The sequence below is a fragment of the Nuphar pumila genome, chromosome 8 (genome assembly GCF_984573655.1).
Source record: "Nuphar pumila chromosome 8, dmNupPumi1.hap1.1, whole genome shotgun sequence".
In the NCBI taxonomy this organism is placed as follows: Eukaryota; Viridiplantae; Streptophyta; class Magnoliopsida; order Nymphaeales; family Nymphaeaceae; genus Nuphar; species Nuphar pumila.
The window spans coordinates 115,473,092-115,610,367 of NC_143256.1; the positions used below are offsets into that span (position 1 = coordinate 115,473,092).

At 36.8% G+C, this 137,276-nt stretch overlaps 2 protein-coding genes across 2 annotated transcripts; both read right to left on the bottom strand.

Moving 5' to 3' along the window:
- Positions 1–18,310: 18,310 nt before the first annotated feature.
- LOC149830322 (adenylosuccinate synthetase, chloroplastic-like) lies at positions 18,311–25,744 on the bottom strand. The gene is made up of 5 exons (XM_090015424.1): positions 25,493–25,744; positions 22,255–22,713; positions 19,677–20,369; positions 19,270–19,581; positions 18,311–18,749 (listed from the first exon to the last, which is right to left on the bottom strand). The coding sequence occupies exons 1-5, from the start codon at positions 25,616–25,618 to the stop codon at positions 18,579–18,581; spliced, it is 1,761 nt and encodes a 586-aa protein (XP_089871550.1). The 5' UTR covers positions 25,619–25,744; the 3' UTR covers positions 18,311–18,578.
- Positions 25,745–27,126: 1,382 nt separating this feature from the next.
- On the bottom strand, positions 27,127–96,268 carry LOC149830323 (uncharacterized). The gene is made up of 11 exons (XM_090016440.1): positions 96,076–96,268; positions 87,819–87,880; positions 86,675–86,811; positions 84,630–84,688; positions 68,570–68,593; positions 67,281–67,363; positions 67,095–67,159; positions 66,584–66,633; positions 65,807–65,908; positions 29,202–29,261; positions 27,127–27,504 (listed from the first exon to the last, which is right to left on the bottom strand). The coding sequence occupies exons 1-11, from the start codon at positions 96,076–96,078 to the stop codon at positions 27,397–27,399; spliced, it is 753 nt and encodes a 250-aa protein (XP_089872566.1). The 5' UTR covers positions 96,079–96,268; the 3' UTR covers positions 27,127–27,396.
- Between the last annotated feature and the right edge of the window lie 41,008 nt (positions 96,269–137,276).

Consider the following 137,276-nt stretch of genomic DNA (forward strand, 5'->3'; position numbering starts at 1 on the left):
CAGGGCGAGGCGGGGGAAAGCGTAACTTTATCCCTGCCTCCATCCCCGCACAGGTTTTGATTTTAACCTCCATCCTCGCCTCCATCCCTGTTTCATGTCCTTCATCCCCTGTCCAAAAGGGGCGAGGTGGGGGTGGGGCCCGTTTTCGCCCCGTCCACTGCCATCCCTAGTTATAATTGTTAGAGATGCTCACTCCAGACTTGTCTATATGCTCAACCCACCCAAATCCAAACAAATTGAGAGAGGTTGAGGAGATAAGCCAACACAGCTGCTCATCACCCTCAAAGAAGGAAACACGAAGTATTGAGAGGATAAACCAAGCCAGAGCAACCAAAGAATAAACCAAGACGGCTGCTCATCTTTCCCACTTAAGGAAACACGAAATTGTTGAGAGACTAAACCAAACCTGTAACAAGGAAAGAATATAAAATCAATTTCAAAAGGAAAGCCAACCGGATGCTGTGAATAGGAATTCCCTAAATTCAAAAGGATCCTTAGGAAAGTTGAACAGGAAGGATCCCACAAACCGTTGTAATGATTCTCTATAAATATCTTGGTAGAAACTCTCTCTATATGTGAGAGAGAATGTATCTCGTGGATGTAGGAGCATTTTCCGAACCATAAAAGTGATTGAATTGGCATATCGTGATAGAATGGATATATTTTCCTTTAGCTTTGGATTCTTTTGAAGCACAAGGAATCCTTCTGTTTTTGTGTGCCTCTATGCATTTGTACTTTAATTTTATTGGTGTATGTTGATGACATGGTCTAAAAAATTTATAAAATGAGTTCTTTTACTCGTGAGGAATTTTCAAAAGGATTTGGATACACCATACTATTGTTTGGAACAAAAGTAAGCTTTTCGCATGGAGGATCTATTGTGCCAATCAAAATATACATATCTAGTTGAAAGAGATTAAATGCAAGACTACAACGTATTTCTTATCCAGTGGCAATTAACCCTTATAAATGTGTCAAGATGAATTTATCTTCCCTTATCAAACACTACATATCTGTACTTGGTGTCCTTCAATACCTGACCAACACTCATGCAAGCTATCTTTTAGTGTTAAGTATGTGAGCCAATTAAAGAATGAACCAGGTATAATACAGATATATACTTCAGAGCATGATAGACTATGTAAGAGCAACCAAGCCGACCAATAACAACATGGGCATCTTCAAAGAGCTCTTCTCAGACCACACCCACCGTTGAAGAGGAGGTCTTAGCTTGTGAACCGAAGGAAAACTGGTTTCCCATAAAGGCCATAGAGTAAGGACCATCTGCACAGTGGTTTGCATTTTTCAAGCCCTCATCTACAATACATGTTCCTCACCACTACTTGTGGTTCCCCAAATCTATACAAATGAGTGAGAAGGGTGCAAGGAAGACGGATTCTTTGGAAGAGCTAAGAAACTTCATGTTATGACCCTCAGATAGTGTAATTCATTTAGATCCACTAGATAATAATTGCACAAAGGTTCTTCTCCCAGCGTCCTATAAAAAAGATATCATGAAAAAGGATGACTTCCTTATACAACCTATGTTGGTCATACTAAAGGGGGGCAAACTGACAAGTCAATTATTTGGACAAAAGAATAGATGATCCCACAATCCAGTTCAGTCATGAATGTAGCATCATCCCGTTCATGCCAAGTGTCAGTGATAGATCTATTCAAATGGATGTTTCATCTGCTATATGCAACCCCATAATCTATGATGTGGTACATCTCAGAAGTTTGGGCGGAATAAAACAAAAAAAGGGTTAAACGACTAAATCGGGTAAGAGTGGTTTGGACTCGGTATGCGTTTTGGGTAGAGTTTCGGTCTAGAACTGAAAGGATATGGTCCAAGGATTCTAAGGATGTCTATGAATATGTGTAAGGGTCGAGGATATGATCTAAATATAGAGAAAGGCTTCTAACAGAGAGGGGTTATTGGTTTAAGAAATTCGGGCATTTTAGGACATCCGACAGGATGCAATTTTTAGTTTCGGGTTGTAGGAAGCCAACAAAAACTAATCTAAGGTCAAGGAATGGTTGTAGAGGTACCTGAGAGCCCTATAGCAGGCAAAGATGGAGTTTTCTATGTTCTAAAATATGAATGCATGATCTGCAATGCAGAGAGGCCACTCAACTCGTTAGGAAGGCAAAATGCACAGCCCGGGCATTGGGAGAGCTCGAGCTCTAGTAAAGGAGGATGTCTGTTAAGACTCTTTTGTATTCATGCCCCCGCTCATGTGCGGCTCCTCTACTAATTGGCTTTCCTCCTGGTGATGCCATGTGTCAAACTCCTCTTCTTTCTTATTGAAACTTTGATTAATTGGTCTTTCCTTAATTAGAGAAGTTACATCACCTGTCATATCACCAACCTGAGACCCAAACTGTGTTGGTCGACTCTCATGGGGCTTTGAAGGAGGCACCTGGATCCTAGGCACTAGATCCAGAGCATCTTCTAAATTTCGCAATGTAACAGATCACTACGCTCTGCACCACTTTGCCCCCAAATTGGAGACCGCGGCCCTCTGAATTGCCATACCTTTGAGATCAAACACAATGTTTTGATCATCCTCATGTATTGGGACGATTTTGTGGTTGCTCTATTATGGGTTTCTACTTGTTGTCGAACTCTCAATCTGAACCGAGTCTTGGTAAAGGAGTTGGGGACATGTCCTCTGAGCAGGGGTGGGGGGGGGGGGGGGGGGCAAACAAGGGTGTAGCAAAAAAAAAATTATTTGTGCGATAGTCGGGGGTTCGGGGGCAACGCCCCCAAAAAAAATTTGAGATAAAATAAAAAATGGCTATAATTATTAATAAACATCTATTTCATATGGACAAATCAAACTATTTGCTGCAGTCAGGGCTGGGCTGGGCTACAAAAATGGATAAAAATCTATTTCATATGGAATCAGGGTTGGGCTAGGACTGGGCTTTTAAAAAAAAAAAAATTAACTGTTTCGGGAGGCAGGACTGCCCCCCCCCCCCTAGCTACGCCTTTGCATCTGAGTGCATGCATTGGTAAAGAGCATGTAACTAAGCTCATAACTATGACAAGATTGTACTTTTGGGGGATTGTTGGGATGTTGCAACTGCATGAGAATGACTACAACCAATTGGTAACAATCGCATCCTTCATGGTGACCATGTTGATCTGTCGTCTTAGGTGAGAACTCTTTCACCTATTCGGTTGTATTGTTCACCAACTACATTACATTATCGATTGCAAGTGTGAGTTGTATCTTGTACTTGTTTGTCTCATCGGGTTGTTGATGAGCACAGATAAGGAGAGGCTCGATCTATGCCTCACGATCTATATGGCCCTCTGTGGGGCTCCTGTGGTTCTTTGTTTTGCATAGGGTCGTATCCTTTTTGCATTCAAGGATGCACTCGATCGGTAGAGAACTCAATTCCTTGTGTGATTGAGATGATGCAGGATCAAGGGAGGACCAGAGGTCACCAAAGAGAAGGGAGAATACATAGAGAAACGAGAAAGAGAGGAGAAAATGAGACGTTAGAGAAATATAGAGGGAGAGATTAGAAAACTTCAATCTTATTCAATAATAAAATAGGCTCCCCTATATATAGAGAGAGTTGAGGTTAAGTCATAATTATCCAGTACTACCTCTAATTAAAAAAATCAATAACTCATCTAAGCAAGGACTTCTATCTATCTAAGAACTTCTCACTAATTAATCAAATTAATTAAGAACTCTTAATTAAAAATCAATTAAGAAAATTCTAAAAGGAGGGATGTCCCCTAATACTCTTTTGGATTCACGCCCCCTCATGTGGGGCCTCTGCTAATTGGCCTTCCTACTAGTGATGCCATGTGTGCAGCTCCTCTTTTTTCTGACTGGAACTCTGATTAATTAGTCTTTCCTTAATTAGAGATACCACATCACTAACCTGGGACCCACATTGTATTAGTTGATCCTCATGGAGCTTTGGAGGGGACGTCTGGATCCTGGGTATTAGATCTAGATCTAGATCATCTTTTAAATTTTGAGTCGTAACAACGACCCAAGGTATTCAGGCTTCAAGGATGGATAAATGATTTATATCTCAAGAACCACTAGCAATATCAACAAGTGCTAAAGTATAATAAGGGGTGGAGAATCACCTTGTACATAGGGTACCAACCTTTTAAGAGGTTGAAAAACAGCCAACAGGGTATCAGGATACCTCTCATAGTGGCGCCCAAAGTGGGAACCCAGAGACTTGGCTATCAGGGGCCTAAGAGAAAGAAAGAGCTAACATGGATCCTGAAAAAGAAAGCCACCACCATAAGCTGAGTGGATGGTCTGATTATATCAAATAACACTAGATTGACACTTCCTTTGCGTGAGTTAAATCTTCAGCCTAAAAAATTGAGTTACAATTTGAACTATGTTATCTCTCTTGTAGAGAATCATCATGCCCAAAGCAAAACTTTGACAAGTCAGAACTGAGTGGCAATAGCATGGGTTATCATCGCACGGCCCCAGGTAAGCCTTAAAAACCTAGTTTTTGTAAATAGCTTTTTGAAAAACCAAAAAACTCAAAAAAGTAAAATTTCAAAAAAACAAAAAAGTATTAAAAACCCAAAAAATCAAAACATTTGAAAAATCTAAAAAAAATGAAAAAACACAAAAAACTCCAAAAAAAAACTTTTCTAGGGTCCAAGCTATCCCCTTCATTACAGGAGCATATTATTCATGTTGACAATACTAAGAAAAGTTCAAACCTTTTGTATTTTGTCTTCTCCAACCTATCCAATGATGGCTTTTCGTCAAAATTATGTAGGGACAAGTCAAACAAGTTTGAACCTAAGCATGAAACCAAGGGAGAGGATATCTCAAAGTTACTTGAGTTCAAGTCTCTCTTTGAAAAGCAAAAAAAAACTTTACCTATTAGATGATAGAGGACCTCTAACAGTCGAGCATACAAATAATTGCTCTCAAACTGGTTTGACCTCGTTTGGCAAGACCTAAATATTCTTGACAACCCAGTTGTCCCCTGCACTGGATCAACCTCATTCAGCAGGACCCAAACAGTCTCGGCAACCTAGTTTACCTAGTCTCAAACAATTATGAGAGAGAGAGAGATAAAGCATTACTATGCAAATCATGTGACTGAAAGATCATTTAAGGTCAAAGATCTTGTCTTCAAATGAATTTAATTCTTTTCCTCAAGTTCGTACCTACATACGAGAACATACCACACAAGACATTCAAGACTTAGGAAAAGATAAGGTAGTGCTTCAGTGATGCCAAAGTACTTTAATTCAATAGTTTTAAAGTATGAATTTATAAGGATGAATTCTAGGTGAATGAAATTATCATCAATGCATAGTGTAGATCTATTGAAAAGCCACCTAGGCAACCAACTCTCTAAGAAAGAAGTTAGATATTAAATATTTTTTATGCTAATTTGCTTCATAGGTTGATTCTCTGAGAGTCATTTCCTTTTATCTTGATAGGGAAAACATCAAAAAAGTATTTGAAAAAGAGCATAAAAAGAAAAAATACAAAAATGGCTAACACCTACTTCGAGTCTATGGCATGGTGGCAGGCTTCGGTCATAAGACTATCATAAAGGTAGAGGTTAAACAATAAAAATAGTTAAGAGAAAAAACAATACTCGTCTCTAAATCTATGACATGGTGGCAGGCCTCTGTCATACGACTATCTTAGGGGTGTTGAAAAAAATGTGTTAGGAGAAAGTCAATACTTACCTATTGACCTATAACGAGGTGACAAGTTTCAATCATATGGCTTTTGGAGGTAAAGATTAGATAGATAGGGATATCCTCCTTAGATTAGGTAGGCATGAAACCCATGATTGTCACATCTCAAGTCAAATGATGGCAAATGTGAAGAATAAACTCATTTTGAACTAAAAACAAAGACTTTAAGAAACTTATTTAAAAGCAAAAAATGCATTTGAAGACACTCTCATCGAGCTCTAGTCTCACTTTACCTTTTCTTGAGAAAATAATGGTGAAGGCTTGAAACGAGCATCCCCATCTTGAAAGGATTTTAATAAAATTCAGGTAAGTCAAATATTTTTTCCTACGAAGGTTTTTTATCAACAAAGATTTTCTATTAAAAATTCTTTTTTATTAGAACAACCGCTGAATACACCTCATCCCAGGGCTGCTATAAGAACTTCCTCTATCTACATCTTCCTCCCACCCACCACCATTTGCAGGTCTCTCTCTCTCTTTGGTTCGGTCGACCGCCTCCCTCTCTCTAAAAGGGTTGATCGACCATCTTCTCTCTCATCTTTCTCACATTTTTCATTCGGTTTTTCTCATGCAACACAAAAAGTGAAAATTTTTCATTTAAAAAAGTAATCATATCAAAGCTTCTTATAGGCAAAAAAAAAATTACTATGGTTTTTTTAACAGAGAAAGTTGGGGTTAAGCAGACCCCTACCTATTTATTAACTGAAACTCAAAAAACTACAATTTTATAATAGGGGAGTCCCATCCGGACTCGTGTCTTGCGACTGGTGATCGATACCCTCCTTCAACATTGCAGGGGCCCGAGCATAATATGTCTTGGTGGAATGGGCACCACCCTTTCTGGTGGACCTCTCGACAATCTGGCTCACAGAACCTAGCAGAGCCCCTGCAACTGATGTGCATCGTTTGTGGAGATTATCTAAACGACCTATTGTCCCAGCCTTGAGGGAGTCACGACTTGGAGGTTTTGCCGCATCAAACACTCTTGTTTTGTATCGGCGACGATTCCGAGATTGAACTATGGCAGCGGATTTGAGCGCAGCATCGTCAGCTATCGGAGGCATGTTTTCTCTGGCAACATGCAGACCTGCAGAAAACAAGAAACCCGAAGGGGACTCGGAGGGATGAGGGACCGAGATCTCTCTTGTTGATGACTTCACGACTTGCTTCGTTGAAGTGAAAGACATCGTGGCAGTCTGTCCATATGGGCCCTTTGGCCCATGTTCTGACGGTTATCTGAACGTGGGGGGTTACCTACCTCCGTCGAAAACTGGAAAGTCTGGCGAGGCTGCCAGAAGATCTGTCAGAATTTGCTGCCCTTCACCGACCGCAGAGATGGAATCCAGATCGTCTGTCAGGCTGGAATCTGATGTTGTAGAGTCAATTTCCATACCCAAGTCAGAATGCGCAGTAGGCGTAGGATTCGTCTATAATGGTTGTGCCCCCCACTGCCTGTCGACAGATTTGGGGTCGTTTTGGTAAGCCTTCAGGAGTGGCCTCAAGCACCATGTCCTCATCCTGGGGATGCCTTTGATCATCGCGAGGCTTTGCTAGGCTGCATCGCAAAATCCACTTAAACCCGTCAAAACAAAAAATCTGTTAATTTGGAATCCTTCGTCCACCTCGATTTAGATTGGGTTTGGGCTGCCAGTCGTCCTTTAGAGGAGGGGACGACTTCTTCGCCGGACAAGTCACCGCATAGTGATTTATCGAACCGGTACTATGAACAATAGTGTCTGTTCATAAACGATTTCTCGCTGGAAGGTTCATGCATTTATAATGGTGATTTCAATATGCGGCGGCTTTGGCACAACATGACAGCCACACATTCTTTTGAAAGCGCAATGGTCCAATATACCCATCCATATCATGGAGGTGTCCCCGAAGGTACGAGGTTATTGTTGGGATAAGCCACCTTAAGTGGTAGTTACCCAGCATAAAGTGTTCCTTTCGATTTATGCACAAATCAGGGGGAACGGTTAGTTTTTTGTGCTTACAGAAGGGCTATCATGGGCAACCCCAATATAGAGAGAAACACAGTAAAAATACAGAGAAAAATAAAAAGGAAAAACAGGTCGAAAGTCTTACCTTTCATCTGGTGTTTTTCATCCGGTGAAGAAACTGTGACTCACCGACTGCATCCAGAAGCCTGCGCTCATGGAGGGCAGCAGTCCGGCTGAAGAGTGAAGCCCCCCCTCCCCCCTTTAGCCACCGCCAGCCACCATCCGACACTTCTAATGGCAGCTTCAGGTATGCTCTACCCATGCTGTTTTGCTTTTTCTGTCTTTGTGCGCAGGCTGAACCCAACAATAGGTAATGGGCCCATGCATGCCGTTGCGCATATGCCCGTTAGATCGGGAGATCGCCGCCTATAGGTTTCCCCTTTCTTACCCTTTTCTCGACCTTGACAGGGTCAACTTTTAAGGGCAGAAAGGGGCAAATGCCTCCATTGGGTCCAGACGGACGATCTGTCATCATTTTTCTGCTGGTTGTTTCCTTCTTTCTTTTCTTCTTGCAGGGCGTTGCAGAGATGTCAGAACTATCATCGACGACTGTCGAGTCATCGAACCTCTGCAGCATGTCGGGCTGCAAGAGATATCACCACCCCACCATCGTCGGCTATAGCCGTCAGGCTATTGGCAAGATGGTGGAGGGTGCCACATCTTTTGCCGACGAAGGTGTTGGCGACTATCCAGTTGCCGGATCGTCAGAGACGGCGACGACGCTCTCTGAGGAAGGGAGAGAGAAAGTCCAAAATATCAGGGTTAAGGGTTTTTTGAAACCCTATTTCGTAAAACAGGGTTTTATTGTTTCGGGTTGGGTCCAATTTTGGATTTAAACACGCCCCACCCGAACCGATCCATAAAGCTAACTAGATTGGATCCGAGATTCGTGTGAGGGACCCAATTTTGTAAGAAACCCTGACCCGCTATGTTTTGGATCCAGGTCGGGTCCATAACTAGATCTGATCCAAATTATCCGTACTGATCCATAAAAGACACTTGGATCGGATCTGGTTCTTGGGTAAAGGATCCAAAATTCATATGACCCTGACCCGTTATGTTTTTGCATTCGAGTCGGGTCTGTGAAATCCGTTTTGGATTTTTGGAACCATACCCGATCCACTAAGTTCTTTTGGATCGGTTTTGTTGACCCATACTGACCCATGATATCAATCCGGGTTGGATCCAGATACAAATCTTTGGGTCTCATATTCCAAATCCAAAAATCAATCTCTGGATCAGATCTGGGTAAGCCAAACCTGGTTCTTTCAATGGCAGATCCAAAATCTTGTTAAAACCATACTATACGGTTATAGATCTGTCAGCCTGACAGAACCGGTCTGAATGGTCTATAACATAGCTCGAACTAGCTCAATCGGTTCAGCCTGTTTTTGAACCGATATGGATCTCTCTGGAACCGATTCTCACACAACTGAGATTGGTTCACTGTAGCAGAGACCGGTTCAAAGTGTTACAGACTCGGTTTAGTGTATTCTGAACCGATTCAGAGCTTGTTTTGACTGGTTCATCCAATTTTGGAACCGGTTTGAGGGTCATTTGATTGGTTCATCCAGTTTTGAAATAGGTTTGGGGGTCATTTGACCGGTTCGGGGGTCCTTTTGATCGGTTCTTTGTGTTTTGAGACCGGTTCAAGGGATTATGTCACTGATTCAGAGGTTTTATAGTCGGTTCATAAGGATTGAGAACCGATTCAATAAATTGGTGACTGGTTCAAGCTTTCATTTCATCGGTTTATCAATTTTTTGATATGGATATTGATTTTTTTCTTCAGTCTATGGGCATAAGCATTAAGTAACATGTTTAAAGTGTTATTTCATTATTTTATGAATATTCAATATTGGCATTAAGGATAGTTAGATGATTTAGTGTATTCATGTTACCAAAGTAACTGAATATGCATATGTTGTCGAAAAATTTCTAGTACTATCATACAGTTTTAGCCAATATAAACATTGTACTTAGATTCGTGAAAAGAATAAATGACCCAAAGAAAGTTTTATCGTATTTGAAATTTAAGTAGAGTAAAATAAGGTAAATGTGTCGAGATACATCACACATGTGTATCCAAAGGTACCTTGTGTTGATAGTCTAACTTCACAAGAACTTTAGTTTTATCAAATATGGTCGGTAGGCGAAGTGGTTTCGCGTGTTGAAGCTCTTACCAAAATAAGGCTTCAATGACCCCTACACTCGCTTAAAAATAAGCATATTAAGAGCCTTTATTCATTTGCTTTTTCCATTAAGTTGTCTCGTATGAATGCTCTTTGATACATGTCTTTTGTCATGCAGTTTCTAGTCCTGTGATTTTAGATGGCTCTAGCTGTATTCTCTTTCTAGATTGATCAACTTTAGTGATTGGAAAGAAAATGTTCTCTTTACATTAGGGTATATGAATTTAGATCTGACTCTAAGGATAGATGAACCCGCTGCCCTGACTGATCAAAGCACTGTTGAACAAAAGAATGCTTTTGAGAAGTGGAGCATTCAAATAGGCTTAGCTTGTTGTCTCTGCAATCTAAGGTGACTAAGAATATTTGAAGTGTTATCCCGCAATGCAGGACAGTGAGAGAATTCTTGAGTGTTATGATAGCACAATTTGTGAGTTTAAACAAAACCAGAGCCATTACCCTGATGTCAAAGCTCATATCTATTAAATATACTAAAGGGAAAAACATTCGCCAACACATTTTAGAGATAAAAAACATAGTATCTCAGCTGAATGACATGAAGCTGATCATTTCTTATTCTTTCCTAGTGCATTTAGTTCTAGCATCTTTACACTTGGAGTACAGACCTTTCAAAATCTCTTACAACACACATAATGATGAATGGACGTTTAATGAACTTATATTCAAGTGTGTTGAAGAAGAAGAGAGATTGAAAGGAGGGAATGTGCAGAGTCCACATATGGCTTCTCATGCACTCAAGATAGGACCGAAGAAGAATGCATTCAAGAGAAATACTAGAAAGAAGCCAATAGGGGATAAGATATCCCAAGGCAAGCAATCCGACTCTGCTCCCATAAAGTGTTTCTTTTGCAAGAAAAATAGACACAGAAAGGCAGATTGCATAAAGTACAAGAAGTGTTTGGAAAAGAAAGGTAATTTGTCATTTGTTTCTTATGAATGTAATTTATTACAAATTCTTGAAAATAGCTGGTAGATTGATTCTGGTACTACTGTTCATATTTTCAACTATCTATAATTGTTCCTGAGTAGAAGAGAACCAACAATGTATAAGAACATATATTCGAAAAACAAGATGTGTTCGCATGTAAGGGTGTTGGGACCTACAAGATTACTTTAGATACAGGCGTAGATTTGAATCTTCATGATATCTTTTTATATTTCATCATATAGTAGAAACTTAATTTCAATTTCAAAATTAGATAAATTTGGATATTGTTTTAAGTTTGAAAATTCTAAATTATTCATTTATAGAAATTCAATTGAAATTGGTTTTGTATCAATTTATGATGGTTTGTATAAATTGAACGTGAAGATCCAAACTCAGATGTCTTTGACTTCTGAATACGCATTGGTTGAAAATAAGCGTAGCATGATTAATGATAAATCTTATATGCTTTGGCATCGAAGGTTGAGTCATATATCTGAAAAGAAAAAAAGAAACTTGTAAATGAAGAGATCTTGAAATCTCTAGATTTTACTGATAATGACTTGTGTGTTGATTGCATAAAGGCTAAGCATACAAACACATATAAAGAGTGTGTCAAACGCAGTAGTGAGATATTAGAGATAGTCCACACAGATGTATGTGGACCCTTTTCTCCCCGTTATACAGGCAAAAAATATTTTGTCACCTTTATTGATGACTATTCCCGGTATATGTATCTCTACTTAATCTTTGAAAAAATCTGACATTTTTTAGGTGTTTAAGAAATTTAAGAAATAAGTAGAAAAACAAACTGATAAAGTTATTAAAATAGCCAGGTCTGATAGAGGTGGCGAATATTATGGTAGGTTTATTGAGATTGGGCAAAATGAAGGATCATTAGCGCAATTTTTAAAAGAGGAAGGCATTGTACCTCAGTATACCATATCTAGTAGTGCCTATCAGAATGGTGTAGCTGAAAGGAGAAATCGAACACTTAAAAAATGGTTAGAGCCATGTTGAATTATTTAACACATCCCATGAAGTTATGGGGTGAAGCCTTAAGGACAACTATGCATATTTTAAATAAGGTACCTACAAAATCTGTGTCTAAAACTCCTTACGAGTTGTGGACAGGTAGGAAATCATCTTTGCCTTATATACACATATGAGGATGTCCTGCAAAGGCTAAGTTATATGGCCCCCACATTAAAGTCATTGATCAAGAACAACTAGTGGATATTTTATTGGTTATCCAGAAAGATAAAAAAGATACAGGTTTTATTGCCCATCTCACTCACCACAGATTATTGAAATGGATAAGACAAAATTCTTAAAAGACAGTTCGGTAGGATTAATTGCACTTCAAAACCTTAGTTTTGAGGAAATACATGATCCAGTTTCATTACCTGTTAAGGAAAATATCGAAAGATACCATATTGTTATTCCTAATAATGATGTGGTTGATCACCCAGTTGTTAATGCACAAATCCAAAGTGAGCCTATTGTGGAAAATGAAGAAGAACACAAACAAGATGATCAGGTTCAATCTGAGCCTGAAGAATGATCTGTTTGGAGATCCACACGAATTAGAAAATTTGTCATACATCCTGATTATGTGGTGTACCTTCAGGAGCATGGTGATTTTATAGATATAGTTGATGACCCGTTGACCTTTATGAAAGATGTGGAAAGCAAACAACCTACACGTTGGATAGAAGTCATGAAAGAAAAGTTAGACTCTATAGCTATGAATCAAGTGTGAAATCTTGTCGAGTTACTTAAGAGAGTAAAATCCGTAGGGTGTAAATGGGTTTTTAAGATCAAGGACTCCAAAGGTAATATAGAGAGACATAAGGCAAGATTGGTTGGTAAAGGATTCACCCAGATGAAGGACATTGACTATAATGAGATATTTTCTCATGTCTCAACTAAACAATCAATGGGAATAATTTTGGCCCCCGTAGCTCTTTATGACTTGGAGCTACATAAGATAGATGTGAAAACAGTGTTCCTCAACAGGGATCTGAATGAAGAGGTATATATGGATCAACCTCTTGGTTTCTCTAAAAATGATCGTCTGGTTTGCAAGCTCAACAAATCTATATATAAACTTAAACAGGTCTCCCGACAGTGGTATATTAAATTTTTTCAAGTCATTGTGACTTTCGGGTTTACAGAAAATATTATTGATCAATGTATATACCTTAAGGAAAGTGGGAGTAAGTTCATTATATTGATGTTGTATGTGGATGACATTTTGCTTGCAACCAATAATATAAAGTTGCTTTCAGAGACAAAACAGTTTCTTACATCACATTTTGATATGAAAGATATGAGTGAGGTTGCTTATGTACTTGACATTAAGATCCGTCGATACAGAGCAAAAGGTTTTTTAGGCCTCTCCCAAAGATCTTATATAAATAAGGTGTTAAAGCGATATGGGATGAAAAATTATTCTCCTAGTTTAACACCCATATCAAAATGTGACAAGTTGAGCCTAAAGAATTGTCCATAGAACGATGTTGACAAAGCACAGATGAGTGTTTATCCATATGTATCAATTGTTGGCAGCTTGCAATACGCACAGACTTGTTCTCATCCAGATATCTCTTTCGCAGTAGGGTTGCGTGGTAGATTTCAGTCTAACTCAGGCATACCCCATTGGAAGGTTGCCAAGAAAGTCTTGCGGTATTTGCAAGAGATAAAAGAATATATGTTGACGTATCATAAAGTTGATCATCTCAAAATCATTAGCTACTCAGATGCTGACTTAGGAGGATGCCTTGATAGTAGAAAGTCTACTTCTGGGTACGTATTCTTACTTGTTGTAGGTGTGATCTCTTAGAGGAGTGGGAAGCAGATGACCATTGTTGCTCACACCATGAAAGCAGAATTCATAGCATTGTACAAGACTACCTCGCAGGCTATATGGTTGAAGAATTTCATATCACAGTTAAAGGTGGTCGATTTCATTGAGAAGTCACTGAAGGTCTACTGCGATAATAAAATTGCAGTGTCATTTTTGAACAACAACAAAAGTATCTACGTCATGCAAGCATATGGAGCTAAAGTATTTTGTTGTTAAAGAAAGGACAGAGAATCATCTAGTGTATATTATTAATATTGGTACCAAAAAGATGATTGTTGATCCTCTTACTAAAGGGCTAGCACCGAAATTATATTTCGAACATGTATTGAGGATGAGTTTGTTAAACTCTTTTTAACATATGCATATGAATAAAGTAATCACATTATGTTCATTGATTCTCGTTATTACTTGTTTGTTGTTAATCTCATAAGGATTAGAGATTCAACTAAGGATCTATAGAATAGATTATAAAGGACAATCTATTAATCAAGTCATTCTCATAAAGTTTTCTGGTTAAGGATTTATCGTCGGAATAAGTGGAAGAATGTTGGGATAAGCCACCGTAAGTAGCAGTTACCCACATTGCGGATAACCTCCCGCATAAAGTGTTTTGTCTGATTTACATACGCAGAATCAGGGGGAATTGTTACGCAAACCGTTCTTTTATGTTCCTATAAAAGGGGTATCATGGGCGACCCCGATATAGAGAGAAACACAGTAAAAATACAAAGGAAAAACAGGTCGAAAGCCTTACCTTTCATCCGGTGTTTTTCCATCCGGTGAGGAAACGATGATCATGCTCATCGACTGCATCCAGAAGCCTGTGCTCGTGGAGGAAAAGTAATTCGGCTGAGGAGTGAAGTCCCCCCTGCTCCAGCCACCATCTGGCGCTTCCAATGGCAGCTTCAGGTATGCTTTGCCCATGCTGTTTTGCTTTTTCTGTCTTAGTGCGCAGGCTGAACCCAACAGTTATACCTTTGAACACATCCTTCGTCCAACATTCAGCTGATAAGCCTAGGAGTCGGATCCATAACGGGACTAGATTAGACGCTTGCTGTTTCAACCCCATTTTCAGCCTTCATTGATGAGCAACCAAGGTTTTACCCGCTACTTTCCATAGTCCTCCATGCAATAAACGGGTCATATCCTCCGAATTACTTAGCCTGATCATGAATTGAATTGATGAGAAATTAACCGGCATTGAAAACTTTCACAGAGCACGTGACTCTTTAAAGGAAAATTGGTATTTCAAATGCTTTCTGGGGTTGCCTCCCAAAGATCCTGATAACACACTGTCCATTGGAAAGGCTGTAGCATCTCATCATGACGGGCCAATGTAATCTCCAACCTCGATTTGTTACCGTTGTTGTCTTGGGGGAGACCCCGGAAGACATAGAACCTTCCACTACGTTCACCCATGATCGTTGGGCCGGTGGTGGAGGGTGCAGTCCTGAACTGTGGGAGGGGTCATGTTTTTCTGCTCCCACAGGCAGGACGAGTCCACCCTCCCATGAAAATTTTTCTTGCTTCCAAACTTACCCAAAAAGAAACTGTAAGGCTAACTCAACCGAAGGTAATCCCAAAGAGGCAAGACCTACAATCATACTGTTTCTGGTGGGGTGATGCCAATGCCTATGTTTTGCACTTTGATGCTGGCACTAATGGGTTTTGGTCTTCATCAGCCGCCATGACGATGGTATGCCAGCATCAACCTTTATGACCACATGATGTTCATATTGAATTGACCTTCAAGTAGGGATGGCAGTAGATTGGAGAAAAACAGCCCCCCACCTCGCTCTGTTTGGACAGGGGATGGAAGACATGAAACTGAGATGAAGGCGAGGATGGAGGTTAAAATCAAAACCTGTGTGGGGATGGACTTACGCTTTCTCCCACCCTGCCATGCCCCACCTCGTCCCCAATCCCCATTAGAAAAATAACTAGTGGATCGGGGAGAAATGGGGTCCCGCCTCGCTCCGTTTGGATCGAGGATGGAGGCAAGATGGAGGTTAAAATCAAAATCAGTGCAGAGATGAAGGCGGGGATGGAGGGCACAAGACGGAGGTGGAGACCATGTCCCCGACCTCTGCCCCGGTCCACGGACATCCCTACCTTCAAGGAAAGGAAATTTCAAGACGTGCATATTAACCATTACATGGCTTCTTCTCTAGATCTTAGAGAATCAGACAGGTTACAATCAGATGCTTGGTCATCAATATACCATGCATGCTCCCTCCTTGCACGTAGCATGTGCTTAAGTCACGCATGGGAGGAAAAAGGCATCCAGCAACATGGCTTCTCAAGCTGTTGTGAGCATCCAAATGAGCTTTTTGCATAGGCCGTTAAGACTTAAAAGAGTGCTTGAAAGATCAAGTGGAACCCAATTCCATGAACCAAAGAATGTAACTGACCGATTTTCGTTTGCAAATCGAGAGCCCCAGCTCTCAATCTTGACTTGATAACACTAAGGCTCCGTTTGGGAACCGGTACCTACTGGGGTGGTAGTTATTAATTACCACCGTATTCTCATGGCAGTCAAAATGTGGAAAGGGTTCGGCATTTGCACTCTGAAATGCCTGTTTCCTATTTTTCCACTCTTCTGTTTTTTGAAGGAACTAATATATTAATCATACTATTATAAAAAGGATGCAAGCGGTGATGAGATATCACCAGCTACAAGCATAGAGCCAGGAAGAAAGGGAGTTGTTGTAGATAGAAGACAGCGTCAAGCGTCACCAAGAATGCTAGGTTCATATGTAGAACATGATTCTTCTGTCATCCTGACAAGCAGCAGGAACCACAAAAGGCAATGACAAAAGAACAAACTGAAGAGAGGCTGAACCCATAGCTGACAAGAAGAAATTTGCGCTACTTCCAAACTGATATGAAGGCAAAGACAATGTCTTGGAAGATCAGACAGCAGACAACTAGCCGTGTCAGTGTAAAACTCTGAAGGCTTACCTCTCAACCCCAGGGAGTCGCCAAGCTTTGGCTAACGCAGGGAGTGATGCCCATGAGATTGGAACCTAGACTACCCATCAAATGATCTAGGCCCCATCCCACTACACCAAACCTCTTGGGTCTCTTCCAAACAATACTTGATGCTGGGAATTCCTCAGCTTCTCTCCGATGGTGCTCTGACAATGGGCACCCAAACAGAGCATGAGTCACTTTATTCCTAGAACCAAATTCAAACTATTGGGGTTTAGTTTTTAGCTTCAAACACTATGGTGCTGTCCTTGATCATCCATCAACCTTTCCTGATGTAAAAGGAAAATAGAATATATATATATATATATATATATATATATATATATATATATATATATATATATATATATATATATATATATATATATATATATTGCAGCAATGAAACAATTAAGATGATTTTGTTTTTGGGGACGAAGTAAAATCTTATTTTTTCAGTAAGCACTAAGCAAAATCATCTACCACTAACACCATTGCCTGTCATTTCTAGCAGTAACATACCAGCTCCATATACAACACTGACAATGTTGGTCATAATCATTCTCCACCACAGGTCCACTCACACGGTTTGGGTAATTTGTGATGGTCTCTCGTCTCCCCAACATCTCACAATGTATTTCCCGTGGGTAACACCTATGCAATAATGCCAAAATGAGCAGCTAGTGGCATTTGCACATACCCACTTATGAATCAAAGGAGATTCTTTTGGTCGCTACTTGGATTCAAAAGCTAATCTTTAAAAAAAGTGACGGTTTGGTTGACTTTTGACTCTTTTTATAGATGGGGAGGGGGCTTGTTGACCTTTGGAAACTCCTTTATAATTGACAAAGTAAAAAAAAAACTAAATTCTTAGTGTCAAGGATCATTACAACTAAAAGGAAAGAATAAGGCTAACTTCATCAAGTCAGCAAAACTTGAAATGAGGTTGACTTCCATCCATATTACTCAATACACAAGGTATTCTTTATGGAGTGTGGGGCTTGCGGTTCATAAGACCAATGTTCAACGACACCAAAAGCCCAAAGGACCTCTATAGAAGAGAAGCTAGAAGTGGGCAGTGAAGGATCAAGAGTAGGCAACTAGCGTTGAGTGATCCTCTACACTCAGCTACAAGAGCTTGACAAAACAAGCGAGTTGGTAAACTCTGAGTTGACCTTCCAAACAACATAGTAAAAGAGTGACAACGAGACTTCAAAGTGCAGAACAAGACTGTCCATATCACCATCTAATGAGTAGAAAGAAAGCGCGAGACGGAATCCAATGAAGAACAAGCTGGGGGATTCCGCAATCCAGATTAACAAGAAAAAGTTGGATATTCTATTATTGAGAAAGATGGAGCTTCCTCAATTATCCTGTTTATCAGGATATATTACCTGGGTTTTGCTGACGAACAAGGGGCAAGTCCATAATGGGTACAATTTCATTTCAGGCTGTCTTACACCCTAGCAGGTTTCCCCATCATATTAAAAAGGGACAAAACAAACAAAAGAATGGCAACAATCATTAACTACCACATCCAATTCCTTCTAACCTCTACACAGCAAAGCAACTTCACTATCCTGTATAAAACTGTGAGAAAAATTTAACTTCAATAGAATCGAAAGGAAACTTGTGAACAAATAAACACTACAGAGTAATAAGATTCAAGTGATCATCAGATCGCCCACGAGTTGCTCTTCAAAACTTTGTTAAAGTTTACACGGCTACAAAAAACTATATCAGCTTATCAACTGCTGTTGTGCATAAAGCAATTCCAGCTATTAACACTTGAACAGTTACAGAACCATGATAGCACAATCACTTGATAAATATTTATCAGCCTCAAGAAATACAATGTTTCAGCTCACCAAATAACTTATTTGAATATTAGAGCATCGCGACCTGGTCCTACACCAATGTAATGAATTGGTACCCCAACAAGCTCCTCTATCCTTCTTACATACTGCTTAGCAGCAGGAGGAAGTTCCTCAAAACTTCTTGCAGAAGATATATCGTTCTGCCATCCAGGTAAAGTTTCATACTCAACCTGAGCAAGATGACATTTGAAGCAATGAGAAATTAGAATCTTGGAAACTATTCATCATTTTTTTCCAAGAAAACAAGACAAGGAACATGGAACAGCATAGGAACTATCAGCTGATAGATAGATGACAGTCGGATATCTCTATAAGCCAACACTAATCTACCAAGATGAAATAGGTGAAGAAGTTCTAGTCATCAGATTCAGGAACTCTGACAAGTGAAGGGCCATAAAAATCTACGGATTTTGCTTAATGGCCAAAAGGATGTGAATGGGAAAGTAAAAAACTCAAGTTACGTAGGATGAGTTAAGAATCACTGAATCAATGAGATTGACTACTACCAACTAAAGATAAAGAAAAGCTCCTACACTGTAAGTAGCTGGAAAGTATCATTACTTTTAGAAGAAAAAAAGACAAAAAATAATCAACACAGAAAGTACAAAAAGTACACAATCTCATGTAAGATTAAGACCATGGGAGCTAGTTACAGTCATAGGCAAATTTTAATGACGACCAATGGCATACCTGTAATTGCTCAAGCGTTCTTAGGTCTGTAGGAAATGAATCAAGCACTTTGCCACTAATTTCCCTATAAGAGACTCCCATTTTAATCTCCGGAAGACCAGACAAGATATCTAGCTTAGTGAGGTTCAAAGATGAGAATCCATTAATCTGGCAACAATATTTTAAAGCAACGATATCAAGCCAGCCACAACGCCGGGGGCGACCAGTAGTCGTGCCATATTCCATCCCTGCTTCTCTAAGAGCATCACCAGTTTTGCCTAAAAGCTCAGTTGGGAAAGGACCTGAACCAACTCTTGTAGTGTATGCCTTTACCTGAACGAAAAAGACCAGGTGATAAGACAAAATTATTATGTGGATAATAAAGTCAAGAAAAGAAAATACAGATAGACAGTGAATGGGACACTCACTACTCCAATAAGATCACCCAAACGTCTCGGGGCAATCCCCAGTCCCGTGCAAATTCCACCAGCTGATGGGCTGGAAGAAGTCACGAACGGATAAGTTCCAAAATCGATATCCAACATGGTAGCCTGGCCACCTTCAACTAATATCTTCTTGTTCTGTGCTATAGATTCATTCATTACGTACACAGTATCAGCGATGAAAGGTTTTAACCGCTCAGCAAATTTCTTATATTGCTCAACCTCATCTTGGAGCATATCAGGATTATATGTGAATCCTTTGAATCGTGATGCAGCATCAGACAGAAGAATATCAAGCTTCTCAGCAAAAAGATCCATATGCCTCAAGTCACACACTCTTATGCCATTGCGAATAGCCTTGCTTGAATAACAGGGCCCAATCCCCTTCTTTGTTGTCCCAATGAAGGACTTGGCAAGTTCCTCTTCTCTAAGGCCATCAACAACTTGATGAAAGTCAAATAATAAATGTGCCCTATCAGAGACCAGTATTCTTCCCTCACAAGAAACTCCATTCGACTCTAGCCCATCAATTTCCTTAAAAAGTCCAGGTAGATGCACAACAACTCCATTTCCAATTACACAGAGTGTGTCCTTATTCAGGATTCCTGAAGGAACGAGATGAAGGGCAAACTTTTTCCCCTCATCACTGTAGATGGTATGGCCTGCATTTGCTCCTCCCTGACATCAAGAGACAGGAAAATTCTTACCCAGGCATCACTAGCTATGAGAAAAAAGAAAAGATACCACAAATCTATCAACCTAAATTACATTATCCTTGCAGAAAAATAAAGGAGTGCCTAGTATATAAAAATGCAAGAACATTTGGCACAAACAAGACATGTATCAGCATGTGAAAGACCATTAATGATCAATCCATTAAGTAAAAACAGCATCACTTGCAGTTTAATCATGACGGGTAGAAATATCTCGAAACATCATTTTGTTTTCTTTTTTCTTCCTGAAGGAAAAACAAAAGTGTATTAATCAAGAAAACCCAGCCACGAGCAGTCACCAGGCAGAGCAAGGTACAATGCTAATTTCTAAGAACTACAAGCACCATTTGTAATGTATGATTAAAGATAGCATTTAATTTATTAAGAAAACGTTATGTTGACAGGTTCATTGAAAGCCAAAGGCTAAATAATGAAATGCTCATCTGAAATGCTATGCATTTGTTTATATGGTAAAGGACCGAACACAAATAGGGATTGTAACAACAAATGTTTCTCCTTTTGAACTTATTGCCTAAACTTAACAGCCTAAAGTAGGCATCAACGATTGTACACTGATCCATACAGCAGAATTTCTCTGATTTTGACATTGTAGGTCATGGAACCTTTGCAAGGTGAAGGCTGACAAAGTTCCAGCAGCTAACTTGGTTCAAATACTCCACCTCTCATGCATTTTAAGTATCAGACAATGTTCAAAAAATGTCACGGGAAAGTGATTCAAAGCAGAACAAGAAATTCTTTTGATAACAGCTCATCATCAAACCAATCTCATTGTGACCATTAGAAAGCCCAATATGGACATGAGACTGGAACCGATCAACCAAACTTGCTCCAGAGGAAATATAGTAACCCTTTTCAAATGGATAAAGCATCTTATGCACTTCCATGGTTCAAAGGATTTGTAGTTCTATCTATTACTTAGTCATTTGTAGTTGGAAATTCACCCTTGAATCTAACCAAAACAAGAGATTTCAGACAGCTCAAGTAGCAGGCTCTGCCGAACAATTTTTTTGCAAACTTCAAGCAGTCTTGATATTTGCCCCCAATTACCCGAGCTATCGATCTATATCTCACAGATACTGTTCGCTTTTGTCAAGAAGATAATACACTTTGTAGCAACCACTATCGAAAACCACCACCTAATCACAATTGCACTTCTCCAGCTACAGCCTGATGAATTGACAATAAAATTTCAATCTTGATACTGCTCATCTACTCAGTTGCGAGCATGCATTCGGCCTCAACAACACCGCATCTTTTCAGAATCCCATTCTCCATGATTCCACGTGGGGCTGCAATCATATAAATGATCGTTGTTTTGCCCAGCACAACACTGTGGGAGGTCCACATATCAAGGAAAGGTATTGAGCAGTCCTGTTTTATTTGGATCAACATCACAGGGATGAACTGCATAAGCTCGCAATCTAAAGCACGATTGCTTTGACACCCAATCATAAGATAAAAGCATACAACAGTTTCCTACTTACCAAATCATCAATACCACTCCAAAGTCCAAACCACATTAACAAGGGGAAAACCAAAAATTTCAAACATCACGAAAAATCATTAACACCATGCATTTTAACAATCAAACGATTCAATCGTAATAAATAGCATGCAACGGATTCCTACTTACCAAACCACCAATTCCACTAAAAACTCACAAACCCAAAACTTAAAACCCCATCAATGATCATCGCCACCATTCGTTTTATCAATCAGAGGGAATCACAATCCAATAATCACGAATTTCATGAGAAATACCCAACAAAGCTAATTTCATACAAACGCACATACAGAGTCAGACAGAGAGAGAGGCTCAAGAGTTGTACTTGGCAACGAGCGACGATATCGAATCGGCCGGCGAGGACGTCGACGAGCTTTCCCTTGCCCTCATCGCCCCACTGGCAACCGAGGACGGCCGAAACCTGGCTCAGCGACCCCAAGCGGTCGACCCCCGGCACGGCCCGCTCGGTCAGCCCCGCCGGCGAGGAGGACGACGGAACCACAGCGCTCGCAGAGCATTCCAGAGGCTTCCAGAAGCTTCTGGAACGAGGGTTCCCCCCGAGGGTCACTCTGGTGGCGAAGCCTCTGCTGCTGAGCGAGGGGAGGAACGAGGAAGAGAAGGGACGATTAGGGTTAGGATTATATTTCAGAGAGTAGGAGGAAGGAGATGAAGCAAACGCCATGGTGATGGTGACTACCGAGAGAGAGAGAGAGAGAATAAGTAGCAGCAGGAGCAGGTCAGTTCCGGAAATTATCGAGAAGATGAAGAGTGATTTTGGAAAATACTATAGTCCCTTCGAATATGGGCAGCAAGAAGATTCCTGGGATACGGAGCACAACCATTTTTCAGTCTGGAAAAAAATTCATTTAAGGGCCAACCGTTCATCATAATTTCAAAAAATAAAATTTATTTTTTGAAAATTTATATATATGAGTTACAATTTTGGTTTGAAAACTGGCAAATAGTGACCTAAATAGTGAGCTCAGGATAACCTTTTAGGGCCCGTTTGCATGTCACGGAAAATGGGTCATTTCCGCAAAAACGTGCATTTCCACGGGGCCTACAGTGACAAAACAAACTGAGGCTCCTCTTTCCGCGGCCCCAGATTCAACGCTGGTCCCCCCTTTCCGCAGAAAACGTTTCCATGTGAGGGTCCGATTCTCTTTCCACGGACGAGGAAACCTGTGTCATGCAAACGCACCCTTAACATCATGGGATAATGACCTAACGTTAACCTTTAACATCATGGGCAACGAGATTCTTTTCATTTTCTATACTGATAAGACTAGCGGCACTATTGTGTTTGGTTGCGATTGGAAAAAATATGACAAACATGAATAATTTACTTTTGATTGGAAATCTCAAGCACCATGTAAGTTGTTGCTTGAGAAAATCAAACATCATGTAAATTATCACCTGAAAAAATTCAAGCGCTTTGATGAAAAAAATCAAGTGTCATGATTTAGTCTAAAGTGCTTAATTTTTTAGACAACAAAAAAAGCAAAACTATTAAAAAAACTAAATTAGTCGTGTTTGTTATATTTTATAGTTTGCAATCAGCTATAGTGTTGGGGTTAATGTTTACTACCTTAGTGGGTAAGAAACCCTTTAGTGAAAAAATATAATATTTTCATATTTTCAATTGTTTTGCACATCTGACCTTCCAAATGTGATCTGCGTATCAAGTTTTGTAGAAAATGATATTTAAATTATGTTTTTCTAAAGTGTATGTCAAATTTTACAGGGGTTGAAAAATCATCAACCTACAATATACTAAATTTAAAAAAAAAAACAGAAGTTAATTTCTACTATTTTGACTATGTTGAACTCATGTATGAGGCCAGATTTTGTTAAAACAACCTCCCTTATGGGTTCTAATTAAGGGTTCCTTACCAACCAACTGAGGCTCTGCTCATATGGTAGGAGCAGCTAGTGCGCGTCACTTTGTGTTGAGACATTGCAAGTTGAAATACCAAAGGTATCGTTGTATAACTATACAACTGGTAGGGGTCTGATGTTTAGGTGACCAAATGCCAAAGTTAATGGTCAGCATCAAGAGTAGGCCTCTGTTGGGTAGTTTTAAAAAAGAATAGAGAGATACTGCAATTTTTGAAATATTAAGAAATATCAGCTTTTGAGATTAGAGATAAAAGTTTGGTCTCAAATGAAATTTTCTTTTTTAGCTTTTTTCTAAAGCATTAATAACAGGGAGAAAGCCACCTAAACATCAAACCGTTCATCATTTTATAATTAGGTAAGAATATCATGCTCCAGGAAAGACAAAAAGTTCTCATAATTGATAATTGCGTTGCCATTCATGCGGTTGCAGTAGCACTTTTTCCAAAGTTGCTACCGTTTCTTCCTCCCAATTCACTGACCATTTCTTTAAAGAACAGCTCAGGTCAGGGCTACCCAATGGAAAGTCCATAGGGACGGCAGTAGACCTGGAAAAAATGGGGCTCCTCCCCGCCTAACTTTGTTTGGACCCGGGATAGAGGTGAGGATGAAGGTTAAAATTAAAAACCGTGTGAAATGAAGATAAGGACAGAGTGCCTCCCGAAACAGTTAAATTTTTTTTTGTAAAGCCCAGTCCTAGCCCAGCCCTGATTCCATATGAAATTGATTTTTATCCATTTTTTTAGCCCAGTCCTAGCCCAGCCCTGACTTGACTGCAGCAAATAGTTTGATTTGTCCATATGAAATAGATTTTTATTAATAATTGTAGCCATTTTTTATTTTATCTCAAAAAAAAAAAATCAGGGGCGCTGCCCCCGAACCCCCGACTATCCCACCAAATTTTTTTTTTTGCTACATCCCTGTTTGCCCCCCCCCCCCTCCCTCACATGAATCCTAGCTACGCCACTGGGTAAGGATAGACATACTCTTTCCCCTGCCCCCACCTTATTTGAACCGGAGACGGAGGACATGAAGCGGGGATGGAGGTTAAAATCAAAACACGTGCAGAAATAAAAGCGGGGACAGAGGGCACAATTTTGAGATGGGGCGGGGGTGAAGACCTTGTCCCCCGCCCCGGTCCACTGACATCCCTAGAAGTCCCTCAATGCCATTCATCGGATTAGATGAATGGCCTAAACACCACCCTTTGAATACTTACCATTTAGATGGGTCCCACAAATTTGAATGTAGGGCGTGTAAATTGGACAGTTGAAACCAAAAAAAAAGGGTCTCAAAATTAAGGCTCCATGAGAACTTGTTGGGTGGTTTTCTTTTTCTTTTCTTTTTATTTTTCTCATGATCGTCCCTTATCTTTTGTATATTTCAAAAAACACATGATTTTGTGCAAGTTGCAACAAGATAATGGCCACCTTGAGTTTTGAAGTATGCATAAAAAATAGTTTCATTTATATACAATTCATCAATAAAATTACTGTGCAATCTATTTAGGGCTGTCAGTATGTCGGCCATCTGACCTATCAGGGTACACCTGAATCTGCCCAAATAACTTTCACTAAGTTTGAGTTTGGTTTATGTTGTCTCGAGAAAATGAAATCCCAAACCCAACCTACATAATTTAAAAAGTATTTTAATTTGCTTCAAAATGCATATAAAATACTTGAGCTAAACGAGTCCGGCAGGCCAGTTATCCGGCAAAAATCAAATCTCAAACCTGGCCCACATATTGCCCAGTTTGGGTTAGGATTGATGAGGGTCAGTATTTTTATACTCATATCCGGTTGATCAGGTTTGGGTCAGGTCAAATACCTGACCCAACCCCGAATCATTGACAGCCCTAGTTCAATTATTTCCCCTTGTAAAATGGAAATCAGCCTTTTATTGGACTTCTAATGTTTATATCTAAAGATGAAGCGACAAAATACCACTCTGCCCGGGGATGTCATACGAATTGGATTTGCATTACACCAAACCCGACTCCAATTAGTTGGAATTGGTAAAACAAGTCCATTCCGATATCCTCTAAAAAATAGTCCAATCCGATATTAGTATTCAAATTTGGACGTGATTTGAGTTTTTAAGGCTGAATGTGATGGATATCCAAATCCAAATCTACATAAAAAAATTCAGAATGCAACTCCAAATCTGATTAGCCAATATCCAATTTGGTCGAATCCACTAAAGACTGAATCTGAACCAAATCTGAACTGTTTACATCTCGAAGCGCTGCCTTTAACTGGTGAGCTCAGTAAGGGCTTGGGTGTGGGTGATTCGAGTTGAGACCTCAGAGGGGGTTGGGCCCATTAAATGACCAGCTTCTAGGCTAGGGATCCTTCATTAAAAAAAAACACAGAAATCAATCGTTTATATTTAGTTTTTACAATTCTTTCAATAGAAACGAGACCATGATTGTGGAGATATTGAAAAAAATGTGGGGGCAATTGACTGTTGATTTCATTAAGACAACATTTCCCTTATAGAATAAGTAATCAAAGCTTGAATAATGTTCCTGTATTGCCATTATACAGCATTGCTAAGTTCATGCATGATCTACAACAGCATTTTTTTCCTTTTTCTGCATAATGAGAAACTACCGTTATTGTTAAAAAAAACACTACGGGTTGAAAGACGATTCCCATTAGTTGAAGTAGCAAGGTAGTTTGACCCAACAATCCAGCCAATTGTCTTCAACATGCTTGAGCAGATCATGCTTATTACCAAGTTGGCTCTCTGGTTCATCTCAATGGGAATTACCTTAAAATTAGTCCTAATTTATCAGCACATGCAATATCATTGACAACCAAAACCACATGATGAAGCTGCCTTCATGAATCTTGAGCATCTCTTACAGCTTTAATTGCAATCAAACAAGACAAATCATGAATTAGCAGAGGGCAAGATACCTTAGCGGTGATGGTAGAGCATGCCAAACACTGTTGATCTTATAACGCCTAGCTGGGTCAGGGAATAGTCCAGCGGGGTCGAATTCGGGCACTTACCGTTAAAGATGGTGCAACTCTACCAGTCTAGCTATCAAATTTGGCCTGTCTTACAATTCAAACCGGTGATGTGCTGTTATGGTCTATTCAGAACCAGAAGCTATGGGGTATTAGAAGTGCTTGTGTCACGAATTTTATAACCCAACAAGAACAAGGGCTTAGAGACCAAGGTGGAGCACCATCTCAACTGACTGTACCCAGTCACTCTAAGCCCTCAGAACCTGCAACTTACGAGTGTACTGATAGAAGAAAAAAGTGAAAAATAGAACCAAAACACACAAGCATTGCATGTAACGAGTTCTACTTGCAGATGAATTAGATCCATGTGTTCTCATTGAAACCAAGTACAACTCACTAAATTCCAACATGAGCACAAACAGAATGAATACGTGCAAGAATGGGAGACTCACTGTTCAGTCATTTTTGAAGATGCCCATTTCTTCAACAAAGAAATATATAGGAGGTTCACGTGGAACGGGATGGCTTGCAGGCAACCCATACTGAAACACGTTATCATAATACATTACCTCCCATAATCTCTAGAACAATATATCTTAGCCACTCTGGATGATTCTGTTCTCTGTTAAGTACTCAACAAACTCATCGATCAGATACGGCCAGGCGCCCTCAGCATCATAATTGGATAGCATGGGGTCAACCATCTGCATGTTTGATGAGCATATGTTAACCAAGGAAGTTCTAATGCATCTGGCCCAAGGTCAAATCTAAATTATTACCATTAAATTTGCCAACAGGAAGTTGGTCTTGATTATCAAAAGGCAAAAAATGCAATATCTTAACCAACAAGGGGCCCTTGGGTTCAATTCCTCTGATTGTGGATTACAAACAAAAAGAGAAAGGAGAGGACAACAGAAACTCTTGCAGTGGTTATTAGGAATCCAACTTGAAACATGTATATGGAATCGTGGATTCAAGTATTATCTTTGCTGGAAGAGAAAAGAAGCAAAATGTGTGTTACATAAAATATCGCTTCTTGCATTTTCCTGAGCACCACATCCAATTGGATGGTCTTGAAGAACTCAGACCAAATGAAGTCAAGTTACCAGAATCCCAAGAAGTTTCATCAAGTCTTTACATTTTTTAGGTACCCGAGAAAAGAAAGCAGAAAAAAGAAGCATACCTAGTATCTCATAGCAGACTGAACTGCCAAAGAATTCAGAAACTTGTTGACATATTGAATGGAAATGATAGCAATGAGTAATCACGTGCATTGATTAATTGTTCAAAATAGAAAAAGTTCAAGTGGTTTCGCAAGATGTTAATGTCAGTGATACGTCAGAACTGACATGAGCCATCTGTTCACTGATGCAATTGTAAAAAGTGCATAGCAGGTGGTTCACATGCATGCACACATGCAAGTGCATCCATATTAGGAAGAATGCATGCCGATACATTTTCAGTACGTGTAGTACACCATCAACATACATGAAAAAGCTAGAATTATGGGAACATGCACATATATGTGCAGATGAGCATGTCTTCCCATCTTTAAGTGCAATCTGTGATGCCAATTGACAAAGTTTATGTGATCCCAGCAGAAATGATCAATCTGTAAAATCTGTTACATAAAGATCAGAACAGAGACTCGGCTCTACATCAGCACTTGGTCACTTAGCAAGACTTGGAATTTGGTTGGATCCAAGACAACTTTGTTAACGGTTCAACCAAATCACAAGTAGAACTAAGCCAATCAGGAATAGTCTAAGTCAACTTAGTCTTAACAATCAACTTTCCAGTAAAACACCATGCAAGAATACTGGACTTGGAACTGATCCCACTAACAAGCTGAACCTCGACTTCCTATACTGTGAGAACTTAAACAATGTTGGACAAAAACCCCAGGTTCTAGGTTTATCATTGTCAGTGAGTAATTATAAGTTCAACAATCTGGTTGAGTTTAAAGTCTTGGTAACATGTCAACACAAAGGACTGAACTCATATTAATAAAAATAGTAAAAAAACGTGCTGAACTGAAGGAATGGCAAAGTATAAAAACACAAAGAAATAGGCAATGGAATCACCAATTCAAGCAGACTTGGTCAAATAACTTTGGACTTCTCAGGCTCAACAAGGCTTGGCCAAATAGAACCAAGAGTTGGCATGAGCTTAAGAGTCATCTTATCAGTGAGGATTAATTTATTTTATTACAAATTCCAGCATTCAAGAGTGAGTCCATTAGCAACTCAACAAAAAGTTTTGTTGGTTAAAAATTGCAACTGTAGAAGTTGCCAAACTACATTTGCTACTCAACAAGCCAGCACTAAAGTCAAAACCAGCACCCAAGTTTTAAATTAAAAAAAAAATAGTTACAAAGTTAAGCAACTTGGTTAAATTTTACCTTCGCAAACTCCAAAAGCTGAGACCAGGTGTCCCTTGAGATAGCTTTATTGTGCTTTGCCTAAGATGAACACAAATCAATCAAAATAAGTCTCACTATTCCAATGGTTAGAATGTGAAATAATCCAAAAGTTTACTGCTATTAAAAATGCACGTCCTGACCAAAGAAAAACAAAAGCTGAGGCTCTTTTATGATAGTTATACTTTACAGCAAATAAAAAATTTCTCCCCAATATGTTGCACTGAACCACCACTGACACAATTTGACTTTTCTGTGGTTATGGATCCTTGGCTTGAATACAAGACTAAAAGAAAATACAGCCAACAGCTGGAGGAAGCTAATTCAAAGCACAACCATGCTGTCAAGCATTGTAACATATGCATGAACGAAGTGATAGACAGCATGCAGGTCTAATTCAATTCAGATTAATATGGTCCGGATCTAGGGCTGTCCCACAGGAATCCACAGGCAGACCTGGATGGGGTCAGGATCTCTAATAAGGTAAGTCCTTTTCATTTTTATGAAAATATGCACATAAAACAGACTCCATTGGTTCCTTTCCAGGTAAAGTTAGAAAGTACAGACCCAAGCCCAGAGCTGTGCGGCTATAATCCCCCTATGGTTGGAAATCTTGGTGAGCTGACTAATGACATAAGCGAGTTTTCTTGGGTTGGAGCCTTACCAAGTCAAATTTTCAGTACCACTCAGCTTTATGCTAAATGTGTCCAAGTTTCATTGTTGACTTGATTCACTCATCCAAGTCACTAGTCATTCATGTCTTGTTGGATTTTATAACGTTTTTCTTTTTTTACTTGCATATCTAGGTTAAAAAATGTCAGTCGTGAGAGGAGACACTAACACATGCTTGAATTTGTGAGAGGAGGCACTAAGGAAATGGTTGGAGTTCAGGGTAGCACCAAATGCTGAGGTCATGCATGGTTAATCAGGGATTGAGGGACGGTCAAACATTGAACATGTGAGGCCAAACAGGTAGAGCCTCAGATATGTGATGATGCCAAAGTGGAGATGATGACCGGAAAAAGTCTCTCTCTCTCTCTCTCTCTCTCTCTCTCTCTCTCTCTCTCTCTCTCTCTCTCTCTCTCTCTCTCTCTATATATATATATATATATATATATATATATATATATATATATATATATATATATATATATATATATATATATATAGGGAAACTGGAATATGTTTACCAACAAAATATGTTTGATGGTATGAATCAATCATATGTTTTTTTGCAAATCTAACCCTGCAGATGCATTCGGCGTAGTCCATTTGCTAGGAATGACTATTGGATCATCGTAATAGGATCAAGAAATGTGATTTTTTATGCTTGAATATTTATGAAAATTCTAAGTTGTTGATTTTCAACCCTTAAAAGATCCTTATTATACACCATAATTGGATGATCTAAGAGTCTTTCTGTAAAACCAAGTGTCTAGATCACATCCGTACAGTGAAATTTTCGAAAAAAAGTTAAAAAAAAAACTATGAAAACCTTAGTTCATACCAGTAAACATATTTGGTTGGTAAACATATTTCAGTTACCTTATATATAGAGAGCCCTTGTCCCTCTTTTCTTTTTGTTTCCCTTTTCCTCACCAGCAACTCAATCCGTCCCCTTTTAGTTTTTTCTTTTTCTTTCACCCCTTCTCTTCAATCATTAGGCCTCTTTTCTGGAAATTTTACAATCGGTTTAAGATCTTATTAGTGCATGATGCATTTTATGATCTTACTAATTTATATCTTGACATAGTTATAGTGTCGACAAGTAAATTACAATGTATTATTCTTTTAAAAATGAAGTTTAAATTTCGAACATGATATTTAACAACTTTTCATTCTTTTATTATGTATAACAATTAACCTATTTATTTTTAATATTGTAAATTATTTAACCACCTTTTATAAATAAAATAGAAAATTGCGATTCACCCGAGTCACCAAGCTAAACCCCACCATAGTCACTGAGTCGAATTTAACCGATCTGAAACCGAGGTCCAAGATCGCCACCCATGGACCCAATCATCAGATCAGATTCCAGAGTCCAGACAAAAGTTAATCCGAGTTGGATCTGGGGTCAGGAATGATCAAAGCAAGTATGGATCCACAAGGGTGGAACCCAACCTGTCTCCATCCAGTAATCAGACCCAATATAGTCCCGGTCTAAATTTGTCAAGTCAGACTTCTCTCCAGATCCAACGTACTTCAATGATATCAAGAAGAGACGGAAAAAATTATGTAAACAGGAATCAAAAGATTAAAATATTACAACTGAAAGACAGATTGCAGCTGAAGAAACACATAAAAGTATCTAATTCTACAAGATGAGCTGCTTTCTCATCATAAATTATTATTTCAAAACATCACTAAATAGAAGCTAAATATGAATCCAATTCTTGATTCTGAAACATAAATTCATTATTAAGATGCACCTTGAATGTTACCTTGATTATTAATTAGTATTAGATAATCGTTGTACCATCAATCATGATACGTTTGTATGGTGCTGGTGCAAGGCTTTGGGATCTACTTCATATGTTGTTTAGCTTAGTTTGTCCCATCTTTTCTACAACTAATTCAACAACTTTCTGTTAAAATGTATATGTTATATATATACTGTTACATATATATACATATTAGTTAGAAATAAAAAACAGAAAAATAATATATACAATATATATATACTAGTTAAATAGTATGATACATACTAACTAGTATATATATATATATACATTTTTACACTCTCCCTCAAACTTACGGTGAGATCACCAAAAGTTTGCTAAGAAGGAAAAGAAATTGCGGTAAAGAAAGAGCTTTGGAGAAGAAATTTGTGATTTGATATCAAATGATACATATGGCAAATCAATAGTCTCCTTCAAGTGCTTTTTCTGAACATAACAGCAGTCCATCTCGATATGCTTGGTTCGTTCGTGGATTATATGATTATTACGCTCTTGTTGTCACAACACAACTTTAAAAGTTCTGAAACAACAAATCATATCTTTAAACAAGGACCGCAACCACCCGACCTCAGTTGTGGTCTTAGTCATTGCTCTATATTCAACTTTCGTGGAGAATAACGATACCTTCTGTTGCTTTTTAAACATCCAGGATACAGGAGAATCACCTAAGAACACACAAAAACCAATAGTTGAGTGTAGGTTATTGGGATTTTCTCCCCAATCGAAATCAGTATAAGCAATAAGATTTAAAGACAAGGAAGAATGGAAAAGCCCTTTTAATATAGTAATTTTATGTATCGAACTATCCGCAATAAGGTACTCATGTGAACAGAAGTTTGTGCATACTGAAATTGACTTGCAATATGTACGGCATGCGCAATATCTAGTCGAGTGATGAACAAGTTAATGATCCAATAAATTGTTTGTATGGTGGTGGATCATGTACTAGAATCCCATCTTCAACTCTCATATTGGCATTAACAACTTCTGGTGTGCCAGCATGCTTGTCATCTGTGATTCCCAAGCGTGCAACAATATCAGCTGCAAATTTCATCTGAGACCAAATGTATCCTCTTGACGAATAGGCTACTTCAATACTTAAGAAATATCAAAAAACCAAGTTCGGTCAATTATCAAAAGTTTCTTTAAGCATAAACTTGGTTTCTTCAACCCCTTTTTTATCACTCCCAGATTATATCAACATATAGGAGTATTATCTGGAAGAAAATGAGTTCCTCCAAAGATGTTCACCGAATCACCAAAGTGAATACTCAAAAGAGTTCCACCAAAATACCAAAAATGAACATACAAAACCACAAATAGGCTCACACACAAAACCCACCAAAGGTGGCCAACACAAGAATAACAAATAATATTTTATTGAAGTTAAACCATGCAAAAAGCATTAAATTTGGGAGGGGGTTTTATCCCTTTATATACACAAGCAATGGGGTCTCCAAATAGACATTGGGAGAGGCGACCTTCCCAACGTCTCTTAGGTTTGACCAGTCAACATTTGTTGACTACTTTAATTCTAACCAAAAAGTAAAAATCAAACTAACCTAGTTACTAATCCTAGTTATATATATATATATATAACATTCTCCCTTAAACTTACGGTTGGATAACCGAAAGTTTGTTTAAGAGAAAGTGAAATCTAAGAGCAGTGAGAGGTTTGGTGAAGAAATCCGCCAACTGATATTCGTAAGCAACATATGAAAGATCAATAGTGCCTTGTACATAGTCCTTTCGTACATAGTGACAGTCCATCTCAATATGCTTGGTACGCTCATGAAAGGTCCGGTTGCTAGCGATGTAGATAGAACTTTTGTTGTCGCAGCACATTCATGATGATCCTTTAATTTGAACGCCCATATCTGCCAACAATCTTCTTAGCCAAATCACCTCCACAATGGTTGTAGTTATGGCTCGGTATTCGGTTTCAGTCGATGAGAGAGAGACCTTCTACTGCTTCTTGAAAGAACTCCTAAAAGAATCAAGGAGTCGGTGTGAGAGAGAGAGAGAGGGGAGAGAGAGAGAAGAGAGAACTCGATATTTGGGAATCGGCTACCACTTTTTCTTAGCAGCTGCAGTAATGCTACATTACTCTTAATAGGGTTATAATAACCTTACAAGGACAAAAATACCCCTCATTAGTAACACATGTTACATTAGAATACAAATGAAACAAAACACGTGATTGGATATGGATCATTTATCGGATCCATATGCAATCCATACTCCATATTCTAATACCCTCCCTCAACTTGTGCATGGGGTTGAACCATGTGCAACTTGTTCTTCAGATACCAGAAGCGGTGACTTGTGAGACCTTTTGTAAATATATCGGCAACTTGGTCTTCTGAAGGCACATAAACTGGTTCAATCTCTTTGTCGGCTATCTTTTGTCTGATGAAGTGTTGATCAATCTCAATATGCTTAGTCCAACTGTGATGAATAGGATTGAATGCAATTTGTATAGCACTTCTATTATCACACATAAGTGTTGAGTTTGAAATATCCTCTCCCATCTCTGTAAGTAGATGCCTAATCCAAGTCACTTCTGCTGTGGCAGCTGCCATAGATCTATACTCTGCCTCTGTGCTAGATCCTGCCACAGCCTTATGTTTTCTGTTACTCCATGAGACAAGATTTCTCCCAATGAAAACACAGTATCCTGAAACAGACCTCCGCTCATCTGGATCCCCTGCCCAGTCTGCATCTGTATAGGCCAGTATGTCATGTTTTGGTGTCTTCCATGAAGATTGGATATATGTGAGTCCATCACCCACCGTTCCTTTTAGGTAGCGAAGGATGCGTTTGACAGCATCCATGTGACCAGTCTTTGGTTCATGCATAAATTGAGATACTTGATTAACAGAATATACAATGTCTGGTCTAGTAAAGGTAAGGTATTGTAGCATACCCACTAAACTGCGATACTTTACTGCATCAGGATATAACTCACCATCACAAATATTGAGCCGCTGGTTGACAACACTGGGTGTGAGTAGAGGTTTACAATCTGTCATTCCTGCTTTAGCCAGAAGATCAAGAGTATATTTATGTTGAGTTAATGACATTTTTTCATCTTGTCTGTCTACCTCTACACCAAGAAAATATCTCAACTCCCCAAGGTCTTTCATTTTGAATCACATACTCAGCAAAACTTTAATTCGCTGAATGTGGTCTGGAGCATTACCAGTGATAACAATATCATCAACATATATGAGTAAGAAAACCATAGTGGTACCGTCCCTATATATAAACAGAGAATGGTCAAGTTGGGAACGAAAGAAACCATGTTTCTAGATTTCTAAGGAAAAGCTTTCAAACCATGACCTAGTAGCTTGCTTCAATCCATACAAAGCTCTGGTTAATTTGCACACATATTCTTTTGGGTCTCACTCTGCATAACCTTGAGGCTGCTTCATGTAGACTTCTTCCTTTAAGTCCCCTGAAGGAATGCATTCTTAACATCAAGCTGACTAAGGATCCAGCCATGTTCAATCGCCAAGCCAAGTATAATGCGAATAGTTCTCATTTTTACCATTGGGCTGAATGTCTCATCATAATCCTGACCATACTCTTGAGTGAAACCCTTGACTACAAGACGCGCCTTGTACCGTTTAATGCTACCATCCGGTTTATATTTAATTTTATAAACCCATTTGGAACCAACAACATTTTTATCTGGAGGGCTGTCAACTATCTCCCATGTTTGACACTCATGAAGTGTCTCGATCTCCTCATTCATCGCTTCAATCCATTTGTTGGATTGGATAGCTTGATGAAAACCAAGAGGTTCATCATGTTTTTCAATCTGGGATAGAAAAATCTGAAAATCCATAGAAAAGTTGTCATAACTAACCCATTTTTCAATAGGATGCCTTATCCTGCCTGATCTTCTTGGTGCTTCTCTGTTATTAGATAATGCAATGTGTTCTTCAGCAGGTACATTCGTTTGCTCTCTAGGTCTCCTGGTATACACATTACCTTTGTATCTCAGACACTCTGCTTGTGATGTATCATCTGAAACTGTCTCACCATGTATGTTTTCAGGAGTCAAAATAGTATGCTCAGCAGCATGTGAAATAAGTTCAGCACTAAGCCATGGGTCATACCAATTAGCAACTGCACCAATATGTTCACGATTGACGTCTGCTTCTTTTCCCAGAAAACTATTTTCATCAAAAACATTTCTGGAAATTATAATCTTCTTATTGGCAGGATCATAACATTTGTAACCCTTGTGTTCATCTGCATAACCTACAAATTGGCATATAGAGGCTTTGTCCTGAAATTTAGTCCTCATGAATTTGTCAATATGTACATAACATGTGCATCCAAAAACTCGTAACTCATTATAATCAGGATGTGCATCAAAGAGAACATAATAGGGAGATTGATTTTCAAGAATAGGCATAGGAAGACGGTTTATCACATAAGTGGCAGTGTGAAAAGCTTCAGTCCAAAGTGCAATGGGTAAATTACTCCCATGCATCATACTCATTGCACTTTCCACAATATGTCTGTGTTTACGTTCAGCAATTCCATTTTGTTGTGGAGTGTACGGGCAAGAAACTCTACGATGCATCCCATTATCTTGGAGAAAATCTAAAAATTCTTTGGAGGAATACTCACCACCTCCATCACATTGGAGAATTTGGATATTTTGAGAATTGATTTTTAACATAGGCATGAAAATGACGGAAAATGGAAAAAACTTCTGATTTATGTTTCATAAAGAATATCTAGGTAAAACGAGAGAAACTGTCAATAAAAGATACATAATATTTACTTCCAGAAGAGGAGGGATTAGGGGTTGGGCCCCAAACATCTGAACATATTATCTCAAAAGGCATGGAAGCTCTTTTATTTATTTGATGAAAAGGGAGTACATGACTTTTGCAGACTTGACAACTGGGACATATTTTATCCTTCAATGAGGGTGAAACAGACTCTGAAAGAAAACCATTGGACACTAACTTTTCAATAAAGACTTGACTACAATGACCAAGACGAGAATGCCAGAGATCTGACTTATTACATTTGGATGTACTTAGGACGCTTTTAGAGATGAGATCGGACTTGGGCTTAAGGACACTGGAGGCTGGATCTTCATTAAAGACATACATGTCTCAACGTCGCTCTCCTTTAGCGAACATCTCCTTCGTTTGAAGATCCTTGACAAAGACAGAAATAGAAGTAAATTCCACAGAAGAATTGGTAGAATCAACAAGTTTAGAAACATATATAATATTTTTCTTTATGTTTGGTGCATGAACAACATCAGATAAAGGGATAGATTACTCAGACAAAGGAATGAGGACATTGCCTATGTTTGAAATAGGGTGGTGAGTCCCATCTCCAGTTACAATATTAGATTTACCAAAATAGGGAGTCAAAGTAGAGAACTTACCTGCATTGCCAGTGACATGGGTTGCTGCTCCAGAGTCAACATACCATATTCCATCATCATGCTGCTTCAGATTCAAGTTGGCCATAGCAGATAGTAAAAGATCCTTAGCATCATCACTGACCCGAAATGTACCTGCAGTTCCTGATATACCAACATTTCTATTGTTTTGCATTCTATTCCGATTTTGTGGGTTGAACCAGCAGTTGGCCTTGATATGACCTTGTTTGTTACACTGATAGCATGTGGGAATATTCTTTGAAAAACTGACATTGGAAGTTGGTGTAGGTAGTAACCCGCGTCCACCCTGGATTGGATTTCTCTTGCCTCTGCCACGTCCTCCTCGTGCACGATCAGCTATCACCCCTGTGGCAAGGACCTCATGCGTAGATGATTGTCCTGTTGAAGCTTCAGACATGCTTTTCAGTGTCATCTCATACTGAAAAAGTTTGGCGCGTAATTCCTCAAAAGAAAGCAACGTAGGCAAGCATAATAAGGATGTAACAAGAACATGATATTCTGATCCCAGGGCATTCAGTGTTTGTTGCACCTTTTCTTTATCTGAGACTGGACATCCAACCATGGCTAATTGATCTGTGATGCTTTTGACTTGATTTAAGAATTCAACAATGCTCATTCCACCCTTTCTTAACATCTGAAATTCGCGTTTAAGAAACAACACTTTAGCCTCTGATATTTGAGAATAGGTCTGAGCTAAAGACCCCCACAAAACTTTAGATGTGCAATCATCAGGAATGGAAATCAAGACTTCTTGTGACAACGTGGAAGTAATGTATGCGACGAGTGCCTGATCACGCTTCATCCAGATAACAAATGCAGGGTCGCGAATGGTATTCGGCAATCCTCCATCCTCTTTGGCTTCGGTGATGATAAATTCTGGAGGCATTGGAGTCTACCCATCTAAGTGGCCTGAAAGATCTTGACTCCGAATAAAAGGGGCAATTTGCCTTTTCCAAGTCAAGTAGTTGTTGGTAGTTAACTTTTCTGAAACTAACTGCCCCAGGAAACTGGAAGAGAGACCTGAATTACCCGAAGAATCTATTGATAGACTGTTTGACAGCGGAAAGAAACTGGTGGCTGGGACAGAAAATAAAGGACTGACAAAGAATTAAAACAAAGACAAAATAAGTAGGTGTGTCAGACAAATTTGAGGGCTGAAAAGAACTGATAGTAGATCTGAAAATATTTTCAGATCTGCGACAGACAGATTTGAGGGCTGAAAAGAATTGATAGTAGATCTGAAAATAAGTAGGTAGACAAATTGATTACTAAAGGTTGTGACAAAAACAGAATAGCAGATCTGAAGGGATTTCAGATCTGTGAGGAATAGAAGAAAGACAGAATAATAAATCTGAATTTATTTCAGATTTATTTCAGCAGAAACACGATAATAATTTCAGCTCTGTCACAACTTTCAGATTTGCGACAGAGAGAGAAAGACACGATAACAAATCTGTAGCTATTTCAGCAGGGAAATAGGGCACCTTTTACAGCAGAAAAGGAGATCTGTTGTTCACGTAGATCAGGCACGTGACGCAGAGGAGGTGGGGCAGCTTCAGCTATTTCAGCAGGAAAATGGGGCACCTTTTACAGCAGAAAAAGAGTTATGCTGTACCTTTTTGCATATGGGGCACCTTTTACCAGGGGTAGCTTTTTCAGCAGGAAACTAGTACCTTTTTGTAGTAGGACCAGATGAAGTACTTGGGCAACCTTTTTCAGCAGGAAACTGCAGATCGGGCACGTGATCTGCTGTTCACGCAGAGGAGACTGGGATACCTTTTGCAGTAGGACCAAATGAAGTGCTTTTGCAGTAGCTGTTGCTGTTCACGTAACCTGGGACCTGTTGCTCTGATACCATGAAAGAACTCCTAAAAGAATCAAGGAGTCGGTGTGAGAGAGAGAGAGAGGGGAGAGAGAGAGAAGAGAGAACTCGATATTTGGGAATCGGCTACCACTTTTTCTTAGCAACTGCAGTAATGCTACATTACTCTTAATAGGGTTACAATAACCTTACAAGGACAAAAATGCCCCTCATTAGTAACACATGTTACATTAGAATACAAATGAAACAAAACACGTGATTGGATATGGATCATTTATCGGATCCATATCCAATCCATACTCCATATTCTAATACTTCTTACATCGCCACGAGATCAACGAGTCACCTAAGAAAATACAAAAACCCGTGGTTGAGTATCGGTTATTGGGATCACCTCCCCAGTCAGCATCAGTATAAGCAGCTAAATCTAAAGATGAAGAAGCAGATAAAAAAAGGTCTCGATAAATGGAAGACTTAATATATCTAATAATGCGTAAACCCACTCTCATATGAACAAAGGTCGGAGCATGATGAAACTGGTTGGCTATGTGAACTGCATGCGCTATGTCAAGTCTCGTAATTGAAAGATAAGACAGTGCCTCGATAAGTTGTCTGTATGGTGTCGAATTTTCAACCATCATCAATTCTCATTTTGATATACACCCATCAACAACCTATATGTTTCTTTCTTGAGGGAATATCTTAGATATTCCAAGTATTTGCTTTTTCTAAGGCATCTAACCCTACATTCATGGCTTCTACCTATTCAGAATGTTCTTTTGCTTGAGCATAGGTTGAGGGTTCTATGTATGAATGTATTAATGCAATCTATGTTTGGTACTTGGGTAAAAATGACTTGTAAGATACAAATTTCCCACGAGATTTTGATACTCTAGATGACCTTCTAGTTTGTATTTCTATAGGGTTTTCATTATCAATATATTTTCAAGGGCACATGGATATTCAGAATCACTACGCTCGAAATATTGGATACAACTTTGATTCTTGTGAAGTTTTTCTTCTCTATTCTAATTATCACAAGATTGTTCTATACTTACTATATCATTTCTAACTTTTGGATCTTCATCAAGATCAACATCACAATTGTCATACTTTGGAATTAGATCCAATAAGAAAGAATACTTTGTTATTTCCTTAGATTTTTCAACTTCAATCAACCTTTTTTTCTGAAGAAAGACACATTTCTTGAAACATATAAATTTTTATTTTTGAAATCAAAGCATCTATAGCCTTTTGATTATTCGCATAACCCAAAAGAACATAGGGAATAGCACGGGGAGAAAGCTTATCATTCTGATCAGTAAAAACAAAAGTCAACTACACGACCTAACATGGCCTTTCCCGTAGGAACATCCACAATAGAGCCAGTGTGCTTGACAAGATCTCCTTTAATAGCGATATCACTACCAAAGACAACAATACCTACAATCTCATTCTTGAGATTCAACGCTATTCTTTTCACACCATCAGAGGGAAGACGCCTCTTGCGTGCGCTCTAATCGCATTGGTGCTAGGAGGTCTGTCAAGCAAGTGACGCCTGCTCCACGATGACTTGAGAGCCTTCGAAACTTTGACTTAACTTAACAAGGACTTTGGAACTGGACTCCACAGCTCCGCCTTGATGGATTCATTTACCCCCAAAGACTCTTAATCTAGCATAATCAGGAATTAGTTTGAAAAGTTTTTCAATTGGTGATAGATTTTTTAAAGAAGCAGATGACATTCTGTTAATGAGATAAATTGCAGTTAATGTGGCCTAAGCCCAAAAATCTTTAGGTACTTGGTTTGCAATAAGTAAAGTTTTTGTGGTTTCTATGATATGCCTATGTTTTCTTTTAACTAAATCATTCTATTATAGAGTGTAAGGACAAGATTTTTGATGTATGATATCGTTTAAATCTAGGTAATCATTAAATTCCTTTGATAAAAATTCTCCCCTTGAATCAGTGCATAAGATAGAGACATTATTTTTAAATTTATTTTTTATTAAATTGTAAAATATTTGAAAATATGAAAATACTTCATATTTGTGTTTAAGGAAATAAATTCAAGTATGTCTAGTAAAGTCATCAACAAAGATTACATAGTATGCAAACGCGCGCTTAGATACAACAGGTATTGGGCCTCAAACATCCGAATGTATTAACTCAATTGATCGTGTAGAAATAAATGTTCTTTCTCGAAATGGCAATCTCTTCATTTTGCCAAGAATACAATCTTTACATGTAAAATTTTCATAATTACAAAAGTTTTTCATCTTTGGAAAATATTGAATTTTGGATACATTAAGATGGCTAAGTTTGCCACAAATCCAAATCCACTTTCTGAACATTATAACAAAAGGTATTCTTGGGTATTTCTAAAAAATCCCTGTATTATAAACTTTCTTCTCTATGGCCTTCTCCAATAAGCTTCCTTGACTAGCGATCCTACACTCGACAACCAATAGAGGAGAAGGAAACATTACACCCATGGTCAGATAATTAAGAAACAGATAAAATATTTAAATTTAATTTAGCAATATATCTAATTTTTTGAATAGAAAACCTTTTTGAATTTTGAAAAATATTTTCGAAATTCCCTATTCTTTTTATCTCAAGAGATGTGAGATGTTTCATCAGCAGTTAACACATTTGACCCACTTGAGTTATGACATTCGGATAAGATATCACAATTTGGTGTCATGTGAAATGAGGCACATGAGTCAAGAAGCCAAAGACTTTTATCGGGATTAGTGATGCCAAAAGGAAGAGACTGCAGCTCCAGTTAATGAAGCTCCTTTGAGTAAAGGTTGAAGGGCCTCTACTAGTTGAGTCAAAGACATGTTCTAGTAATGAAACAACAAGTGCACAAATACAATGCCACAAAGTGGCAACAAAGGTCACATACACACGAGAACACAAGCCTTTAATAGGCCAAATACAAAGAGACACCAAGGGCCAACACAAACTCTCAAAAGAGAGCAAAAGCACAAGTAAAATAATAAAAGATTTATTGCAATATTCTTTACAAGCATTAATAATACAAGAGAGGGAGTGACCATGCATAAAGGCTTGGACCATCCCCCAAGCTGCAACAGTCAGTTGTCAGCTGTCAGAATCAAAGGAAAAATAAAAAACAAAAAAACTGAAAATAGAAATTGGACGGACTCCTATTACAATATGAAATGACTGAAATACCTTTAATTGGTATTTTAGTTTACATACATAGTGAACTATATATATATATATATATACAAATGAATACAAATGGCATATACACAATACATTTTAACACCCCCCTCAAACTTACAGTGTGATCACTGAAAGTTTGTCAAGAAGAAAATAAAATCGCAGTGACAAAAGCGCCTTGGTAAAGAAGTCTGCTAGTTGATACTCGAAAATAACATAAGGTAGGGTGATAATCTGCCTCAGAAATTCTTCACGAACATAATGACAATTTATTTCTATATGTTTGGTTCTTTCATGAAATGTATAGTTGCCATCTATGTATATTGCACTCTTGTTATCACAACACAGTCTGGAGAGTTTTTGAAGATGAACGCTCATGTCTTCAAGTAATCTTCGCAACCAAACAATCTTTGATGTTATAGTAGTCATTACAAAGTACTAAGCCTCAATGGATGATAATGATACTTTTTGTTGTTTTTTGCACTTCTACGACACCAGAGAATCACCTACAAAAACACGAAAACCACTAGTTAAGTGTCGATCATTTGAATCACCTCCTCAATCTGAGTCAGAATAAGCAATCAACTCAAGAGAGGAAGACTTAAAATCAAGCTTTAGCACAATGTTGTGAAAAGCGTTGAGGCGTAGCAAGGCGCTCCACCAAAAACCGAGGCGAGGCGTAAAGCATAAGCCTCAAATATTTTTTTTGAAAACTTTAAAAAATTATAAAAAATATCTAAAAATATAAATAAAGAAAGAAATGCTTTATTGATGAAATAACAACCAATAAGAAATAGAAAATCTCAAATAAGTACTAAAAAATATGAGATTAACATATAAAAGTAACTGCAAACTGATTACATAACCGGAAAATATATGAGATTAACCAAAAAAAGTTAAAATATACTAAGAAATTGATTACATAACTGAAATAACTGAAAAATATATGAGATTAACCTACAAAAGTTAAAATATATGAGATTTTTCTAAAAAATACGAGATAACATATAAAAGTAACTAAAAAATGATTACATAACTGGAAAATATATGAGATTAACTAACAAAAGATAAAATATACTAAGAAACTGGAAAATATATGAGATTAACCAACAAAAGTTAAAATATATGAGATTATTCTAAAAAATATGAGATTAACATATAAAAGTAACTAAAAAACTGATTACATAGCTGGAAAATATATGAGATTAACCAACAAAAGTTAAAATATACTAAGAAACTGATTACATAACTGAAATAACTGGAAAATACATGAGATTAACCTACAAAAGTTAAAATATATGAGATTATTCTAAAAATTACGAGATTAACATATAAAAGTAACTAAAAAATGATAAAATGACTGAAAAATATATAAGATTAACCAACAAAAGATAAAATATACTAAGAAACTGATTACATAACTGGAAAATATATGAGATTAATCAACAAAAGTTAAAATATATGAGATTATTCTAAAAAATATGAGATTAACATATAAAAGTAACTAAAAAACTGATTACATAACTGGAAAATATATGAGATTAACCAACAAAAGTTAAAATATACTAAGAAACTGATTACATAACTGAAATAACTGGAAAATATATGAGATTAACCTACAAAAGTTAAAATATATGAGATTTTTCTAAAAAATATGAGATTAACATATAAAAGTAACTAAAAAACTGATTACATAACTGGAAAATATATGAGATTAACCAACAAAAGTTAAAATATACTAAGAAACTGATTACATAACTGAAATAACTGGAAAATATATGAGATTAACCTACAAAAGTTAAAATATATGAGATTATTCTAAAAAATATGAGATTAACATATAAAAGTAACTAAAAAAATGATTACATAACTGAAAAATATATAAGATTGACCAACAAAAGATAAAATATACTAAGAAACTGATTACATAACTGGAAAATATATGAGATTAACCAACAAAAGTTAAAATATATGAGATTATTCTAAAAAATATGAGATTAACATATAAAAGTAACTAAAAAACTGATTACATAACTAGAAAATATATGAGATTAACCAACAAAAGTTAAAATATATTAAGAAACTAATTACATAACTGAAATAACTGAAAAATATACGAGATTAACCAACAAAAGTTAAAATATAGTAATATACTAAGAAACTGATTACATAACTGAAATAACTGGAAAATATATGAGATTAACCTACAAAAATCTTGTTGATCATGTCTTAGAAATCTTGTTGTAAAAAAAAATGTGCCTCAGGTTTACGCCTTGAGGCATAGAGGTTCGCACCTCAAGGCAAGGCGCGCCTTTTGCGCCTCAAGGCGCATTTTTGATAACACTGCTTTAGCATAACAGAACTAAAGCGATCATACCAGGCATTAGGTGCTTATTTCAAATCATAAAGAGTTTTTCTCAATCGAAGTACTTTACCAAAGGGGACTTCAAATCCGGGAGGTAAATCCATTTAAACCTCTTCTTTTAAATCTTTATTTAAAAATGCATTTTTAACATCTATTTGGTATATAGGCCAACCTTTAATAGCAACAATAATAAGGATCCTAACTGAAGTCATCCTAGCTACTGGTGTAAAGGTCTCATCATAGTCTATTTTGCATTCTTGTGCATACCCTTTAGCAACTAACCGGTCATTGTTTCTTTCTTGGGTGCCATCACTGTCATGGATTTTTCGAGTGCTCCTAATTCTTCGTTCATAGCTTTTACCCATTCGGAATATTCTTTTGCTTGTTTGTATGTGGAAGGTTCAAAATAAGTCAAAATCCTAACTATACAAGCCATATATTGAGGTGAGAAAGATTCATATGAAACAAATCTATCAGGGGGTCTAGAAGTCCTATTTGATCTCCTGACGACTTTAGTTTGTTGGTTTTCTAAGGTAGAGTATCTTTCTAAGGCATTTGGTTGACTATCATTCTCATGTCTTCTATATTGAATTATACTAGGTCCTTCAATTTCAATGTTTTCACCATCCAAATTTAATTGAGGCTCTTTTTCTATCATTCTCATACGAAGAATCACCCTTACATTTAAGGCAATAATTCAAGCAAAAAAAATACTTAGTCTTTCTCGGGCACACTTTGAAAAAAACTTTCATTTTCTAGAAAGAGAACATTCCTGGATATATATAGTTTGTTATTTTTTAAATCAAAACATCTAAATTCTTTCTGAGTTTCTCCATATCCAAAGAAAGCACACAGTATGGATTTGGGAGAGAATTTATCATTTTTGTCAGTGAGAACAAAACACTTACATCTGAAAGGTCTTTAATCTAAGATAATCGAAAGAAACTTTGAAAACTTTTTCATAAGGAGAGATGTTTTGAGGCTTAGATTACGGGAGTCAGTTGATAAGATATAAATGTTAAAATATATGTAATACCTATATTTATATATATATATATAAATATAGTTCTCATTCACTACCCGATAAGGGGTAGTTTTGTAATCTCGCCCAATAGGGGCATTTTAGACTTTTTCCTTTTCTTCTTTTTTCCTTTTTCTTTTTCTATTTTTTCCTTTTTCTTTTTTGTCTTTTTTTTTTCTTTTTGTGCATTTATTGCACAGCCATTGGGGGCCCCAACAAAGAGTCGTTGGGAGCCCAACGACTCCTTGTTGGGACTCCCAATGGTCCCTCTCTCTTGCTTTTCTCTAACTCTCCCTCACTCCTCTCTTGCCTATAAATAAGTGGGGTCTCCCCCTTTGTAATGTGTGGCTTCTTCAAGCCCTTTTGTGCATTTATAAGATTTTATGCTTTCTAGCCATTATTGGCTTTTGTGTATGTCCTCTTTTGGACTTGTTCTTTGATTTCTATGTGTGAATGTCCATTGTAGGACATACATTTCTTTTCCGCATATTTCATTACATGGTATCAAAGCCTTGGTTGTGCTCTTGATTCATATTGCTAGTTGTCTTGTTTTATCTCTCTTTGTTTGTCCTCCATTCTTGATTATATAATGGAAGGAGAACAAAAGATTGATCTCTCCTTCAAGCTCAATGGTACTAACTACATGATGTGGGCCGCCGCCATGGAGAACAACCTCAAAGGTAAAAAGCTTTGGGGATACGTTATGGGCACCATTAGGGAACCTCAACTTCAACTTACGAAAATTGATGGTGATCAAGAAAAAGCTCTAGAAGGAAATGCTCGCATGAAAGCTATTGAAGATCACCAATCCAAGGTAGAAGATTGGGAAAGTAAGCATGCAAAAATTCTTGCATGGTTCATGAACAACGTGGAGTTAAAGATTTGCGCCAACATTGCTAAATTCCGCCTAGCAAATGAAGCATGGTTCTTTATGAAAGGTATGTATACCCAAAAAGACCTTGCTCGTCAATTCTTCAGCCAAGAAAAAATTCGTACCATTAAGCAAGGTGAAATGAGTGTAAGAGATTACTATAGCACTCTTGGCCCTTTGTGGGATGAGTTATCCCTTCTTGAACCCAAATGGGTATCAAGTGAAGATGTTGAAATGAGGAGAGAACAAATGGAGAAAGAACACTTTTTCCAATTTTTACATGGGCTTAGGCCCGAATATGAACAAGTTAGGTCCTCCCTCCTTAATAGATCCAAACCACTTCCATTGGAAGATGCCATAGCCGAAATATGCCAAGAAGAAACACGTCTTGGCATGATTAAAGGAGGAGATGAAGTTCTTGCCGTGTCTAAACCCGGCAATCATATGAAAGCATATAAGCCTCCACACTTTGGGAGGCAAAATAACTATAATGGCAATTATAGGAAAGCCATTTGCCATCATTGTCAAGAACCGGGTCATATAAGACCTAATTGTCCAAAGATAAATGAACCTCCAAAAGGTAAAGTTGCTATTATTGAAGAAATCCCACAAAAGAAGGAGGAGACAATGAAAGGAAAAGAGTCCTCCCTTGCTCAACTATCCGAAGCACTACAAATTCTACTCAAGTCGCCATCAACTTCGGGAGCCGCAATTGCCTCTTCTTCTCCTCCAGGTACGCCTTCTTGGATCCTTGACTCTGGAGCATCTTTTCATATGACCCCTATTGAAAATGGACTATCCAATGTATGTAGAAACTCCAAAAATTCCTTTGTTTCCACCGCCGATGGTACCTCTTTACAAGTTAAAAGTTTTGGAACCTTAGATTTTTCAAAAGATTTTTTTGTGCCAAATGTAACAGTAGTACCTCAACTTAATTTAAATCTTTTATCGGTCTCCCAAATATGTGATCATGGATGTGAAATCTCCTTCTCAACCAAGGATTGTTCTATACAGGATCTCCAGTCCGGGAAGCGGATTGGGCAAGGCCATAGGAGGGGAGATCTCTACTACATGACCCACTTGAAACTTCCTACTAACTCATTTTGTAATCATGTCCAAGATAAAAATATAGAAACTTGGCATCAAAGACTTGGACATCCAAGCTTCTCAAAAATGTACTCCTTTCCCTTTGGAAAGAAATTTTGTAATGAGAAACATTTTGTTTGCAAGAGTTGTATTTTTGGAAAAATGAAATCTACCCCATTTCCAAAAAGAACATTTGTGTCAAAAAGACCCTTTGAATTAGTTCATTCGGATGTTTGGGGTCCTTCTCCGGTCATATCAAAAGGAGGATACTCATATTATGTTACTTTCATTGATGATTTCACTCGATATGTGTGGATCTATTTTCTCAATTTAAAATCCGAAGTTTTTAACTTCTTTAAAAAATTTCATATGATTGTCAAAAATCAATTTTCAACTAATATCTCCATTCTTCGATCCGACTCCGGTGGAGAATATCTATCAAATGAATTTCAAGAATATTTGGAAACCAATGGAATTTGTCATCAAAGGTCATGTCCTAGGACTCCCCAACAAAACGGTCTAGCCGAAAGAAAGCATAGACACATCTTGGAAACCACTAGGACTCTTCTTATTTCCAAAGAAATTCCAAAATGCTATTGGGCCGAAGCCGCCTTAACCTCCACTTATTTGATAAATAGAATGATATCCTCATCCCTACAAAATATATCTCCATATGAAAAACTTTTTGAAAGAACACCCGATTTTAATAGATTAAGAATTTTTGGGTGTAAGTGCTTTGTCCTTACACATAAAAGAGATAAGTTATCTCCCAAGGCTATCGAATGTGTGTTCTTAGGATACGGAGAAAATCAAAAGGGTTTTAGGTGCTTCGATCCCAAAAGCAACAAACTATATGTATCAAAAGATGTTACATTTTTAGAAAATGAGAACGGTTTTGAGAAACATAAAGATATTGATGAAAGCGAATATGCTTTCTTATTTGATCTTCTCCCTCAAGAAGATGTGATTCCTCACGAAGAGGATGTTCCTAATGATTTAGAGGATACTCCTCTTAGTAATGTTGAAAATGCAAGTAATGATGTTGAAAATAGGTCCATTCAAACCTATGCTAGGCGTGGTCAAGAAACTCCTATTAGCGCTTTAGAAAAATATTCTCAAAATTCCAACATAGAAGAAACCTCTTTAAGGAGATCTAGTCGGATCTCCAATCCTCCTAATAGGTTTATTTCCTATGAGTCCCTAACACCTAAATATAGGGCATGCCTAATTGCATTACACTCTTATCATGAACCGTCACACTATAATGAAGCCAAAAACATTCCTCAATGGGTTGAAGCCATGAAACTTGAACTTAGTGCCCTTGAAAAGGCTAAAACTTGGGAAATAACCTCATTACCCACTGGAAAGAAGTCTATTGGATGTAGATGGGTCTTCAAAATTAAAACTAAAAGTGATGGGTCATTAGAACGTTATAAAGCTAGGTTGGTAGCCAAAGGATATGCTCAAGAGTACGGAATAGACTATGAAGAAACCTTTGCTCCCGTAGCTAGAATGACTAGTGTTAGGACTCTTATTGCGGTTGCATCCGTTAAAAAATGGCCTATCTATCAATTGGATGTCAAGAACGCATTTCTTAATGGCGAACTAAGTGAAGAGGTCTATATGGATCCTCCACCAGGAGTATCCATTGGTGAAAACAAAATTCTTAAACTAAAAAAGGCACTATATGGGTTAAAACAAGCTCCGAAAGCTTGGCATGACAGATTTAGTACTGTAATGACTAGCTTAAATTTTCGTTCATGTTATACTGACACTGCGTTATTTGTGAAAAGTGCAGGGTCCTCTGTAGTTATTCTACTACTATATGTTGATGATATGATCATCACTGGAAGTGATGAGCAAGGAATCCATGATATTAAGAAAATTTTAAAAGAAAATTTTGACATGTCTGACCTTGGTTTCTTAAGATATTTTCTAGGTATTGAAGTTGCATATTCACCTCGAGGGTACATCCTCTCTCAGATGAAACTTGCTGCTGACATCTGTGCCAAGTCTGGAATTTCGGATGATAAGACAGAGACCCCTGAGGTTATCAATGCAAAGCTGAGACTGGAAGATGGGACACTTCTTGAGAATCCTACTCCCTACCGTCAACTCGTTGGGTCTCTGACATACTTATCCATCACTCGGCCAGACATAGCTCATGCAGTTCACTCCGTCAGTCAGTTTCAACATGCACCTACAACTGTGCACATGAGTGCAGTCTTAAGAATTGTCAGATATATTAAAAACACCATAACTAAGGGAGTTTCTCTTTCCTCTTCATCATCCCTTGATTTAATTGCTTATACAGATGCTGATTGAGGAGGAAATCCCAATGATAGAGTCTCAACCACTGGTTTTTGTGTCTTCCTAGGTGACTCTATGATTTCTTGGAGATGCAAGAAGCAGCATAAAGTATCATTGTCCTCAACTGAAGCGGAATATCGTGCAATGGCCACTACAACCATGGAGCTTGTGTGGCTTAGAAGTCTCCTCTGTGATATGGGCATCGTCATCTCAATTCCTTCGAAGATGTGTTGCGATAACAAGAGTGCTATCTATATTGCCAGCAACCACACCTTCCATGAGCGTACTAAACACATTGAGATGGATGGCCACTATGTTCGAGATGAATACCTAAAAGGAACCATAGCATTGCCCTATGTCACATCCGAGTACCAGTTGGCGGACTTTTTCACCAAAGCTCTTGCTGCTCCTCGTTTCATGTTTCTTCTCAACAAGCTTTCCGTTGTATCCCCGTAAAGCTTGAGGGAGGGTGTTAAAATATATGTAATACCTATATTTATATATATATATATATAAATATAGTTCTCATTCACTACCCGATAAGGGGTAGTTTTGTAATCTCGCCCAATAGGGGCATTTTAGACTTTTTCCTTTTCTTCTTTTTTCCTTTTTCTTTTTCTATTTTTTCCTTTTTCTTTTTTGTCTTTTTTCTTTTCTTTTTGTGCATTTAATGCACAGCCATTGGGGGCCCCAACAAAGAGTCGTTGGGCCCCCAACGGTCACAATTGTGACCGTTGGGAGCCCAACGACTCCTTGTTGGGACTCCCAATGGTCCCTCTCTCTTGCTTTTCTCTAACTCTCCCTCACTCCTCTCTTGCCTATAAATAAGTGGGGTCTCCCCCTTTGTAATGTGTGGCTTCTTCAAGCCCTTTTGTGCATTTATAAGATTTTATGCTTTCTAGCCATTATTGGCTTTTGTGTATGTCCTCTTTTGGACTTGTTCTTTGATTTCTATGTGTGAATGTCCATTGTAGGACATACATTTCTTTTCCGCATATTTCATTACAATAAAGTCGTTAAACACGCTTCAGCCCAAAAAAATTTGGAACATCTTTTGCAATTAAAAGAGTTCTAATAGTTTCAATTATGTGCCTATGTTTTTTCTCAGCTAATTCATTTTATTGAGTATAGGCACATGATCTTTGATGAATAATTTCATTATTTTTCAAAATAAGTTTTGAAATCATTTGACATAAAATTTTCCCCCGGAGTCGGAACGGAAGATAGAAATTTTGGTCTGAAATTGGTTTTCGATAAAGTTATGGTATTTTTTGAAGTCCTCAAAAACCTCATTTTTGTGCCTAAGAAAGTATATCCATGAGTATCTTATATAGTTGTCAACAAATACAACATAATAAGAAAAACCACCCTTAGATAAAATGGGCGGTCCCCATACATCTAAGTACACTAATTCAAATGGTTTAGAAGAAAAGAAGGTTCTTTTTGGAAATGAGAGACCCTTCATTTTGCCAACAATACAATCCTCACAATAAAATTTTTCATTACAAAATTTGCTTATATGAGGTACATGAGATAATTTTGACAAACTAGGATGTCCCAATCTTTGATGTCATAAAGCTAAATTTAAATTTTGAACATTATAACAAAAAATTCTTTTTAGAAGAAGACGATTGTCTCCTTCTCTATAGCCTTCCCTAGTCTACTTCCCAAACTGGAGGTACTGCACAAACACTTTTTGGATGAGGAGACACTACACCCATGGTCGATAATTTGTTAAATAGACAAAAGATTTAAATTTAATTTTGGGACAAGTCTAACTTTGGAATAGAGAATTTCAAAGCGTTTTCAAAAATTTCAATGCTTTTTATGCTAAGAGAGGATCCATTGGCGGTAAAAACATTTTTTTGTGTTGAATTAGTGCAACATTCAAGGAGTAAAGAGGAATGTAGAGTCATATGAAATGAGGCTCTAGAATCTAAAAGCCACAAAACCTTATCGAGAGATGAAGATGTAGAGACCACGGCACCGGAGAGAAGAATTTTTTATTAGTGGATGAAGGGCCTCCACTTCATTGGTTTCACCTCTTTCTTCATGAGATGCTCCCACGGATGCCACTTTTTTGTCTTCTCTTTTTTTTAACTTGGGGCAAAATAGCCTAATATGACCTGGTTCTCCACAATTATGACAAGTCAAAATATTTTTTTTTTGTCATCATATCTAGGCTTCTCACTTTAAGGCTATGAAAAATGGGGCGGTTTATAAACATTTGTATTGGCACCCGGTCTTGAGACGGCCAACAGATTATCCTTTGTCTCCTTAGATTCAGACATATATTTAAGTCGTCTCCTCCATGTATACTTTGTTAAAATATATGTACATATATACTTATATATATATATTATATTTTACTCTTTTTTATTTTTTGTTATCTTTAGGGGTATTTTGGTATTTTCCCTTGTAATGGAATTTGTCCTCTAGGAACAATCTTTTATTTTTGTATTTTTTATTCTTGGTCCTTTTTCCAAAAGACCAACGACTCTTTGGGCATTCTCCCAAAGCGTTGTTGGGGCTCCCCAACGGTCATTTTTATGACCATTGGGAGCTCCCAACGAGTCCTTGGGAGCACCCAATAGCCTCTCTTAGTGGTTGTGTATAAATAGGGGTTGAACCCCTCTTGTATTGTTAATGCTTCTCTTAAGCATTTATGCTCAACAAAGATGAATATTTTTTATATTTTGTGTTTTTTTATTTAGTTCCTTAATGTTTTATATGCACTTAGTGCTTGAGTTGTTGCCTCTTGATGGCTATTGTTTTATCCTATAGTGGACTTATGCTTGTGCACATTGTGTTGCGATTTTGTAAGCCCTTAATGGCATTGATTTGTGCTTATGCACTTTTGTGATCGTAATCTTGTAAAGCCCTTAATGGCATTGCTTTTGTATTTTTCGCTATTTCATTACATGGTATCTGTTGAGAATAGGTGGTTTTATGTTAAGTCTTTTTATATTAGAGGCTATTTGAAATTTTGTTTTTATAATGGGCTTAGATGTAATTATTCTTTTTAGCCTCTCTCTATTTAACATAGAGAGAAGCCCTAATAACAGTTAACGAGTTTCTTTTCTAAACAGCCGTCTCTCTCTCTCTCTCTCTCTCTCTCTCTCTCTCTAGGGTTCGGTGCTTCTCAAATATTCTTGAACATGGTATCTCGGGAGCGTGAGCAATCTGCAATCGAGCTACACCAACGGAAAAAAAAAAACATTGGAACCAGGTGTGTATTATATTTTTTTTTTTTAAGATCTGTCATCAGATCTAAGAGCCATCATGGGTGCGTGCCTTCAAGTCTGGCAGGCGTAACCCTTGAGCCCTCGATTTCCACCATCGAGTTCCACCAATCTTCTTTGAAACAGCTGCCGTGATTTTTGGGTTTGGGAGCTGCGAAAATCTTTTTTCATATGCTGCTATTGGTGATCGAGCTCGAGATCTGCTGCTATTGGTGATTTTTTGTTTTTTTTCCTGAAGTAATGAGATTCCTCTTTGTGACTGTCATGCTTTATTTTTCTGAGAGCATCAGCTGTCGTGATTTACAGCACCTGTCAATATGATTTCAGATGTGATTTTGTTTTATGTTGTGAAAGAAGCATGTTCAGTTGTGTTCAAATCGAGGCAGCATGCGTGATTTCTTGTTGTGTTGGAAAATATCCATGTTTATGTGCTGTGTTGAAAAAAAAATTTGTCCCTGGTTATGTGAAAGTGCTTTTGCTGTCGTGGGATTCTGTGTTGGGCAGTAGGCATGATTTCCTGTTGTGTTGAGAATGTCCCTGGTCATGTGAAAGTTTTCTATTGTCGTGAGATTCTGTGTTGGGCAGCAGGCTTGATTCCCTGTTGTGTTGGAAAATATCCATGTTTGTGGGCTGCTGTCCATTACTGTCCTTACATTCTGTGTTGGGTACAGTTGTTGGTTGACATATTGGCTGACGTGTGATTCAAAATTTTTCTGTTCAAGTGAGTGTATTTGTTTCTTTTGCAGCTGAAATAGTATAAAATCTTCAGTATGGCTGAAACTTCGAAGTGTGATTCTAAAATGGAACATATTGGGGAGTATAAGGCTTTTGCCAACCCCTTCTCGTACGGCTCTTCCGTAAGGTTGAATGAAACCAACTATGCCAGGTGGTCCAGAACTTTTATGATGTCGGTATCTGGACATCGTCGAAAACATATTTTGTTGGAAGACAAACCCACTGAAAAATTGGGAAAATATGTTACTTGGGATGAAGATAATGACATAGTTATGTCATGGATCATGAATAGTGTTGAACCCCATATTGCAGATGGACTGATTTACTATAATACAGCCAAACTGGTGTGGGACAATCTTCGTGATACATACTCACAAGAAACTAATGTGAGTCGTATCCTGCAAGTCGAACAGGAGATATATAATTTGCAGCAAGATCAGACCTTGGCCCAGTACTATGCATCTGTCAAAGCTGTGTTTGAAAGACTTAATGCTCACAGGCCTCTTTGTTGCTCGAAGCAAAAGGATCATCAAGAACAAACCATGGTTGCTCGCTTTCTTATAGGTCTCTCTTCAGAATTTTCTGTTGCAAAAGTTCAAATGTCGACTGGATCAGATGTTCATACTCTTGCTTATGCTTACAATCGTCTGAGTAGACTTGCGATCTCTCTTCCACAATCTCAGCCTGTGACTCAGTCATCTGCTCTTGTTGTCTCATCTGGTTATGGGCGTGGAAATATTCAGAATATCAGAGGACGAGGTCGTGGACGTGGTATGGGAGGCAGAAGAAAGCTTCAATGTACATTCTGTGGAAAATCTGGACATTTAGAAGATCGTTGCTGGGATAAGCATGGTCGGCCACCCTCTTCTTCATCAAAGTCATATACTCCTAAAGTAAATGTTACTACTATCGAGGCAACAAATGTACAGGATAATATCTCTGCAAGTGACAGTAGTATCACCCTCAGTCGTGCTGAATATGATGAGTTGATAGCTCTTCGTCCTTTGAGTTCCACCCCTCCTGTAGCTGGCGTAGCCTATTCAACCGGAAATCATCTTCATCTGACTGGCAGTAAGTGGATTATTGACTCTGGTGCATCCAGACATTTGTGTGGAAATTCACTTGTTTTTTCAGATATAAAGGATATTAATGCTCATCGAGGAGTCTCATTAGCCGATGGGAGTACATCCCCGGTTGTTGGTCAGGGAAATATTTTTATATCCTCCTCCTTACAGTTGAAAAATGTTCTTCATGCTCCCAACTTTCCTCAAAGTTTACTCTCTGTTAGTTGCCTTACAAAAGAACAAAACTGTAGAGTAATATTTGATCTGATGGGTTGTCATTTTCAGGATTTGCTGACGGGAAAGAAGATTGGTGGAGGCTATGAAGAAAATGGAGTCTACTACCTACATCATCCAGTGGGTAATGTTCATGCTGCAATAGAACACTCATCCAGTCCTATTCAGTGGCATCGTCGTCTTGGTCATCCTTCATTGTCAAAGCTTCGTTCTGTCTTTCCTCAAATTCCTTCTACTACATCATTTCAGTGTGAAGCATGTCAGTTGGGCAACCATCATCGAAGTTCGTTCCCTTCGAGTCAGAGTCAGTCTAGTCATAAAGTTTTTGAACTTCTTCATGCAGATGTATGGGGTCCTAGTAAGATTCCTACTAAGACTCAGTGTCGATATTATCTTGTTATTGTTGATGATTTCTCTAAGTTGTCATGGGTGTTTTTAATAAAAGAACTATCTGAAGTTCCAAGTATTTTCAAATCCTTAATTCTTGAAATAAAAACTCAGTTTGAATCTATTGTCAAGATTGTTCGCACTGATAATGCTCTCGAGTTTAAATCAAAAGGTCTGTTACAATTTTACCAAGATCATGGCATCCAACCCCAAACTTCTTGTGCCTATTCATCTCAATAAAATGGGGGTGGCTGAGCGAAAACATCGGCACCTGCTTGATGTTGCCAGGACCATTATGATTCAATCCAATGTTCTTGCGTTATACTGGGGTGATGCGATTACCACTGCTTGCTATCTGATCAACCGCATGCCTTCGTCTTCTGTGGGTGATCAAATTCCATTACATATCCTAAAACCCAATACCCCACTCTTCTCCTTCTCGCCCAAAATATTTGGATGTGTTTGTTTTGTACACAAACTTGGCCCTGACCGTGATAAATTAGCTGCTCAAGCTACAAAATGTATATTTATAGGTTATCCCAAAAATCAAAAGGGATATCGATGTTATGATCCTATTTCTCGCCGAGAGTATGTCAGTGCGGATGTATCTTTCTTGGAATCCACTCCATATTACTCTAGTACTGGTTCCCCGCTGCAGGCTGATCCAGCTGAGTCTTTTCCATTACCTATACCTCCTTTTCCTTTGGAATTCGTGCCCTAATTACCGAACCAAACTTCATCCTCTTCCAGATTTCATAATCCTCCATTGGTATATATGCGTAGAGCTCCACCTCCGCAAGTGCATTCATCTTCTTCGTCCCCTGAGGTATGTTCTATTGACAATAGTGATCTTCATGATGATGATAACAGGCCTATTACTCTACGAAAGGGGACACGACAATGTACCTTATATCCCTATCTCATTCTGTCTCCGATGCCAGAATTGGAAATCAGATAGTCTTTTATTTCAGCCTTATCTGCTGAAACTATTCCTCTGAACTATCAGCAGGCAAAGCTCGATAATCGTTGGAAGTTGGCTATGCAAGAAGAAATGGATGCTTTAGTATCTCAGCATACATGGGATCTCGTTGATTCCCCAGCAGATGCTGACATTGTTGGATGTAAATGGGTATATACAATAAAGTACAAATCTGATGGTTCTATTGACAGGTACAAGGCCAGATTAGTCGCGAAAGGGTATACTCAGACATATGGAATTGACTTCTTTGAAACTTTTTCTCCTGTGGCACGGATGGGTACCATCCGTCTTGTTCTCTTAGTAGTTGTTCAGCATGGTTGGAGCTTGTGTCAATTAGATGTGAAAAATGCATTTCTATATAGGGATTTATCTGAGACCGTTTACATGCAACAACCTCCAGGATTCGAGGTTGAGGGGGAGTGTCAGAAGGTGTGCAGATTGAGAAAGGCGATTTATGGCTTGAAACAAAGTCCTCGTGCATGGTTTCAAAAGTTGTTTAAAGTGATGTCACGCTTTGGCTTTAATAGGTCAGCAGCAGATCATGCACTATTTATAAAGAAAACTAGCTCTGGCATAGTTGTTATGGTGGTATATGTGGATGACATCATTCTTATAGGAGATGATGTGAAAGCTATTGAAGCCACAAAGGCTCATCTTCAAAAACACTTTGTTACAAAAGACCTTGGTTCACTCAGGTATTTTCTGGGTATAGAAGTTGCCAGGAGCCGTGAAGGGATGGTTTTGTCTCAACGGAAGTATGTTCTTGACTTATTAAAGGAAACGGGAATGTTGGGAGCTAAACCAACAAATATTCCCATGAACCATAAAGTTCAGTTGTTTGAAGAAGGGTCAAAACTGGTTGATAGCAAAAGCTACCGCTCCCTAGTAGGGAAGCTACTGTATGTAACTGTGAGCAGGCCAGATATTGCTTTAGCAGTAAGCAAAGTGAGCCAGTTTATGGACAAACCAACTGAGGTACACTGGAATGCAGCTATTATGATTCTTAGATATCTAAAATCTTCTCCTGGAAAGGGGTTATTGTTCAGGAAAGGTAGAACTCTGGAGATAGTGGCATATTCTGATGCTGACTATGCAGGATCTGTAGTGGATAGAAAATCTACCACAGGATTCTGTGTGTTTCTGGGAGACAACTTGATTTCTTGGAGAAGTAAGAAACAAAATGTGGTTTCTAGGTCGAGTGCAGAATCAGAATATCGGGCTATGGCCCAAACAGTTGCTGAATTGATGTGGGTCCGTACTGTTCTTCATGATCTTCAGGTGAAGGTTTCCTCTCCCATGACCATGATGTGCGATAACAAAGCTGCAATATATATAGCGAACAATCCTGTATTTCATGAGAGAACAAAGCACATTGAGGTTGATTGCCACTATGTAAGAGATATGGTTCAAGTTGGTCATATCACTACCAAATATCTAAAGTTGAAAGACCAAGTTGCAAATATGTTTACAAAACCTCTTGCTAGACCAAATTTCTCAAAATGTTGTGACAAGCTGAGCATGATTGATATCTATGCTCCAGCTTGAGGGGGAGTGTTGAGAATAGGTGGTTTTATGTTAAGTCTTTTTATATTAGAGGCTATTTGAAATTTTGTTTTTATAATGGGCTTAGATGTAATTATTCCTTTTAGCCTCTCTCTATTTAACATAGAGAGAAGCCCTAATAACAGTTAACGAGTTTCTTTTCTAAACAGCCATCTCACTCTCTCTCTCTCTCTCTCTCTCTCTCTCTCTCTCTCTCTCTCTCTCTCTCTCTCTCTCTCTACCTAGGGTTCGGTGCTTCTCAAATATTCTTGAACAGTATCAAAGCCAAAAAATTCTACTTGGCATTTTGCCTCTTTTGAGTCTTGGAATTCATTGGTTCGAGTTCGTGCTTCATGAAGGATTTATGATAGTTGTGTGGCTTGGATTCAAGGAAAATATAGACCCGGTATGTATCTTATATCTTTAAGTATTTCTTGTGTTATCTATATCATGCATTATGTATAAGAAAACACTTATTTTCTTTATCGTTAAAATATATATATATATATATATATATATATATATATATATATTTGTTATTAATATTAAAACAAAAAAAAATCTCTTTAAATGGTTTTTTAGTCATCGTTGGACTTGTTTTTTATTAAATATCTTAGAAGACTTATTTGTTTATTTTTGAGAAATTAAATATATGTATGTTTTGAAATCATGTTTCAATCTTAATTTTTCAAAACTTGCTTTATTTGTTTATATATATATGTATACAATCGTGTATGCTTGAGCATGTATTGTTGGCATTTAGATGTTTTATTTGAAGTCGTGATTATAAATATCAAATCATGTTCGTGTTGTTGAACTTGGTTTTGTTTTTTTTTATAAATTATTATATATTTTAATTTGAGATATTTCAAAATATTGATGTTTATTTCACAAGTATAATTTTATAAAATTTTGTTTGAACTTGTGTTTAATATTTTTCTTTACTGTTGGTATATTAAAAGCAGCGTATGAAGTGTTAAAAATTATGATCTAGCTTATAAAATAATTTTTATTGATATTTGATCCTTATTCACTTATGATTGCCTTACATGATGAATAATGTTTGTTCGTGCATAAGGTATTGAGCATAATTTCTTATAGAAAGTCGTTCACTTTAATAAATGTCTTTTATGGGTCTTTTGTGGGACAATGGTTATGATATTAGGTGTTTATATTATTTATCCTTTTTGTGGTACTTATGATTATGTTATTAGTCTCGTGGCATTATTTTACATGCTTTGCATGTGATTTAAATATTGTGTTGCATATTTAGTTTTTAATAAAATATTAAAATTTGTGTTTTTACGGGAGTTATATGTGTTTCTCTCATGGTTCACTTTAGTACTTGTCCATTATTGATGGATGTGATTGTCCACTTAGATCTTTGGTGGACATGTGTATTCTTGATTCATTACATACTTGTTATTTATAAAATATAATTTTTTATATTGTGCCCTTAGTACCTTAAATTTTCACTTGTATATATGCTTAAATTTGTTCCTATGCATGTCTTTTGTATAAGATATGTGGCTTTAAGTTATTTAGATTATTACACATACACGAGTTGTTTTGATCTCTTTGTGAGAATCCATGATTAATTGTACTTGCGTATGCACTTGGTTTTTTATATGGTTATTTGAGAATCTCTATATATGTTTTGGTCTTCTTTAATGGCATTGATTGTCTCATAGTAGACTTGTAATCTAGACTGAGTTGTCTCTCTATATAACTTGCTTATATTAATGATGCTTATGATTGCATGTGCATATGATTGCACTATATTCGGTCTAAGTTTTTCATCTACCAATTTGAAACTTTCTTTTTTCAAATTGGTTCTTATATTTGAACTCACTTATTTGGAAAATGATTTATGTGAGTAATTATTGCCTTCTTATGGCATTTGTTAGATCCATCACAGAATTTTATATGATACATCATTTCTTTTGGCCTTGGCATTTTTTATTCAGAGACGTTGAAGTGAGTTGTACGCACCTCGTTTTATGTCAGTTTAAATTGTCAACGTATGGTTTGGCTCTAACTAAAAGTTGTTTGATCTCTGGATATGAGTATGTTGTAGTATCACTCATTTGTTGTATGACCATTGTTATTATGGATGCTTGTAACTCTATTTATTTGTGATGGCTATCTATTTTTGAAACTATGGTGTTTCGAAAGATGGTTAAAATTGATATTTTTATTAATAACATTAGTGTGTTTTCATTACAAGCTCTCTTACATTTTGTGTTTTCTCCTATTATGCCTCTTATCTAAGTATCATTATACGTAGACAAGAGATGTTTATTCACACATTCGTGTGTGTTTTTAGCTCATTGTTGGCATTGAGATTATACTCTTGATCTAGTCGTTGATACACTTAATTTTTTATTATCATTATATGTAAGCAAGAGATGTTTGATACACTTGATTTTTTAGTGTCATTATATGTAGACAAGAGATGATTATTCACACCTTCGTGTGTAATTTTAGCCCATCGTTGGCATTATGCTTTTATTCTAGTTGTTGATACACTTGTTTTCAAGTGTCATTATATGTAGACAAGAGATGTTTATTCACACCTTCGTGTGTGTCTTTGGCCCTTTAATGGCATAATGATTATACGCTATTCTAGTCGTTGATGCACTTGTTTTTAAGTGTCATTATATGTAGACCAGAGATGTTTATACACACCTTCGTGTGTGTCTTGAGCCTTTAATGGCATGATGATTATGCTCTTGTTCTAGTCGCTAATACACTTGATGTTTGAGGTTTAGAGGCCTAGGAGGTGATTGCTTGTGGGGTCAAACTATTGTTGAGATTTGCAAAATATCACTTCTTGAAATTTGTGAAAATTTAAATCTCTTCATATTTTTCGCAAATTAGTGTTGATTTGCAAATATCATTCTCTTATGTTAGTTTTTTTTAAATCTCTCCTTGAAATTTCTAATCTTTTACTATTTATTTTTTCTTGTAGGGAAGATGTTTATGGATAAAAATTTCAAACACTTTTTGCATACTTGTAACGTTTAATAAAATCTTATTCTTTATATTGTGAGCCTTCTTAAGTGTGCCCCTTTGTGGGTACCAAGTGTATTCCTTACGAAAATACTTGTGTGTTGTCCAATTGATATTGGTGGACATTTTTGTTCGTAATTGAAAGCTATTTGATTCTTTACATTAAAATCATGCATTTTATGTGCATTTTATTGATAAAAATAGCTATTTTTATTGTCATCTTATGTGCATTAAATATGCTTTAATTGCATGTTGGATATATATATGTGTTTCATATTGATTATCTTGTTCATATTGTTGCATGCATAAATTTAACTAACTCCTCTTTTCTTGAAGGTTCTTTTTTTAGTGGTATACTTTATATGCATTGTTTTAGTATAAATTGATGATTTGGTTTAGTTGAAGAGTTTTTCTAAAAATTTGGAATATTTTTAATACATCATTGTTTATCTCTTCTTGATAATTGATATGTTTTCTAGTGATTGAGTTTCCTTATGATCAATACTTATGTTTTCTTGAAAAATATGTTGATTTTGAGTCTATGATTGTCTAAATTTGATTTCATAAAAATTTATCTTTTGAGGTATGCCCCTCCTATCTTTCTTAATGGTTATCTAATATTTCTAAAAAGTATCACTACTTTGCTTAAAAAAATTTCCTTGAGGGTTATTCTTGTTCAAAATATATATATTTGTTTTGAAATATCATAACTATTTGGTTAGAATACCTTCTTTTTATAGTTGGGACCTTTGTTTTGTTTTTTCTACATGTTCTTAAAGATGTGACGGATTGAGAAAGGAATATCTTTGATGCATCATGAAGATGGAGATAGCCGACGAAGGCGATGGGGAATGATCACCAATAAAAGACATTTGAAGCCTTGTATTTGCAAAACTCTAATATGTCATAAAGATGGAGATTTTTGTTAAAGACACTTGAAAACCTGGACCTTTACCATTGAATCTTTGTTGTATTTTCAAACTTTCAGTATATCACACCATAAGTTTGAGGAGGGGTGTTAAAATATACTATAGTTAAAATATATGTATATATAGTATATTTTTTACTCTTTTTTATTTTCTGTTATTTTCAGGGGTATTTTGGTCTTTTCAATTGTAATAGAATTTGTCCTCTAGGAATAATCTTTTATTTTTTTATTTCTTGGTCCTTTTTCCAAAAGACCAAGGGCTCTTTTTGGGCATTCTCCCAAAGCGTTGTTGGGGCACCCCAACGATCGAGCATCTAATAGCCTCTCTCTGTGGTTGTTTTGTGTATAAATAGGGGTTGAACCCCTTTTGCATTGTTAATGCTTCTCTTAAGCATTTATGCTCAATAAAAATAAATATCTACGGGCTAAGTTTGGAACCCAGTAATAAACTACAAATTGTGTGCTAAGCTACCCTGGGAACCTAAATTAACATCGAGGCTTGTACTCGTTTGGTGTATCTGCGGGCAATGGTAATTAAAAAGAAGAACCTAAAGTTGTATGCATTTAATAGGGCATGCATATAGAAAGGAAAAATGAAACTTAAAGGTAAGATAATAAAAGGATTCATGCATCGAAAAGAAATTATACATTTTCATGTCTGCACTAGATCATGCATAATTGAATTGTTCTCTAAATCATGATATGATGGTGGGTGTATGTAATTTACTTCCTAAAAGCATGCTGAAAGATTTGGTTACTTAATGCTTGCTATATGCTATTGTTTTATTGTTCCCTACTGGTGAGTATATGAAACTTGTTGTATGTGTGATTTTTTAAACACTGCAAATTGTTATATCTGCACTCACTCAAATTATTACATGAAATCTTATCCATGTTCTTTGTCTTACCTGGTTTCTTTAGAAGTAGTTGTGCTCAGAATTTCGGTTCTGACACCCTACTTTGTTGGTTTTTCACGGGAAATGGTGAGCAGTGAGGTTGGACTAGCTATTGGGAATGGATGAGAGTCATACTTGGATCTTGACAGTTTTGGCAGGGGACGGAGTGACTCTCTCTTTTGTTTCAGTTCTTCTTGCTTTTTCAGTTGTTGTTTTATTCTCAGTCGAATAAAACATTGTCTCTGAAATTTACTCTTATTCATAAATAAAGAAATTGTTTTGGTTCTTATGGATGATGGTTGTAAGTTCGTTTGTGGTGTTTTGTTATCCAGTTGGAATTGAAACTGTGAGGATTCCGGGTCTTTGGGAAGTTTTCCACACTGTTTAAAAAAAATATATTCTGCATTTTCAAAGGGTATGAGTTAGGGTCGTTACAGATATTGGCGGCGATCTTGAACTCCATGATATTCATAAACAATGAGAGAATTTGTGCACTTGTTGCCTCCCAATCCTCCATCATGTCTTGATATTCTTTCAAAGTTTTTTCCCTTTCTTCATCGGTGAGAGGTTTCACTTGATCTTCTTCTTTTCGTGTAAGCTTCAACCGGGGTTCGGTAGTGGTTCCACTAACGTATCCCCATAATTTCTTCCCTATGATGTGGTTTTCCATAGTAGTTGCCCATATCAAATAGTTAGATTCATTAAGTTTGAAGGAGATGATGAAAGATTCCCTTTCGGTCATGATCACGAACTATGTAGGAGGAATGGCTTGAATATAACAAGAGAGCTCTCGCAAGTCAACGAGCAATACAATCTTCAAGCTTCAAGAGCACGTGGCTATGATACCATGAAATGAAACAACAAAGAATAGAAACACACTAGTACAATAGGCAATATGCCAAGAATAAAAGCCACTATGGGAAACAAAAAGGCCACTATGGGCAATACAAAAGCCACTATGGGCAATACAAAGCACTAAGGCTCAAAAGAGGAGAACAATAGCATAAAAATTAAATATTATATTTATCAAATGCTCACAAGTAGTGTGCATTTACAATGGGGATTCATCCCCTTTTATAATCATTCACAAGGCTGGAGCTAGCCATTGGGAGTGCCCAACAGCTAGTCTATAAGGTACACAAAAATACCGTTAAAATGTTGTACTAGCCGTTGGGCACTCCCCATAAGGTACACAAAAAATAAAAGAGATAAATAAAAAACAGAAAAATAATATAATATATATACTAGTTAAATAGTATGATACATACTAACTAGTATATATATATATATAATAGTATATATAACATATACATTTTAACACTTTCATCTACAGCATCAATTGATTATTTTCACTACAGCAGTCTGTTAGCATCATCAGAATCGCCTGATGGTAAATTACATCATCTTGAAAGCTTAACATTTTTCAATTGTTTTCCAGCTTGTTGTATTAACTGGCATTATTTCGACTAGAAACAGGCACTTAATCCTCATATGCCATAAGCATACAAAACCATAAACGTGAAGAGGTCCACTGAAGCTAAGTTTCGGGAAAATGAATCAATCAGAAGCAGAATATACCTTGCAATTTTTTAACTTTGAATAATTTGGGATACTGAGCTGCTCCATAAACTCCTATTTCCTTGTCATTTATGCATTCTCCTGCTGAAAATTGTGCCTTCACAAGTCAACTTATCTTATTAAACAGGCATCCACAGCATTCTCCACATATACTACTAATCTAATCACAGAGCCTCCCTTGTAGCACATATTACTAATTAATTATGCTGTGTATCATTACAGCATTATACTGATACTGCCATATGTGTAAAACATTGCTCTTACAATCTTCCCCTTTCTTCTAGCATCTTCTTCTTTGCATGTTTCTCCTCCCCCTCATCCTATTCTTCCTCTTAAAGAAGCTGGGCTCAATCTTCTTCAAATTCAACCAGTTTGAGCTTAAAGACTAGTTTAGGCTTGATTTGATCTTGAGCCTGGTCAAATCTTGTTGAGCTGAGCTCGAGCAACCCAGGCTTGGGTTGGGCTTGGCTCTATGTCACAAGGAGAGGGCTAAAAGAGCATGAGACATGATTTTCATGTAGTTTTCATTAAAGATGATATACAAGGGGACATGACACAGGGACATGTTGAAGTATCCCTGTGACATAGACTTGGCTGTATAAAGCCCTACAAAAAATGCCCACTTTCAAGGGAGAGCAATCAGTCAGAAACTACATAAATCTTGATTAAAGAAAAACAAGAATGAAAAACTAAAAAGAAAAAAGAATGAAAAGATAACAGGAACATAGTAGTGCCTTCTATGTGTGGGTGTGTGGGTGTGTGTATTCAAATTTATGCTTCAAAGGTCTGAAGTAACAAAAGGCTGACATAAGCATTTCAGCTCTCAAAATAATACAATATGACGAATTACCGAAAAGGGAGAAGAGATAGTAAGCGACCTGAAGCAACTCTACAAAACATTTCATAACAATAGAAAAACAAAGACTCACAAGGCAACACATAATGGCAAACCAAAGATACTAGATCATATGATAAGCTCATGGCAATGAGAAAATGGGCTTATGTATCACTTATACAAACTAAAATGAGCATCCACTATCAGAATCAAAAAGGCCTTAAAAGGACTTCAAGTTTTAACACATGAACAATTCATAAGAAGTCAAGATTAAAGCATGCAATTTGATAACAAGATGCTTTTTGAAATATGATATGTTAATGCAAATCACTGAAATATTTGGTCAAACTTTCTTGGCTTTTACAAGAACACCATTATAGAAAAGAATGCAGTCTTACAGCTAATAGGGGGATAACAGCTGCCTAGTGAAGCATGCACTAAAAAAATGCCATACATGGTTGAAAAAGGTCGGGACAAACATTTCTGTCAATTTCAGAGTGATAGACACAAATTGTTTTCATCCAACCATAGCCTGTCTTATAGAATAAAGTAGGAAACTGAAAACAATAATTTGCAATCAGAGGTACCTGCAAAAACTGGCACCAATGGTCAACCAGGGGCCACTGTTTTTCAGCAAATAGTAATTGCCACATGCCAATAGCTGTATCAAGCGCCAATGATTTCTGACCCTACATCCAAACATCATCACTTGATCAAGAAAAGCCATAACAAGGTAGCACGTACTGGAAGGTGTGCCTGCATCACCTCCGTTTTAGGGAGAGCTAATGCTTCTTGGTTGGTTTGAGAGAGAGAGGGAGAGAGAGTATCTAACCTTTCCAAACTGTGTTTGGCATGACCTATTCAGTATTCTACTGGCACTGATGATAGACAATGAGTTGTAAATTTCATTTTTGAAGAGAACAAAAAATTAAGACTATTATATTATGATAACCATAGCCAAGAACCAGCCCAAACCATTGCATTTGACTGAATAGGCCCATGTCAAATTGATCTTCTGGTTTGTAGCCGAACCCTTGCACCGTTTTCAACAGAGGTGCTTGTTTAAAATTCCACCAAGGGCTAGAACCCCCGCTTGTCATCCCAAAAAGAGAAACTTATTGTGGTTCAGTCTCTCTTTTGAGAAGGGCTCTCTCTCTCTCTCTCTCTCTCTCTCTCTCTCTCTCTCTCTCTCTCTCTCTCTCTCTCTCTCTCTCTCTCTCTCTCACACACACACACACATATACATGCATACATACATATATGTATATACACCTATACATCCAGAGAAAGAGAGAGAGAGAGAGCTTCAACAAAATTTTCACTATAATGAAAAAAAAGCGAGTTACCCATAAACTCTTAATTACCTTCTCCTTTGCCCAGCCAAACGCAAAGTTATAAATTTCACGGAATTTCTCTGCATAGATCACATAAGAAAAGTAAAAAATATATAGTGATATAAATAAGTGCCAGGTATTTCACTGACTGATAAACCCTAAAATGAGAGACCATAGAATCCAGTGCAGATCTCTAAGACAACAGAGGGTAGTGCACATTTGAAGCTTCAAAATAATTATACTAGCTTATAAATCTTTAATCTCAGTTAACTTTTGGTGCAACTATATGTTTGTATAGAACAAGTAAGCAGCAGTTTGGACACGTCAAACTAACACATTCTATTAAATCATCTATTGGGAAAAGTTTCAACTTGCCAAGCCCATGAATAAATCTACACAAGGTCATAAGATGCACAGAATTTTAAAAAGAAAAGAAAAAAGGAAAATCTGGTAAAGTTTAGATTTTCAGTTCATACAAGAGAGCATGGGTCAAAGTTTTGCAATTGAAAAATGCAAGATTTGAACTATGTGCTGCACATACGTTCATCTTTGAGTTCGCCACGCATAAATGGTATCCTTTCCCTGAACTTTTCAATAGAATCTACCCTGTCATACAAATGTTTTTTTGTCATTCATGTGTCCCAAAAATACTAGCTACTATAGAAACATACAATTATGAAAGAACAGAACATACAAATTAAGTTGACAAAGTTGGTCAAGTTCTTACCCAAGTGCTTGCAATCCACCAAAGAACTCTTGTCTAGAAAATTCGCACATTGTTGCAGCTTTCATATGCCAACTCACAACCAACTGTAGACAGAAAAAAAAATTAGAACCAGGTTTAGCACAACCAGCAGGCAGGGGAACTTTGGTTGTCAAAATTTATTCGGTAAAAGATGCAGCCTAGCATTCCTTTTTTTTATGTTTGCAAACCATGATTACTGATTCAATTAATGACACATTTTGACTGCGGCATGCTGCCATTATCAATGGTGTGCAACGCATCATGCTTGTACATACAGAATGTCTTAATAAAAAATTTAAACATGCAATGCTTCTTTTAGGTGCAGTATAAGGCTACAAGCTAGCCAAGATTATCCCCATGTGGCACAGTTGGAACAACCAAATAGTAGTGCAGTCAATGCCTCTTATAAAATTGAAAGGAAGCAAGCATGTGCAGTTTCATCCACTAAAAAATGGAAGAGGTGCAGCTTACTCGAACTTAGATATCTTTGGTGCTACCTACTTAAGCGAGCAGCCCCTACCCTACGAAAGATAAAAAAAAGGGAACCTTTCCATCGTGACGCTGTGGTTACCAGAGAATGGTGAACGCTTCCAAAGGCGACCCTCTAGAGTTTAAAAAGGGAACCTTTTTAAAAGTGATTCCATGGATGAAGGATCTGTCACTCCTTCCAGTCGTGATGCTGACATCGTTGACTTTGAAAACGTCTAATAGGCAGGCAGCATTTCTTCCAAGGGAACCGAAGAAGTATGATGGTTGACTATTCTAAGGCTGTACAACAGAATGTGGTAGGCTTTTATTATGCAGTAGTACTTAATGGAGTAGCTTAGTTCTTAAAAGCCCAACTTGGTTAATCATGCCATATGTGTGTGTGTGTGTGTGTGAGAGAGAGAGAGAGAGCAAAATTTCATATTAAAGGAATAAGACCACGGTCCATTAGGCAATGGAGCAAAATTTTATATACTAAAGAAATAACACCACATTCTGTTAGATAATGGCCTTTAGACCGGATATTTTTTGTGGGTGATTAGCCTCTTTTATATTGGATGTCTTACTTAGATAGACAAACTTGTGTATGCCCCTCTCATACACAGAAAAAGTTTAAGATGAAAGCTAGCTTTATCACCGCATTCATGGCATCTTATTTCGCAATGAAATTCATGTCAAATTCAAAATTTTCCATCTATTTTTCTGCAAAAATATTGCCAAGAATTTTCAAATATATCCCAAGAAATTTATTTTCAACAACCTAAGTAATTGCATCATCCACGTACCATGACAATATCTCCAGGATCCACCTGAAACGAACCATGAACAACAGTTAGTTCTTTAGAAGCAATAAGGATAAAATCAATCAGAAAAGGCAAGGAGGAATTCAAGAAAGAAAACACAAAGCAGCCACCAGTGAAAAAATGAAGAAAAGAATTTTCCATAGAACATGGACAAGTGTATCTTAATCAAAAAATACGAATGAATTAGGATAATGTGTTATGCCACATTTATCTACCAACTGGGTTATCCAGACTCCAACAACAAAAAAACAAAGGAAGGATTTGTTGACATGTATCATAATTGATCACTTTCTATAATTTGGAGTTTGCATTCCTTAGTTTGTAAAAATGCATTATAAAAGATTGAGAATGTTAACAAGGTAATTTTGGTTGGTAGAAAATGTAGAGAGAGTAGACCCACCAATCGAGAGCAAATGTCCACCAAAGTATCCAAATTGACAAACACAAAGAGCCACTAAGGGAACACACCAAGAGAGCTCAATATATAAAAATAATATTTTATTAACTTCACAAAATGCATGCAAGCCACATTGTTTTAAGAGGGGGATATCCCCTATATACACATCAATGAGGAGGGCTTCTAGCCATTGGACTAGATGATCTAGCTGTTAGAAGCTTTAATGGCTAGTCAAACATTGAGTTGACTCAAAAATAAAAATAATAAAAAATAATAATTACAAAAAATAAAAATAAAATATATGTATATATACATACATAAGTATGTATACATATAGATATACATATAAGATATATATATACACGTTATATACTTACAATATGTACATTTTAACACTCCCCCTCAAATTTACGATAAAATGACCGAAAGTTTGCTAAGACGAAAGTAAAACCTATGAGCTAAGAGCGGTTTAATGAAGTCAACTGATACTCTGATTTGACATAGGGCACATCAATGCTACCTTGAAAATACTCCTCTTGTACATAGTGGAAATTCATCTCAATGTGCTTTGTTCTCTCGTGAAACGTATGGTTGTTGGCGATGTAAATAGCACTCTTATTGTAATATCTTGCAGAATTGTGCCTAAATTTTTATTTAATAAATATAATTTTATTAAATAAATATATTTCCGTTGTTTAGATTAATATAAAATATATATAAATATATGATATAGGGGTTGACGTCAAATGGATCTGGAGTCTGGACATGATCCAGGATCCATTGACCGAGACCTATATATAGGGGTTAACGTCAATATGGATCTGGACATGGTCCAAGATCCATTGACTAAGACCTATATATATGTATATACATATATAGGGGCTGAAACCTATATGGATCTGGACATGGGTCATGGGTCCACCAGCCAAGAGCCATAGTCCATCCATAATAGGATAATTTAGTCTTTAAAATAAATAATAATTTAAAACTTTATAATAAAGAAAGTATATATCGATACATAAATATACATATTTAAAGAAGATAGAAAAGGAAAGAGTTTTATTTTCATAGAACTCTATCCCAATTAAGAGGGGTGTCCCCTCCTGGAGGAGTCCCTCTTGCTTTATAAAAAGGAACTGAGCCTCTCTCTCAATCACGTCTAGGAGAGAAAAAGAGAGAGAGAGGGCTGAGCTGAAAGAAAAAGAGAGGAAGCGGAAATCGGGCGAGAAAGAGAGAGAGAGAGATCGGCGTGTGGAAGGGCGATTGTAGCTGCTTAATTTCAACGACTCCTTCCTCTTCTCCTTCTTTTCTTCCCGAAACAGCAAGATATGGATTCTCCATTAATATGATCGAGTAAGGGGTTTGGCCTAGAATGAATCAAGCATGGGTTTGAGAAAAAAACAAATCTGTGTTTCTACACAGAGATTTTGGATTTGTCAGACCTTGATTTTTCTCTGCTGATCGAGATATTGATTCCCTGTTTTGGTTTTGATGGGCCTAAGAAAGTGAAACCTGAGTATTTTTGGACTGGTTTCACGATGGGTTTATTGATATTAAATATGTTTCTACATGTTTTGTTGGGACTGCATAGGTAGGTCATTGGTTTTTCAGAAAATCAAGGGATATATATCTATATTTGCTATTTCTGTTCTTGAACAAGGTTGGCAGCATGGATATACATACCTATATCTGCGATTTTTGTTCTTGAACAGGGATTGCAGCAGGGATATATATATATATATATATATATATATATATATATATATATATATATATATATATATATGTCTGTGATTTTCTGCATTTTTTAACATATATATATGTCTGTGATTTTCTGCAGTCTTGAACATATATATATATATATATATATATATATATATATATATATATATGTGTGTGTGTGTGTGTGTGTGAGTGTCTGCGGTCTTGAACAAATTTGATTTTCTCTATGTTTAGAATGATGGATGGATTGTGTATATTAAATTTTTAATATGCCCGGGGTCCTAAGATATTTTTCATAATGTTTTAAAATTATTTATTTATAAAAAAAAATTATTCTACATTTTTCGAGGGTCAGTTTGGGGTTGTTACAATAACCAATTAAAGTTATTGTAGACGAAGAAGATAAGAAAAGCCTCTAGAAATAGAAGTTTTAATATATCTAATAATTCGTAAGATTGTTCCCATATGAACAGATGTAGGAGCATGTTGAAATTAACTAGTTGTGTGAACAGCGTGTATTATGTCTAGTCTAGTGATTGATAAGAGAGTGCTTTGATCAATTGTCGATAAGCTGTTAGATCTTCAAGGGGCTCTCCATCATCGATTTTCATCTTGACATTAAGAACCTCGGGAGTATCTACTTTCTTATCATCCATAATTCCATATCTGAAAATAATATCAAAAGCAAACTTAGATGGAGAAAACAAGTACCCTCTAGAGGAATAGGCAACCTCATTCACTAGAAAGTATCTTAAAAAACCCAAATCAGTAAATTTAAAATTATTTTTAAGAAGCAATTTAATATTCTCAACTCCATGTTTGTCTTCCCTAATGATGATCATATCATCCTCATATAGGAGTAGAATGACAACACATCAGTTTCCTTAACAAACAAAATTGCGTCATTCAAGCAAAATTTAAAACCAATATCAAGTATAACCTTACTAAATTTATCATACCATGCTTTTGGCACTTGATTCAAGCCATAAAGTGTCTTAATCAAGCGAAGTGCCTTCTCTTCAGGAATGTTCATACCAAGTGGTGCCTCTATGTACACTTCTTCAATTAGATCCCCATTAAGAAAAGTGTTCTTAAAATCTATTTGGTATATGCGCCAGTTCCTAATAGAAGAAATTGCTATAAAGGGTCCTAACAATAGTCATTCGAACAATAGTGGCAAAGGTTTCTTCATAATTTATCTCATATTATAGATAATATCCTTTGGCTAATAATCTAGTTTTTTGTCTCTTGATGGTCATATCACTCTTGGTTTTTACTTTATACACTCACATATATCCTATAAGTTTCTTTCATTGTGGAAGGTCATGAAATGTTCGAGTTTTGGCTTTTTCTAAGGCCTCTAATTCTACTTTTATGGTGTCTACCCATTCGGAATGTTCTTTAGCTTGGGCATACGACGAGGGCTCTACAGTGGAGTGAATTAACGCAATACATGCCTTGTATTTGGATGAAAAAAAATCGTAAGATACAAATTGTTCTGGGAGCTTCAATACTCTAGATGATCTCCTAGATTGCACATCATCTTCACATGCAATCTTTTAAAAAAATTCAGGTGCACATGGAGGATTTTGAACCCTACATCTAGTGTATTGTATTGAAAGTCTATATAATATAGTGTATCATAATTTTATGTAAAGTAACTTGTTAGCCTAATGCGTAGATACCCTATAATGAAGGGGTATACTAGTATTTTTGCTTTCGTTTCTTTTTTATGTCTCTAGTAGGGTCGACCCCTTATTTTGTAAAGTGCTCTCATTCACGAATGCTATGGAATAGAACATTCTATTCTCTCCTTTGTGTTGCCTCCTCCTCTAACCCCAACCTCTCTCCCTCTTATTTATGCACATTTGAACATGGTATCAGAGCCTGTTTGAGGTCGTGAGAGGAGGGTTCATCCTGAAGTTGCGTGAAGGCCGGTTGATGTAATCTTTGAAGGGTCGAGTAGTACTGACGTTTGAGATCTGGCACATCTGAAGGTAGCACAAGGTAGATCATGATTTTGAATGATTTGTGTGTAAAAATCATCTTTGTGGGAGGCATGGTTGATTTAATATGGTTTTTCTTCTTATTTTTCAACAAGTGTGAACAGTAACCAGATTTGGGTTTTTTGCTCAATCTTTGTGAATAGGTGGGTATTTAAGGCCCATATTAGATGCTTCTAGGTTGTTTTTGACCTAGAAACATTATTGTAGTGGTGTGGTGCTCTTGTTTTTCATTTTAGGAGCATTTTGTTGAAGTTTTGGGTTTCTCTAACTTGCGGTAACCATTTTTCTGCAGTTTTGGTTCAGATTCATTGTGGTACAGTGTTGGGTCATTGTTATTTGGTGTGAAATCTGTGTGAAAGTGGTTTGTGAAGGGTCTTGGTGATATTGGTTGTGGTTATTGTGTTTTTGGAGAAGATTTGAACAAGATTTGGGGCATTTTAGCTTGCGGTAAGCTATTTTTGGGCTTTTTCAAGGTGTCGACTGCATCTAGATTGGTAAGGTTGTGCTGCATTTGTGTGGACTCAAAAATTTTAAGCATAAATCAGCATATTAAGGAGTTCATTTCTGCCGTGTTATCCATTTGACTCAAGTGCCCCTAGTTTTTTCTTTTGTTGGTAAACTCAATCCCTTTGACTTTCTTGGTAATATTTATTGTGAGTGGTATCATGGAGAAGGATGGGATTTAAATCATCCCAGTCAAGTTAAATGGGACCAACCATGTAAAACCTAAAGCCTTGGGAAGGCTGATTTTTTGGAAGCGGTGGTGGTTGGAAAACGGATGGGAGGCCATTTAGATGGTTCAAAGTAAAACCTAAAGCCTCTAATGAAGGCTTTGATAAGTCTATAGAGGAATGGGTCATCAACAATGTGAGAGTCAAAGCTTGGATTCTTGGGACTATGGAACCAAGAATTTTCATAAATATTTCAAATTTTCATGAGGCAAAAAAAGCTTGGACATATCTCAGACAAGTCTATAAACAAGAGAATTGGGCAAGACAATATCAATTAACTCAAGAGTTGAGAAGTATGTGACAGGGAAGCAAGTCAATTAAAGAATTTTACTCTAATATGCAGAGAATTTGGGATGCTTTTTGCACTGATGGAGGGGCAGAAGAAGTGTGAGAAGCGTATGAAATGTGTATCTTGCACTTCATATCAAACTTGTTTAGGGATCCTTGATCAGCACAGGGAGACTGGCAGAGTTATTGAGTTTCTCATGGCTCTTAGACCAGAATTTGATAGGACAAGGAGTGTCATCTTGCATCGTTCTCACTTACCATCTGTGACCTAAATCATTGCTCAGTTAATTGCAAAAGAGACAAATAAATTCTCTTGGATCATTCTCCTCTAGGGATAATGTCATAGTTGTCTCCAGATAGATGAGTGGCAGAATGGGTGGAAGAGGTGGTAGTAGGGCTGGATGATGAGGAGAGATGGGATTTGGTGGAAAAGGTGACCTTAACTTTGTTCAGTGTCACTATTGCAAGGGTTTTGGTCATATGAAGAATTATTGTCTCATTCTCAGAAAGAAGGGTGGTGCATATGCGGCTTCTACTACTGAGAGTGAGGTTGTAATGCTCAAGGAGGAGCAGTCAGGTGGTTCTTTATCAGTTGGTGGTGAAGTGTTGGGTAGTGAGCAGCTTAAGAGATTAGAGCAGGTTCAACAAAAAATTCATCATGAGATCCAGTAAGCAATTTCAACTTCTTGCTCAATCAGTCGTTGGCCCTTCTTCCTCTGTCACTCCCACCTTCTCCCCTGGTACTGCTTTCTCAAGTATATCAAGTTCTTTTTGTGGTTGGCTAATAGATTTTGGGGCTTCATATCATGACACCTCATGAGTCTGTCTTAGTCGGCTGTCGTCCCTACAGTGGCACCTTTCGCACTGCAGATGGTTCTTCTATGTCTGTCTCCAAAGTAAATTTTATTACTTGTGATTCTTATCCTGGTAGTAAATTCAATCTTTCTCAAGTTTATCATGTTTCATTTCTTTCTATGAATCTCATTTCTATGGGTCAAATTACCAAACTTAACCGTAATGTCATCTTCTCTTCTAGTGGTTGTGTTGTGCAAGATCAGTCGTCAAGGAAGAATATTGGGATTGGCCATAGAAAAGAAGATACATAGGATTAGATTGATATGAGGGACCAGAAAAGAGTTCAAACCGGATATGGAGCTTCAGTTTTGAATGTATCTGTTTTATGGAACCAGAGACTGAGGCATATTTTCTGCTCTAGGTTGCAAAGTTTAGTGTCCTCGGGAAGTTTTGGAAAATTCAAGCAAGTTGTATCAAATCACGTTAAAAATTGTGTGAGTTGTAGATTGGCCAAGAGTCATGCTTTGCCATTCAAGTCTAGTGATAGGGAATCAGAAAGTCCTTTTGATTTGGTACAGTCAGATGTATAGAGTCATTCTTTTGTTGTGTCAAAAAGATGATCGTCCTATTTTGTGACTTTCATAGATGAAGTGATTTTTTTTAAATCTTTAAAAAAAAATTGTGATGGTAGAGAATCAATTTGCAGCTAAGATCAAAACTCTATGTACTAACTTTGGTGGTGAATATATTAGTTACGTGTTTAAAAAAATTCTGCAAGAGAGAGGTGTGATTCATCAAAAGTCATGTCCTTACACTCGTGAGCAAAATGGTGTAATTGAGAGAAAAAACAGACATATCTTCGAAACAGCAAGAGTTCTTCTGTTTAGAGGAGAGGTACCCAAAGTGCTTTGGGTAAATGCAGTTCAACTAAGCATTTATCAGATAAATCGTATGTCGTCTGAAGTACTTAAAGGCATATCCCCTTTTCAGAAATTGTATGAAAAAGTTCCAAACTATGATATATTAAAGGTGTTTGGTTGTGTATATTTTGTTTTGTTAGCTGCTAGATACAGGGATAAGTTATCTCCTAAAGCTGTCAAATGTTGTTGTTGTTTTGTTTTGCTAAGGATCAAAAAGGATACAAGTGCTATAATCTAGTTGGAAAGAGAGTGTGGATATCTAGGCATGTGTTTTTTTAGGAGAATGTGCTATATTTTAATCAATATGGAGAAAAGTTGGAAAATGAGACTGACCTATCTTTTTTTGTTCTCTTTGAAGAACAAGAAGGTGGGAGAAAGAGGATAGAGAGTCAAGGGGAGCAAGTTCTAGCTAGAGAAGATAGGTTTGGTCAAACATATTCAAGAAGACGTGAAGGTGTGATTGCAATTTCATTTTTTGATCAAGTGGAAGAGCAAGGAAGTGAAGAGACCAATCTTGATCCAATTCTTATGACAATTGATCTTAGACATCAACAACAAAATCGAGACCTATGTCACATAGGTGCGGGTGCGAGTGTGGCGATGCGGCACTTTAAAAAAACTTGGGTGTGGGGGTGCGGGAGGGTATATATATATAGCAGTTAATAGTAACACTAATGAAATACAAAAGAATTATCATAATATCATCAAATCAATTCATCATGCATGCAATAAATCAAATTAACAATCTACAATTTGATTCTTCATCATAAAAACTAACACCACAATTAAATCAGGTAAAAGCCCCAACAAAGTACAACTGAAATAGAGAATAACATCACACACAAGCAGTCAACACTAAAAAATGGATGGTAAACCAACTAAAAAACATTGACTTAGCCCAAAGGATAGCATTAAAACATGAAGAAATACAATACCAATGTTGAATCAATAAGCACACTGCCCAAACTCAACATAAAGAGGGTTGTGCCCAATATAGCCTGAAACTAGGCTACCTCTTGCAAGAACCCTCTCAAAAATACATTAAATCTCACCCAAAGTGTCAAATCTGTTTACGCAAACAATTTTCTCACACTTCTATATCAAAAATGACCTGAATGATGCTATTCTCCCAACCAAAAACACTGAAAATTGATCAGATTCAACAGATTTCTTGAATCTGATCAAGGACGTTTCTACATTCTAGCAATCCTTGGAAAATTCACCAAAAACCCAATACTTCTCCGAATCACCTGAAACTTGGTTAAAAAATCTTCTAAAAACACAAGCTAATGAATCCCCCACTCAAAACTGACATGACTGTACCACTGGACTCCTCTTGTGATGATGTCAACACAGTGCTAGGGTTTGACACTGAATGGAGTCCTCTTCGTGCAGATATCATCTCCTCTCTATTCAGTTGATTCCCGTAAAAACTTCATAACCTCCGGGAGAGAGGTACACAAAGAGAGAAGTGGGGCGGGGGTTTAGCCGAGAAGAGCGAGAGAGATGAGGGGAGAGAGATTGAAGGAGAGATTGGGAGAGAGAATGAAGGAGACATACCTCGCCGTGCCGGAGTCGCCACGCCGCCGGGTTGGAGACTAAGAAGAGGAGGCGGCGGGGTCGGAAGGGGGGGACAAAAAAATCCCTAATCCCCCTCCCAGCACATTTCATTGGAATTTTTTTTTTAAGTCCAAAATTGGACACTTAAGTCCAATGTCGGTTTGACTGCACCGAGTGTCGCACCCACACCCGCGCACGCATCGAGTCACGCAGCACCCAGCTAGCAGAATCCCTGTGACATAGACTTAGAGTTATCATCTTCCACGTCTTCTCAGGTACGAAAAAGTTCTAGATCTTCTGTACTTCCGTCTCATTTTATGCCTCATGAGTCCTTTGCTCCACACCATCGTGCTTACTTAGCCTTAATCTATTCCTATGTTGAGCCTAAGTCCTACACAGAGGTAGCGAGAAAGGAGGAGTGTTGATGAAATGAATGCACTTGAAAGAATACAGGCATGGAAACTAACAAAACTTCTTCCAAAGAAAAATATCATTGGTAACAAATGGGTGTACAAGGTAAAGACAACGGCAAATGGGTCAACCAAGAGATACAAAGCCAGATTGGTAGCCAGGGGGTACGGTCAGCGTTTTGGCATTGATTTTGCAGAAACTTTTGCTCTTGTGGCTCATATGACCACAATTCGTACAATATTAGGTAGTTGCAGTGCAGCAGTGGGATCTTTGGCAATTAGATGTCAAGAATGCATTCTTGAATGGAGATTTGCAAGAAGTGTATATGAAATTACCACAAGGATACTCATATCCAGAAGGCAGAAAGGCAAAATGTGCAGGCTTCGCAGTGCTCTATATGGTCTCAAACAAGCACCTCGAGCTTGATTTGAGAAATTCAGTTCAACAATGAGGTCAATTGGTTTTGAACAGAGTCAGCATGATTCTGCCTTGTTTGTGTCTTCCTCTGCTCTTCGAAGATGTATATTGGTTCTTTGAATAGATGATATGGTTCTCACTGGAGATAATATAAAGAAGACTAAAGAGACCAAAAAGAAGTTGACCAATACATTCAAGATGAAAGTCTTAGGGCGTTTGAAATATTTTCTTGGGCTTGAGATAGCCTAGTCACCTAGGGGACTGTACTTGTCTCAACATAAATATGCTACAGATTTGGTTGTAAAAGCAAGATTGACAGATGAATTCAAACAAGTAAATTTCTCCATGGAGGCAAATCAAGTAAATTTCCCCATGGACGCAAACTTGAAGATGAGAGTTGTTGATGGTGTTGAGCTAGAAGATCCTGTAGTATACAGGCAGTTAGTTGGGAGCCTTATACATTTAACTATATCCAGACCATATATAACTCGTGCAGTTCATGTAGTGAGTCAATTTATAAATACTCTCGTATCAATTCACTTGGCAGTCGTACTCAGAAGTATCATGTATGTCAGAGATTTTATACACTACGGCATGTTTTTCTTGTCTTCGTCTGACAAAGAGTTAAGAGCTTTTTGTGATGCTAACTTTGGAGGCTCCACTAGAGATCGACTTTCCACTATGGGATTTTGTGTTTTCCTTGGAAGCTCTTTGATCTCATGGAAGAGCAAGAAACAACAAAGAGTTGCATTGTCCACTGCAAAAGCTGAATAAAGAGCGATGGCTCAAGTTGTAGCTGAGATTATTTGGATTCGGTGGTTATTAAAGGAATTGAGAATTTCATATGAAAAGAAAACGCAGTTATATTGTGACAATATGAGTGGTATTCATATTGCAAAGAATCCAAAGTTTCATGAGCACACTTACATGAAAGGCTTATGAAGATGGGATTATAACTTTTGAGTTTGTCACCTCAAAGAATCAGATCGCGGATGTGTTTACAAAAAGTCTTTCTCCTTTGCATTTCAATTCTTTTCTTTCCAAACTTAGAATGATTCCTTTACATCCTTCCAAGTTTGAAGAGGAGTATTGAAAGTCTATATAATATATTGTATCATAATTTTAAGTAAAGTAACTTGTTAAACTAATGTGTACATACCCTATAAAGAAGGGGTATACTAGTCTTTTTGCTTTTTTGCTTTTTGATCTCTCTAGTAGGGTCGACCCCTTATTTTGTAAAGTGCTCTCATTCACGAATGCTATGAAATAGAACATTTTATTCCAGTGTTGTGAAAAGTGTTGAGGCGTAGCGAGGTGCTCCACCAAAATCTGAGGCGAGGCGTAGCCAGGTGCTCCACCAAAATCTGAGGCAAGGCGTAAGCCTCGAGGCGTAAAGTGTAAGCCTCAAAAAAAAATTTGAAAACTTAAAAAAAGCTATAAAAAATATCTAGAATTACAAATAAATAAAAAATGCTTTATTGATGAAGCAACAACCAACAAGAAATAAAAAATCTCAAATAAATACTGAAAAATATGAGATTAACATGTAAAAGTAACATTAATGCAACAATTCTAATTTCTACTATGTGAGATTTGAAATTCAATCTAATTTTGTTTTCTACTATGTGACATGCAAAATACAAGCAGTGGTCTTTGAGTAAAGAGGCATCAATACAATGGCTTGAAGATGAGTATCATTAAAGCCACAATTAAAATTATAAGAAAATAAGGTGTCAAGCATACTTAGCAAGATAAGAAAACAACAAAAATAATTTAGAAACAACATATAGTAAAAATCAACCACTAATGTTGTTCTTTACCAGTTTTAAGAATAAACATTATGACCAACAGCAAGGCCAAAATAGCAACTCAGATATTCACAAATAATCATTATGTTATACCGAGCTTTTAACATAATCAGTAGCTGCCAATACAAACATGCACGCATGCACACACATACATATAAATGTATATACAAGGCATGTTGTACAACATAAGTTCTACTTCTATCTATTTCATGTTGTATACCAGCCCAAAATTTAATGCTAAAAGAGAGTAGAACTCAATCAAACTGCAGACTGTTATTTCACACAGAAAAGAAAAATATATACAAATTTCTTTCATATCTAAATGACAGAAAAATAACAGAAAAGAAATTTTGTAAATGAAGAGGGGAAGGAGCATTACCTAAATGAAGAAGCTTGTGTGGCCGAGAGAGAGACTATGTGTGAGAGACGAGAGAGAGACTGCGTGTGAGAGATGAGAGAGAGAGAGAGACTGTGTGTGAGAGACGAGAGAGACTTTGTGAGAAAAATACGAGAGAGAGAGAAAGGGACTGCGTGAAAACAGATATAGGGTCGGGGGCCTTTTTTTAAACCCTAATTTTTGGTCAAATGAGGACTTTGACCCCTCATTTGACCAAAATTTCAAGGCGCGTGCGCCTCATCTTGAGGCGTGCCTCACCTCAAGGCGTGCGCCTCGAGGACTATGAGGCGCACGCCTCGGGGCTTTTACGCCTTATCCTTGCCCCTCAAGGCATAAAGCCCCTCGCCTTGAGACGAGGCACGCTTTTTGCGCCTTGAGGCACGTTTTTAATAACACTGTTTTATTCTCTCCTTTGTGTTGCCTCCTCCTCCTCTAACCCTAACCTCTCTCCCTCCTATTTCTGCATATTTGAACATATTGCAAGTAGGTTTTATCACTATGGGGTTGCCCTTCGCAAGTCACTTCATCTCTAAATTCGTTAACATTTTTAAGACCAAACTCGTAATCATACTCATCAATATCATATTTTGAAACAAAATCAAATACAAAAGAATACTCAGTTACTTCCTTAGATCTTTCATAATCAAAGAACTTTTTATTTTTTAAGAAAGACACATTTCTTTAAACATACAATTTTTCATTTTTTGGATCATAACACCTACAACTTTTTTTGTTGTTCGCATATCCAAAAAATGCACAAGGAATAGCCCTCGGAGAAAGCTTGTCATTTTTGTTGGTTAAGACAAAACACTTGCATCAAAAAACTCTTAATCTAAAATAATTGATAGTAAGTTTAAAAAGATTTTCAGCAGGAGAGATATTATGTAATGATAAAGATGGCATTATGTTTATAAGATACATAGTGGTCAAAGCGGCTTCAGCCCAAAAAACTTTAGGTACATGACTTGCAATAAGTAAAGTTTTTGTGGTTTCAACAATATGCATATGTTTTCTTTCAACTAAAACATTTTGTTGTGGTGTGTGCGGGTGAAATCTTTGATGTGAAATGCCATGTAATTTAAGATAATCTTTAAATTCTTTAGACAAAAATTGAAAGATAAAAATATTATCTTTAAACTTATTTTTAACCAATTTAAGATAATTTCTAAATTCTTAACTATGTATGGTGACAAATAAGAAGACCCGATTAAGACTCGGGTTCGGGCCCGAAGGTCTGATTAATACCTGGATCTGAGAATAGTTTGTGAAATTCTATACCAGACCCGAGCCCAATCTGAGTTCCGATTAAGAACTGCAATTTTGTAATGTAAAAATGATAAAAAAATATTATTTTATCGGGTATGGTCCGAGTATGGCTCATGTAGTTCTTATCAAGTTCGGGTACGGTTTCTCTTATAGTAGACCCGATTAGACCCGGGTCCGGACCCGATACCATACCCGAAAATCTGGTCCAAGTCTGGTTCCACCTAGGTCCGAACCAAAATCGACCTGTTGACACCCCTATCTACATCGAACAACCATTTGATGAGAATGAGACAATGGTCTAATATCGGCGATAAAATATTTAAATTTAGTTTAAGAATATATCTATTTTTTTTAATTAAAATATTTTTGGAGTTTTAAAGATTTCTTTCAAAATTCTTTATTCTTTTTATTTCAATAGATATACCGTTAGCAATGAAAACATTAGACATGCTTGAATTAGTATGATATTCGGATAGGATATCAATGTTGAGGTTCATATGAAACGATGCATCAGAATCAAGAAGCCAAAGAGACCTACTGCTACTGGGATTGAAATAAGATGAGACTGTGGCTCCAGTTGAGGAAGATGGTCCTCTAAGAAGATATTGAAGCGTCTCCACCAATTGGGATAGGGACATGCTTCCAACAGATGTATCTTGAGTATTACTCATGTCCTTAGTCACTTGAGGTGGACCAACCGAAGCCACCTTCTTTTCCTCCCTTTTCCTTAACTTATGACACAAAGGTTTGATGTGTCCTGGTTCATAGCAATAGTGACAAGTGACTTTTCTCTTGTTGTCATACTCCTTGCCTTGTCTTCCAAAGTGAGGTAGTTTGTATGTGCGAGCATAGGTTTCTAGCCTAGATACGGCTAAGAAGGATTCATCATCATTTTTTAGTCTCTTCAGCCTATTTTCCTCTATACTTAACTCTTCGCATGTATCAACAATAGAGATAATCTTACCTCTATAGAGAAGAGCCAACTTGATAACTTCAAACTCGGGTCGCAACCCATTTGTAAATTGGCAAAAATGATTTGCATCTATTTACTTTTGCCGAAGTTGTGTATCCGAAGGGCAATGTCACTTTGGTTGAAGAAGAGTCAATTCTTCCCAAAGTTCGGATAGACCATTATAGTACTCTCTAATGCTCATATCTCCTTGAGTCATAGTTCTAATCGTATCATGTAAATTGCACACGTGCAATATCTTTGAGTGAATAATATTTTTAAGATATTTCCAAGCGTTATTGGCATGCTCGAACTTCACTAGGCTAGAACATTTTTTTATGTTTATGTTATTGATGAGCTAAGACATTATTTTGTGTGTCACATCCTATACTCTTTCCACTTTTTCTCATAATCGGTTAAGGCCTTAGTCCTCTCATCCCCTTCGAGTGTAACATCATTCTCGTTCTCAACTTTGGTGAAGAGAAGTTTAGGTTCTGGATCGAATCCATCTAATAATCCCCACAAGCCCTTACCCCAAATATGGTACTTCATAATAGAAGACGACATTACATAGTTAGTGTCATTGAGCTTAATGGGCACAACGGTGAAGAGAGAGGAGAGTGAGAGAGAGAGAGAGAGAAGTTAATGTGAAAGAAGAGCACGCCTACGAACACCGCACCATGAACACTTGATGAGTGATCCACAAGCACACAAACAATTGAGATTGCCAACTTCAAAGATCAAGAGCACTATGGCGTTGATAAAATGTAAAGATAATAGAACCACCAATCGAGAGCAAATGTCCACCAAAGTATCCAAATGGACAAACACAAAGAGCTACTAAGGGCACACACCAAGAGAGCTCAATATATAAAAATAATATTTTATTAACTTCACAAAATGAATGCAAGATGCATTGTTTTACAAGGAGGGGGAGATCCCCTATATACACATCAAATGAGGGCTTCTAGCCGTTGGAGCTAGTCCACAACTAGATGATCTAGCCATTAGAAGCTCTAACAGATAGTCAACATTGAGTTGACTCAAAAATAAAACTAATAAAAAATAATAATTACAAAGAATACAAATAAAATATATACAATATATATACATATACATACATAAGTATGTATATATATAGATACACATATATAATATATATACACACATTATATATTTACAATATGTACATTTTAACAGAAAATCCTTTGTATTGCTAAGAAATTAGTGTGCCTGAGCTTTTGTTTGTTTTAAGTATAACATTTCCATATTTTAAAAGTAATGAGAACTCAAGCAGTTAAATGTAATTGACTTTAGGATGATGAGTGCCTTTATGACAAAGACAGAACTCAGGCAGTTAAATGGAATACCTGAAAAGTTAGGCAGTTTATTTAAATAGGTGATAGTTTGGTAGTTTTTTGTGTTTTACCCACAAAATAGAAGGAATTACAAAGAAAACATTGCCTAAAAGTGTAAATATTTTGAAATAACACAATATATTCACAAAACCTTTATTAGTATTCCAAAAGCGGTCAACATTTTCCAAATAATGAAATTGCTTTCAATATCATTTGTGAAAAATCTCTCCAAAATATCATGATGGTTTGAAAGTAACGGTGATATTTGTGACAATGTTTTGTCAGATATCTTCTGAACAATTAATGCCAAATAACTACCTGCATACCTCTCTGATGATATGATATAACTTTAATAAGAGCAATGATTCACAAATATCACAAACTTCATGATTGAGCCAACCAGCTATCAAAACACTTCTGATTGGAAATAAATATCCTACCTACATACCAGGTGCTTATTGGAGCCTAAAATGGTGACACAATATCTTCCTTGGAGTGCACTTGTACCTAGAGACCATATACATCAAGGATGTAGTGCTCATTTACCAAGTCTTACACAAAACATGTCAAGGATTTTGGGCTGCAAAGACAGCTGATGAAAAAAAATGCATGATAAACAGCATTGGTCCATCCCTAAGGACAATTTTGAGAAAGATTAGAAATTCATGCAGATATTCTTTCTGAATTTTTTTTTGACAAATTCAGTTCAAAAGTGAGAAGGATTCATGTGGAAGACCCAGAATGATTTTCTTTTTTGGTTTATATCGCCGACCCCAATTGTTTTGGGATGAAGGCGTAGTAGTTGTTGTTGTTGTTGTTCAGTTCAAAAGTGAGTGACTGCCCACAAGCGAGAAGAAAATGCAAGGCTTCTGAAACATGAGGACATTGTATACAGGACCATGTAAAATGATCACCAGATTCCACCTCTCAGATCTCATGTTGAGCAATTGATCAAGATGCACCAATGACAAAAAGATAAGACCTACTTTATCAATCAATCATGTATAAGCAAATTACCTGCAAGTCACTGCAAAGAGAAGCAATTCCATCTGCCAGGATCATATCAACATAAGGATCTGCAGAAGTTACATGCTGATTTCAATATCAGTAATTTAGTATATTTCAGGTACTACACAAAGTGAAAACAACCACAGCATAAATTGATAAGCTAACATGCTTTGATATTACTAATGGAAGAGGAAAGAAAGAAAGCACATCACTAGATTTAAAGAGAGCTTCATCTGTAGAATAATTGGCAGACAGCCAATCAATTAACTTAAAGGCTGCTCTGCAAATCAGAGATACACATACGCATGTTCAATACTGATACACCAAAATCACATATCATGAAAATGACATGAAGAACCAGAATGGAATAAGAAAATCCTTTATCAGCAAAAGTATATGCTCATGTTACTGGTACTCAAACATAACAAGAAAGGAAATGATGAACTCTGAGAAAACTCACCCATCCACTGAAAGATAAGTAAGAATGCATCTAAATAAATATGAAGCCCTGAAGTTAAGGCGAAAGATGGAATGGGCAAAATCCATGAAGACGCAAGTGTCCTAGTTCAGCCAATCAGCTTGATGTATATATGAACATCTTTATCCTGGAAGAGACCAAGGATGGATGTGGGTAGAAGCAAAAACTGAGTAGTCTGTTACTGCAACATTGAGGCCAGCATTGCCACTATGCAAGCAGGAACTTTGACAACCAAAATCATGAGAACAAAGAAAGACTGGAAGAACAGAATATCAGGAAAAAGGAAGGCCTGACAATAAAATCCTCGCAAGCCCTTCCATTGAATCTATAGGAACAGCAGCAATAGTAAGAGAACTAATCCTAAGCATATGCAAATAAGTCAGAGAATATCTTCCAGCCAAAATTAGAGAGAGAAAGACTATAGAGTTCTTTACCATAAGCTGTGCTTAAAGAGTCGGAAAGGCCTGGGTGAAAGATGATCAAATTAAAGATGGATGAAGCATTTTTTTAATTTTTTAAATAAATAATTGAAGAATGACAGACTAAGAGTGTAAGCCTTGATAGTCAGCTAACCATTCATCAATATTTTGACTACAAGAAAAACGCAATTGATGAAGGAAATGCACCTTAGGTCCATTATACAAGAACAAGGGAAATATTTACAACCAAGCTAACCTACCATGATATTAAACGTACAAATATACTATGAAGCTTAAAAAATTAATAAATGTAAAATATTTAGGGAACCACCTGAAGGAACCAATTCAACTTCATCCCCACAAAAATTTATAACAGAAATAATTTAACCATTAACAGAACCTATTTAAAAATACATGCAAAGAACCAAGTGCATTCTCAGTTAAGGTTGGGCTTCATCAAGAATATAATGTGAACCATATTTATTGGCATTAGTCATACTATGATAAATAATCAACATTCTCTTCTCAAGATACAATCTAATGGTGTCTGTTGTCCTATTGTTTACAAAAAAAAATTGATGCTGACCCAGAGAAGATGCAAACAAGATCATGGATCATTGGAAGAATAACCAAGAGAAAAAAGGCTTATAGAGCACCTTATTGGTCAAAAACCGATATGTGCATGATACATTATGTTAAAGCAATCTATCGGTCAAAAACCGATATGATACACCCCTGAAGCTAGTTTCTGCAGTGTATATGTATCATATCGTGCATAACGTACAACACATTATTGACACAGTATGATACACACTGATACAAGGTGAATCATACGGTACCGATATGCCAGAACTTGCATTTTTCTGAGGCTTATTTTTTAATTTTTTGCCAAAGCAGATATGATCACGAGCTGCTTTTCTGTATATCACCTAGATACATCATCCCATCCATATAAAAAGTGTGAAGGAAACAGTACCGAGTTTATGTCTTTTAGAAAAATAACACATAAAAGTGGTTGTATTAAGTAATTCATTTATAATTTATTTCATAAAATAGCAGCTGCTAGTAATGGCCATATAAACATGTTCATCTAGAAACTACTAAAAGAAGTAATCTTTCATCATTATAGTCGGAAAAAAAAAGATAGAAGTACTTGCCTTTATATCTCTGATAGAGCTCCTCAAGATGTCGAGAATCAGTCACTGATCTAATCTGAGGCTGGCTATAGAACAGGTCCAAAGCCCCTTCTAAATGCCAATCACTAGCTTTCAGTGCCTGGAGAGCAATCTTTTCACTACACAAGTAATATTGAGAAATGAGCAGGTTTCCAAGGTCTTGGATAATGTAATGACATTAGAAATCTGGGGGGGAGGGGAATGGTTTTGCGGGACAACTGAGAATTTTTTTTGTACATGAATAATATTGAAAAATATTGAAAAATGAGTAGGCATCCAAGGTCCCAACTGACAACTAATGACATTAAAAAAGAAATAAAGGCCAACATCATGCATCTCCCCTTGGAGGTTAAGAGAGTGCAACTACCAAACCAGTTATTCTGTTTGAACCTTTAACCATAAACTTAATGATATGAAAATATTAATAGTTAAACGTTGAACTGAAGTAGAAACAATATGTCAATTTTCCTTCATGTCATGATGCCAGTTTTACAAAATCAGGAATATAATTGGAGTTAACATAAGAGACAAGGAGTTCTGGAGAGAAAACTTTAATGACCTTACAGGTCAAAGCAGACAGCTAAAAGGACTTATCCAAGCTTAAGAGCGAATCACAAATGTTGCATAAAGAAAAAAATGAAAATATTTCCTAACAAATAGGCGTCTAAATTTTCAAGGAAACAATTATAGATGCCATGACTGGCCACTAATACCATAACGTGGAATGGTGGAACAGAGAAAATAATAATGATAAGCAGAAGGAAAAATTCAAGATATTCAATGGCAACATTATATGAAATGCAAGCAAAGGATGCCAAAGACGGTCGATATAGATACCTATAAATTAAGTAGCGTACAAGTACTTATGTGTAAGTCCCAAAAAGACACATATAACCACTTTGTTGGGACTTACAGGAGGGACTGTGATATGGATCCTGAGAATATAAACTAAACTAGTAGTCATAATTGGATTTGAGGAAACACGTGACACCATTAAAAAAATAAATTACTCTAACATAATGCTAAGAAAAAACATGAATCGAATAATAATAGCAGCAGTAGCATCAATAGGAGCAATATCAGCAGTACAATTAATGACTGTTGAATAATTCATCAAGGATCTTGCCTTGTTCCTGTTATTGTTGTGAATTGCTGGACCTTGTCCTTGTGTCCTCTACCCAACTTATGCTGCAGACAGAAACATATATAGGATGAAGAACATGAAAGATGTGCTGAATTATGTTGAATCCAGATTCAGCATACAAAGAAAACTACAAAAAAATAGGGTTTATTTTCTCACTGAATATTAACGTATAGTTTTTCTTTAAAAGGAGACATGAAAGTATAACAAAAATATTTGTCATTAAATGACAAGAACTGGAATATAGGGGGAAGGGACTGAAAAGGTGAACAGAAGGAATATGAGATATCAACAACAATGTTGAAGCATAAAACTTAAAAAACAGTATCCAAATGATAAGATTTCTCTTTCTGTCAAGGGCTGCCATTTCCCACATGCATATTATATTCTCATTACATCCATATCACAAACAAGCATATATTCATGCATCAATCATTTGTGTACATAAAAATAATAATAATAGTAATTATAATAATGATGATGAAGCATTGAATAGGAGACCACAGATATGCAGCTAGAGACAACCAACACAACATCACCAGGTTAATAGGCAGAAAAAAAAAATAACAGTCAATCTCCAGCAAGAATTAGCAATAAAGAAAGCCTAGATTAGCTTCCAGAAGTATCAGGTTATTGCTCGATGGATAAATGTTTTATAACTTCTCCACATTAATGTTCATTTTAACTTGTACAAATATGAATGGACACCTTGCATTATGCTTGTGTTACACTAACTCCTCTTTATCAATTTATAAATCTTCTTGGTGCAACCATGAACATCTCGCACTCTGCTCATGACACCCCATGCTTTAGCACTTCATGTATTTAATAGCATTTCTCACTGCTTCGATAAGTGCATGCATTAACCACAAAAGAGCGAAAGGCGTGAGATAAGGCATGAGATAAGGCAGAAGATGAAAGGCATAGTGAATGCATGGCTTTGTAAAGAACTTGTTAAAGTCAGGCCATGTTAAGCACACGAAATTCTTCCTTTTATCTTTTCACTTTTCCATTTTTTGCATCACAAGGTGTGTGCAAGCAAGAGAGAAATTTCAAAATACCCATAAGGTTAAGATGTTATTGGAACTCCGCCTGTGTATAACTGTTTAGTTATACACTGTCGGTCCCAAGCCCGGATAAAGGAGGAGGGTTGCGGTAGGCCAGTGACAGCCAGCATAAAAACTTAGTCACACCCTATGAATATGAACCAATATGAGAATTTTGTTGGGTCGTTTCCTACTGAGCGACGCGTTGTACTCTATAGGCCCGGAGGCAATGATAAATGGGCAAGGGTTGCTAGGTTGTCGCCCAGAAGCGACGCGTCACACCGGCGCCCGGGAGTGGTGTCAAATAGGCAAGGGTTCCCTCACTTTGTTGGACGGGTGAGGATAAAGAAGATAGTTCAAGACCATAAAATTCGGTTAGCCACTTGGAACATAGGGTCTTTAACCGGTAAGTTGGTAGAGTTAGTAGATGTTATGTGTAGGAGAAAGGTGGATATTTTATGTCTACAAGAGACCAAATGGATAGGTGAGAAAGCAAAAGTGATAGAACATTGGGGATATAAGATTTGGTATACAAGAATAAATAGGAATAGGAATGGAGTAGGGATTGTTATTAGTCGTGAGTTTATAGATAATGTAGTTGAGGTCCGTAGGAAGGGTGATAGGATTTTACTTATTAAATTAATATTAGGTAGGGATATTATTAATATTATTAGTGTTTATGCACCTCAAGTAGGTTTAGATGATTCCATTAAGCGTCAATTTTGGGAAGATTTAGATGGAGTAGTACAAGGGATATCTTATGGAGAAAAGCTTTTCATCGGCGGTGACCTTAATGGACATGTAGGCATTAGTAGGAATGGATTTGAGAGTATTCATGGACGCTATGGTATAGGAGAAAGAAACGAAAGTGCATAAAGGATTTTAGATTTTGGTTTGTCCTATGATATGATCTTAGCAAACACTTGGTTTAGGAAGAGGGAGTCTCACCTAGTAACATTTAAAAGTGAGGTTAATACGAGTCAGATAGATTTTTTCCTACTTAGAAAGAGAGATAGGGATTGTTGCATCGATTGTAAGGTTATACCGGGAGAAAGTCTAGCTACACAACATAGAGTCTTAATTTTAGATCTTAGAATTAGAAAATGCCGCAAAAGAGATAGACATAGGATAGATCCTAGAATTAAGTGGCGGGCACTGAAAGGAGCTAAACAAGGAATGTTTGTAAAGCAAGCAGTTAAAAAAGTTGATTGGTGTCTCGAGGAGGATTCAGAATCAATGTGGAATAAGATAGCGGGTGGCATGAGAAAGCTGGCTAAGGAGGTATTGGGTGAGTCTAAAGGCGGTGCACCGCTTGGTAAGGATACATCACGGTGAAACGAGGATGTCAAATTAGCTATTAAGGTTAAAAGAGAGTGTTATAGAAATCTAAGTAAGAGTCGTGATAATGAGAATTTGAATAAGTATATGACAGCAAAGAAGGAAGCTAAAAAAACGAGGGATAAGGTATATAAGGAGGTTTATGACAAGTTGGATACCAAAGAGGGCGAGAAAGATATTTATAGGCTTGCAAAGATGAGAGATAGGAAATCGAGGGATCTGGGTATGGTTAGATGTATCAAAGATGAAACGCAAAGGGTTTTAGTCAAAGATTAGGAGATTAAGGAGAGATGGAAAGATTATTTTGATAAGCTATTTAATGGAAGTCATGTCCAGGATCTTGGAGACTTTTTTATTCCTTTTCATGAGATGAATCGTGACTTCATGCGCAAGATTCAAAAAAAAGAAATTGCAGAGTCTTTGAAGAAAATGAAATCAAGAAGGGCAGTTGGCCCAGATGGTATACCTATCGAGGCTTGGAAATGCTTGGGTGAGAAAGGTTTAGAATGGTTGACAAATCTTTTTAACAAGATTTGGGGGACAAATAAGATGCCTAATAAGTAGAGGAAGAGTACTTTGGTGCCTCTATATAAGAATAAGGGTGATATACAAGATTGCACAAACTATCGTGGTATAAAACTCATGAGTCATACTATGAAACTTTGGGAGAGGGTGATTGAGTATAGGTTGAGAAAGGTTGTCATGATATCGGAGAATCAATTTGGTTTTATGCCTGGAAGATCAACTATGGAAGTTATACATCTTCTTAGACAACTTATTGAGAGATATACAGAGAGGAACAAAGATTTGCATATGGTTTTTATTGATTTAGAGAAGGCATACGATAGAGTACCTAGGGATGTTCTCTGGTGGACAATGATGAAGAAAGGTGCTTCTCTCAAGTACATTAGTATAATTAAAGATATGTACGAAGGAGTAGTAACCAATGTTCGCACTTGTGGAGGGGTGACAACCAATTTTCCTATAACGATTAGGTTACATCAAGGATCTGCATTAAGTCATTTCCTATTTGCTATAGTGATGGATGAGCTTACGAGATCAATTCAAGAAAATGTGTCGTGGTGTATGTTGTTTGCTGATGATATTGTTTTGATTGATGAGTCTAGAGCTGGGGTTAATGCTAAGTTAGAATTATGGAGACAGACATTGGAAGCAAGAGGTTTTAAGTTGAGTAAGAGTAAAACAAAATATATGGAATGTTGGTTTAGTAAGCAACGAAGTAGTGATGGGAGTGTAGTGAAGCTTGGTGAGCAAGAAATACCGGTGGATGACTGTTTCAAATATTTGGGATCTATCATTCAAAAGTATGGAGAAATTGATGGAGATGTAAATCATAGGATAAAGGTTGGGTGGATGAAATGGAAAAGTGCAACTGGAGTGTTGTGCGATCGTAGAATGTCATTGCGGTTGAAGGAAAAGTTTTATAGGACGACTATTAGACCCGCTTTACTATATGGTACGGAATGTTGGGCTGCCAAGAGACATCATATTCAAAAAATGAGTGTAGCTGAGATGTATATGCTTAGATGGATGTGTGGAAATACAATAAAAGATAAGATTCGGAACGAGATACGTAAGAAGGCAGGCGTTGCACCCATTGAAAATAAGATGAGAGAGAATCGTTTACGGTGGTTTGGACATATTCGGCAAAGGCCTAATGATGCTCCAGTTAGAAGGATGGAGAAATGGGAAAATATATTAGTTAAAAGAGGTCGGGGTAGGCCTAGGAAGACTTGGATGGAGATGATAGGAAAGGATATGAATGCTTTGAACCTCACCGAGGACATGGCATTGGATAGAAATGATTGGAGGAGAAGGATTCATGTGGAAGACCCAGAATGATTTTCTTTTTTGGTTCATATCGCCGACCCCAATTGTTTTGGGATGAAGGCGTAGTTGTTGTTGTTGTTGTTTGTTGTTGTTAAGATGTTATTGTCATGATCAATGTTGTCAATACCAATGTGTATCGACCTGAATCGCCCAATACGTATTGTATCCCTAGAAAATCGATACGAAACTGGCCTGAACTTGCTAATTTTCAAAAAGCCTGAAAATGGTCAAAATAGTTTTTAATATTTTTAATACTATTTTGACACGCGTCTTTATGTGGTTGAAAGTTGAGCGATTCAAAACGATACAACCCTGAATCAGTATCGCCCAATTCACCTGAATCGTTTGGAAAACGATTCATGGCCCAAGATGATACTGACAACACTGATCATGATCATCAATCCTTGAGGTAATTGCTTTTTTTGTCTTTTAATATTACATGAACTGAATGACTCAACAGTGGGCATCTAAAGATTTTCATGTGAGCCAATGCCAGGAGTAAGAAGTTCATTGTCCAACTGACTTGTCTTGTGCTTTGAATCCCTTAATTGTAGGACTAGGAGAATCTGTTGGATTTAACATTTTTCAAAACATCACAGGGTGTGTGAAAGCAAAAGAGAAATTTCAAAAGTCTAATAAGATTAAGTTGGCACTGTGATTATAAATTCTTGAGATAATTGCCTTTATACAATGAGATTATGAGATGATTAGAGACAAGTTCTTCAACAAAGGACTTATTACAATGAGTTAAACGACTGTCATATTTCAGGATTATTTGACTCATCAACATTGGAGACAAACGAAAACAGATGACGAAAGTGGCAACAACTTCAATTTGGACAGCACTTTAGAGGTGGTGGTTTTCCAGCTTGATTTTCTTTGTAGTACATATTCTAGCATCCCTTCAGTTTTTGGTGGAGCACTATGCCTCAACGCTTTTCACAACATCGGCAATGGCATATATATATGGTGCAACAGCTTTCACAATCTAAATGCAGCTACTTAAAAGGATGACTTTGTCCTGCCTAATTTGGCATCCTTGTTGATAATACAGCAGCATGTTTTATGCTATGTAACATGGATATTTCTAACAGGGCAACGCACCCGCACCGATGCAGGTGCAACACTTGGACATGGCTTCCTTTGTGACAGGTGAAGTCAACCACACTAGGGTCTATGTATGTCCAAAAGTGGATTTGGTTAACCCAAGCAAAGTCTAGTTTTATCTATATTATATACATAAATACACACACATACATGTGTGTGTGTGTGTGCTTGTGCATGTGTTTGTGTATTATATATATCCACACACCCGCACTCAAGTTTTTTTAAATTGTTGTGTTGCACCCTCTGCACCCGCACCTATGTGACATAGGCTTTATGCTTTCATTTATAGAATGCAGGATCCAACTAGATCAAGCTGATTGAAGAGGATCATATTTATGTTTGTAGCATGACCACGTGATAAAATAGGAAGAAAAGTGAGGTGGGTGTGTGTGTCTATATCATAGTCACCTATATCGTTAAAGGTAATTTCTCAGTAAGGATATTTATCAAAGAGATTTTCAAAAGTTGATAAATCTCAGAAATATCTCGACAATATATAAAATAAATAAATAAAAATTGTAAAAAATAAGTAAAAATACAGAAAATAAAAAATTTGCATTTCATTCCCTTCATTTTCCTTCCCTTCCTTCCCTTTCTTTTTTTCCTTTCCTTCCTTCCTTTCCTTTCCTTTCCTTCCCTTCCCTTCTTCCCATCCCTTCCTTCCTTTCTTCTCTTCCTTCCTTCCTTTTTTCCCTTTCTTCTTTTCCTTTCCGCCTTTCCTTTCCTTCCCTTCTTCCTTTCTTCTCTTCCTTCTTTTCCTTTCCTCCTTTCTTTACTTTCCTTTCCTTTCCTTCTTCCCCTTCCTTCCTTTCTTCTCTTTGTTCTTTCCTTTCCTTCCTTCCTTTCTTCCCTTTCTTCTTTTCCTTTACTCCTTTCATTTCCTTCCTTCCTTCCCTTCTATAGTGATATTTATTGCGATGTTATCGCAATAAATATAATTTGCCGATATATTGAAAATATCATGATATTTTCAATATATCGGCAATGTCGGTGAGACTGGTCTCTCTCTCTCTCTCTCTCTCTCTCTCTCTCTCTCTCTCTCTCTCTCTCTCTCTCTCTCTCTCTCTCTCTATATATATATATATATATATATATATATATATATATATATATATGAAAATGAAAACCTCCCCAATGAAAAACCCTCCCAATGGACGTTTAATTGGATTTTTGGTGTTTTTTCAAAATGCTGACCGTACAAATGTGATCTATATGTTTGTTTTTATAGGAATCAGTTCGTGGAGCTTTTGATTCCGATGCATGGATAGGTTTTACAAGTTTCAAAATCAACGGTGTACAATTTTCATAAATTTTTTAGGCTCAAAATACCATTTTTTCTATCCAAAATTCATGATCCAAGTGTCAATTTATAGTAAATCAATCATGTAATGTCAGAATTTTGAAAAAAACAAAAATTTTCCATTGGAGAGGTTTGGGAGGGTTTCCACTGGGGAGGTTTTCATTCCCCTATATATATATATATATATATATATATATATATATATGCAGCCGATACTACTGAAAGATTCCTCTTTGGCTGATAGGTTCTGTAACAGGTATTCCTCTGATCAGCTTAATGGGCCATTTGTACCATGTCATGGTTTGCCTTTCAATTTACAAGTATACAACCATCAATATGTGTAACTATTGTGCTCTGCTCCACATGGTCTACTTGAAACCAAAGACGAGTTGTATGTGGTGCTTTCAACATCTATTAGAAATGGCATTTCCCAGTTCAGATAATTAACTTTTGAATTCCTTCAAGAAAAAAAAAATCCAACTTATTGGCTTTGTTCAAAATAAACGCCTGTACACAGACTATTCTCGTGGATAGAGGAAGAGCGAGCATTTTGTCAAATATCAATCAACCACTAGAAGCCTAGATGCACTGAAATAAAATATTAAAAAAACACCACCATCATCATCGCTGAGTATAACCACTCATCATGATTCATTTCAATATGCACATTCAGTTGTGGAATAGATGACAAAGGTACCAACTACAGCATCCCAAGTAATGAACAGCCCTCAGACCAACAGATTACACCGGAAAAGCAACACCATGGCCAAAAAACATGTTACATCGAGATAGTGTTCCGGTACTGCAGCATATCAGAATATAACTAGCATGCAGTAGCATAGACACCACCGCCAGAAACTTTAAGCTAAGTCAGGGTCCTCTAATGTAGTATTCTTGATGGAAAATTAACAAATATAGCATGTCCGACATCCTCCTAGCCGTGTCCATGTGATGTCAACTTTAAGATATGCTAATCCAATATGGAGTAACCATCAGAATTCATGGAGTACACAAGAAACTCCAAATCAAGAAACTCGGAATCAGGTAGCCTTCTCGAGAAGGCCAACCCAATCACCTAATTTGCAATTGCCAAATCCCTTAAAACAAAATGGCTCCTAAACTCAAAAATTCTCAATCCAAAGCGTGAAATCTGATACGATTCAACTTCAATCTCATCATACACGTCCAAAATGGTAGCGTAATGGATCACTGTGGTTGTGCATGTGTGTTCGAGCGCCTGTGTGTTTCAGAAACCATTCTGAGCGCCAACAATAAATGAAATGCGGAAAAACATAATTACATCTACACCAAGAAATTATGCAAGGATTTCAACATAAGTTAACCCATTTATTTGATAATCTGGATAATAAGCTAGACCAAATGACGATGGAGTAGCATAATTACATGCAATTACAAGGGAATGACCATTTAAATCAGAAAATAAGGAGAGAAGCAAAATTAGCCAACCCAACAAAACAATAATGAATCTCAAACAAAAAAGAAAGGAATATAGACGGTGAAAGATAATCAAAACAAAAATATGATCCTGATTCGACACGAATGCGAGAAAACGGAATTCGAGAGAGAAAGAGACAACCACCATCTTTTCTTCTTTTTAGTTGGGTTGGGGCTTTCTCTCGGCAGAGGAGAAAGTGAACGGAGAGAGAGAGGAAGAGCGGAAACCCAACTCGCCAACGAGAGCGTTTCTGTTGGGAAGGGGAGGATGGAAGAAAGAGACGGGGGGACTCTCTCTCTCTCTCTCTCTCTCTCTCTCTCTCTCAATGCGATTTTCTACACACACTGCTGCTTTTCTAAGTGTTACTGGGTGAGTAACGGGTTAGGACTACCCAGGGTCCAGGTCCGGATCTGAATCCATACACAGAATTAGGAGCCAAGTAGAGCAAGGTCCACGTATCTGGATTTGTGTAAAGACTAGGGTTGTCATCAGGTCAGCTGGACAATGGGTGGCTTGACCGGGTTTTTTACCAGTTTAATCTGGTCATGCAATACCTGCAAATTTTTATAATTATTCGATAAATAAAGATGAATTTTATGTCTAAAATTTGGTTTGAATTTTTATTTAAATTTTAATTTCAATTTTAATTTGAGTTTGAATCTCAAGCTAATTTGAATTGAATTTTATTTAAGATTTAATTTCAATTTATAATTGAATTTTATTTGAGATTTACTTTCAGTTTGAATTTGATTTTCAATTTGGCATTTAATTAAATTTGAATTACAATGTAAATTTAATTTAGATTTAAAAATTAATTTAAATTTTGAATTTAGACTTAATTTGAATTGGGTTTTTAAAATACATTAAAAAAAATTGAAGCTTAATTAAGAAAGTTAGATCCAAAGGGTGGGACGCCCCTCTATCTGGGCCTCTCTTACTTTTCTAGATACTCTACATGGTTAAAGTCAAAGTAACAAATTAGTTTATATATTTTTAAAGTTCTAGTTAGCTAACATGTTTATTTATTTTCTACTTTATGTAAAAGTTCTAATTAGCCTAGGATTTTATAAAAGTACATGAAATAAAATTTTAATTAAATGAGATAAGTTAAAAGAGTTTCATAAAATAAATAGTAAAAAGAGTAAATTATAAAAAAAGGCTTCCCTATCATAGGCCCCTAGGTTTTCTCTCTCTAATCTCTCTAATTACTACATCTCTCTCACTTTTCTCTTCCTTCTTCCTCCCACATGCCCTTTTCTTGGATGAAGGGTTGGTGCTGGTGTGGTTGCTTCTTGGTGGTGCACATACGTAGGAGAATGACCGGTTGGTATACACTCTTGTGGGAAAGCCTTTTTTGATTATTTTTTCAATTTTGAGGTACATGCACTCTAACTATGAATGTGTATATAATGTTAAGGTGCATGTGCATGCTATGAGAGGATTCTCATGTGCATATTAGTAAGTATATCAACAAAGATTCATGTAAGAACTGATATTATATTATTCATGAATGATTTAAAACTCAAAAATCATTTTTATAAAAATCATGTTTATAAAAAATGTGTTCTCTATGGAGAAACGTTGGATTTGGATGTTTGATACATAATATGCGTTATGTTTTTGTATTTTCAACATGCTTAGATGTGTACATGCATGTATATGATGTGTTTATATTGAATCAAAATCATTAGATGCATGTTCTTTGTGTTTTTGATGAAAAATATTAAATTTGTTATGTATTTCATAAATACTTCAAGTTGTCCTGTATTTTTATTCTGACCAACCGTAAAGAAAAATATAGTTGTCCAAAACAGTGAACTCATAAATCCTGAAAATTTTCTTTGGATGCTTGAAACATGTAAAAGCAATCTAAAAAAAAATGGGTCCGATTGAGTTACAAGTTATGATATACGATCTCTCTAAGTCGACACAAAATTTTGTCTCAACAAAAAATATGTGCAGGCTACACATTTTTTTTAAAATTCATTGCTTTTAAAATATTCATATATATATTAGTTGGTATATTGAAGAACACAAGATAAAAAATCTTGTATGTTGATTCATTATGGTTTGAAAATTAAAAATTACGAAAGTTTAGTCCATAACCCGAAATTTCTGGAATACAATATGTCAAAGAATAAAAATAAATTGTATTGCATGATTTTTAATTCTCTATTGGGAAGGAGTTTAGTTCTTTTTTTTTTAAGCTTGTGTGAGATAGAACAAGCTAACTATATTAAAAAATCTAAAATTTATTTTGTTATTTATAATTGTTGGTTGCTATTTTTTTGAAAAAATTGAACTGAGCAAGTTTATTTTGGGAACATAAACAGTTGGTGCTTCAAACAAATTTATTTCTTGATCCAGAAAGAATTTGATTGGTTTTTTTTCTGTAGACAACTAACATGTGCATGAATCTACAAGAAAAATCTCAAAGCCAAAATTATTTTATATGGTTTGTGGCAAAATTTTCAATGACAAAAAATTTATCATAACAGTTTTAAAGTAGAATCTTGTGTTGTAATACATATCATGGTTACAGATGAGCATAGCTTGGTTCCAGAGGTGAACCAGATGGGTACACGACATGTTGATATACCATATGTGGGCCGATTGAAGCCATGTAGTTGTGTCTTTACTTGTGAATATATTTTTAATTCTATGTTGTAAATTTTTGTCGTAATGCTTCAGTGGGCTGCATAAAGTGTTAATGTGCAACATAGTGTGATGATATGCAAAATGATATGTTAATATGCTACATAATGTATTATGATATGCAACATGAAGATATATGTTATTTTGTAGTGCTATAAGACATGAAGTGCATACATATCTCATAAATGAGTTGTGGTTTAAAATAATCATATGGTGTCATGAGTGCACGAATATGTATGTGTGGAATGTGATGGTGTGTTGTAAGGCATAAAAAGTATGCATGCACACTGGACCCCTCATAAATGATCAAGGGATTAATGAAAACTTATGGGGTGTTAGAAATGCATCAAATTATATAATATATATATATACACACACACACACATAATATTTTGGTTATCACCTTCAGAGGCAAGATGCTCATCTGGTTTAAAGGTATCAGAGCATACTAAATGGGTTATCAACTTGTTGAACTAATATAACTGTTTGAGTATCATGAATGGGTAGTACGATGCTCATGCCATGAATGACAATATAAAAGTTACCCTCTAGGGGTACTTGCTACGGAGCCTAAAATGTTAAATAATAATAGCACATGTGATGTAATGTAGAGAATCTTTTATTTAATAAAAATACTCAATAATTGATTCGGGCTTACCTCGAAGAGGGTAGGTGGTACAAACTTTATTGGACCATTATTTGTTTATAAGAGGAAGAGCATTTAATGGTCTTCAGACCTTCGAGTTAGGAGTCAAACTACCAATTTCTCTTAGGTGGTGGGTCCATGTTTTCTATAAAAGTTTATGATACATTATGTTGTTTTAGCAGTCACTAATGAGATTTCTATCAACATTAGACTGCCCTCAATGGACACATCTTAGTAAGTCACTCATGAGAATTAAAATATATAACATAATAAACACTCGAGTGTTCTCTTTTAATTTGTGACAGTGGCTTACAAGTATCCGTAAGAAAGGTAAAAAGAGAAACAAAAGTCTTACATATGAAGGCATTATTTTGTGTTAAACTTGCATTGAAAATATGTCTTAATAAAGCAAATGATCTATTATAGATATATTCATATTTTGAAATATGTTGCATGGATTTAAGTGTTGTGGTTGTACATTAGATTGCATACTGACTATTTATATTGTATTGTACATATTTTGAAATAATGTATATTTCATGTATGTTTATCTTTCTACATACATGCATCATTATTTTGTTTCTACTGAGACTTGATGAGACTGACCCCTATATAACCATTTTACAAATAATGAATGAAATAGCTGAAGCGACAATGAAATATTGCAATTAGTGACAAAGAACCAACAATTCTGGATTTGAGATTAGTTGAATAAAATGACTTGTTAATTGCTTTTGACAATTATTTAAAATAATAATTTTAAATTAAATTATGAACTGTATGTATCTTTTATGTTTCAAATTCAAATTCTTGAGTTGAAATTGAATTATGAGTTAGATATATACCGAGTCCAATACAAGAATTGAATCAAGTCCCATGATGAGTAGAAATACCTGTAACCAACTAAAAAATCCAAACAAATAAAAATAAATATTTTTATATTTTTTGTATTTTATTTTGACAAAATTAACTATTATTATTTACCTAATTAGTTGCATGAGAACTTGAGATTTATTAATTATTACTATTTACCTAATTAGTTGCATTAATTAGTAATTAGTTACATGGAAACTTGCTATTCTCTTATCAACCCATAATTTTAGTCAAGCATTTATGCATTTTAAGATTGGGCTAGGCCCGACCTGGCCGACTTCATATTGGCCCATTGGGTCAATGGACCGGGCCACAGACTTCTCTTCAACCCTGGCTAGTTAAAAACTGGGCCAAAACTTGGCCCGTTAGTAAACAGGTCGGGCCGTTGACTGGTTTGGCCCGATGCCCACCCCTAGTTGACACACCTAGGTCTAGTTCGTTGACTTTTCTTTTCTTTCAGCTTTTTGTTTTGTTTTGGTTGATGTGAGAAAATGTTGTGTAAAGTTGACCATGCAAAAAAAACTTAAAATTATCTTAGATTTTGAGTTTTAAAGTGATACTGCATGAAAGTCTAGATTCTAATTTATCTTTTTTATTTAGATGTTTCTTCCAAAGTAGGTTAGAGATTGATGTAACCGGTAACCATGCCTGAAGCCAACACAAAATGTTCTGATTAGCTATATTTTGAATTTTGGTTCCTCTTGGAAACCATGTGTGCGCGTGTGTGGGGCGTTTTGTGAGCGACCATTATTAATAGCTTCATGTGTGTGAGTGTGTGTGTGTGTGTGACACTGAAGATTTCAATTGCTTCTGGTGACCCTTTTGATTGCACAACATCCCTCTATTGTGATGCTCATTCTTTGGTGGCAATGGTGAAGGAAACATGATCCGAGTCTATTGGGGTTATAGTCACTTAATCCGTCTTAACATGAAAATGATTGTCAAGTTGAAACTTTATTTGTGTTTGTGTTGCGCCTCAAGAGGAAACACCAAAAAATAGGCAAAAGGTCCAAGTAGATGAGACTGAGATTGTGCGATTGGAGGCGGCATTTTTTTTTTATATATATTTACATGGAAAAACCATGTTAGATTTGGATATTAGATCTCACACGTGGGAATCCAAGCAGACACAAAATGGTGGGCTCATAATTCATGGATACCCAAAATGTATGAAATTATAATTATTAAAATGGGCATTCACAATAGAAAAATGGCCAACCAAGGGAGGTCTATTTACCACCTGCCCTGGGACAGTGCAAATCATTCTGAAAAAAAATTGATCACCTTAACGCAAATCGTTTCCCGAATCTCTCTCTCTCTCTCTCTCTTATTTCCTCTGTATTTCTACCCTCCCACTACGCACACCTTGATCCTAAAATTTCTTACATTGGTATCAAAGCGAGTTTTCCTGTGTGGGTGGAGACATGCCTCCACATGATCGTAAGCTGCCATATGAAAAATCTAGGAACTGTCGGCTATGTCTGACGATGTTGCTTGTGTGTAGCGGCTGCAGAGGAGAGGATCCCTTCATTGGGAGGCTGCAGGAGAGAGGCAACCACGGAAGCGGGTTATATGTTCCCCCCACGAACAGGGCAGTTAGCTACATCTCATGTTCGGTGGTCCCAAAGAGCACCACGTATTTTAGCATGTGCGTCTCGTATCCCCATGTTTGCCAGCATTAATTAGCGTTAGAGTTTGATGCGATTGCAAAGACTTAAGTACCCTCTCCTCCATTGGTGCAAAAAAAATGACGATTCTTGAAAAGGAGTGGTTGTAAAGACTTAAGTGCCCCGAAGATGATTATTTAAGGCCCAGACTCTGCACTGCAGGATTATCTGAGAAAGAAATCTCCCCTGAAGGAGGCCATGAACATCAACCCTCTCTCTCTCTCTCTCCCTTCTATTTTTGCTTCTGTGCACATCCAGCAGAAGATCCTACATTGCTCCATCCAGCACTGACTGACCTGCACATTGACTGTTGTGGAGCCTGATTCAGAGTTTTTACCCTTACAGGAGGAGGGTTTGGGGGCTCATCCCAACATGGGTAGCATCATATGTCCTCCATCCAGAAAGTCGAGGATAATGTTGACTCTTCAAAGTCTTCTTCTTCTTTCTCCGTAAAACACTGTAAAACCCTCACTCTCTCTCTATAGAGAAGAAATCAAGGGAGACAAAGAGTTCTCCCTGGAGAAGACCATGAACATCAACCCTCTCACTCTCTCTCCCTTCTCTCTCTACTTCTGTGCACATCCAATAGACGATCCTACATTGCTCCATCAAACACCGACTGACCTGCACACTGACTGTAGCATCGTTCAACTTGAAGAGTTGTGGAGTCTGATTCAGAGTTTTTACCCTTACAGAAGGGGGGTCTGAGGGTTCCTCCCAGCGTGGATAGCATCATTCAACTTGATTCGTTGTGGAGCCTGACTTAGAGTTTTTGCCCTTACAGGATTGAGCAACTACGAATTTCTTTCTATATATATGATAAAGGAAACCATCTAGCTAGAGGATAATCCAAAATCTCCAGCGAGATCTAGACCGTTCATCTTTTCAAACAACGGCATTGATGCCCACTATTAGTAGGTACCCCCGATTCCTCTTTGTACTACCTCGCCCTCTCACCCTTCTCACTGCCTCTGCATCCTCCCTTCCATTGGCGGGACAGATGACTAGCAAGCTAAACGTCGATGGCAGGCTTGCTGACAGATGATCCTTGTAGTTACATTAGTGTAAGAGGGGGAGAGAAAGAGGCAGCCACGGGTGTTGTCTATTGGACAGTCATCCGCAGTCTAAGATTGCCCTATCATCATTTGTTGGACGACCATCAAGGGTATATACAAAAAATGAGGGGGGAAGAAAGTCATTTTAACCAAATCGACTTCATGGATGTTTCAACATGGTCAAACACTAATTGAGCCTTAGAACATAGTTTTTTAACGTAAAATTTGACATATATGTAAAAAAAAACAATTTGATGGTCAAATGTGCAAAAAAACTAAAAAAAATAAAAATATCACATTTTTTTACTAGAAGTTTTTTTTACCTACGGAGGTAGCAAACATTTTTCTTATATATACAATTTAACATTAAACTAGTTATATTTAACATTAGATGTATTCAACTTATTAAAATAATAAAAATACTCTTAAAAGTAATCACATTTCTTATGATGCATAGTGTGATCATTTTTTGTGGAGCAATTTTCTCTATCACTTAGTGATTTTACGAAAAATTATTATACTTAGGCTTTTGCTTCTGCGATGAGACAACGAATTAACCATACCTTGGTTATGGCTATGAGCACTTTTATCTTCTAATGCCTAGAGGCATTGTAAATTTTGTTTTTCTTATCTGATATAATTAAACATTGTTTGATGCTTTTTGAGCATATTTTTTAGTTAAGCTTTTCTTAAAAGTTATTTTGTATGTAGTGGTGGTGTTGCTCATTGATGAATAAATTTTGTACTTCTTAGTGTTGTGTATACTTTAATGTCAAAGGCAATAATTTTATATCTATTGTAAGATATCTTTTTGAAACTTCTTAAGGTCAATCTATTACAAGAAAGGTTTTATAAGTTACTTGCCTTCTATTACTGGTAGAATTTTTAGAGTTTGACACAATATTGTGACTGAAAAGTCTGTGTCTGAAGGGCCTACACCACATCGTCTGTTAGTGTTGGAGCACAACAAGAATTGCCAAAGAAATAAAACTACATACTGAGTCATTCTATATACTATGATGTACGTAAGAAGCTTGACACATGGATAGAGAAGGAACTTACTCCATGGCCAAAATATTGATTCTTCGATATTTACCATAAAAAATACAGGCTCAGTTATCAGTCACTCGTAGAGGAGCAACAAAAAACACATAAAATGTTAGCCAAACTGTAATTAACAATTGATGCCTAGCAGAAAAATGAAGCAGAATGTAAAAAAAAATAAAGAGTTTGTTACCACAATCATGTCTTTCATCCTAGAAGTATCTAAGGAGGAAGAGGAGGTGAATGAGGACTCAACGAACAAGAAGTTTGACCCATGCGCTCACTATGAGGTTGTTGCTGACCTCAATGACCAAATAAATAAAGCTGGAGATGAGGTCATAAAGAATATAGATGATATAGGAGCGAAGGAGGCACCTCAGCAAGAGGAAGAGATACCTTAGTAAGGGTAAGAGGTACCTCAGCAAGGAGAGGATGCAGAGACAAAAGTGCAAGCTTAGAGGGCAAGATTGAAGCCGAGAAGAAGGATCGGTGCTCCTAGACAAGTACTTTGGTTAATTGTTATTTTGTATATATATGTTTCTAAGATGTTTGCAATCATTTTTTTATATTTATTTATTTATTAAATTATCATATATATACTGTATGAGCTGTAAGGTGAGAAGATTGATCCAACATGCCACATGCACCAGTTCTACTGGTTCTAAGCACACTAGTAGTTTCTATATCTATCAGATGATGCAAAGGATAAGCTTGATTACATGTGTTTTTGAAAATTCTTAAAGATCACACCATGAAACATCAATCACCCATTCTTAGAGGCTGTTGTGCATTTCTAAAATGTGACAACCAATACATTTCAGTTCAAAGATATTGAGATGACCATTACATTGAAGGACGTGACACAAATCGTCAGATTTAAGTATCATGGAGAATCAGTGAGTGGACATTGGTGAGAAGATTTTAAGTACATGCATGATATTTATTTGGGAGCAACGAATGATGCATTCCTAGGAGAAAGGTTAATGAATCACTTTGACCTCACCAAGGCGAGGAGAATGAAGGAGAAACTATTGTGTGTTGGAGGAAATGTTGGTAATAACTGGGATAAGGAACTAAGAGCATTCTTGCTCTATTTCTTGGGCACATGCATATTCCTCTATAGTGGCGAGAAGTCGATCTATAGTTCGTACATTGAACTGGTGGGAGACTTGGATCACATCAACCAATATGCATGGAGACCAGCTGCACTTGCACACCTCTATGCATGTCTGAGTAGTGTGAGGACTGAAAGAATAAATATCACTGACATGTTAGTGTTGTTAAAGGTAGTTAGTCTTTTATTTGTACCTAAACTGTTGATTTAAAATAAAATATTATTTAACATGGATAATGTAATATAGTGTGTATTAATATATGTTAATGCTTGTATGAATCTCTGTAGGATTGGATATAAGAGCACATATTTATTAGAAGTCCTTTGAGAGGTCACATTCTCCCTCAATTTTCATGTGTTGCAATATAAAGTCGGTCATACAACGAAAAAAGGACTGATCAAAGAGCATAGGTCATCACATTCTTCACAATGCTCATTACTTAAAATTCTGAAGGCCGACCAGGGCAATTGTAAGTATTTAGGGCAAATGTAAGTATTTTTTATAATATTTCATAGTTACTTATAAGTAATGCAATATAGGACTAAGCATGAATGAAACTTTGCTATGTAGGTAAATGGGTGCCCCTTTGAAGATGTGGAGGAAGAGAAGAATCGGGATGTGGTTGTGTAAGTAAATGCCATTGCGAGGATAACCATTTAGTTGCACAACATGAAGGGAGTTGAGAACCAAATGACCAAATGAGTGGTTTGGCAATTTGGCTATGTTCGGCAACCAACTAGTTGTCCTGACATAGTTAGCAAAACTATTATGATGACCATAAAGGATATGACAAATGATTACCCCACCCTATTCTGCTTCAAACTTGAAGACTGATGTGATGACAACAATGACATTGACTTGTCCTCCATGGTACTTGTCAATGATGATGATGATATAGCTATTCAATCCTAACATTTTACAAGTAGTACTTCTGGATAAAGGGCCATTGGGGAGGAGGAGGAGGGGTCCCTCGATGAGTCAAAAGCATAGAAGGATCACAAATAGAGTAGATGCAGAATTGGCTCTTGCAGAGGATGAAATTCGCTTGCTGAAAGATATGCTTGCTGCAAAGGAGTCTATTATACGAAACTAAGTTGAGCTTATCGATAACTATGCTAGGGTCAATAAGAAGCTATGAGCGTGCCTGAGGCATCTACAAAAGTGAACAATGTTTTGTAATTATAAATCATTATAATTAAGTAAACAATGTTTTATAGATGTCTGTATATACAATTGTAATTGAATTCCTATTTCACAGTTTAACTTTGAAGAGTAAGGGGTAGGTGCCTGATGTGTTTTTGTGCCTACTGAGCTTTGGAAAGATTGTTTCTATTTTTTCTAAAATCTGACCATACAGATGTGATCTACATGCTTGATTTTATGGGAATCAACTTTTGGATCATCCAATTCCAACACCAAGTTAGGTTTTTATAAGATTAAAAACTCAGCGGTCTATAATTTCAAAAAATAATCAATCCTTAAAAACCATTTTTTTCTCAAAAAACATGATCCAAGTGTGATTTCCTAGTAAATCAATCATGCAAAACACATTTGAAGGGTCAGATTTTTAGAAAACAATCTGAAAACCCCTATCCAAGCTTGATAGGCACACTATAGGCAAAAAAAGGGTCATTCACCTACCCTCATTCCTAACTTTTAATACCTATAACAGTTTAAATGTATGCTAAGAATGAATGTATGTAGTTTTGAATATTACGAGTGAATTGCATATAATTTTATAAAAGGAAATGTCTACTTAATTGTAAAAGGAAACGCCTGTTGAATTATAATAGAAAATGTCTACTGAATTGTAAAGATTTGCTGAATTATAATAGAAAATTTCTATTGAATTGTAAAATGTCTGCTGAATTACAACAAAAAATGCTGAATTTGTAATTTTAAAAAACTTCACAAATAATTATTGTGAACAAGAAAATATGTGATCTTCTTATAAAATGTGATTTTACTCGGTAGTTAGCAATATATTTGTGTCTCTCTACATAATTATATATGCAATCTTCTTATAAAATATATGATTTTACTCAATTATTTATGAAGTTACGTTTAAATGATATTCACATAAGTTATATTTGTGCGCTTTGTGAGGTCCGCAAAAAATAAAGTGTGAATATACATTTAAGTGAGGGTTACAAAAAAGTGGTTTACACGATATACAATGAATTTGGTAAAAAATATGCAATTTTACTAAGATATTTACAAAGTTACGATCATAAGGATATTCACAAAACTTGTTTTTATACGCTTCTTGAAGATCACAAAAAGATAGGTGCAAACGTACATGTAAGCGACGGTTAAAGAAAAGAGAAAGAAATGAGGTTTGCACGATTTTCCATGAATTTAGTACAAAATATGTGATTTTATTAAAGCATTTGAGAAGTTATGGTCATGAGGAGGTTCACATAAATTATATTTGCTTCGTGAAGACCACAAAAAAATAGGTGTGAACATACATTTAAGTGACAGTTAAAGAAAGAAGAAAAAAAGATGTCACATAGTATCCAATGACTTTAGTATGAAATATTTGATTTTACTAAGGTATTTGAGAAGTTATGATCATAAAGAGGTTTGCATAAATTATATTTGTGTGCTCGTGAAGATCATAATAAAATAGGCGGAAATATATGTTTAAGTGATGGTTAAAAATAGGAGAAAGAAGGTTCACACGGTTTTCGAGAACTTTGATATAAAATATATAATTTTGTTAAGATATTTATGGTTTTACGATTAATAGAGAAGATCACATAAATAACATAATTTTTTGTGTGTTTCATGAGGACCACAAAAAAAGATGTGTGAATATACATTTACGTGAGATTTTGCTTTAGCTGAGGAGCAAAACGATATATCGTGCAAACTTCGTGAGGTTCACTTGTGCGAAGAGTAAAAAGGTCCTAAAGAAATTTCTATTTGAGGTTTTGAAAAATTGGCATATTTCAAAAAAATTAAGAAATTTGGGGAAACACGTCGACCTGAGTTTCAATTAATATCCATAATTTTTCAATGTAAAAATAATAAAAAATATTATTTTACGGAGTATGGTCTGAGTCTGATTCATGGAATCCTTATAGAATCCGAGTATGGTTTCTCTTATAATGAATCCAATTAGACTTAGGTCCGGACCTGGTACCATCATCTCAAATCAGGTTTGGGTCTGGTTCCATCTGAGTCCGAACCAAACCTGACTCGTTGACACCCCCTTCTAATAATTAATATCGTTCCTTCTTTGATGTTTTCGACCAATGTTGTCAATATCGGTGCAAATTGGGTTGAATCTGTCGATTCGTACTAACCTAAATCAACTATTTTTAATAAATCTAAACATAGCTTAAAGGTATTTTTTAAACATTATTTTAATAGTTTTAACACGTGTCACATTCTGATTGATACATAATATTTATAAATTAATTTTTGTCCGATTCAGAGCGATTCACTTGAGAATCAGTATCGATCGATATTCACCTGAATTGTTAGTAGCCGATATGATTTTGACAACATTGGTTTCGACTGTCGATTGATGACCATTTGTGCCCGGTGAGGTCGTTGCCCACTCTATCCACTAGTCGATCACATTTGCCGACTGCCTAGCACGTAAATTCTAAAGGCAACAATACCATTTGCTAGATCACCTTGGTGGATGACCTACCTGCTCCACATGTAATATAAATAGGTGTTTTTCTTATATCTTTTTGTTTTTTTATGATGAGGAATGCAACATTCCATTTGAAGTTTCTATTTCATTTGAAGTCTCAATTTAGGTTTTTAATTTGATTTGACTTGGGGTTTTGATTTGGGGTTCTACATAGCAAATCTGTTTGTATATTTTATTCAAAAAACAATAAAAGAACATAGAAACCAGTTGGTTTTAGGATATTACCGTGATCTTGTAAATAGCCCTAAACCATGGTTTGATCGCTAAGCACAAGGCTAGAATCCGAATTTGGATCAGAATGAGATCAAGTAGATAAGGTTCACGATATGAATAACATATCATTTTTATCGTACAATAACGATATAAGGCCCAATGGCTGGCCCCGACCAGAGATTTTGATTGGGTTGGGTTTAAGCCTGGTTAGGGTTAAGGTTTCTTTCAAAACCTAAGCTCACTTGAGTTGCAGCAGATCAGGTCATGTTGAACATTAGCGTTTTTGCTCATGCCGAGCGTGACCTGATCTGCTTCCCACTTGAGTGATCAGGCTATGAGGTGTTGTTAGTGTTAGAATGCTGTCATATGATTGGCCTGTGTGACGTAGGCAGCCAATTAAGTGATCCATGTATCTTGCTAACCTGGCCACGGTTAAATAGGCCAAGCCATGGGTAGCCGATGAGCTGCCCTTGCTTTGGTAAAGAGCAGATCACACAGGCTTTCTTTTGGATTTATAACTCGAGAAACCGCGCCGGGCATGAAGACCTGGTCGTGCTGGCTCAGCCTGCCATACCTGCGATTAGGGGTGGCAATCGGGTCGGGTTGGCGGGTCAACCCGGTGGGTCAGCATACTTCAACCCGAACCCGACCCGTTTATTAAACGGGTCGGCTATGACAAACACGAACCCGACCCATTTATTAAACGGGTAACCCGACTCGACCCGCCAACCCGTTTATAAACGGGTTGGGTCGGGTAAAAGTCAGCCTGCCATACCTGCGATAGTCCTGCCGGCGGTGGCTATACTCACTCTAAGTTCATTAGCCTAAAAGCCCTAGGCTACCAAGGGGGACTCCGCTTGTCTGGTAGGAGCAGCCAGTGAACGTCACCTTGTGTTGGGACGTTGCAGTTTCAAAACCCATTAGTATAATAGTTGTATAACTAGTAGGGGTCTGACTAACCCGGGCTTGCCTATAAAAAAACAAAAAACCCTAGGCCTTTGCACACTTTGTAAAAATAAAAAGGCAATGCTACTTGATGTTTGAATTCAATCACACGACTACTAAACGAGTAGTAGCTTTTTCCAACTTAAAAAAGTTGGCCAAGATAAAAACAGAAAATTCAAATTATTTATACCATATTATAAAAAGAATAGTTGTTATTACACTGTTCTCAAAGGTTTTATTTTCTTATAAATGATTCTTATGTAAAGTAATCAAAATAATCACAAAACCTGAAAAAAAATAACTTTGCAAAAAATATAATTGGGCTATTTTTGCATTGAAAGAGAGCATGGCTTCAAGAACCAGAACATGTCCAACGACCTGTCTCCCATGGGTGAAATAGTCAATTTGTCCTCATGATCCAAATCTTGGATCATCTTTTCCTTTGGCTGCAACTCTTGTTGAATGTCCTTACTCTCCTGCAGTTAGGGATGGCAGTGGACCGGGGGAAAGCGGGGCCCCGCCCCGCCTCGCCCCGTTTGGACCGGGGATGAAGGGTATGAAACGGGGATGGAGGCGGGGATGAAGGTTAAAATCCATCCCCGTCCGGGGGTGGAGGCGGGGATGGACTGGCACGTTCCCCCGCCCCGCCCCGCCCCGCCCCATCCCCGCCCCGGCCCCGCCCCGGCCCATCCCCGCCCCGCCCCCGGCCCATCCCCGTCCCGGCCCCGCCCCATCCCCGCCCCCAACTCAGATGAACTGTTTACTAACCCTAACTCCCTTCCCTAATTTCCTAACCCTGGAGCCGGGCGACGTTACTGTGCACGTAGGACGCCGGGTTCTCGATAGCGTACCGGACTCCGGCCTGGGCGGCGAGGTGCATCACGTGGGTGAAGGCGACGAGGTCGAAGAGCTTGGCCAGGAGCCGGGCGTCGTTGATGTCGCCGGCGATGACGAAGACGCCGTGGTCGCCGAGGATTCGACGGCGGGCCTTCTTGAGCGAGGGGTCGTAGTAGTCGTTGAAGTTGTCGAGGCCGACGACACCGTCACCGCGCTTCCGGAGGGCGAGCGAGACGTGGGTGCCGACAAAGCCAGCGGCGCCGGTGACGAGCACGCTCATCCCGCGGGGTCGGGGACGGGGGCGGGGTCGGGACGGGGACGGGGCGGGGGCGGGGCGGGGACGGGGACGGGGCGGGGACGGGGACGGGGACGGGGCGGGGGTGGAGGACATGAAACGGGGATGAAGGCGGGGGTGGAGGATAAAATCCATCCCCGCCGCGGAGGCGGGGCGGGGGTGGAGGATAAAATTTTGAGGCGGGGCGGGGGTGGAAACCTTGTCCCCCGCCCCGCCCCGCCCCACTGCCATCCCTACCTGCAGTTACCATATCATTAGAAACTCTGAGAAATAATGAGAGAACAAGTTGATATGTAGACATGCAGACAGATCCAATATTGCTCAATTATGGTTTATCCAGATCCAAATCCAAATCCATATATTAATAGGTCTGAATCCAGATCCAATTAAGTAATGCTGAATCCATGTCGGTCACAATATATAATGTAAAACAAAATATTGGGATTTGAATCGGATATATCAAATCTTTTTAATCAGATTTGGTAAAAATAAGAAGTACCCAAATAAAATTCTGATTTGGATTCCTTATGGAGTTTTACATCCAAATCCAGATCTGAACCTGAATTGAATTCAAATCCGACTACATAACCAATTGGGTATATTAAGCTAGTCAGATTGGCTGTATTCAGTATGACTTTTTTCTATCCATCTCTTAATCTGATTAGTTTGGATTCTGTAATGCCTACATCCAAGCTGAATCTTTACATCCCTAATATTGGATCGCAAATTTGGAAAATACAGAATTGGTCCAAATCCGATTCTAGTTCAAAAACAAAAAGTCTGAATTCAACGTGAAGATAAATTGAATTCAAACAGAGTTGGCTAACCATGGAGTTGGAGATGGACGGAATGAGAGGGGAAGCTCTTGGTGGTTTGCGTGGGGAAGAAGGATGATGAGGGAACTTTTGAGGGGTTGGGGGCGTTGACCGGATCCCATTGCTGCCGCTGTTGCTGTTGACTTTGCCGGTGATCTTCCACCCTGGCCGTTGATCTCCAGCCTTTCCTTCATTCCTGTTGTTGTTTCCTCCATCTCTCCTGTGGCAATTAGTAGTGCAGTAAGTATAATCACTGATAAGTGATTAGCAAGCTTGTTGTGGGAGTCAAGAGCTCTCTCTCGTTTGGTAGGGGCGACTTGTGAATGTCACCAAGTTGATGGAACGTCATGAGTTCAAAACCCATGGGGAGTGTCCTTGGGGGGAAGGTCTAAGCTGAGTGTACACTCCGCGGGCAGGCGGGGATCTCAAGGGTTTTACCAACGGATGGAAAGATTTTTCAGTTGACCAAGAGAGATCTTAAGATGCACATGAGCTTACCTCTTCCTCCATGAGTCTGGACTCAAGATCCGGGAATTCAAGAACTTTCTCTGATTCCCATCCACAGCAGCCCCGGCTTTCTCCACCACACCAGATCCCTTGCCGGAAACTGAAGTCTTTGCTGCAGTCTTTGGCTTCGTTGCCACAGGCCTCACAGGTCCAGCTGCTCGGTTCCCATTCGGTGCCAGCTTCTTCAATTCTGTGCAGAATTCGGATATCTGGTTCAGAATATCCCGCCCTGCAAAGAGATTCCGGGCTGAAAGTGTGCTCTTGAGTGTCGGTGCCTTATTTGGAGTCGCCGGCTCCGTCAAAGGGACTGTCTTTGCCGATTTGGGCTCCTTGTTCACTGGCCTCTGGACCAAATTCTGCCTCTGGACAGGTTTCTCTGACCGGAATTCATTAGAGAACCTGCTGTTTCCCCAGGAATTCGCTAATGGGGAGCAGTTCGGGTTTCTGTTCTCGGATTCTGCTTCCAAATAGGGAGACTTAGATGGCGTTTTGGGCTTCTGTGGGGATTTGAATTCTGAGAGAGGAGAGGTCACGGATGAGGAAACAAGTCCTCTGCCTTTGGATCTCGGTTCTCTGAAGAAAAGAAGTGCCGAGAAAATTCGACCGTTAGGAACTTAGGGTGGAGCTCAAAATGCTCTTGCTTTTGCAAGATATAACTAAAAGACCACTGTACCTCGGATCTCAGATGTGATCAAGGATCCAGACCCGAGGATTACAGGCACAGGGGAAAAAAATCAAGGGTTCTTTTGGTATTCATGAAAGAATATTTTGGTAATTTACCTTGTATCTCTCTCGCCCAGCGGCATCGAGGCGTTGCTTGAAGAACTGAGAAGCGATGCCTGTAAGACAGACTGAGACTGCTGAAATGACGAAAAAAGTGAAAAGGAATTCATAGAACTACAAAAATGCCACATACTATGTGGTGCTCGAAATGACCAAGATGCCCTTCAAATTGTTGACAAAAGTCGTATTTCAAAATGACCATGTCTCCTTGAAGCCCAGCGAATGGAAGGCTATGGCAGTCATTTTTAAAATTAGGAGGCTAACAAAATCAAAACTCGCAAAGAATGACCAAATCGTCCTCCATGCAGAGCTTTCATTTTCAAGTGAACTGAGCCGTCTATTTTCCTTTGGCTCTCAAGGGCATTTACGTAATTATCAAAACAAAGAGAGGTGAATAAAGAGAAAATTTACCTTGTGGTTCGGCGAGGGCCTCTGGACGTGGAAGTCTGCGAGGGTCGTCTTTGGGTGCTTACAACCTGCACAATGATGACCAACAAGGGTAAGTTGAAATGACATAAATGTCCTTTGCATAAGTCGGGTATTTTACCCAAACTATGGATGTAAACCGTTCGGATTTGGATCTGATGTTGGTTAAACCGATTCAAACTCAGATTCAGATTCGAATGTGAAAAGCTCATACCACATCCGTTTTTTTATAGATACAGGAACTCAGATATCCTTCAATTTTCGATATTTTCGGATTCAAACTGACATCAGATATAATCCGATTCATTGACATTCTTAGAACTCATGTCATGTTCTTTGTTGCTAGATTTTGTTTGGGAACTGGTAGCGGGAAACAAAGTTTGTGCATCGGGTTAGAACTCGGTTCCACACTACCTTAGTGGTGACGGTTTGGGAGAAATGAGATTGAGTAGTACTTAATGCATGTGAGAAAGCAGGTGATTGATTTACCCTAAAAGCTAGATTTGGCAACTACCACCTCTAAGGGGTGCAGGTGCTAAGCTGCCAAACTTAAGCCCGAAAGGGTTTGGCTTAGTGAAATGGGTCTTAGGCCGCTAGGCACAGGTGGTTTAGGTTCAAATCTCATGGGTGTCATCGCTTGCTGCTTTATACTGTCAAGATAGTAATTGTAAGTAGGGCAGACAGAGCCAGGTAACTAGGTTTCTGGAGGCAGTTTCTCCATGTAAATATAAAAAAAAATACTGTCAAGCTACCATTTTCTAAATGCATAAACGAGTACCAGTTCTCAAAGAGTGCCTTAGCAAACAAGGGCTGACCCAGTGCTTTCACATTATTTGGGTCGTGTTTGGTTCAAGGTTTTTGATGCTTGATTTGTCAGATAAAACTTAGGCCTACTACTACCCAGTCTTTTCAGTAATTGGGGTTTGAGCGAGTGGACAGGCCCATCTTCTGACTTCTGAGGGCTCCAGTTCCATCAATTTACAGATACAAGGCTAGGGATGGCAGTGGACTGGGGTGGATGCAGGGGACAAGGTCGCCACCCCCGTCTCCTCTCAAAATTCTGCCCTCCATCCTTAGCATGAGTTTTGATTTTAACCTTCCGTCCCAGCTTCCATCCCCGTTTCATGTCCTCCATCACCGCCTGTCCACAGATAGTGAGGCAGGGGAAGCCCCGTTTCTCCTCGGTCCACTGCCATCACTAAAAGAGGCATTGAAGGGTCGACCACGCCGATCAAAAGGAGAGGAAAGAGAGCTTACTGAAGAAGCTACGACCCAAAGAAGGAGAAAATCTGTTTAGCTTTAGGGTTAGAAATTAGAAACATATATAAAGGCGTTATATTTATTTTAGTTATTTTACTAACGGGGATCAGGGGCAGGGTGGGGGAAAGCGTAAGTTCATCCCTACCTTCATCCCCACGCGGGTTTTGATTTTAACCTCTATCCCTGTTTCATGTTGTCCATCCCCGATCTAAACGTGCTAACCTCAAAACCTCAAGACTTGTGCCCACAAGAGAAATGCTAACAGTCCGAAGCTTTTGATATTCTTATTGCAATCTGAGATGACCTCTATCCCCGCTTCCACCCCTGTTTCATGTCCTCCATAACTGATCCAAATGAAGCCAGGCCGTTTTCCTCAGGTCTACAGCCATCCTCACCATACAAGGCACGCCTGAATTGACTAATCAAAGTGGGTGTTTTTGAATACCTCAGATTTCTGAACGTATGCATTGCATGTCATGAGGTAAAACAAACAGTGAATCTCTATGAGGATCTGCTAAATGCTAGGATTTCAGATGACCACAAGGGCTCCAATCATCTGGTAGGGGCAACTTTGGGCTCCACTTGCCATAATAAGGTTGAAGCTGGGTGTGCTTCCTGGACCGTAAGGGTTTTACCGTCACGGAGAACCAGCCAATGTGCGGTCGGCGATGAAAGGTTTTTTCCTTGGATTATCGAAAGAAAAAGAATATCACATACAGAATCAGAGATCCAAGCACTCAGAACTCGCACTCTGAAACATCCAAATAGCGTAGGAGCTCCCAATCAAAAACAGGATCCGCAATATTTCCCCCAGAGAAACCAGCAGAACTCGAGGGAAATTTGGTCGTTTCAGGAACGAGGGATGAAAGCAGGGAGGGGAGGCACTCACCGGGTCCGCAGAAGAAGGCGTCATCGTCGGTGGGGTTTTCGGGGGCCAAGAAATCGACCCACTTGGGGGCGTTGATCCCCTCGTAGGCGTCGTCCCTCACGAATCTGCTGTCGATGTTCTCCCAATCGATGGACAACACCTCCATCAAGAACCCCACGTGCACAAAACAGGCGATGTAGGCCCCAACCAGAAGGAAGGGGTAAAAAGGAAAACAAGAAGGTGATTGCGTTCAAGAATTACACACAAAATTCATCAGAAAAGAGAAAAGAAAATTTTGGAGCATGTACGAGAGAACACCCCGATGGCTGTTCTTGGCGTAGATCCCCAATTACGAATCACTAGCTTGAAATGAGATACACCCAACAGGAAAAATGGAGAAAAACAGATTAAACGGAGTGTTTCTTGCAGAAAAAACGATGCCCCAGCTGATGAATCAGGAAGCACCAGTAGATGGTAGCTCAGAGAGTGGGAGAAAGAGGGAAGAAGAAGAAAAGGAGAGTGAAGGATACAAAAAGTCTCCTTTTGGTATTGGTTGGAAGCTTAGAGAAAATATGTAGCCGTTGGAGTGTTTTAGTTGTTTTGGACCGTTTCCTGGCCACTTTCTGAAATTTGTTTTTTTTTTTTACTTTGCCTACCATAAACCAAATAATAGAAAGAAAGGAAATGAATAGATTGGGTTAATTAACTAGATTGACCTGGTCAAGGACATTAACACGGCTCATACGATGTAAATGTGTTGAACTCGGGTTGGATCTAGGTTAATCCTATAGTAGCTTAATCGGATTTGGATTTGGACAAACACAGCTTTTATTGATATTTGGACCCAATTTGCTATGTACCCCAATGTTCGATTTTGAATTGGATTTGAATTTTGTACTGGATTCCAAATCCAATTATTAATCTGATGTGATCTCCTTCACTGAATCTAACTAGATGGATTTGGAATAGGTTGGATATCTAACCCAAGCCCAAAGCTAAAGTTGATATCCCCTCAGGCTGTAATAGTCCCAAATGCTGCTTAAGAAAATTGTGCAAAATGAACGGAAAGTTCTCCTTTTTTTTCCAAATGAGAAATTGTGCTTGTGGTTATGATTGTGAGATAAACAAAGGCATTGAACTCAAAACATAGCCAATATGGGAAAGAATCAAACTGATCATCATCATCCTTTTCTCTAAAGAACTCAGCAAATCATCTTTTTCTCTAAAGAACTCGGCAAAATAGCTCCGAAACTTCGGGAGAAGGGGTGCCTCTTCACAAAGGGGGTCTCAGTAACCAGGCCTGGGCGACTGTTTACCAAAAACACAGGTCTCTGCAGAGTAGTAAGACCATGTCTCAGTGAAGGTTAAGGAAGTTGGTGACCTGATGACAGGGGAGCTGGCGATAGAAGCCTCATTTATCTGCATTTGATCAGTTTTGTAAGTCCCCCTCTGCATTCAAGCTTATTCATGGCCATCCAACCGTAAGTAAGGGTGTCAATAGGTGGGCTTAGGTATACCAATCAAACTAATTCATTCTAATTGGATTGTTTTAGCTCGTTCACATCCCATTAGTTAAGTGGTCGGGTTAGTACAGGGTTTCCAATTCCAACTCCAAAAAGAACTTGAAAATATCCAAATTCATCAAAATCCGGACCAAGTAAAGCTATTTGGATCCAAAAAGGCTCAGAAGGTTAATAAATTGAAATCCACAGATACACTTACCCAACCAAGTTCATGTCCAAATCAAGATTATGGTAGATCCACACCTCCCTCAATCATGGGTTCTTTAGTGTAAAAACCCCTAGTCTCCCTCCGCCCACCCGACTGTACACCCAGCTTCAGCCTCACACCAAAGGAACGCACACCTATGGGTTTCGAACACATGAAGTCCCTTCAACTTGGGTCACCCTACCGGATGAGTGGGCAGGCCACAATCTACTTCACCAACGAAAGATTAGGGCACCGACCAATCTTTTCCATCATATGGTTCAATGAAAATTAACCTGAAGACCTCAGTAACTTATTTGCAAATCATGTTTCTATGCATTAGGGACTCTGTTGGTGGCTTTAAGCTGAGATGGAAATATATATATATATATATATATATATATATATATATATATATATATATATATATATATATATATATATATATATATATATTTATTTATTTGGGATAAATATCCACCTTCTACATGATAGGTAGGGGTGTCAATGGGTCGGGTTTACCCGGACCCAACCAGTACCAAACCCTATAGGGTCCGGGTTTGGTGATAAATAAGAAGACCTGATTAAGACCTGGGTCCAGATTCGAAGGTCCAATTAATACATGAAGCTGGGTATAGTTTGTGAAATTCTATACCAGACCTGGGCCCCACCCGAGTTTCGATTAAGATCCATAAATTTTTAATATAAAAATCATAATAAATATTATTTTATCGGATATGACCTGGGTCTGGTTCATGTACCTTTTATCCGACGGTAGTAAAATAACTGAAGTACCTTTAGGGATGGCAGCGGACCGAGGAGAAACAGGGCCCTGCCCCGCCTTGCCCCGTTTAGACCGGGGATGGAGGACATGAAAATAGGATAGAGGTTAAAATCAAAACCCATGCAGGGATGAAGGCGGGAAGACAGGGTGGGGGTGGAGACCTTGTCTCCCGCCTCTGCCTCGGCCCACTGCCATCTCTAGTTGGCACAGTGGGGTGGGGCCTTGGCTGCTAGATGGTCAGTCAAGGTTCGAATTCTCATGGGTGTCGCCCCTCTGTGCAAGCCGATGCATAGCATAGGCCCCAAGAGCAGGGGTCCTAGCCTCGGAATTTTACGCTGCTGGCACGATGACCATAGGTATGGCAGGCTGAGCTAGCACGATCAGGTCTTCATGACGGGTGGGGTTTCTTTGGGTTATAAATTAAAAAATAAAATACAATAAAGGACTTCTTTCTTACATGTTGGTGGTAACCAACATAGACACCATATCCGTATAGAGCAGGATCATAATTCATGAGTAGCATCATATGAGGAAGGATCACATCCTTGACCACAACCAGAATAAGCTCCAGCCTGTTGATTAGGACCTGCTTGTTACCCAACCATCAACTTGTTCCCGCAAGGCCTCAATGCTTGTAAGAATCAAGATAATTTGCGGGCCGAAAAGACCCCCTCAATCTCAGGCATCTAAACAAGCTGTTCCAAGAAGATTTCCAAAAGTTACTAGCAACCATTAAGATGGAAAGTTTGATCTTACTATACAAGCAGATTTTGAAAAGGTACCATTCGGCTGAACAAACCAAAAAACAAAAATAACAAAATCATTCAATCTTATTGTACAAGAAGTTTTTTTAAAAGGCTTCAAAATTTGACAGTCCACAATTAATGTGTAAAAATTTCATGATAGAAAAATTCATGATTTTACTTAGAGACTACTCAATTAAAAGTGTATCCCCTAGTAAATGGACCATGCTTAACTTTGGGTCAAACCTTCTAATATTAACTTTCTGATATAAAAGTGTAGCGTACTTTTAGTTACCATCCTGAGTTCAACATTTGCTGCATCCTCGAGGGTCTACTCTTACTTTACGATCTTGGTAGACATAATCTTTTTATTTTAAGTACTTTATCATGTAGAGACTGGATTTTAACACTTCAAAATTTTAACCCTTAAATTTTAGATTTTTTTTAAACAACGAAAAAAACACTTATTCTTTGAATTAAACATTCTGAGCAGCTTACAGTACAATCAATCATCATAACTGAATTAAAATATGAATATTAAGATTTAATTCAGTTTCAATAATTTAAAATATATATACTAGAGTATTTTGATAGCAATAATTATTTTTCCAAAACTATCTTTAGAAAAAGAAAAGACAGGCTCTCGACGCCGCCTAAGCATTCCGTATCCACCCCGCAGTTGCTTATCATAATTTACCTAAAACCCCATAAAACATGTCAGACTCATGAAAGCCTAATAGAAAATAACATACTTCTAATAAATGCACGATATCAAAATACATTCAAACATAACCTCATATATCAGTCAAGTATCACATATCTTAGCAAGCAATAAACATAAAATCATGCTATCAAGTTAATTTAATGCACATTTATTTATGCTAAGATTTACATCAATACAATAAATTAAGTACATGCATAGAAATTTACAAAATGCATGAATATATACAATATGCATAAACATTTACAAAATGCATGAACATATATAATATACATACAACAACAACAACGCCTTCATCCCAAACAATTGGGGTTAGCGATATGAACCAAAAAGAAAATCATTTTAGGTCCTCCACATGAATTCTTCTCCTCCAATCATTTCTTATTACGACAATGAAACCGTACATGATACTTCAAGTACAAGGTTTTGATGATGAACAAGTGAATCAACTGCATTTCAGCTAAGGCAATGAAGAAAGATGACAAAAATTAAAGAATTTGATGAAGAATCTTTGAAGACTAGTGTGCAAATATTAAATTCATTAAAAGTCTTAGATTCTTGTAAGAGCCTTACTTAGAGTGCATATTTCGGTTGCATTTCACCTAAAAAGTCTTTAGAAAATTTTTTCTAAAAGAACCCTTCATGAAAATCTTTTTAGAAAATTCTTTTCTTAAATTTTCGTGTTTATTAGTCGACCAATAGACTCACCAGTCGACTAATCCTTTCGCGCCATATTTTCTAAAATGACATTTTTATCAAATTAGTCGACCGAAGGTTTTATTAATCGACCGGACAGAATGTCTGTTTTCTGGAAATTTTAGCAGCAGTTGACTAATGACTTTATCAGTCGATTGGACAGGACATGTGTTTTATGGAAATTTAGCAATAATCGACTAATGCTTTTATCAGTCGACCAGACAAAACTTGTGTTTTTCAGAAAATTTTAACAGCAGTCGACTGAAAGGTTTTTCAGTCTACTGATGATATTATCAGTCGACTAACTTTTCTCTAGTCGACTAAGTTTCAAAACTTCAGTTTTTCAAACAACTCAATTAACAGATCAGTCGACCGACGATAACTGTCAGTCTACTAATAACTAATTATTAGTCGACTAACTACTGTTTCAGTCGACTAATTTTGCCATTTTTCCTGAAACTTTAAAAAGGCGTGTCTTTTCATTTTTCAAACATTTTGATCGTTCAAAATGAACTGTTTTGACACCCTTTCATACCCTCAACGTATGAAAACTTTTAACTATAAATATGTGTGCATTTTACACTCAAAAGCACTGCAATTCAATCAATTTGAATCAATTACTCTTTGCTTTTCACTCATATTCATTTTCTCACTCACGTGATATTTTTCACTTCAGTTTTTCACTCAAATTCCTTTGAGAGATAGCGAATTCGTGAGTAGAGTATTTCAACAATCTCAAAAGCCAATTGCATCTCATTTGCATTCATAAGAAGGGCTCATAGGTTGTATTGTAAGTTGTTACTTGTTTCAATTTTCTGTAAAAAGGAAGGACTCCTTGGTTTAAAGGAGTTGTTTGCTTTCAGTAGGTGTGTTACTGAAAGTGGGACCAAATTTGGTTTGTATGATCTTGTAGTTACACAAGGTTGATAGTGAAAATCTCAAGCGGGTTTTGCTTGGGGACTGGATGTAGGTCGGGAAAGACCGAACCAGGATAAATTACTGTGTTCTTTGTGTGTTTGTTTTGAGAATTGCAAAATCCGTCAAAATTCCACAGACAATTTTTAAAAGCACTATTCACCCCCCCTCTAGTGCTCGTTGCCTCGATCCTACTGCACTTTCATTTCTATCCAATGTCATGTCCTCGGTGAGGTTCAAAGCATTCATATCCTTTCTTATCATCTCCATCCAAGTCTTCTTAGGCCTACCCCGACCTCTTTTAGGTAATATATTTTCCCATTTTTCTATCCTTCTAACCGGAGCATCATTAGGTCTTCGCCGAATATGCCCAAACCATCATAAACGATTCTCACTCATCTTATTTTCAATGGATGCAACGCCAACCTTCTTATGCATTTGCTCGTTCTGAATCTTATCTTTTAGTGTCTTTCCACACATCCATCGAAGCATACACATCTCAGTTACACTCATTTTTTGTATATGATGTCTCTTGGCAGCCCAACATTCCGTACCATATAGTAAAGCGGGTCTAATTGTTGTCCTATACAACTTCCCCTTCAATCGCAAAGCATTCTACGATCGCACAACACTCCAGTTGCACTTTTTCATTTCATCCACCCAACCTTAATCCTATGATTTACATCTCCATCAATTTCTCCATTCTTTTGAATGATATATCCCAAATAATTGAATCAGTCATTCATCGCTATTTCTTGCTCACCAAGCTTCACTACACTCTCATCACTACTTCGTTGCTTACCTAACCGACATTCCATATATTCTGTCTTACTTTTACTCAACGTAAAACCTCTTGCTTCCAAAGTCTGTCTCCATAATTCTAACTTAGCATTAACCCCAACTCTAGACTCATTAATCAAAACAATATCATCAACAAACAACATACACCACGACACATTTTCTTGAATTGATCTCGTAAGTTCATCTATCACTATAGCAAAAAGGAAAGGGATTAATGCAGATCTTTGAAGTAACCCAATCGTTATAGGAAAATTGTTTGTCACCCCTCCACAAGTGCGAACATTGGTTACTACTCGTTCGTACATATCTTTAATTATATTAATGTACTTGAGAGAGATACCTTTCTTCATCATTGTCCACAAGAGAACATCCCTAGGTACTCTATCTTATGCCTTCTCCAAATCAATAAAAACCGTATGCAAATCCTTGTTCCCCTCTCTATATCTCTCAATAAGTTGTCTAAGAAGATGTATAGTTTTCATAGTTGATCTTCCAGGCATAAAACCAAATTGATTCTCTGATATCATGGCAACCTTCTTCAACCTATACTCAATCACCCTCTCCCAAAGTTTCATAGTATGACTCATGAGTTTTATACCATGATAGTTTGTACAATCTTGTATATAAACTTTATTCTTATAGAGAGGCACCAAAGTACTATTTTTTCACTCATTAGGCATCTTATTTGTCCGCCAAATCTTGTTAAAAAGATTTGCCAACCATACTAAACCTTTCTCACCCAAGCATTTTCAAGCATCGATAGGTATACCATCCGGGCCAACTGCCTTTCTAGATTGCATTTTCTTCAAAGCCTCTTCAATTTCTTTCTTTTGAATCTTGCGCATGAAGTCATGATTCATCTCATGAAAAGGAATGGAGAAGTCTACAAGATCCTGGGCATGCCTCCCATTAAATAGCTTATCAAAATAATCTTTCCATCTCTCCTTAATCTCCTCATCTTTAACTAAAACTCTTTGTGTTTCATCTTTGATACATCTAACCATACCCAGATCCCTCAATTTCATATCTCTCATCTTTGCGAGCCTATAAATATCCTTTTCGCCCTCCTTGGTATCCAACTTGTCATAGACCTCCTTATATACCTTATCCTTCGCGTTTCGAACTACTTTTTTAGCTTCCTTCTTTGCTACCATATACTTCTCCAAATTTTCATTATCACGACTCTTACTTAGATTTCTATAACATTCTCTTTTAACCTTAATAGCTAATTTGACATCTTCGTTCCACCATGATGTATCCTTACCTTGCGGTGCACCACCTTTAGACTCACCCAAAACCTCCTTCGCTACCTTTCGCATGCAACCCACTATTTTAATCCACATTGATTTTGCATCCTCCTTGAGACACCAATTAGCTTCCTTAGCTACGTTTTATACAAACATTCCTTGTTTAGCTCCTTTCAGTGCCCATCACTTAATTCTAGAATCTATCATATGTCTATCCCTTTTGTGGTATTTTCTAATTTTAAGATCTAAAATTAAGACTCTATGTTGTGTAGCTACACTTTCTTCCGGTATAACCTTGCAATCGATGCAACAACCCCTACCTCTCTTTCTGAGTAGGAAAAAATCTATTTGACTCTTATTAACTCGACTTTTAAATGTTACTAGGTGAGACTTCCTCTTCCTAAACCACGTGTTGGCTAAGATCAAATCATAAGACAAACCAAAATCTAGAATCCTTTCTCCACTTTCGTTTCTTTCTCCTATACCATAGCCTCCAAGGATACTCTCAATTCCATCCCTACTAATGCCTACATGTCCATTAAGGTCTCTGTTGGTGAAAATCGTTTCTCCATGAGATATCCCTTGTACTACTCCATCTAAATCTTCCCAAAATTGATGCTTAGTGGAATCATCTAAACCGACTTGAGGTGCATAAGCACTAATAAAATTAATAATATCCGTACCTACTACTAATCTAATAAGTATAATCCCATCCCCCTTCCTACAGACCTCAACTACATTATCTATAAACTCACGACTAATAACAATCCCAACTCCATTCCTATTCCTATGCATTCCTGAATACGAAATCTTATATCCCCATGATTGTATCACTTTTGCTTTAATGTATGAACATATATAATATACATGAACTTACAATTTTAATGTTATGAGTTTTTCATGTATGAATAACTTTTTATCTTTACTTATTATTTTCTTGCTTAAATGATGTATGTCATGTTTTATCTATATGCAATTCACAATCTTATTTCGCTTGCCAATATCTGTATGTGGGTACAAAATAATCTCTTTTAGATGGATGTACGATATAGGTTTATGTTTTCAAGCAATTGTGTCTTATTAACTTACGTGACGCCCCAATTGTGACTACTCCAGAGAAAAAATATAATTTTATAGAGAGAGTTTTCAACTCCTGCAACCCGATATGTCAGATTTTTCTTATGAGTCTTATGTACCATACTACGAACAAATCATAATAGCTCATCTGGTTACTGGTTCTGTGGATGGAGGACAAAAGCAACCTTCCATACTAAGCCAATAATCTAAATAACCGTTAGTACCAAGTTTACTCTTTCAATAAGCTACAAGAGAATTAATTTTGTTTTTTATTTCTTAATTAACTCTCTTATTAATAATGCCAATGCAAACATACAACCACATTCAAGGTTCATATGCAAAAACATTCATGGCACTCAATGCATGCTTTCGATTAGTCTCTAGCATAAAATCAATACAATAATGCAATCAAAATACATGTACACAGTCAAGGTAGGCTAATCATTTATATTTAGGCATGCCCAATGCAATCAATAATGAAATACATTCAGTTAACATGCATGTAAGTCCAATATCTTATTTAAACACCAATAACAAGCTACACATAATAAAATACAACCCAACATCAACACATGTCATATGATGCAGTTTGGATATCTATTAACCTAATTTTAAAAAACCCACTAAAAATTACAGGAATCATATTTAACTCTAAAAAATTTACTGGATTGCCTCATCATCTTAAGAACACATTAAAAAAAACAGAATTACAAATTTTGTTATAATAAAATCAAGAAAATTTTAGGACTAAATCTTGTTAAGAAAAAATATGAGACAGATCCCGTGAACTGCACAAATTTATTCCAGTTTGAGGAATTTATCAAGATTTAAAGAAAAATCTTTTGACAAAATCCTTTTTACAAAATTTTGTTATGCATGTTATCTTTCACTCAATTCTTTTATAATTTATTTTGATCAGTTTTGATTGGGGTTTTAGAACTTTCAAAATCATTGATTGGAACAATTTTGCTGACAGCGCAAAAAAATTATGCTTTGTTCAAATTGATGTTTTAGCCTCTAAACAGAACCAAACAAGATAAAACAAGATTCTAAATTAAAGCCCTAGATGTATAGAACACTTTTGTATTTTTATTTTTATTTTTATTTATTAACCTTATTTTTATAAAAATATAAATTTTTTAAGACTAGTCAGAACAAAAAATGATGACAGAATAACCAAAATCCAAACTCATGTAAGATCTACTAAGCAAGAAGAAGAAACATTGAGAAACTCATACAATCATGATTTTTGGATGCTCTAAACATATTTGCAGTATCATATAACACATCTTTAGTCATATTTAGACTAATCTTACTAAAACATTAACAAATATAATCTAAAAAACACAAAACCTTCATAGAATATCTCAAATACGATTTCATCTATGCAAAAATTACAAGAGACATAAAAATAATATAAAATCAGAGATTATTTATGCAATAACATGTTTAATCATGCTATACATATCCTAATCTACCATATATGACTAGATTAACTTTCTTTATCATAAAACATCAAAACCCTAAAATGTTTTTTGGCAAAACCTTCTTCAAAATGACTTTTACGTATTTTTAACCAAGATCTATGCATGAGTCATATTTATAGCATCAAGATCCATGAAAAAACACTCAACATCATCCTTCTATATTCATTATATATATTAAACAATCTAATAAAATATAGATCTAACTATTCACATGAGTTTTGCCTTTCAGGGTTTCAAAACTAGTTTTTTCCAAATCATTTTCTCAAAATCGACCTTCCAAAACACCAATTTTGGTTTTCAAAAATCTTTTTCATATATATCTAATAGATATAGATGTTCTAGGTATATATTACATGAAGATCCAATCCATACATCAAAAAGAGGGTATGCTAATGCATCTCGAAATTGAACATCATAAAAGTAAAGATTCTCTACCGAAAATATGTTTTCTGCAACAACACCATCACTTTTTTCTCTACTCGTACACCGTTCAGTGTTCGATTAGACCTTCACCAAGGTGGTTGCAGGTCTCTAATGGAGGCCTGGACTTTCCTAATTGCTTGGAGGAATAAAGAGATGTGAGGAAGAAGAAGGGAGAGATGCACAATCTCTCATAAGGGTCTCTATTTATAGATGGGCCTAAATAAGAGTCTCATCTCTAATATAAGAGATTAATATCTATTATTTTCCTTTATTAATAAAATAAGTAAATAAATTATAGGTCCTAACTTATTAAATTCTGAAATTGATTAAGCTAGAGAAGAAATGTGGGGTCTTCTTACTCTGACTTGGGCGCTAGTGACATGGTAACCTTTTGGGATGCCTATAGACCCCAAGACTCAATATAATTTGGCATTTAAATAGTTGATTCGATAGCCCTCAAAACATAGATCGTCATGATAGTTTTAAATTTGATCAGATGCATACAGATCAAGAAAAAATTTAGTCAATATAAAAAAACATTGATTTTCGACTAATAATTAGGCATGAAATTTGGTCGATGATAAAACGCTTAAATCAATACCAATTTGGACAGGTAGATAGTCGATTTTGATACCCTCAAAATGAGGAACGTCATTGCCAACTCTAATTTAATAGGTGAGCCACTAATCCATCAAAATTTCTATCAAAATAATAGTAACATTTTTTAGAGTGTCCCACCCTATGGGTCCAATCCAATGAGATTAGATAAAAAAAATCATGAGTTATATCCAATTAAATTCAATCCATCTCTAACTAAATCTAAATGCTATGGATTATATCCAATCAAATTGTGTTGGATCCAAATAATTAGTTAAATTCACTAGCTAATTTAAAGTTCAATCAAGCCTAAATAATTCAATATTAAATTCCTACTTATGATTATACGTAAGTGAACGTCGTATCTTATCATTCACACTTTTACATTCCATCAAGTTGTATATGGAATTATAAATGCCTTGTTGTCAAATACAACACCATGTATATAACAACATAGTTTTCTAAGTTAGAGGTTACTTCATTTTTTACCCAACAATTATGAAGTTTTGCTATTTATCACCTTACGTTTGGCACATCAAAATTCAGGTATTATCAAAACTCAAATACATCATATAGTTAGTGTCTCAACGATTATACATAACTGAACGTCGTATCTTGTCACTTATACCTTTACATTTCATCTTGTTGTAGATGAAATTATAAATGCCTTGTTGTCAACCATGACACCAAGTAAATAATGATAGTTTTATTTTTACCCTATCATTATGTAGCCTGCTATTCATCTCCATAGGATTGGTTTCGCCTCATTAAAAATTAAGTATTGTCAAAACTCAAATACATAATGTAGTTAACATCTCAATGATTATACGTTACAAAACATCATATTTTGTCTCTCACACCTTTACATTCCATATTGTTATAAATAAAATTATGAATGTCTTATTGTCAAACACAAAACCATGTATATAATGACAGTTTTCTAAATTAGGCGTAGTGCTATTTTTTACCCCATTATTATGTAGTCTTGCTATTTATCTCCTAACGCTTGGTTTTGGCTCATCAAAATTCAAGTATTATCAAAATTCAAATACATCATGTAGTTAGTGTCTCAACCATTATACATAACTAAACGTCGTATCTTGTCACTCACACCTATACATTCCATCTTGTTGTACATAGAAATATGAATTCCTTGTTGTCAAATATGGCACCATGTACATAACGACATAGTTTTCTAAATTAGTGGTTGCTTCATTTTTTACCTTACCATTATGTAGTCTTGCTATTTATCTCCTTACGCTTGGTTTTGGCTCATCAAAATTCAAGTATTGTCAAAACTCAAATATGTCATATAATTACTGTCTTAACGATTATACGTAACTAAATGTCGTATCATGTCACTCACGCTTTTACATTTCATCTTATTATAGATGAAATTATCAATGCCTTCTTGTCAAACACGATACCACTCATATAACGACATAATTTTCAAAGTTAGAGGTTGATTCATTTTTTACCCTATCATTATGTAGTCTTTCTATTCATCTCCATAGGCATGGTGTTGCCTCATCAAAATTTAAATACCAAGTAGTTAGTGTCTCAACGATTGTACATAACTAAATGTCATATATTGGCTCTCACACCTTTATATTCCATCTTGTTGCATATAGAATTATGAATGCATTGTTGTCAAACACGACACCATGTACATAACGACATAGTTTTCTAAATTATATGTTGTTGCATTTTTTACCCTACCATTATGTAGTCTTGTTATTTATCTCCTTACACTTGGTTTTGGCTTATCAAAATTCAAGTATTGTGAAAACTCATATATAGTTTGTGCTTAAACGATTGTGTGTAACTGAACGTCGTATCTTGCCACTCACACCTTTACATTCCATCTTATTGTAAATAGAATTATGAATGCCTTGTTGTCAAACAAGGCAATATGTCCATAACGATATAGTTTTTTAAGTTATACGTAGTTTCAATTTTTACCCTATCATTATATAGTCTTGCTATTCATCTCCATAGGTTGGTTTTACCTTATCAAAGTTAAGTATTGTCAAAACTCAAATACACTACATAGTTAATGTCTCAATGATTATACGTAACTGAACCTCATAGCTTGTCACTGACACTTTTACATTCAATCTTGTTGTGGATGAAATTATGAATGCCTTGTTGTCAAATACGATACTGTGTACATAACGACATAGTTTTCCAAATTAGATGTAGTTTTATTTTGTACCCTATCATTAGGTAGTCTTGCTATTTATCGCCTTATGCTTGGTTTTAGCACATAAAATTCATGTATTGTCAAAACTCAAATAAATCATATAGTTAGTGTCTCAACGATTATACGTAACTAAACGTCCTATCTTGTCACTCACACTTTTACATTCCTTTTACATTCCAACTTGTTGTAGATGAAAATATGAATGCCTTATTGTCAAACACAGCACCACGTACATAACAACATAGTTTTCTAAATTAGAAGTAGTATCATTTTTTACCCTATCATTATATAGTCTTCCTATTTATTTTCTTACGCTTGGTTTTGGCTCAACAAAAATCAAGTTTTGTCACAACTCAAATACATTATATAGTTAGCATCTCAATGAATATACGTAACTGAACATTGCATCTTGTCAGTTACACCTCTACATTCCACCATGTTGTAGATGAAATTATAAATGCCTTGTTATCAAACACTGCACCATGTGCACAATGACATAATTTTCAAAATTATAGGTAGTTTTATTTTTTACCCAATCATTATTTAGTCTAGTCATTTATTTCCTTACGCATGGTTTTGGCTCATCAAAATTTAAGTATTGTCAAAACTCAAATACATTATATAGGTTGTGTCTAAACGATTATATGTAATTGAACGTCGTATCTTGTCACTCATACCTTTATATTCCATCTTGTTGTAAATGAAATTATAAATGCCTTGTGTCTTTGTCTCTCATACTTGCCATCCAATTGAAAAAGTATATAGTCAAGAATATTAGTAGTTCAAATACAATTAAAACATGAACAAGTATGCATGTCATTTCCTCATTCAGAACCCAATACACAAAAGCAATGCAACTGCTCTTTAACGTACCACAAAAATAACCATGGTTGTTGCTTAGAAACATTTCCATAATCTCCTTGTTTGGGAAACTCTTTTATGCTCTAATCAACTTACAAACTCTGATTTCCCAATTTTATTCCTTTTTATTTTCCTTATTTCTCAGCATCTACAGAACAAGATCAACAAACTGAATAAAAAAAACATAAATGCTAAAAAACTTCAGAAAAACAATGATCATGTTAACATCTTCCCTTTAACCGACCATTAACAACTGATGATCACACTTATTAAAGCATAATTGGCAAAAAGAATGAAAACATGAGCCAGAGTGGGCAGGAATAGGACCTACAAGGTTGTGTATTGTCATCATTTAATTGACAAAAATGGAAAATTTGGATTCTACAACCTAGATTGTACAATGACTTTTTAATAAACCTAACAGGTTGTGGCCTATTAGATCTTCACATCCAAATGACTCAAGTCAAGACATATGATAGTAAATAAATCAATCAATGACATCTCTTGTTTTGAAGAATATCAACCCATGCATCTCACTTTTTATCAATAAAAAAATCATTAACATTTGTTTGTATTAAGTGAATTACTGCTTTGTATCTTATTGCCTCGTTACATTTCCTCAAGAATGTAATGGAGGTGTAGGTAGAACAAGGGAAATAAGAAAGAAGATCAGGTGCTTGGGAAACAAGGGAGAAATAATAGGGGGCTCAGCTAGTCTGGGAAGAGAGAGGGAAGAGGTTGGGCTAGTCAGGTTGGTTGGTTTAGTGATTTGAGAAGTTAGGGAGAGGTTGGGGATGGATAAGTGAGAATCTTAAGAGGTTAGAGATACTAACCACCTAAGCTTAACCCTTTTAGATTAGGGCATACTCCCAAATAGAATTGACAAGTGAGTGCTCTCCAAATTGCAATAAAAAATCAAGATACATGAGAATGAATGAGCCAAGTGGCTTTGGCTGAGACTTATATAGGCCATGCCCTCCTATCTACTCTCATTAGATGTTGATATCACATTCATGATATCCCAAAACCAAGTGAATACAAAATGAACTAATTAAAAGTAGAAATTACAAGACATGCCATGCCACCCAAATGTAGAGCCCAAGTAGGCTAGATAACTAGTGTAGAGATGCTTGTGAGTCCAATATTGGTCCAATAATGTTGGCTAGGAATATGTGCATGTATCATTCCTACCCCCTTGAAAATTTGCCTTGTCCTCAAGGCAAGTGTTGAGATAACCAATGCTCTTGTCAAGATGGAGATGAATATGGTGTCCATGGTCTTTGGCCCTCTCGGGTCCCAAATCTTGATTCTCTTCCAATGGTGCAGCTCAGTTATATTATTTCCATGGTTAGGGAACAATTTGAACTCTAGCTAGGCTTGCCTTGAATCATGAGCTCCTTCTTGCAATCCCTATGGTATTCCCCATTGTCAATTCTAGTGCCATTCTTGCATTTTAACAATTTTCGACTCAATTTGGGAAAGTTGAATTTGGGAAATTTCAGCACTACGCATTATGGATGGCTATAAACTCCCTTAAATTTGAAAAAAATGGGGTTGTGTAGAATAGCAGATAATACAACAGCCTTCGACGCCACTTGAGGCTCGCTTTGCTTGTCTACAAGTGAATGATCTGCTGAGGTGAAGTCTGGTGTGACAGCCGAGGATCCTTTTAACAAGTGGCACAAGTGATGCCACTCTCCCTCGGGATAAAATACCCACATCTGGTCCATAATATGTGATATGAACATGGTATCAAATCCACTGTTATTGCGAGGCCAATTTATCACACAATTATTTGTTATTCTTCCCAACACTTTCCTAGCAATATCTTGCAACAGAGGTTGACTAAACAGTGAGAAACTAATCATGGTGCAATTCAGAGTTGCCATTAATAGAATAATTTTTCTTTCAAAAACTCCTTTCTATTTCATGTTTCGACAACCCTAAGCCAAACGCACGTGTGGGGGGCATAGTTCAGGATATGTCCATACGAAAACTTAGAGAAATTCATGCCCACAAATTTTGATTTATGTGTAGAGCATAGGACTCCCTACCTTTTTGGTAAAATTAGCTCCTACACACAAGAAATTGGATTCCAATAACGAACCGGACATCCAACACTTGCAACAACTACACCAACAGACTCCTTCTGCTCCTTACACGAACGTGGGTATCATCCTTGTTGAGAAAAGGGATGATGCACTTGGATTTTTGTAGGAAAAGGAGAGAGAGGAGAAGGGAGTCGAGAAGGGGGAAAGGAGAGGCTAAAAGACAAGAGGGGGGGGGGGCATGAGACCCTCCTATATTTTTATAGGGTTTAAGGCAAGTCAAGGGTTGAAGTAAATCTCAGCCCTTGATCAAAGATCAAGGTTTGTTTCCAAATCTCAACCCACTTTACTTTCTTTTTTTTGTTATTTCTTTTTTTTTTATTTAGTTAGCTTAGGTTATAAAATTTATTTCATATATATAATATAGTATGTATATTATATAACATATATAGGGTAAGCCACATGGGGTGGTCGACCCCCATGGGGTTGGCCCCCTTTCCAATTTGCAATTGTCAACTTGCTTGCTTGGCAAGCAAGTTGACTAGTCAATTGGCAATATATATATATATATATATATATATATATATATATATATATATATATATATATATATATATCTTTTTCCTTTTTTTTCTTCCATTCTTTCTTTTCATTTCCCATGTTATATCTATTTCCTTATTTGGTCCTGTCATTCCCCCTCCTAGAATTCTCTAGGAGGAGACGCCCCTTTCATAGAGAGCTTAATTTGCCAAAATGGCAAGTTTTGACTTTAAGGGCTTCTAATGAAATTTGAAAAGTGGTTTTAAAACTTGATTTTAAAGTTTTCTTTTGTTTTAGTATCTTTAAACTTTAAAATGGAGTGCTACATAGGATGGGACGACCCACCTATGGACTCCTACAAGATTATAAATTTTAGTTTATTTTTGAGATTCATTCCACTAAATAAATTCCAACTTAATTTACTTGAAATTCAAATTCAATTCTTTAAAAATTCAAATACAAAATTAAATGAAATGACACTAAATCAAATTTGAATTAGGCTTAAATGAAAATGCATATTATCTATTGAAATTAAAATATACATGTATTTTAATTGTTTAATATATGTATACTTTCTGAGAATAATTTGAATTCTTTAGAAATAATTTCTAAAGAAAGGAATCTGGTAGGGTCGATGAAATCCTTGGGGCGTGTGGGTGTGTTTCTTACACTTAAAAATATTTTTTCTAAGTCTTACACAATATATAGTATAGTACTTAATATATATATTATCATTAACAATTTATCTAAATTATCAATCTCTTTTCTAAAAATACTGTTTTCTCCAAAATGCATTTCGAAAATGATTTCTACCAGGGTCGGTAGGGCCCTGAGTCATTTTCATTTCTTTATAAATTGGATTTCAAACTTATGAAACTAAATTCAAATTTATTAAATTTATATTACATACATCTTAAAAGATCATAAATTCATCTGAAATCCTATTCGACTCCTTTTTGATAAAATTTAATAATTGTTTTATTAAATTTTATCTTTTTCATAAATTCAATTCTGAATGAGAATTTTACTGAAGTCAACTCGAATCAACTTTAATTTTTTGTAGGATCTTTCTTATAATTTATTTTAGGCTAATTTATATTTTTACACTTCTTTCTCTTAAAGTTCATTATTACTATTATTTTGTTCATTAAAATTACTCTGAGGAATTCGTCGGTACTCCTTTTTGATTAATTTTAAAATTTTAAATTTAATTTCACTATAAATACAAATTATTATATATTTCAAACTTGAATTAATATTCAATTAAGTCTTACTTTATATTCGAATCAAACTCAAGACATATTTTTTTAAATATAAATTCAAATTCAAATCTGATTGAAAATCGAAACTCTGATTCAAAATAAAATTTTCACTGGAAATTTATTCTGAATCCTAATAATTGTTTGAATTATAAATTAATTCTCATCTTAATCTCAAATAATATTTTAGCCTTAATAAAATATTATTTCTCATAAAATATCAAAAAATCTGAAGGTTTTACACTTCTCCTTCCTCTTCATTTTCTTCTTTTACTTGATTCAAATTCTTTACGACGGGGCGATGGAAAGAGCCGCTTCTATCCCCCTCATTCCTTAAAGTGAGCTTCTGGCCAATAGGGTATGCAACAACCAAGTGCCTTTGGTAGTTTTTCGGTATTCCTATATGGAATTCAGGTTATAGACTCGGGTTGTATAGGCATGATAGGGTTCCCGAAACCTTATCCTTGCTCAGATGTAGATAGGTTCCCTTGAGGATTCATAGGGTCCCTTGGTTGAACCATGGTCTAAGATCTATTAGCAAACAAGAGTCCACATGAATCAAATTGTTGAAAAATAATCTTTATAGCTCTCCTTGATCGCTCCACGGATCTGGTTGGTCACTTCAAATGAGATCTAATACGAAGGGGTTTTCTTCTTACCAGATCTTTCGTTATATACCCAAACTATGGTTCTTAGTACGTGCGAGCGGGTTCTTGGTCTACTTAGTCCACCACTAATATACCAAAGCTAATGGCTTTTGGTACTAGTGGGGGATTCGAAGATCCAAAATATAGGACATGATAAAGAGTTTTGAAAAAATTAAGCAAGAAAACACTGACTCTACAATCAAAATCCTAAGAAAATGTGATAAAAATAAAGAACAGAGGTGAAGCAAACAAGGTTTTATATAAAATGGCAATCCTAACTTGTTGGAGGTTGATACATTTTTTTAGAAAACTTTAAGTGACATGCTATTTCTCTAACAAAGGTTTATAGATTATATTTTCTAAAACTAAAAACAAATAAGCAAATACAAAGTCTACCTAGGGTTATTACCTATAAAGCAGGGAAATAAACACAAAAAATGCTATGTTTTTAATAAAAAAAATGTTTTATCGCAAGAAACTAAATAGATCAGATATCAGATCCAAAGAGAGGCCTTTTTCTAAAAGGTTTATCTAGATCCAAGTGAAGCACATAAACACACAAGAGCAAGAAGTATAGGTAATGGAATCACCGGATTCCAGGATCAAACAATGCAGATCCAATCTAAAACTAAGGCTTTTATCAAAATTTTCAAAATCCAAGATTTGTGAGTCATTGCCGCTGATTTTGGACATAGTAAAAGAATGATTTAAAAAAAACCCCAAAAACAAAGAAACTAGACAGAAAGACTTTTCCAATGACACCTGATTCGCTATAAAGCAATAAATAGATACTGAGATACAACCCTGATAATGTTCTTAAAATAGGAGAAAATAGGCTTTGCGGTGCCTATTATGTCTGTTCTATGCTATTTTTTGACTGCCTATACAAAAAATCTAAGAAAAAAGTAAAAAATACATAGATAAATCAGGACCTTAGCTTTTTAATGCTACTAAGATCCTGATCTGATGAGGGTTTTGGAAGAAACGTACTCATGAATACAAACTATTTGGCTGTTTCAGTCTGTATAACATGCTTCTGTTATGATTTTAGAACTCATAAACAAGGACCCTATAAGGGTTTCGATTCTAACTCAAAACAGAAAAGTTCTAGGTACATGTCTCATCTTTTCAACAACTATAAAAACTTATATTTTTAATGTCAGATCGCAGAGATACAAATTTGGAAATAGCGACTATTGTACAAAAAAATGTCAGTTCTAAATTGTTTTTCCTGTTCATGCACATTTTTTGAGACCTTGAAATCAGAATCCGAAATAATGGTGAACATGAGAATGAAAGATACAAATGTCTATTTTCTAACAAGACCAAAAACATTGAAAAATTACCTACATATAGGAAGATATGACTGTCAACCAGGTAGTATAAGACAAGATTATGTAGAAAACCTGGATATGAAACTGTCTGAGACAGGATCCGATCCATTAAATCTAGAAAATTCATTTGGAGTTTTTCGATAAACTTAGATGATTCTAAAAGCTAACAAGCACACCTTTCACCAAAAAAATTGAGAGGACAAAATCCCTCTCGGATTGGGTCTGGTGATTGCTTTTTTGGGAAGCAAGATTCTGGCAGGTTCTGTCAAGAGCAGAAAAATAGTTCCGGGTTCATGAATTTTTATGGACAAACAAAATCATTTTTTGAGATGTACCACTTGGAATTGAGAGTTAATATCCTCTTATATAACTGTGAATTTTTATAGAGTTATATATGTTCATTTTGATGGTATGTTAAACCCGTGAACAACAACCCAATTCTGATATTATATAGTTTTTGATTTTAGATAATATCTTGAATTATGAAATTATTTTTCTAAAATCATGTGCTTGATTATGATATGAGATTTTAATCATGTATATGTTAATGTGAAATTTATCATAAATATGTTGTATCTATGCATGTGGATTTTTTGGGCATGATGGCATATGAGCCTGCATGTTAAATAGGAGAATTGAGTATGGTAATTAAACCAAATGGTATACATGATCATGCATGTATTATTCTATAAAATTTATGCTTCATGCTAAATTAAAATGAGTCTCATGCATCATGGAGTGTGATATGTGGCATGTGATATATTGTAAGTCATGTGAGGCATGCATACATGGGGCTTAAATGTGAGTCAGGTTCGGTGGAACCAATGGGGTGCTTGTGAGTACCTGGTTTGGCTATGTTAAACATGCTCATATACACACACACTTTAACTAAACTCTTGATTGTTTCTTATTAGAGAGCACGTGCCTTGAGTTTGGTTTAAATGAACTACATTAGGACGGGGTGTTGCTTCTTGCCTTGTGAGGTCATGATTTGAGGTGCATATAGTGGAGCTTGGGGTTATTGAGCCTGGTGCAGAGTGCAACTAATGTGTAATTAAACCTATTGTAAATAACACTTAATAACTCATTTGTTTCAGTGGCCTACCTTGGAGAGGGTACGAGGTAAACTTGTCGACTAACACGTTTTGACGACATTGACACCTCTTGGGCTCCCAGTCATCGGTGTAGGGGGCTGGAGCTATCAATTTATCCTAGGTAGACAGTCAGGCTCTGTAGAGTAGGAATCAATTTTCTTGACCACTGTTAAGTTTCTCTTTCGGTTAAAGACTGCTTCAATGAAAGTTTGGCCTGACTCTTCAAATTACTGGGTTATCAGAATTTTATCCTAAGTGTGTACCCTTCAACAAAGAAAAGAAAAATAATGCATTAGATTAGGTTCACCAGTGGTTAAGTAACTCATTGAATATTGACATAAATTTTTATGAATGTCATGTATAACTTTTAGTTCATGCATATATTGGTACACATGAATCCTTTTGATTATTGTCTTGAATACTAATATTATTATGCATGTACATCACTTAATGGTAAGAATGAAATATTGTGTAATCCTGCATGGAT

Bases quoted from the DNA above. Each gene is read 5' to 3' on its own strand.
- LOC149830322 (XM_090015424.1), bottom strand. From the start codon at position 25,618: ATGAGTATAAAAATACTGACCCTCATCAATCCTAACCCAAACTGGGCA. The intron at 20,370-22,254 runs GTACAACTCTTG...TCTTGATGTCAG, and splicing joins ATATCGTCGCTCGTTGCCAA to GGAGGAGCAAATGCAGGCCA. The intron at 19,582-19,676 runs GTGAGTGTCCCA...TTTTTCGTTCAG, and splicing joins TGGGTGATCTTATTGGAGTA to GTAAAGGCATACACTACAAG.
- LOC149830323 (XM_090016440.1), bottom strand. The intron at 67,160-67,280 runs GTAAGAACTTGA...TTTGTATGACAG, and splicing joins GGTGGATTGCAAGCACTTGG to GGTAGATTCTATTGAAAAGT. The intron at 27,505-29,201 runs GTAAAATTTAAC...TCAAACATGCAG, and splicing joins AGCTTTTGGAGTTTGCGAAG to ATGGTTGACCCCATGCTATC.